The sequence below is a fragment of the Cenococcum geophilum genome (assembly GCF_001692895.1).
Source record: "Cenococcum geophilum 1.58 unplaced genomic scaffold K441scaffold_12, whole genome shotgun sequence".
NCBI lineage: Eukaryota > Fungi > Ascomycota > Dothideomycetes > Gloniales > Gloniaceae > Cenococcum > Cenococcum geophilum.
Genome location: NW_027137570.1, coordinates 2,353,247 through 2,492,456, shown reverse-complemented (window position 1 = coordinate 2,492,456; position 139,210 = coordinate 2,353,247). Strand labels below are relative to the sequence as shown.

Genomic DNA, 139,210 nt, shown 5'->3' with positions numbered 1-139,210 from the left:
CTGTATAATGTCGCCCACGAAGACAACCCTATGGAATAGTTAGATGCAGAAATTAAGCTATATATCGACAATAAAGGACGCTTTAATTTGTATGTTATTAACCGCCGTCTTAAATCACGTTTATTAACTCCCTCAACAGCACCTACCCCGACCCCAGCTGTCTCGAATGACCTCCCTACGGCCGAGCCTCCCTCACCTACAAACGTCACGGCTCCCCCCACGAACGTCATAGCTCCTTCTACAGAAGCTAAAGCCACCACCTATGGCAGAGACTTAGTAACCTTAGCAAAGATATATATAGAGGAAAGCAAGTATAGCGGAGAGGATAATAACTTTAACCGCAAGCTTATAATTTTTAATGACCTTTGTGATAGGGTTAATATACCATAAGAGGCAAAGATTAAAGGCTTTCCGACGATGCTATAGGGTATTACTTTTAACTTCTACTATAAGAACAAGGCAACCTATACTACCTTTAATAGCATCTATAATGCCGTATATAACTACTTTAAAGGACTAGAATATAAGTGTGGAATCTTAGTAAAATGGAACGCTATAACCTTAAAGACCGTAATAATGAAAAATGAAGGCAAGTCTATAGGGGACTGCCTACAGCTACTGCTTAACGACCTCCGTTATTTACAGCATGGTCTTAACGCTAACCTCCGCAATAACGACTTCCTATATAATAAGCTCATTATTGCTTGTTAAGACGTTACTGCTTGCCAAGCAGCTTGCTCCAACCCGCCTACTATACTCACTGGCCTTATAAACAGCCTATAATCGTTAATTGTTATTTATAAGAAGATTAATGGTACTATAGGATAACCCGCTAATGTGTTCTTACAGCCTACGGAACAGCTTACGGACGTATTCTTTACTAACCGTTGCTACTACCGACTAACGTCTCAACTAAGTTCATTAAATAATCGTTACAGCAATAATGCTAGGACGTGCTTTATGTGTAAGAAAGGAGACTATTAGTTAACTAGGTATACTAAAGAAGAACGTAACAAAGCAAGAGAAGGATTTAAAAGACGTGTCCACCAGTACCTCGCGGACAATAATATTAACAACAACTTTGACAAGGATATAACGGCTATAGCATTTAATATATTAACCCCAACTGCAGTTCCTACTAGCGGTAACTTCTTTTATAACGACTATGGTATTAAGCACTTTATAACCTTAAATGGACCAATACTAATTAAAACGGCTAAGAATATAGTCACGTCTATAAATAACGATGCCTTTGCCTATAGCCTTACGGGTAGTATAGAGCCTAGTGGTATAGACCCTAGTAGTACGGAACCTAGTACAGTAAGGCGCGGTAATGTTAATAATAAGAGTAGCAACGACAAGGACAAGAGCGCCACCTACCTCTATAACAATAACCCTCCCAACCTTACCGTTGATATTAACTTCCTTAACTGTTATTTTAACAACAATGGATAGGACTTAGCCCTTCTACCTACTTCCCCTATAGTCTGTGATGACTTTTATACCTTCTAAAGCCGCCATACCTTTGGTTCTAACTTTAACTACACTCTGTCATGGGACACCTCAGTAACACCTTGTACGCGCCTACCTGTCTCCACCGCAATATCCGAATGTTCACGATATCCGCAATATTCGCAATATCCGTAGCGATATCCGCAATACCCGTAACAATATCCGCAACGTCTGCAATATCCGTAATATTCGCAATACCCAAGACATTCGCGATTACTGCCCTAAGCACCTGTTGACCTATATACTTCTTCTTTATACTTTCTTACCTTCTTTCCTTTTTATAAATGTCGCCAGTGTCTGTATAAGTAGAGGTTACGTAGTCATGTCTCTGATTAGTCATCCTTACGGTGACTTATCAGCCCCCTATTTAGGCACCGCGATCCTTACGATCCTCTGTGAAAGACACGAATGAATTAAAGAACCTGTTACCTTATATTGCAATTGCAGTACCCCCCCAGGTGATACCGACAGAAAGGTATAAAGGAGAGAGTATTTATAGACGAAAGGAGGCCTATAAGTATAGGAGATTAGGTAGCTATAATATAGCTATTAATATTGCTTAACTAATACTTACTAGAGGCTCCTCCGTCCTTCCTATCTTCTTTCTTACCTATCTCCTCGTCTAATGCTGTCTATATTACTATATTAACTAATAAATCCCTTAATAGAGACTAAGGAGTATTAAAGCACTTTTAGCTCTTATAAGGAAGAAGAAAAGAAGAGAGGAAGGTATAAAAAAGGGACTATTTATCCCTTGACCCGTCAGCGTCCAACGAGTAAGTGGTCCGTGCGCGAACACCAGTTTTAAAACAACGCGTGCACCCATAGATTCCATCAATTAATTACCTACTATAATGTAGGATACGGTTCTGTAAGAAGGATAAGTGCTATTAACCTTATATCGAGCGACTTAACTCCCAAAATTGGGCGTATATATCAAATTACTATAAAATTATTCCTCAATGCGGGAGTTAAATTCAGTATAATTGATTGGCTAGTTCTAGTACTAATAAATATAAGATTCTCATATAAGATAGGCTTAATTACTTACTAAAATACGAGGTATCTCTGTTACTATAGTGGCTACTATAGTAGTAGAGACGCCTTAAATATTTAATATAATTAACTACTAAGGCTATTAATAAGTGAAAGGTAGGCTACCGATATAGTGCAAACGATATAATTATTAATATTGTTTATAGCCTATTTTTACTTCTAGTGTACGCGTAAATTGTCCTTATATTTAGCGTAGAGCTAGTTATAGGTAGTAAGCTAATTTAGGTCTAGCCTTGCTATTAATATAGCCGTAGGTAGTATATCCCTTAGTATAGGCCGACTTAGTAGTTCTAGCTTTGGAAGATCGTCTTTCTTCTTAAATAGGTAGATATACTACTATACCTTATTAGTTTTAGCTATATCTTAGATAATAAAGAACTATTAAATCTAATTAGATAGCTTATTAAGGATAAGGTTGTTATTTTTAAAATTTAATAGGTTAGGAAGGGTCTAGGTTAGAGTCTAGCTAGCGTCTTAATAGAACCTTATTTAGACATTCTAAAATTTTAATTTAATTTAATAGTTTATTTATTAGTCGGATTTTATTATAGGGAGCGTAATTAATAACCCCTACTAACAGCTCTAACTACGTCTAATTTTTAATTTATAAATCGGCAGATCTATAGGTAATAGTTATTTTAAGCAGCTCTAGGTGCGGTATATATAAAATCTTAACTATAGTATAAAGAAGTTATAGCTGCTAATATACGGTCCTAAGTAGTATATATTCTTAGAGGTTACGTAACTCTTTATATAAGCGACATTTCCGCCCTTTAAAAAAAACTTAAAAAATTCTAAAAATTAATTAACGCTATAGATAGCAGCAATATTAATCCAGTAATACTGCTAATTCTCCCTATATACTATTATATATATATCTAACAGCCCTAAAAGCGGTAAGAAGGTAGGATAGATAGGGGGGTTAAAATTTAGAAAATTAGATTTCGCGGTTAAGCTATTTAAAAGGTAGGAAACCAAGACAAATGCTATATTCTCCGCTTACCTCTAAGCCAGTATATAATTTCCTAATTAGGAAAAGTCGTTTATAAGTAGTTACTGCTGCCTTTATACAAAATCTTCTTATTATACCTCTTTAGTCTTACTGTCGGAATGTTAGTTATGTGACGTGGTTACGGGACCACGAAGCGAGACTAGCTAATCTGACCTTAGAGCAAACCCCTATTTTCTAGATATTAACAACTACCAACTTTAACACCGCATACGTACCACTATAAGTGATATTTGTGCACGTTGATAATGCGAGTATACTAATACTAATTAGTAGACGTATAGATTAGGAAATACGTAATAGTAAAGCTTAAGAAACAGTACTACTTACCTAGTGTTTAATAATTACAGAGTTATCGCCCTATTTTAGTTAAAGAAGAGAGCTATATTACCCTTAAAGCTCGAGACTACGTATTAGCTTAACTGCTAACGCGTTTAATCGCTTAGAAGCTCGTATCTTTACTAAGAATTATTTTTAGTTCTTTAAAAACTGTAGATTTGTTAAGGGGATACGTATATACCCTTACCTCTATAACCTTAACCTTAACCTTAACCTTATACCTACCCTTATACCTATAACTATAGCACTAATGGAAAAAGAATGGGCCGCGAGGGCTAGTAAATATGGATACGGAATTAATATAGACGAGGCTATAAAGGATGAACTAATAGAGTTTGTAGAAACGATAATATATCTATATAAAACATAAGACCTTATAGATAATGACTTATAGGCCGTCTTTTAAGAGCAGTTTGAGGGATTTATAGTGGAGAGCTTTAAGAAGATACGTATAGATATTAGATCTAAGCTGTAAAGATATTTCCTTAAAAGAGGTGTTTATGTAGGCAAATATAATAGTAGAGTTACTATATCTGAGCTACTATTTGAAGTTGTATAATAAGAAGAACTACATTAATGGACAGATGAGGAGATTGTGGTAACTATTGAGGAGTTGGTAGAACTACTGGCTACGAGAGCATTGCGAAATAGGTTGAACCACACTTGTAATAGTTTATTGGCTTAGCCTATAGCTGTAGTTGTAATACCACCTGGGTTTGGTACGCAAACACCTATATCTACGCCTCCACTATCTCTACTACCTCTGACGCCCGTTATTTAGCCTATTATTTAGCCTGCTATTTAGTTTACCTCTAACTATAGGTAAATACATACTCTTATTAACTAATTGCTATAGCCGAGAGAGTAGCAACTATAGTAGCCGCAGCAACCGTAGCAGCTATATATACATATACCACCTAAACTGGCTGTGCCTAGTGTGGAGTAAGGATCTAGGTAAGGACCTAGATATAGTAAGGAGGTAGCTATAATTATAAAGATTTATATAGACGACTAAAAGTACGATAGAGTTAGCGATAGCTTTAACTTTAAGTTAACTATCTTCTATAACATCTATAAGAGATCTAGCTTACCACTAGAAGGCTATTATTACGGGGCGGGGGCAGTAGCTACAAAGCGTATGTATTTAAGGAGTCTACAAGACGTTGCGCGATCAATTGTAAGGGTTGAGGGCGTAAGGAGGTAATATACCTACGCGTAACTGATATAAGCTGTACGCGAGGTGTACGCAAGAGCACGGGGCTCTCCTATAGAGGCCCCTGCGGTAGGGTTCCGTAACACTACCCCCCCTCTTATAGAGGCGGAGCTCCGGCGACGCTGTGGTTACTATATATATATAAAAGGGATACTTAAGGTATAGAAAAGAAGAAGAAGGGGGGTATTGTTAAAGGCTTAAAACAACGTTATATAATAGGGCTTGGTATCTAAAAATCTAACTAATTAGATAACTTTAACTGCCGGTTAAAGTTCCTAGATATTTTAACGATATTCCGGTTACGTAATTATACTTTACTATAATCTAACAGCAATTTGATAGTAATTTGCCCTTATATAGTAATATATAACGGTTTAACTCTATAAGGGCTCCTATAGAGGATTAGGTATAAAGTCTCTGCTTAGGCCCGGTTTTTATAGGTTCGCGTAGTAAAAGTCGCTAATTAGATCCTTTGCATTTTCAAAGTCTTCCTATAGTTGCCATTTTAGCTAATTTATATTAAATCCTGTATATATAGCTCTATAGTAGAGCCATTATCCTCTGCCTTTACTAAAGTATTTAGAGTTAATAATTTATTTAACGGTTTACTCCTCGTGGTTCTTATCTTTATTCTTATCTTGGATTAGTACTAGTAGGGGTTTAGGCTATATCTGCCCTAGTAAGGGGTTAGGCTAATAGAGGTGTAGTAGCTATAGATAAAATATAGGCTATATCCCGCGGGTGGTTAGGGTAGGTAGGAGTTCTAGCTTATATACAGCTCCCCTATTAATAACTTGTTTAATTAGATAGGGGCCGAGGTTCTTATAATTAAGTAACTTTATAGGCCTTTGCGTAGAGATATTGCGTATATTTAGCTATACCTAGTTGCTAATACGCATCTCCGGTGGTGGCGTTTTATAATAGTTAGCGAAGTAGGCCTACTTTACTTAAGCCCAGGCCATTTCTCCCTTATAGTAGTTAAGTAGATTTTTTATATAGTCTGCATGCTGGTTAGTAAGTAGCATCTTAAGGTGTTTTCTATATAGTAGTTTCTTATTAATAGGTTCTGGTGGCTCTATGCTAGATTAGGGGTAATAACCCTTATTTATAAAGAACGGGGTAAGTCCTATAGTGGTTAAGATATAGTTATTTGCTGTAAATTTATCTAGTGGGAGGTAATTTACCTAGTTATCTTAACTATAGGTAACTACCTATCGTAGGTACGCTTTTATGCTGATATTAGCGTTTTTTAATTACCTAGCAGTTTTATAGTAGAAGGATATAGATATCTTAACGGAGATGCCAAGGCGTTAGTAGATTCGTCTCTATATATTAGAGTTAAATTATATACCTTAGTCGGATATAATCGAGTTAGGTAACCTATGTAGTTAGTAGACTTTATAGAGGAAGGCGTTAGTAATATTACTAACGGTTACGCCTTTAGTTGGGACGTAGTGGCGCTCTTTTATAAGTTAGTATATTATTATAAGGATGTTCTTATAGGTACGGCCGTGTCGTTTATAGGGTGGTAGGTTAATAACGAAATCTATAGCAATATCTGCCTATCGTTGTATAGGTACTGGTAGAGGGTATAGTAGTCCTTAGTACTTTATATTAAAGGCCTTGGCGCGCTTATAACTATAATAGGCGCCTATAAAGCGTTTAACTAAGTCTATTATTTTTGGCTAGAAGTAGTATCGGCTAAGAAGCTTATAGGTTCCTCCTCTGCCTAGGTAGCCGCTTAATTAGAGGTTATAGGCCATTTGGATTAGTTGCCGTTATAGATTTTCTAAGTTAGGGATAAATAGGCGGCCTCTATAATAGAGCCTGTTTTTTTTTACTTTTAAGGCTGCCATATTAATCTGGCCTAAGCTTTAGAGGTTAGTAGGCAGCGTATAGGCGTTAGCGGTCTTTACGGCAATAAGTTAATATAGTAATGGGTTAATAGAGGTGTTATATGCCGTAGTAATAAGCTTATTAATTTCGGGAGGTAACTTTAGTTCTGTAGTATAAAGCTAAGGTATAGTTAGCTTTATTATAGGTAGTATGCCTAGGGCTAAATTTTATACTTTTAGGATTATTTATTATTGGAACTAATTATAAGGGTTATCTTTAGACTAAGGAAGGTCTTATAAGTGGTGTATTAGGCTATTAGGTTTAGTACCTTATACTCCTAGTCTATATATAATTTTAAAGTTAAAACTAGAGAGGAACTCGTTCTAGCGTGCTTAGCGTTAATTTAGCTACTTTATAGTTATAAAGTATTTAAGATTGCAATAGTCTATAAGGACTTTAGTTAGCTAATTAGGTTCTACTAAGAAGAGTTCTAGTTAAAATTCCTTAAACGCTTATATAATCGCGAAAAGTTCCTTATTATAGATCTCGTAGTTATACTCTTATAGTATAAGCTTAGACGAGTAAAATGCGACTAGGTAGAGGAGGCCGTTATTGCCTATCTAAAAGAGGATGCCTGCGTTAACGTAGTCTAAGGAGTTAGTTTTAAGGTAGAGTTATCGTTCTAGTATAAAGTAAGCTAGGATAGGTGCTTTAGTAAAAGCGTTTTTAAGGTCTTAGAACGCCTTCTCGTATTTAGGCGTCTAGGTAAAACGTAGGTACGTTTTTCTTCCTTTTATGGAAAGGCCCTTTATTTGTATTATTACTATAAGTAGTGCTACTACGCCTAAGAAGTTGTATATAAATTTCCGATAGAAGTTAGTAAAACTAAGAAAGGCTTATATGTCCTTAATGCAGTTAGGGGCTTACTATTTAGTAATTATATATACCTTCTCGGGGTCTATACGGACACCCTTAGTAGTAATAATTAGTTTAAGGTATTTTACTTCTATAACTAAGAATTTGCATTTCTTTAAATCAATATAAAGTCCTGCGTCCCTAAGGCGCTATAGGACCTTTTAAACGTGTTTGGTATACTTAGAGGGGTTATTACTATAAATAAGTATATCGTCTAGGTACGTAGAGTAGAAGTCATTAAGGTAGTCCTATAAGGCGTTATTAATATAGCTTTAGAAGATGCCTGGGCCGTTATATACGCTAAAAGGTATAACAGTATATTTAAATTGGCTAAAGCGCAATACGAATGCAGTTTTCCGTTCATTACCTTCCCGTATTTAAAAATAGTTAAAGGCGGCAATAATATTAAGCTTAGTATAGATTTTAGCTTAACTAAGCCGCTTAAGGGTCTTACGTATAAGCGGTACTGGGTGTTAGTTTTTAATTATAATAGCGTTAAGTCCTTTATAGTTAACGCAGAATTAAATACCTCCTTTTAGCTTCTTAGCGAGAAGGATAGGGGCGGCTGCTAGTAATATATTGGGACGAATAAATCCTTTATTAAGGTGCTCGTTAATATACTTTTTTATAACTAGAAGTTTATCTTTTAATATTAGGTAGGGTCTCTTATAAGGTAGTATTTTTCCTTATTTAATGTTAATGGTATAGTTATTAGGTTAATATAGGGGGAGTATATCTATACTCTTTTATGAGTATATATCGGTAAAGTTATAGTACCTCTTAGGGAGGAGCTTACGGAGTTCTTTATTAGTAAGTCCTTTTTTAAGCTTTATAAACTTTTTAAAGTTTAAAGGTAAAAGTCCGTAGAGTTCCGTAAGGGCGTCGTCTTCTAAAAGGTTAACTATGTCTATTCTATTACTATAGAGGACGTGGTCCTATTTTTTTTATTAAGCTTATATAGTTATAATTGGGAAGCTATAGCAACGGTTTAGCCTTTCTTATGTGCTATACGGTAGAAGGCTAGGGTACTTATATAGTGGCAGTTAGTTATAGGTGGGATAATAAGGGGTTCCTTAGGTTAATATCCTAGGGAGTAAATAAAGGTGGCTAGGCTATGCCCTAGGCAAGTATTTTTATAGTATTTAGAGTTAAAGGTTACTTCTTTCTTCTTCTAGTTAATAGTGGGGTTGTATTATTTAAGCTAGTTTATTCTAAGGATAATAAGGTAGTTGGTAAGTAGTATAATATAGGCCTAGAGTTCTTCTTAGTGCCCATTTATATCTAGGTAGAGTTATACTATATAGGTAATCTTCTATGTGGTATAATTACCGTTAGCGAGTTATAGGGCGCGGGCTTTAGTAAGGGGTAAGGTAGGTAGGTTATAAGTACGTATAAATTAGGTATCTATAAATTTATTAGTAGCTTCGTAATTAATTATAGAACGGCTTTTATATTATTTTTTAGTAGTAGTTCCTATTATAGGTAAAACTATCTATTTCCGTCCGTTTATTTTTATAGAGTTATCTATTAAGTAAGCCGATATGTAGATCCCTCTATTATTAGGGCGTCCTAACCTACGACTTAGGGCTAGGACTTAGCGTTTTCCGTTTCCGTATCTGACTCTACTATTATTACTACGTCTTCGTCTTATATGGTAGTGGTGTGTAGTAATATATTTAGTGTTTAGGGTATTAGGTTAGGTATTAGGTGGCAGCTACTAAACCTAGCTATTAGGTAGTTTAGGTTATCGTGATAATAGCCTTTTTAATAGTATCTATAGTAGCGTCCTAGTTTCCGGAGTAGCTTTATGCTTTCCATCTAGGAGTTTTTATAGGAAGGTTAGTATAGAGAAATCGATATTAGTTCTAGTAGTACTTAAGGTAGTAGGCGTTAGTGGCTTAGTATATATAGGTTTAGTAGGCCCGGAGGGCTTTTATAGAAAGGTCTTTAGGTAAGGATTAGTAGTAGTAATCTAATTTAGTTATTATTTGATCTTTTATAGAGCTGCTACTATATTATAAACATTATTATAGTTATAGCTGGCGGCTGCGTAACTAAGGCGATAAGTAACTTTTTTAAGGAGGTCCTCTTAGTCTTTAGTATTGTCTTAGGTAAGGGCTCTAGTATATTCCTGGAATTTAATATAAAATTCGTTAAATAATTTAGTAGGGCTTATCTTTAGGGTATATAGTTTAGCTTAGTTGGTGGCTAGTAGGCCGTAGTTATAGTATATTAGGTTAAGATTATTAAGGACTTTTTAGTAGGACTACTACTTTTAGGGGCTACTAGTCTTCTATTAGGCGAAGAGTCTATTAAACGGTGTACCCTTTATTTGCCTAATAATATAGCCGATCTTAGTATCTTCCGTAGGAAAAAGGTAGGCGCTTTAAATTAGTTTCTCGCGGATTTATATCTTCTAGTAGCTGTATTTCTTACGGTTTCCCTTAAAGACTAGGGGATTAGGGTAGTATATATTAGACCCTATAGTGGCAGTTTAGGTCCGATTATTATAGCTTTTATTATTACTACTTTAGTAGGGGTTCCTATTAGGTGAAGCTGCTTAGCGCTGGCCCTCTATTAAGTGTTAAGTAGGTAAAGTTGCCGGGGGTATAGAAACTTAGGTGGCGTTATATATAGTAAAGAGGTGTCTAGCGTTATTACGAATGTGCTTATTAAGCTAAGATTATAGGTATTTAATTATGCCTTCTCTTTTAGTAACTGTAGTAATTAGTATAATCTTAGCCTTCTTTAACTATTGGACGTCGCGTTTAGACACGCGGAGGTTGTCTTTAGTTTCTTAATATATATTGTCGGCGAGCGCCTTATAAGCTTATAGGTCTTAGATAATATTATAATCTTAGGTAGTACGCATTTTAGCTTGTGTAAGCTTTAGGTAGTAGTTCTATAGAAGGCGATAGTATTTATTAGGGTCTTATGCTACTATTTTTATAAATATCTTAGCGTCTCGTATTTCGATTTTAATGGGTAGTAGCCCTTTTATTTACTTGTCCGTAGTTATATAGTTAATAAAAGATAAGACATTATTAGTGTCCGTCTCCTTAGGGGTTAAGGCTAGGGCTAATAAATTAAATTCTTCTGGGATTGATTGGCGTTGTAGGTTAAGTGTAGGTATTAGATTGTTCTTTAGGTTTAATATAGTAGCTAGTAAGGGATATTGTCTTACTATTATGGGTTCCTTAGAAGTATAAAGTGAGGTAATTTATAGATATGCTGCTTTTGGCAGCGCCTATAGTATTATAGAGACGTAGAATTGGTCGTAGGCTAAGCGTTAGTAGTAAAAAAGGCGCAACGTAATGTTATGGGGCGGGGGCAGTGGCTATAAAGCGTATGTATTTGAGGAGTCTATAAGACGTTACGCGATCGATTGTAAGGGTCGAGGGCGTAAGGAGGTGATATACCTACGCGTAGCTGACATAAGCTGTACGCGAGGTGTATATAAGAGCACGGGGCTCTCCTATAGAGGCCCCTGCGGTGGGGTTCCGTAACAGCTATATAGTGGCATTTCCTAGCATGCTAAAAGGGCTTACTTAGGACTACTACTATAATAGTAACCTTAAGTTAAGACCTTTTCCTAAAGCCTATAACTATATAATAGTTCTTTAAAAGGCTAGAATACTACTATAAGAACCTTATAGAGTGGAATAGTATAACCCTTTAAGGAGTTATAGACGAGAACCCTAATAAGTTAATCTATTAGAACTTCTAACTGCTTATAGATAAACTGCTAAAGTAATATTATGGACTATACCTAGACTTTTATATAAACCGCATCCTTATAAATAAGTTAGTTACTGCTTACTAGGGAGTGCTAGTATGCTATATTGCTGTCTCTAACCCTTTAGAAGACCTTTTTTAGTTAATTAGTAAACTATAATCCTCTATTGTTGTATGGGAAAAAGAATACCCCTTATAGGCCCTAATAAGACTATCTTACTAGGCCTTTTTTTACGGATTAACGCTACTATTGAAATGACTAGAGTTGAGACTAAAATACTAATTACTACGGTAGTAATTGCTTTTATAGAACTAATGGTAGACTAAAGGCTAAGTGCTATATCTGTAAGAAGGAGGACTGCCGTTTATAGAAATACTTAAAAGAGAAGCGTAGTTGGTTTAGAGACAACTATAGGAGATGGTTTATTAATATTAAGGGCCATAATAAGGGTAACTTTAATAACTACTTTAAGTAATACGTCGCTGCTTATAAAAGAGATAAAGATAAAGATTTAGACTTTAAAGCCTATATATAAGATACTAACGACTTTGGGAGTAATGCTGGAGAACCTAATAATAGTTCTGCCTATATTACCACCTTTAGAATACTTACTATAGAGGAAGTAACCTCTATAAGCGTAGAGCTAACTAATAAGGCTTATATATACCTGCTTATAGCTTTAGAACTTACTACGGAGTCTGCTATAAAACCTTATATGGAGATTAACCTATTTACCTGTAATACGACTACAACTATAGCGTTATAATATACTTTAACGGTCTTTATGGGAATTATAATCAATATAGGTGCTTTACGTAAGTCTATGGCTGGCTATAGCTAATTCTAAGCCCTATAGGCCGTAGATAAGTCTATAAGTCTTAATATATTAACTAAGGGCTAAGTAACTATCTAATTTGGGATTGGAGCCTCTATGTCCATTGGAACTATAAACGTTAACAGCCCTGTAGGTAAGGTATAATTCTATATCGTTAAAGCAGATACTCTTTTCCTACTTTGCTTAGCAGATATAGATAAACTCTATATTAAATACGATAACCTAAAGGACGTTATTATTACTTATATTAAAAAGGTGCTAGTAGTTAGATAATTTGGCTACCCGTTTCTTATATAGAGCTTCTTTTTATAGTCTTATTTGGTTAAGTCTTTTAACGCGAACCCTTGCTACTTAACTAATGTAAAGCTACGACGTCTATACCATTAATTTGGTTACCTGTTAGTTAATAGACTATAAAAGCTTTTTAATAAGACTGGCTACGGCTATAATACTAATAGATCTGCTATTGAAGAGCTAACTAGACTCTGCTACTACTGCTAGAAGTTTAGTAGATCTTTAAGTAGATTTTGCTTTACCTTATAAGACGACGTTAATTTTAACTATAATATTATTGTTAATATTATATATATTAGCGGCTCCCCCTACTACACGTAGTTGATGAAGTAACTTAATTTTAAGCTAGTAGATAGCTATGAGATATCAGCGCTAAGTATACTTAGGATATTCTACGAATGTGCTGGATTAACAGCTATTTAGGACTACTAGATTTAATCACTATAGACGCTAGGAAGAACTTTGTTAGTAAGGAGTTTAAGTACTACGCTATTACTATAGGAGTAACTATAAAGTTAGTTCTAGTCGAATTATATAATTTTATTAGAATGGTAGAGCGCTACCATAGTCCGCTATAATAAGCCTACTAAATTATTATAACTAAAATCCCTGAAATTAGCAAGGAGATGGCCCTATAAATGGCTTTTAAAGCTATTAATAATACGGCTGGCCTAGAAGGCCTAGTCCCTATACTCTTAGTCTTTAGAGCCTACCCCTGAATAGTTAAATTAGACGTACTATTACCTTTAGTTATATAGTGAGCTACGGCTATTAAGAAAGCAATAGTGGAAATCTAGAAGCTATAAGCTGAACAATAGATTGCTAATGCTTTTAATACGCGAAATAAATAACAAACTAACGCTATTTACGGCCTCCCACCTAGTTTGCCTGTCTTAGTCTGGAGAGAAGGTAATACTAGCTAAAGCGGTTATTGGGACGGGCTATATATGCTGCTTACTGTTAATAGTAAGACCTATACCGTAAAGCTACTAAATAGGCCTACGACCTTCCGCTCTATGGTTGTAAAACTTTACCTACTGGACCTATAAGACTTAGTTAAACCACGAGAGTCTGTTAAATTAGCTAAACCAGTACCTATACTAGCTAAATCTTAATTGTTACCTAAAGCTGAACTATAGCTACTGCTAAAGCGAGGTAGAGGTTGCCCTTATAAATACCTATTGCTTATAGCTGTTGTAGACATGGCTGTTATGGACGCTATAATAGATATAGGTGCTTTTATAGGTAATATTATAGATATAGCCGATATCGCTATCTACTTATAGGATGATGATACTATAGATATGGCTGATACTACTACTTACTTATAGAACGATGGTAACACCTAGTTTAGCGCTTTATGGTAAAAGGAGGTTATAGGCCTACTTAAGAAAGGCGTCTTTAAGATTATTAAGCTATATAATATACCAAAGGGGGTTAAACTCTTTAATTTACGGTTTGTTAATGAGATTAAGAATAAAGGAACCGATAAAGCCTTTAAGAAATTACAACTTATTATATAGGCCTATAACAATTTAGAGAAAGAGCTAGTCCTTACTTAGTTACTAATAATTTAACGAGTTAGCTAGCGGCTAATTCTCTATATTGCTGCTATGCTACTATAGATATAACTCTACCTCTGAGATATCTTATAAGCCTATATTTAGTCTACTATAAACCTAAACCGTAAATTCTATGTATGACTACTACACGAGCTAAATTAACAATTGGGAATTGAAAAGGACTCTATTCTAAAGGTTGTAAAGCCACTTTATAAAGTGCCTAAAGCTAGAAACTACTGGTTTAAGACCTACTATTTATACTACGTTAATTAGCTGCGAATGGACCAGTCTATATATAACCCTTGCTTACTTTACAGTAATAAACCTTTTAGAATTGTTGGCTTATAGACTAATAATACGCTGTTCTTTGCAGATAATACCTTTATAAAGGCTAAATAAAGCGAACTATATAAGGCTAAATTTATAGCTAAGGAGCGAGAGCAACTAACTACTAATATACTAGTTAAGTTTAATAGAGGACTTATTTAATTGGTATAAGATAAGAGTATTACGCTAACGCAAAAGCGCTAGTGTAAGAGCCTTAGTGTGGTTAATACTATGCTAGTAGATAGCACTAGCTCTAGAGGAATTACGCGTGGCCTACTTATGCTAAAGGACTAGTATATCGCTTAACGCGCTAGAGGAGCCTATATTGCCTTAGTCTGTTAACTAAAGGCTTTATTTAACTTATCCTTTACTGCCTAGGTAACTAATTCTAAAGAGGTAAACGCGAAGGAGTTAAATAAGTGCCTAAGTTGGTAGATTTAGAACTTATATAGAGGTCTTAAGTTTATTAAATTAGAGGCTAAGACCCTATAGCTCTTAGTTTTTATAAACGCTTCCTTTACCAATAATAAGGACCTCTCTTTGTAAATTGGCTATGTTATTATACTAGCTAACGCAACTAAGAAGGCTAATATTATCTATTAGAGCTTAATTAAGTGTAAAAGAGTTACTAGAAGCGTTTTGGCTTTTAAACTCTACGGAATAGCTTACAGCTTTAATATCGCCGTCGCTATTAAGTCTATAATAGATAAGGTCCTATAAATTAACCTCCCGCTTATACTTTGCACTAATTTTAAGTCGCTATATAATTATCTTATACAACTTAAAACTACATAAGAGAAGTGATTAATAATTAATGTAATATGCCTATAATAAGCCTATAAATGTCGGCAGATTACGGAGGTTAAATAAATTAATGGTGAAGCTAACCCTATGGACGCGATAACTAAGGGGAAGCCTTATATTGCCCTATAGCGACTTATTAACACAAACTAAGTTAATATATAGGCTGTAGGTTAGGTAGAGCGTAAGGAGTAGTAAAAGGTAGTTTACGGGTTATAATAGTGCTAGGGCACGCCACCTGCTATATTCTATGGACCCTAAATTTAACTAGCCAATTAGGATTTTCCATCCCTAGGATGGAAAATTGCTATTGGCTTGCTTACCACTAGTGCCTTAACGGCCCTCGCAATATGTTAACCTGCTACCCCTAATAATTCTTCTCCTTCTTTTTTTTTTTTAGCTTAGTGTCCCCGTAATACAGCATTCTATAAGCTTTAGTTTAGAGGTATTAGTGCAAGCCGTAATACTAGTTATATAATTACGGACCTATAAGAGGAGCGTGGAAACTATTGCGTATTAATTAGATCTTTAGCTATTATATATATGCTATAAATAGTCTAGAAATAGACTTGGCTTTAAAGTGTAGATTAGCCTTCTTCTTAGAGTTGTTTTAGTGTTGGAATGTTAGTTATATAATATAGTTATAGGACCACAAAGTAAGACTAGCTAATTTGACCTTAGAGCAAACCCCTATTTTTTAAATATTAATAACTACTAACTTTAATACCGCATACGTACCACTATAAGTAATATTCGTGCACGTTAATAATGCGAGTATACCGACACTTACTTATAGATAACTAAAATTATTCTATATTAAACCTACGTTTAAATATAAGCCCTAAAAGCTTCTTAACTTATAAGATTGCTATATAGGTTAGCCTAGCTATTTTATTCTTTTTCTTAATATCTAGAACTACCTAGTTAAGTATTAGGCCCTAGCTTTTATATACAGTAAGAGTAAAAGCTAGAGTAACTAGTAATTAACGCTATAAGTAAAAGCCTTTTATACCCTCCTATTTATAAAGCACGGAAAATATAGAAACGACTTTCTTAATATCCTACTAAGTGAATAGGGTAAGTCCGTTATACTTATCTACCGTAATTAGTAGTAACTGTTAGTAGGGGGGGGTACTTAGACAGTCTCTTTAAGCTCTACGGCGTGTCACGTGTTAGGTTACGTGACAGCGCATAGGCCATCGTGTAGATACCTTCTTAGGGGAGGGTAAGCGATTTTTCAACCTTATCTTTAAATAATACCCCCCTAATACGCAGTACCCAAGTTAAGAGAGGAAGATGGAGACGGCAGAGGCGGAAGGAGGCTTAACGCGTTAATCGCGTCGTAAACGCGCCAAGATAACTAAGGCCCTTAAAAACGATAGTTACAAGAGCAATATAGAAGACACGGTTTATGTAGCAGTAGTAGCCCCTAATGCACCACAATCAAAGCGTATAGGGAAAAAACTACGCCCTAAGGATTAAATAGTGTCAACAAGAAACCGCGTAATGGCTAAAAAGAGAGCAGAGTAGCCGGTAATAATAGCTACTACGGCAAACTAATTAACAACTGAGAAAATAAATATAATAATAAATATGCAGATTAAGGTGCTAACTAACCTAGTTATGTTACTACTAGGGGCGTTAGAGGAGCAGAAAGAGGCATAAGCGAATTAAATTAAAGTTATTACTAAAATATTTATAGAGTAGATTAACGCGATTAGAGTAGAGGTTACGGAAAAAATAGAGGTAATCTAGACCCAATTGTCCAACATTTAAGCACCACTAAGCGCGGCCCTGTCGTACGCGGATGTTGCCTATACGCCGCCAAGCAGTCAACTAAGCAACTTAACGTCCTTCCCCTTAAGAAATACTATACCATTAACTATTACCGATACGCTATACTATATAGTTAATATATCTAGAGTTAAAGAGGAAAATAAGAACAAAGCATAACTGGGGGTAATTAGGCAAGTAATTAAAAATGGTATACGTACTACGGAAGGCCACAAGAGCTGGCGCTGTGCAGCAGTAATTAAAGACCCTAGGAACCCCGCACGTATTAGGATAACTTACAGGAATAAAGCCAAGCTCCAACGTGTAAAAGAAGCGGCCTAGAAAACCTTAGCACCTAGTGTTTAGGTGCTGCGAGACCAGCTCTACCTAGTAAAAATTAACAACACTAATCGAACAGTAGTTCTTAACTAGGAAGGAAAGATTTAAGATAAAGTAGTAGAGGTGCTAGGAAAAGAGAATAATATATACATAGCCTAAATAGGGTAGCTTAGTAAAAAGACACAGGAAAGGTATATAGATTAATAGTGGTATACGTTACTAAAAGTAGTAAGGCAGCACGGTTACTACAGGACTAATACTTTCATATTATAGGGGAATTAGCCTACATCAGAACCTATAAACCTAAAAGCGGCCTAACGCAATGCTACTAGTATTAGATACTAAGACATAAAGCATTTATATGCATAAGACTGTAAGTATATGCTAGATGCGCTTAAGAAGGACATTATTACAATAACTATTAAGGACAGATCCTAAAATATATACCATACGGAGGACCACATAAATCGTTTAGTAAAAATTGTTAAGTGCTTTACCCTTCCCGCTATATATAAGACACTTTAGGCACTTTAACTAAATGTTCGAAAGTAGAGTATAGTATAGTAGAGCCTAATAAACAATGAACAACTAAAAGATTTTAGAGTGTTAGCGATATTAGAGCCATACGCATAGAAAACGGACGATATGGTCGTAACAGTCCCTATAGGACACTTAAATTAGACTAAGGTAATACCCTTGGTCTAGCACGAAGAGAGGTAGGCGGTATAGAGCATGCTTTAGATTTAAAAAGACATTAAGACTAAACAGGTGCCAGTACAATCGGTAGACCTTACCGCGGCGGTGCTGCGCCTTCCTAACCGATTAGTACTAGTGGTGTTAGTATATATTAAGGGAAAGAATATAGAAGCACTATAGGATATAACTAATAAACTATACTAACTAATCTAGGAAATATAGAATAAGATAGGTATATAAACCGATATAATACTCGTAGGAGACTTTAATCGGCACGACTAGCTATAGGAAGGAAATGACGTCTTGCCGGCGAGATAGGGAGAAGCTGACCCGATTATTAATCTTATAGGAGATTACTCCCTACGTAGCCTGCTGCCCAGGGGTATAAAAACATGGCAAAATAGCGGCTGTAAGTTAACAATTAACCTGATTCTAGCGTTAGACGAGCTAGCATCTACAATAGTAAAGTATATAGTATATGGGATAGAATACGGATCTAATCATAGGGCAATTAAGACGATATTTAATATTACGGTCCCTAAACGCGCTATAGAACAGAGAATGCTCTTTAAGAACGTACTATAGAATAAAATTAGGAATAGGATTGCTACCGCCCTCCGTATTATCTTAGTAGGTAGTAGAGTATAGTAGCAAATAGACCGGCTTATAGACGTAGTACTAGAGGTAGTTTATGCATTAACTCTAAAAGCTAGACCTTTACTATATGCAAAAAGGTAGTGGATAATAAACCTTATAAAGCTCCGCCAGGTATACACCTACTAGAGAAACTAGGCAAAGAACCAACGCTAAGTGGGCTAGATATTACTAGAACTAGAGCAATAAGTAAAGGAGGCCTCTAAGGAATACTACGACGCAATATAGAAACAGAAAAGGATACATTGGAACAACTTCCTAGCTAATAACGCAAACATTTAGTAAGTAGCAAAATACCTTAACCTAAGCGGCAACTCAGCGTTTAATAAGATACCACTATTAGTAAGGAAAAATGGATCTACTATAGAAGGTAAAGATAAGTAAGCAGTAGAGCTGTTAACTATGTTCTTTCCCCTGCTGCTAATAGGAATAGAGAATAAGGGCCTGCGGCCTTAACGAACGCCAATACTAATGCCGCGTCTTATAATAGAAGAGGTGGAACGGAAGATATTTGCGGCAAAGCCATAGAAAGCGCCAGGGGATAACGGCCTACTAGCGATGGTGTAGAGGCAGATATGGCCGGAAATAAAAGATAGGGTCCTACTCCTCTTTTAGACCTTACTAAATAAGGGCGACCTTCCCTACTAATAGAGAAATGCTAAGATTATATCACTTAAGAAGCCGAATAAAGGAGACTATATAAAGGCAAGGGCATAGAGGCCTATCTCTCTACTATCTACGCTAGGTAAGGTGCTGGAGTCTATAGTCGCCGAGAGAATATCGCACGCGGTAGAGACCTTTGGACTACTACCTATAAATTACTTTAAGGTAAAAAAGAAGCGCTCTACCGAATAGGCGCTGCTGCTACTATAAGAATATATCTACAACGCGTAAAGGGCTAAGAAGGTGCTTAGCCTTATTAGCTTTAATATAAAGGGTGCATATAACAGAGTATATAAAGAGAGGCTATTATAAAGGCTTATAGCAAGAGGTATACCGCTAGTGCTAGTGCGGTAGATTAATATATTATACTCTAATCGGACGGCGACTATTTTAATTAACGGCTATACCTCTAACTAGTAATAGTTATTATAAGTAGAACTACTATAAGGATTGCCGCTCTTACTAATACTGTTCCTCTTTTTTAACGCTGACCTAGTCTAGCACCGGCTTAATATAAATGGAGGCTTAATAGCGTTTATAGACGACGTTAATATATAGGTTATAGGACTATCGGCAGCAGCAAACTATAAAGGTATTTAGGCTATTATTAATAGAGTAATAAACTGGGAGAAACGAAGCGGCGTAACGTTTAAAGGTAAAAAGACTATATTAGTGTACTTTATAAGAAACGCGGACCGGACTAATACTACCCCGTTTATAATTAAAGGAAAAACAGTTGCATTAGGGTATATAGCTAAAATCCTAGGGATGGTTATAGATGCGGAGCTTTAGTATAAGTAATATATCGCAAAAGTAACTACTAAGGGCCTTATCGCAGTTATAGCACTAAAGAGACTTTAGATGGTATCCCCTTTAACTATAAGATAGCTATTTAGGGTAACGGTAGCGCTGGTGGTAGACTACGCCTTAAATATCTAAATGTATACCTACGGGGGTTCCGCTATAGCTACAATAAATAGTGTACAAAGAATTAGAGCGCAGGCAATTATAGGAACTTTCTATATAGTAGCTATAGTTATTAGGGAGGCCGAAGTAAGTATACGGTTAGTACGCGAGCGGCACTTAGAGAGGGCCACTAAGCTATAGGTTAACCTCCGTACGCTATATAAGATAAACCTACTATTAAGGCTCCGCACGAAGGTGCTCTAAAGGTTTATGTCCCTACTGTAGAAGATAGCCTATATATACTAATATACACCAACAGATAAGATAGAGGTTATTTAACCCTATATAGTACCACTATAGGAAGACTGACTGCCTATAAGTATTAATCTAGATAAAGATAAGGCAACTAAAACAGCTAACTCTACTTAAGGGATATAGATCGCAACGAGCTCGTCTGGGAGGAGAGGCATAGTAGGGATGGGAGGTGTTGTCCGTAATACCCTTAGCAATACGCTAAATAGGGAAGCGGTTATATACTTAATTATACTAGGACCTAGAGCAGAATAGAACCTATACGCGGCTAAACTGGCGGCAATATTAATGGCAATAAGATGCTTACTACTGGATCTACAGGGGAGATAGATTACTATATTTACTAGTAATTAGGCAGCACTACTAGCACTTAGCTAACCTAAGTAATAGTCGGGCTAAATAAGTATTATATAGATCTATAATATAGTTCGTACGCTAAGGTAAAGAAGTAACCGCTTTCTTATTATATGGGTCCTATAAGGGGAGTTTAAACTAGGTAAGAAGGCAAAAGAAGTAGTATAGTGAGCCACTACATAAGGACGCCTACCGTAAGGACAACAATACTAGGCTAAGGCTACAATAATAAATACCGCAAGAACAAAATAGTGGGGTAGGAAAACACTGCCGGAAGGAGTAGGAAGGTACTTAAGAAAAATGGACACAGCGCTACTAGGTAAACATACCCGCAGGCTATATAACTCCCTTAAGCGAGGAGAGGTAAACGTGTTGGCCTAGTTACGGATAGGAATAATATAACTTAATAGGTATTTGCACCGCATTAAAGCGGTAGAATTAGATTAATATAATTNCGGANAGGNAANAGAAANAGTTAAATACTTNCTCTTTAGGTNTATAAAATNGANANTATATTAAGAGCAAATGCTGCAGTAAACAGATATAAGAAGAGGCAGCTTATCCTTCTATCTTAGGGGGAAGGCGCTAACTAACCCTAGATAGTAGACACCAAACGTAGACGCGGTCCGAGCGATAGTAAAATATATAATAGCTATTAGACGACTTAAGGCAGAACCGGATTAATAACCCGTCCACCACAGTTAGAAACCCCCCCCCCTCCCTTTACGCTTTAACCAACCTATACCACGCACTCTTGTGCCACCAGCAGATCCCGCTTTAATTGCCGAAGATAGGACACTAAATACTTGGAGGAACGGCCCCCTAAGACTACCTGCTACTAACCACCTACGAGATCTCGTAAAATAAGACATAAGTAATACTAGGGTGTATTAAATAAGGCATATATATGGGCTTGTACGAGAATATGGCGAAGATTAAAGGAAATGAAATTATGTAATATAGTACTAGTGCCCTTTAGGCTTAGTGCCTCCGGGCGGAATAAACTTCATTATTATCATACCTTCTTAGGGCCTTTAAGCCCCTGAGATTCTCCCTAATATAGAGTATCATATATATTATTCCATTAGCCTACTTAGTGCCCTAATAGTAACTAAGGTTAATCCTTTTTAATATCCGCGTATCCCTTCTATACGATATCTTTAACTATACTAGTAGTACCGTTTACTAAGCCTAGTTTAACCCAGATATTCTATATTAGTATTACTTTTACGCCAATATATAGGGCTAGATTATCTATAGTATTATACTAATTAGGAGTAACTTTCTGCGTACCTATACTAGTATTAACTAACTTAATAGCCACTACTAGCTATAAAAGGTTGTAAAGCTAAGTAGTATTATACTTATCTATAGTAGCGCGTATACTATATAGCTGAATTGCGTTATTAAAGCTCGCAACCTTATTGGTGGATAGGCCCTATTTATACCTAGTTAAAAAAAGCTTCTAGGTTAAATTACTTATAGAATTACTATATAGCTTTATAAGGGCGGTCCTAAATATAAAGCTCTTAGTATTATTACCGCTTTACCGCATAACTTAATTTAGGATAGTAATTCGGTTAATTACCTTATAGGCTCCTTTTCTATAGCTAGCGAGCTCTAACAGCCTAGTAGGTAAATTGCTATATAAGGCCGCCTAATTTATAGGGGGAAGCTAATAGAAATTGCTTACTAGCAAAATGTTTAAGCCTTTAAAGTAGTTGTTATTACGCGTAGGGTAGATTTAATAGAGGCGGCAATTAATCTAGGCTAGATATACTTGCCTAATTATAGATTTCTTATTAAGGACGAAATAGTAAATATCCTTAAAAGCTTGCTATAGAGGCGTAAGACTAGCAGCAGGCAATTCCTTAAATAGGCGATTTACTAGCAATATTACGGACGCTTTAAGTACAATGTTACGACTACTTAGAGAAGAGTCGAAAGAAGCTAGTTAGTTAATAAGAGCATGGTTTAGGATGGAACTAGTAGAGCCATATAACGAGGAATAGTAGACGAGGTCATATAATGTAATCTATATAATCTGTATAATCTAGGTGATCTACAACAGAGTAAATAGAGTAGGCAGAGTAGATAGAACAGTGACTTTCTTAGGAGTACGGATGTGTATTTAAAGGACCACAGTCCCTACCTTAGATAGTTCCTTCTTTATAGTGATTCTTAGAATACAATTAGAGTTAATCTGTTAGGCAACCACTCTACTAGTTATTATTACGTTGTTGACTTCTTATATTACCTATACACCTAGCCCATTAACAAGTCCACCGTAGTTCTTGCTATAAGGCTTTGTTACACAATTACTACCTAGTTACAGTATTAGAAGTCGAATAATATGCCACTAAAAGTAGCCGCAATAACGCCATTAACGGCAGCAACGACCTTAGGGTTAGGTAATAACACTAGTATAGTAGATACTAACTCGTAACTAGTCACAGTCAAACAGTTATAGGCAATAGTTAATTAGTTAACAGATAATAATACGGCACTTAAAAATAGGGTTAATAGAATAGGAGCAGCTAAGGTTAAGTTACCTTTAATTAAACAATTCTTAGGAGAGAGATTAAAGCTTAAAGGATTCCTTACATAAATGCACTTTAAGGTTACACAAGAAGGGGTAAAATTGGCAACACCTATGGATTAAGTAGCGTACGCAGGATTATTCTTAACGGGAAGGGCATTTAAATAGTTTAAACCCTACCTTATTAAGATACAGGACAACAATATAATAACTACTAATTAGGAAGTACGATATATGTTTATAAGCTAGACTAGATTTATAAAACGGTTAATACAGATATTTAGGGACCTAGAAGTAATAACTATAGCAAAAAGGAAGCTTTAGGACCTAATACAGCGAACCTTAATAATTAAGTATATAACGCAGTTTTAGACGTTAGCTATATAAGTTAAATAGAATAATAGGGCGCTTATAGCATAGTATAAACAGGGACTTAAGGTAAAAGTCTAGGACGTAATTATTTTAATAAAAGATACGGACACCCTTAGGGAATTAATTAATTAAGCGATTAAAATTAACGATAGGATCTTCTAAAGGAAATAGGCTAAGAGAGGCTAGGACAGAGTTCTATAGTTATATAAGACGCAAAGTACGCAATAACTAAAGCTAAACCTAAAACTATAGTATGGCGCAGAGCTAATAGACCTAAGTGGTACTAAAGAAAACCATAAGAGATAGAGTAAGAAACTATAAAAACCTAGAGGTTAAAGATCGAGCGATTATAGGACTAAAGAGCATAGGCTAAACTAAGGATCTTAGTAGCAGAAGATATTTAAGCGGACTCCATAATAAAAGCAATAGTTTAAAGATAGAGCTTATATAAATTGCGGAAAACGAGGTTATTTCGCCAGAGACTATAGAGGTAGTTAATATAACTACGTAGTAAAGGGAACTAGACTAGCAGAAGGCACATATATATAAAGGGACGATAGTATACTGCGAGGAATAAAAGAGTGTTTAATTAGAAGTTTCGCGTTTTATTATAATAACGCATACCAAATTTATAAAGACGCTAAGTATAGTGCAAGCTATTGGCTATAAAAGCTAGAGTTAAGAGAACTTAAAGGAACTAGAGAGTTAGATAAAGAATAAAATTAACTCTATAAGCTGGATTAAGATGTTATAATAATATACGGATAAAGATTAGTAATAATAACAATAGAGTTGGAGTACTTATTAATTAATAGCGATAAAAAAGAAAAAAGGACTAACTAGGGGTACCTAAACCTTAATAACGCAATAACAGAAGTAAAGACTAAGACCGCTATAGAGTAAGGTTCAGTAACGGGAATTATAATACCGTTAGATACGGCATCCATTACTTTATAAGACGGTAGGAAGAGTATCCTAAAAGGATTAAGCAAGCAAATGATTGCTAGTACTAATTTACCACTTAATAAAGGTAAAAGGCTATAGACTTAAGATACTTATAAAGAGATGCGAGTAACCTAAGGACCTATAACAGACGAAAACTGATAGAGTAGGGCAGTAGCTTAGTTTAAAGATATATAAATAAGCTTGGGACAGAGTTTCCTACAGGCATAAGATTCTTAAGACGAGATAAGTAAGATTTAAGACTCTTAAAATAAGATAAGAACACCTAAGCCTAGTTAGACTAAGGTAGGAGCAAAGCTTAAGATAGAAGTAAGCTTAGGATTAAGGATTTCATAGGACTAAGATTTTAATACACAAATAAGGACTATTAATGAGGGAATTAAGAAGCAAGAAGACTTTAAAGATCTACTTATAAGACGTGAATAAAAAGAAACCATGGCAGAATTTAGAGTAAGAATTACTGTATGGCAAGAGCAGAAACTAGATAAGAGATCTAGCACACTAGGACGTATAAGGGATAGAGCACCTATACGAAGAATTACTAATAGACCTAAGATAGGCATACTAAGAGCTAAGTAGCTTACTAAACTGGAACAAGAAGAGGATCTAGGGATTTTAACTAGGTTTAAAGAACGACATATAAAGGGCTATTATAACGTAGTAATAAGAAGATACTTCCTTATGGACAAGCTGTATACGCTTAAAGAACTATACTAAAAGTGGTATAAATAGCGACACAATAATAAATAGAAAGATTTTTTATATATAGCTGGATAAATAAGTTGTCTAAGACCACCTAATTACAGAAAAGGCTATAACTTATATTAAAGGAGCCTTAATTATAACGTTAAAGGATCTAAAGGAGCAATTAGAAGACTAGAGAAGTAAAAGGCAAATCTTAGTACTAGCGAATAAAGTTATAACGCTTAAATCGACACAGTATAGGTTTAAACTTAAGGATGAAAATAAGCTAAGAGTTAACCTAAGATACTAAGCGCATTATACATTAGTATAGATCGCATGCGTAAATAATATGTGTAACATATATAGAGTACTAAAAGATAAGAACCGGAAATACCTAGTAAGGATATATTAGGCACTAGAAGAAGCGAAGTATAGAAATGTAAAGTATATACATAGTTGGCACCTAGTAGAAGTTTAAGGATAAGGGGACTTAATACTTTAACTAGGAAGATTCCTTATAGAAGAATGCCTAGATAGACGATAGTGGTGGGAATGTTTAAAGAATACCTATCTATAGTATATTAAAGAAAAGAAGCGAACTAAGTATTAGCTAAAAGTGGACTAAGTATAAATAGGATCTAGTAGCTAATAATTGGGAAAAGAGGAGGCCTACGGAACTAGAGGGAACTAGTAGTAGAGCCTTAGACCCTTAAAGGAATTTAAGGACAACACCTAAATTTATAAATAAATTAGTAAGATTAGTAGTTTAAAGCATTAGTAGATAGTAGAGTAATAAGAAACCATATCTTACTAGCAGCAGTAAAAAGGATAGGGCTACTATATAGATAAAAGGAGCACCCGTATCTATTAGTAACAATTTTAGGAGATCTAATAGCCTATAGAAGAGGCATTATTAACCTTAAAATAGGATCTATTTAGATAACCATTAAGGGGAGACTAGTTAGAATGTCTTTCAATATCTTACTATTAGGATAAGATAAGGCAGTATTAGGAATGCCTTAGTTACAGGAATATAATCTAAAGATTAATTAGGTTATAGGTTAGGTCGATATTAGGGATACTTAATACCGTAAGATATAATAATAGACTAAGTTGGTATGGTACTAAGTTAGAGCAACATATAAAGAAACCAGTTAAGGATTAAGTTATATATTAAAGAGATACTATAAGTATAGTAAGAAGCTATAGTTACTAGAAGGTAGAGAGCTGTTAGGGTATATAGTATAGGGCTATATGATAGGGTTGGAACTAGGAATAAGTCTAAGGTTTTTTCTAACCTATAAGCTTACAGAAAAGGAGTTATAGGTACTTAAGGAGTTTGTCTAGGAGAACTTATAGAAGGGATATATTAGACTATTATAATTATTAGTAGGTTATCCAGTACTGTTTATACTAAAGAAAAATGGTAAACTAAGGCTATGTATTAACTATAGATAGTTAAATAGCATTACTAGGAAGGATAGGTATCCTTTACCCTTAATTAGCAAAATCTAAGATAGGATAGGTAACGCGCAAATCTTTACAAAGATAGATCTAAGATAGGCGTACTATTAGATTAGGATTAAGAAAGGCAATAAATAAAAGGCAGCTTTTAGATTAAAGGAAGGACTATATAAACTATTAGTTATATAATTTAGGCTTATAAATGCACTAGCAATGTTCTAGAAGTGTATTAATAATATATTAGGAAAACACTTGGATGAATTTATTATAGTATACCTTAACAATATCATTATCTACTTAATAACTAAGGAAGAATATAGAGAACACGTTAAATAGGTCTTAAAGAAACTATAGGAAGAATAAATGCTAGTAGCAATTAAGAAATGTAAGTTCTTTACTAGGAAGATAGATTTTGTTAGATTTATTATTAAACTAGGCTAACTTAGCATAGATCTAAAGAAGATTAAGGCTATAGTAAATTAGTAGGAACTGGAGAATATTATATAGTTAAGATTATTTCTAGGGTTTTGCAATTACTGCAGAAGGTTTATAGCGTAATAGTTAGCAAATACTAAGCCATTTACGAGGTTAACGAAGAAAGAGGAATTATAAATATAAAAAGAGGAGTAAAATAAGTTGTTCGCGGAACTTAAGGAGTTATTTACCTAAGAATTAGTCCTTAAAATCTACCAACTAAAGTTAGAAACGGTTATAGAAATAAATATATTAGACTTTATACTAGGAGCGTACTTTCTATAGAAATATAAAGATAGATAGCACCTAGTAGCATACTATAGTTAGAAGATAATACTACTAAAGTTAAACTATAACATTTATAATAAGGAGTTATTAGGTATAGTTACAGTACTAAAGGAATAGAGAGTATTCTTATAAGGCACTAAGAAATTATTTATAGTTAAAACGGATTATAAGAACTTAATAGGATTTCTAATAATAAAGGAACTTAACTAAAGATAAGTTAGATGGGCGGAGATGCTTACAGAATACTATTTTAGGATTTAGTATATTAAGGGTATAGAGAACGTATAAGCAGACGCTCTAAGCAGAAAGGCTAAACTATAAAACAATAAGAAGCTATTAGGGGCTTTATTACAAAAAGATATAGACGGATTAATTAGGTATAATTATCTAAAAATTATAGCAACTTAAGAAGAGAAATTAGAACGAGTTTATAAGATATTAGAAAGCTTTTAGGTATAAAGAATTCTAGAAGTATAGCTAGAAGATCTATAGATGGATATATATAAGAACTAAGAAACTATATAGATCCTAAAAGGCATAGCAGAGTATTTTATAGAAGATTTCTATAAGGGAATAACTTAAGGACACAACGGAGCTATAGGCTTAGTGTTAAGACTTTAAGAGGAGTACATTATTAATAGAATCTAGGGACTAGCTAGGAAGGTTACTAAAAAATATCTAAATTACTAAAGAAATAAACTAATAAGGTATAAGCTATATAGAGAGCTATAACCTATTAAAATACTAGAGAGACTATAGGAGGTTATATTATGGGACTTTATTATTAAGTTACCAAAGTTAAGAGATCCTATTACTAAGCAAGATTACAACGCAATCTTAGTAATAGTAGATAAGCTTATAAAGTGGGGATACTTTATAGCATATATAGAAGAAATCTTAGCGGAAGATATCACTAGAATCTATATTAAGGAAGTATTTATAAGATATAGAGCATTAAGTAAGATTATATTAGATAGGGATCTAAGATTTATAGCAGTATTCTAGGAGGTATTCTTAGCGGAGTAAGGAGTTTAAGCGGCAACTTCTATTGTATATTATCCGCAAATAGACAGTTAAATAAAAGGATTAAATTAGATACTAGAACAGTATCTAAGATATTATATTAATTACATACAGAACAATTGGGTATTATTACTACTAGTTATATAGTTTATATATAATATAACACCACAAGAAGAAATAGGTATGTTACTATTTAAGGCGAATTATAGATATAAGCTAAGAATATTATTATCGCTACGTTAAGTAAAGAAAATAAGTAGTATAGCTAAATAAAGAATAGAGACTTTAATAAATCTTTATGCAAACCTTACGGAAATAGCTAAGGTGGTATAGTAAAGGATAAAAAGGTACTACGATATTAAGAGATCTAAGGGACCAGATCTTAAGGAGGGAGATAAAGTATAGCTACTATATAAAAATTTTAAGAGTTAACAACTAAGTAAGAAGTTAGACTACGTTAGACTAGGGCCTTTCAAAATTATTTAGAGAATTTCACTAGTTATATTTAAGTTAAATCTATTAGCTAAAATAAAGATCTACCCTATACAGTATATCGCTATACTAAAGCCAGTACACGGAAATATTAAGCTACTAGTTTATAAAGTAGACACGTATAGAGGACAAGAAAAGGATAAATAGTAAGTTTTAAGAATTATTAGTTATAAGGACATTAATAATAAAATATAGTATAAAGTAAAGTGGATAGGCTATAATAAGACTACCTAGGAGCTACTATAAAATTTTAAGAATGCTATAGGAAAGGTACAGGAGTATTAAAAGAGATTAGGTTAGGCAATATTAATAAAAAAGGATTACTAAAGAACGAGCTACTTAAGGGGGACTTAAGAGGAGCGACTGCCAAACTACTTAGAGTTATTTCCCTCTCTATTAAAGGAGAATCCGTTTTTTTATCACTAAGTTCCTATAGACCTTATTCTATAAGTTTTTACTTCTTAGAATAAACCTTCTTATAAACTTTCTTAAGACAAATTAATTAAGTAGACGCAGTAAGACGAGAGTTAAGAGCTCGTTGTTAGGCATTAGCAGCCTCCCGTTTAGCGTTATAAGAATAATAAAGTTTAGCCAGCGCCACTAAGAGCTTATATTAAGCTTTATAGCAGTAAATTAAACATAAGACCCTATAATAAATTACTTAGGGAACTTAAAGACTATTAAGAGTTATAGGACGTATATACTTAGCGTTAAAAACAAAACAAATATCGCAAGATAATTAAATATTCGCTTTAGTGCACTCTAAATATAAAGAGGGTTGCTAGGATAAGGGACTTACTAACGCAATATAAACTAACCCCTCTTTCGCACAACGAGAATAAGGAGATGGTATTATTTCACTAAGGGCATGTTCGGTTGCAGCTCTATATTCAATATGGAGGCTCCATATTGTAACGGAAATGGAGCTCAAATATGAATATAAGGGTATTGTTCGGTAAATCTGACGACTTTTAAATATGGAGCCCCTCCATATCGGTAAGCGCGTCAAATTTGCAAGCTATACTATATACAGTAGTTATAATAAGGTTCTTGGCACCGTTTTAATATGGAGCTTCGAGCTCCAGTTCCATATTCCATATTAACCCGAAGCCCTCGCATACGCACCAAAGTAACGACTTCTAATTGCGATACTGCTGTCGCATTTACATGCCTTATATAATATTATTATTCTAACCTTCGTGGTTACGATAAGCTTATTTTTAAGGCGTCGCGGGCATTATTATAGCTCTACTATAGATCCTACGGGAGGCGGGCAAAGATGTAGGAAACGTTGATCGCAGAGAGGGCGTTGGCCGAGGAGGAGGCTCTATTGCTACACTAAAGTAGGGAGTCGCGATAGAGGCCTGGTGGCAGAGAGGGGCTTATTCGAATTTCTCACCGACGTTAATTACGAAGTTAAATATGGAGCCTTATTCTGGAGCTGCAACCGAACAATCGACTTAATTACAGATTCAAATGAGCCACGGTGGTAGCCGCCACTAATTACAAAACGGGCGACACTAAAAGGCGCACGGATTGAACAGATTATGATATGGAGGCGATTTGCAACCGAATGTGCCCTAAGTAATAATATCGTAGCAACGGTATAAGACCAATAAGCTATAGACAAAAAAGGAGATGCTTTAGGTATAATAAGTAATAATATTAACCAAATTAATTAAATGGATATCATACCTCTAATAAACGACTTAGAGATATTTAGGATCTTTAAGGATAAAGATAAAGAGAAGGGAGATGGTGTTATAGACGCTTTAAGTACAATATTACGACTACTTAGAGAAGAGTTAGAAGAAGCTAGTTAGTTAATAAAAGCACGGTCCAAAATAAAACTAGTGGAGCTATATGACGAGGAATAGTAGATAAGGTTATATAATATAATCTATATAATCTATATAATTTAGGTAATCTGCAATAGAGTAAATAGAGCAGGCAAAGTAGATAGAGTAGCGACTTTCTTAGGAGTACGGATGTGTATTTAAAGGACCATAGTCCCTACCTTAGATAGTTCCTTCTTTATAGTAATTCTTAAAATATAATTAAAGTTAATCTGTTAGGCAACCACTCCACTAGTTATTATTACGTTGTTAACTTCTCGCATTACCTACACACCTAGCCCATTAATAAGTCCACCATAGTTCTTGCTATAAGGCTTCGTTATAAGCAACCTTAATAGATTATAGGTAGTTCTACCATTAATATTAAAGGCAGCTACCCTAGTAGGGGCCGCTTAAGCCAATAGTATTAGCTTATTATTAGCCCTTACTATATTATAGAGCGTAGTAGAGAGGATAGTAATAAGATATAATTTACCGGTTTTATAACGGCTCGTATAAATGCCTCTAAACTAAAGCTTATAGATTGCTATCTAGTAAAGATACTAAGCTAAGGAGAAGAAGAAAAGGTATATATAGGAGGCAGAGTAAACAGATATCCTGTAAGGGTCGCTAAGGCGCTAGTAATAAGCGAGCTAATAACAGATTAGCAGAATATAGCAGAATTTGGCAGGTGACGCGCCCTAGCACTGTCACATTACCCCCCCCTCCTAAAAAAGCCTGCCCTTAGGCGTTGTCTAAGCTCCTTATTATTATCTAAATTGTTATAGTCATCTATTCCTTCTTCCTAGCATTTTATCTAGTTTTCTAATTTACGTAGTAGTCCGGGGAGGTCTAAATAGGCTAGGTAGAAGTCCCGTAACTTATAAGGAGAGTACTTAAAATAAAATACAGGATACCATTTAGGGTCTTTATTATAGCCTACCTAGCTTGCTTAGTATTTTAAGATATTACGGTCCCTTTTAACTGCTAGGATTTCTTTAACTTTTTATTCTTCGTCCTCTGCGATCTAGATTAGCGGTAGGGGGTTATTATACTACCTAGGTAGTAGATTATTTATAGCCTTTTATAGCCGATCCAGGGAAAAGATAGGGTAGATCCTTATTAATTCTAGTAGCTTAACTTTAAAAGAGTATCCTATCTTTTAAAGAATCTTATATAGGCCAGCTATTTAGTGGTCTAGCTTGCGGCTTGGCCTTTAGGTTTTTTAGTTCTTTATTAACACCTATACCTTATCTCCTACTTAGAAGTCTACCTTATAATAATAATAGTTTACATCGGACTCCTTCTTCTCTTACGCCTTTTTTATAATTGTTTAAGCGGTCTCCTAGGCTCCGTGCATTCTCTCGGCAAATGCCTGGGCCTCTTTATAGCTAAGGCGTTCGCGGGCCGTAGTGGGTTTAGTAGGCCTATCCTAATTAAAGGACATTTGTGGTGCATACCTATAGAGCAGTTTAAATAGCGACATCCCTATACTATTATAGGGGAGTATAAGTTGCGCGTAGTCTATTATAGGTAGTAATTCTAACCAGTTGTCCTAATAGTAGTCTATAAAGGGACGTAGTCACTAATTAAGGTACTAGTTTATAATCTTGGTTTAGCCGTCGGTTTAAGGGTAGAATATAGTAAAGAGCTTAATCTTAATCCCAAGGATACGGTAGAGTTTGTTCTAGAAATCCGATATAAACTAGGGACTATAATTAAAAACAATTAATTTAGGGGCACCATAGAATTAATAGATATTATTAATATAGAGGCAGGCTATATCCTTTACAGTTATAGTCTTAAAACAAGGGAGTAAGACGGATTGCTTATATAGTCGGTTGATTACTATAAAGGCCACATTATAGCCGTATACATCTTTTAGAAATGACTTAAAGTCTATTATAATATATTACTAGGGGCGTACTGGGACTAGCAGTAGTTATAGCTAACCGGGAGTTTAATCCCTAGGGGTATCTACGCGTCTATAGGCGTGGCAGTTTTTAATAAATCGTTTTATATTAGATAGAAGTCCTCGCCAATAGTAATAGGGCGCTAGTAGTTAGTAGGTCTTATCTTAACCAGGGTACACAGTAGAGACTTAACAGTAGGCTTTACGGATTAACTCTATCCGTAGGTTATCTATATCCGGAACTATAAGCCGTTCTTAATATAGGAGCAGTCCTTCTTCTATTTCAAAATTAGGGTTACCCTTTATAGCTTAGTCTCGGAGGGCCTTTAGGGATTCGGCCGTGCAGTTTACGGTTAAGATATAGTTAATTAGTCCTATTAGTTTGTTTAATAACTCTCCTTCTATAGGTACTAGCTTATTCCATTTAGAGTTTAGTTCCTTAAAAATATATAGGTTAAGCTATTCGGGACAGAGGAGAGCGCGTATCCGGTATTAAGCCTTTAACTCGTCCTAGGGGCCTATATCCTACTCTCTACAAATTAGGGTATTAGCCTTAAAGTTTTATCTACCGGGATAATATATAATCGTAAAGAAGAATTTAGAGAGTATTTTAGCCTAGTAAGCCTATCGGCTAGTAAGCTGCTTTATTATTATAAAATACTCTAAGGCTTTATAATTAGTATAAACCTTAATCCAAGAGCTCGTGCCTTTAAGCTCTACGCGCTATTAGGATAATAATTAAATAATAGCTAGCATTTCTTTATTGTGTACTTTATAGTTATACTTAGCCGGGTCTATTATCTTTAAAAAGAAGGCAATAGGGTACTATTCGCCGTCTGGATATAGCTGTAATAGGATTCCTGCTATAACTCTATTAAAAGCATCCGTCTCTAGCATTAATTTAAGGTCTGGGTTATAGTAATAAAGGATTAGAGAAGAAATAAGCCGATCTTTTATCTTTTTAAAGGTTTCTATATAGTTGTTATTAAAGATAAAAGGCGTATTCTTTTGGGTAAGTTATATAAGGGGCTTTACTATAACTCTATAGTTATAGATAAAACGGTAATAGAAGTTATAGAAGCTAAGGAAGGACTAGATCCCTTTTACGGTATAAAGGGGTTTTTAGTTACGGATTACTTTAACCTTTTTAGGGTTAACCTTAATTCCTTCCGTACTAATGATAAACCTAAGGTACTTTATTTGTTTTACCTTAAACTTATATTTCTTAATATTAACTTATAAGCCTACGTTCCGTAATCTCTTTAGGACCTTCTTAATATAAACTTAGTGCTTAAGTTTATTATCTAAGTATATAAGAATATCGTCTAGGTATACTATATAGAATTCGTTAAGGTAATTAAAAAGAACGTTATTTATATACCTCTAGTACGTAGCTAGTCTATTTATTAGTCTAAAAGGAAGAACCTTATATTATAGGACCTATAACGGGTATAGAACGATATTAAGTCTTTAAATGCAAGGTCTATTCTAATTTGGTGAAAAGCTTAACGGATATTAAGTTTAGTAAAGATTTTTACCCGGCTTAGATATGCGAGGGTCTTATTAATTAAAGAAATAGGATACCAATCCTTTTAAGTAATAGCGTTTAGCTTCTGATAGTTAATACAAAAACAAAGGCCTCTATTAGGCTTTTTAATAAACAGAATAGGGGCAGTAAAAGGGGCTTAACTTAGCTCGATAAACCCTTTATTAAGGTTATCTATTAAATACTACTTTATTACTTTTAGCTTATCTATTAATTGTTAGTAGAGGGGGCTATAGCCTAGCGAGTTATCGGCTTTTAGTTAAATCTTATAATTATATATCTGGTAAGGGGGCAACTTATCTAAAGCCGCTTTTAAGAATGCATCCTTATATCCCGCATAAATAGTAAGGAGGAGGCGTTTAACTAGCTCCTTATTAGTTTCCTTAGCTAGCTTCTCTTCTCTCTTATTAATAATTTAGTTAATTTTATATAAGCTAGTTATAAAGACCTTATTATCCCTCCTGTATATATTAAAGTGGAATACTATAGTGCTAATCGCAGCAATATCTGCTATAGGGGGGTTAGGTAATAATAGGGGTATATAGGACCTTAGGGGCTTCCAGGGTAACGGCATTATTATTACTCCTTTTAGCTCCTATCGCATCTTCCGGAGGTTATCCCTTATATCCTATTAGTACGTTCTTTTCTATACCGGTTAGGTTTACGCGATTTAAATATTATCTACATTACTATCTATCCCGCTTTTATACGTAGAGTCCTCTTTAAATATAACGCTTTAGGAGAGTATCCGTGTTGGTATAAAGTTCTTACCAGCTTTATGGCGGGCGTCTTCTTAGGCAAAGGCTAGGTCACGTACCTAGACATCCTACTAGTAGGTAGGGTCAGCCTTCGCGACTAGTGTTTTACGGTTAGTTCGGATTTCTCTAATAAAGGAGGGTATCTTTAGTCTATCCTCTAGCTAGACAAACTATCTTTACCATACGTTTAGCTAAATATTAAAGTAGGACATCTATTAAGTCTTTTATAGTTTAGTAGGTTGTTTAAGGTTACTATAATCTTCTGTAAGCTTTACAGTGTGAAGGATTAAATAAACGACTTGATTGTAAATCTATGGAAATCAAGTGGTATATATACATGAAAGTAGACCCCTAACTCCGAAGCCTATAAGTCATTTCAAACATATCCGAGACATACGAGGTTAGTGCTAACGCTAGTGAAACAGGGCAATATGCAAGGTCCGGTAGTCGGTTACATACCCCCCCAGATTTAACGGTGTAGTCGAAGCTGTAAAAGACAAATAAGGGTAGAAACAGTACTAAAAGTAGGAAATTTGGATATAAATTAGGAATAGTTAAGGGTAGGGTAAAATTGGAAAAAAGTTTGGCTGAGATTTCATCAGCATGTGGAGCTGTATTAGTAGCTCTACTGGATAGTTCTGGTGAACTTGGCCGGGTGGGAATTGCTTTAATTATATCCATAATATCGTCTTAAAGTCCCTATGGTGTGGTAGTTTAATCTGCATTTGAGGCAGTCATTTAATTCTAGTTAAGCGACGGTGACGTTATTTAATATGGTGAGGCTTTAGATATAGCCGTTGTATTTAGCCGAGTCTCTTATTACTGCTGGCTGTATATACAGCTCTCTCTCAGGTGCTTATAAAGCTTATTGCCTAATTTGAATTGCCTCTAATATCTTTAACAGGTCCTCGCACGAGCTACCGGCTGCGATGCATTTGGTGACTTTGGTGATAATATAGATATCGTATTTAGTGACGTCGCGATTGTCGCAACTGGTGCTGATATAGGCGGATCTGGTGCCGATATAGGCTGGTATCTCTTAAAGGTTGAGAATACTGATTTGGTTAATTTTAGGGAATTCATAGGCTCTCTGTGCATTAGCGCCTAGTGGCCCCCTAGTCGTTTTATATAGTAGACTATTTCGCTAGTTACTAGACGGTATAGTAAGTTTCGTCCTAAATCGAAATGGATGTCGTTATTAGTAGCTCTTAATAGTGCTACGATATTTGTGAATATGGTGGGTACTAGTGCTACATAGGATAGCTTCATTTTTGACTTCCCAGTAGGTGTATTAACGGTAATCGTTACTGTTCCATAAGCTTATATTTTTTCGAAATTTCCACCAGCAATTAGGTAATTGTCTTCTGCTGCTAGGTAGGAGAAGGTAAAGTCTTCTTTGTTATTGCAGACGTGCGTATCTACGCTAGGGTTAAGTATCTAGGTGTTCTAGAGTTTAAATGGAGTTTAACCAGTACTAAACACGGCAGCATAGCTAGTCGGGGTTTTAGAAGGTAGGGTTTTAAAATTAAAATTAATTGTAGATTCTGTATTCTTCTAATTATTCTTTACTTCCTATTCTTCTTTTTAAATCCATTTAATTATAGGTCTAACCTAAGGTATAGACGAGATCATTTTATCTATTTTCTTTTAAATGTCTAGCCTTGGTTTCCATCCTTAAGGGCGCTTGTGCTCGACAATGTAGTAGCAGTTGCCGTATTGATGCATGAGGCCGCATATGCATTTCTTATGCTATTATGTATCGGAATTGGTATTGGGGTTGGAATCTGAAGAATTAGAATTGCCTTGTAGGGTTGCAAATGCAGAGCTATTGGCAGTAGTGGTAGAAGATGCTTGCTGCATGCGGTAGTGCTCCTTAAATTCTTTAATTAGGTTAATAATAGATAGGGCGTCTTCGTCCTTCCGTTCTTTTCTAATGAGATCTACTTCTAGTGCTCCTGCGAAGCTAGAAGAGATGGGCTTAATTGCCCGAACGAAATCGTAGTGTGCCCTGAACCCTTGTACGTCTAGTAGCTCCAATTGCTTAGCAAGTTTGTAGATATTCCTCCAGCTATTTAACCATTTGTTAATGCTCTGTGTTGTATTGTAGGTTTGTAGAGCCGTGTATTGCATAAGGACGTCGTGCTTTTGACCTGAGGTGGTAGGGGCAAGTGCAGTCTTTAATGCTTGAAGCCGTTTGTGTACCGTGTCAAGGCCGTCGATGAGGGGAAGGTAGGCTACCGATGTCGAGCGAACGATGTAGTTGCTGATACCGTTTATAGCCTGTTTTTGCTTCTCGTATATGCGCAGATCGTCTTTGTATTCGGCGTATAGCTGATTATAGGCGGTGAGCTGGCTTGGGTCTAGCTTCGCTATCGATGTAGCCGTTGGTAGTACGTCCCTTGGTGTGGGCCGACTTGGTGGTTCTAGCGTTGGGAGATCCTTTTTCTTCTTTGATGGGTTAATGTATTGCCATACCTCGTTGGTTTTGGCTGTGTCTTGGATGATAAAGAACCACTGTATCCAATCAGAAGGCTGGTTGAGGATGAGGTTGACTTTTGATTCGTTGGTGGTCGTCATTTTTAGGATTTGTGGGGTCAGGCAGGGTCCAGTAGTCGGTTACATCTTCTCTTATAGCCTAATTATTAGTTTATTGTATAGGTCCAATCGGTAATTTTTAAGGGGGACTTAGCCTTTTCCTGTAAGGTATAGGAATTAAGTCTAGAATTTAGCAAAGGGTTAGTTTAGTTTTATTATTAGGCGATTATAGTTATACTAGGCATCCTATACTTTGTTTAGGTTAACATAGATAGTAGCTAGGTGCTATAGCATCTTATTAACGGATATAAATCGGATAGGGGAATTGTCCTCAAACTTGGCTTAAAGGTGCCGTTGGGCGTCCCCTATAGTTTAACTAAAGAGGTAGAGCATTTTAGCTTCTTTAGAAAGAAAATGGTTATAGTTAACGCGGAGCTTTCCTTATACTTAAATCCTTTAATTTTTAAAGGTAGGGTCTATTCTATTAGATAGTAGTTAGGGGTTAGGGAGCTTAACAGACTTTAATTACTTTATTATTATATCCGTACTCTCTAGTATATTATATTCGGTTAAGTAGATAGGACAACTAGGACTTTTAGAAGGGTAAGCTAAGCTGCTTTATAGGGCCGCGAGGCTGTCTAAGATCTCTTATAGGGTCTCCTATATACTTTAAGCTTAGAGATAGTCGGCTTCCTAATTAGCCGTTAGGGCACAAATCTGTTTATATACGTCTATAATATTATTATTATCTTTAATTTTAGATCCTAATTAAATCTTATATTCTTCTTAGGTTGGGGCAGCTCTTTTAAATAAGCTCGCTTTAGGTGCCATTATTAGCTTCCTAAGGTTTGTCGGTATTATATACTTTGGTTTTAATTCTAGGGGTATAGGTCTAGTCCTATTTAGCTAATAGAGTAGGATATTATAAAGGCCTTCCCAGGCAGTATAGAGTTATTTTAATGTCTAAGTATAGTACGTTAACGCGTCATTGCAGACAAAGTTTCTTTTGGGGTGGGATATTATTAAGGCCTTCCTAGGCAGTATAGGGTAAGCTTAGTATAATATAACGGCTCGTATAAATGCCTCTAAACTAAAGCTTGTAGATTGCTATCTAGTAAAGATACTAAGCTAAGGAGGAGAAGAAAAGGTATATATAGGAGGCAGAGTAAATAGATATCCTATAATGGTTGCCAAGGCGCTAGTAATAAGCGAGCCAATAACAGGTTGGCAGAATTTAGCAGAATTTAGCAGGTAATGCGCCCTAGCACCGTCACAGGTTTCTACCTCTTTATTAACATTAATCTATAGTAGGGAGGGGCTAAGGCCCACTTAGATCTGCCTATAGTAATTAACTATAATATTATAGATATAACGCTAACCTAGTTATAAGGAGGACGGAGTTACTATTTAGGATAGGCGGCTCTATAGTAGAGGCTATAGCCATACTTCCTACTAATAAGTCCTCTTATTAAGCTATAGGTATATACCCTAATATATACTCTAGTTATAGTTATAATTAAGCTCCCTATTACTAAGCCTATTATAATCCCTAATTTTAACTCTATTAGTATTTTAAATATAGGTATATAGGGCCTTAACTAGTATAGCTCTAAGTTATCTATAAAATTGCCCTTAAACTTATTAATATTATTAGTAGTTTTATAACCTTGCATCAGGAAAAAATTTTTTGGGCACGTTGTCGCAAGCGAAAATCGGGGTCTGCAAAACCTGCGTAAGTCGCGATTTTAGCGATTTGCGGCAACTTGCGGCAATTTGCTACAAATACATAGGCTACCCATATAAATCGCCGCAAATTGCAACTTAAGTAGACCCTAATTTTCGGCTGNAATAAAAACGCAACAAAAATACTATAAAGCTCTACACGAAGCTCTACACAAAGCTCTGCACGAAGCTCTGCACAAAGCTCTACACGAAGCTCTGCACGAAGCTCTGCACGCTAAGCTCTGCACGAGGCTCTGCACATAAGCCTTCTACACGTAAGCTCTGCACAGAAGCTCTAAGCACTGAAGGCGGCTGTCTACACTCACACGAAGCTCTGCACGAAGCTCTGCGTGAAGCTCTATACGAAGCTCTGCGTGTAGAGGCTCTGTACGAGGCTCTGTACGAAGCTCTGCACGAGGCTCTGCACGAAGCTCTACCCGAAGCTCTGGCACGAAGCTCTACACGAAGCTCTACACAGTCTAAGCTCTGGCACTGAAAGCTTTGCGCGAGGCTCTACACGAAGCTCTGCACGAAGCTTTGCTCCAAGGCTCTGCATGAGGCTCTGCACGAAGCTCTGCACGAAGCTCTACACAAGGCTTACACGGCAAGCTCTACACGAAGCTCTACGTACAGAGGCTCTGCACGAGCTTTGCGCGAAGCTCTTACATACGGAGGCTCTACACGAAGCTCTGCACGAAGCTCTACACGAAGCTCTACGTACAGAGGCTCTGCACGAGGCTTTGCGCGACATACGGAGGCTCCTACACGAAGCTCTGCATCGGGTCCCGGCTATATTCCGATAGGCTCTACACATACCTCTGCCAAGTGGTTATCAAGTCCGTTAATCTATCTACCTATTGGTAGCCACCTTATTTTTTACCCTTCCTTCCTTACAATCCTCCCTACCTAGGGAGGCACCAAGAACGGCAGCCCAGCTGAGGACCGTCGCCAGAACCAGACGACCGTCGACCGTCGCCAGAGCCAGACGACCCACCGTTTGAATATACAGCCAGCGAACGGCCGTAGAGAACGATTCAAATTAAATACGATTAATCAATCAATCAAATCAGGCGGAGCCTTCGATCGGGCCGACCTTTCCCCCAAATTACAGAACAGGTAGGCATAAGACAGTAGCACAAAATAGGAGGCACAGACGGTAGGACACAGAACGGTAGGTATAGACAGGTAGGCATAGACAGGTAAGCACAGGATAGGTAGGTACAGACAGGTAGGCACAGACAGTAGGCACAGACAGGTAGGCCACAGATAGTAGGCATAGACAGTAGGCATAGGCAGGTAGGTATAGGCAGAGTACAGACAGACAGACAGGTAGGCAGGCAGGCAGGCAGGCACTAGGCCTAGTTTAGGAAATCGGTACACAGCCAGCAGATCGTTAGGAATACCGCCAATTAATGATTTGGAGCCTTTGTAAAGGGTATCCCCCTTATCTTATTTGCTTAATAAATAGCTCTACATTTTATATAGTTATATAGGAATATAATAAAAATATGCAAAATATAAAATGTGCAAAATGTGCAAAATATATAAAATATATAAAATATACAAAACGTGTAAAATATATAGGCTCTGCGCGTTTGCTGCGAGTTGCTATAAAATGCGTAGGCTCTGTGCAGTTTGCTGCAAGTTACTACAAAATACGCAGGCTCTGTGCAGTTTGCCGCAAAATGCGCAAACCGCACAAGACCATATAGGGTACCTCCCCCCTCCGTGCACGGTCCCACTCAATGCACACCAAAATCCAAAATCACCAAAAATTCAACTCTATCGTATACAATCAAAATGTACCCAATTGACGCCGCTCTTGCTGCATTGGAACTACAAGATCCTCCTAATTATACTCGGACAGCCAAAGAATTCAATGTCAATCGTACTACGCTTTCGCGGCGTCATCGGCAGATTACTCGCGCTAGAGAGGATGCGACGGAAATGAAATCTCTTCTATTAATACAGCAGGAAAGGACTCTTCTTGGGTACATTAATCTTCTTACTAAACGTGGCCTACCTCCTACACCTCAAATGGTGCGAAATTTCACCTTTAAGATCTCGAGAATAACGCCTGGAAAGAACTGGGTTTCGCGGTTTATTAAGCGCCATAAGGATAAGATAAAATTGAGCTATTTAGCCCCGGCTGATATAGCCCGTAAAAGGGCTAATAATGTATATTAATACAAGCTCTTTTACGAGTTATTAGGGGAGAAGATTAAAAAGTATGAAATTGAGGTGTATAATATATATAATATGGATAAAAAAGGCTTTCTTATTGGGGTACTTAATAAGGGCAAGAGAATCTATACTAAGTTAGAAGCAGTTTAAGGTAAGCTTCTTGGCGCTGGTTAAGACGGTAATAGAAAGTGGATTATAGTAATTGCAAGCATCTGCGCTAACGGAACAAGCCTCCCTCCAGGCCTAATTTATTAGGCTATTTCTAGTAATCTCCAGGACTCCTAGCTTTAAGATTTTAACCCTAAATAACACTAGGTCTTCTTCTTATCTACCACAATAGGTTGGACGAACAAGGAGATGGGGTTCTTATGGCTTACTAACCTCTTTAATGTAGAAATAAAGAAAAAGGCTAGAAATAGAAGATTCTGGAGGCTCTTAATATTAGATGGGCACGGATCTTATATTAATATAAAGTTCCTTAACTGGAGCTACAAGCACAGGATATTAGTAGCTGTATTTCCGCCTCATTTAACCCACTAACTGCAGCCTCTCGATGTTAGTCTCTTCTCTCCTCTCAGCACGTATTATAGCCAAGAACTTAATAATCTTATCTGTAAGAGTTAGGGCCTCTCCTCCGTCATAAAACGCGATTTCTTCCGTCTATTTTGGGCTGTCTATAATAGGGCCTTTACTGGAAATAATATACTTAGTAGGTAGGCAGATACTGGGCTAAATCCACTTAATCTAGAGGTCGTTCTTGGCGCTATTAAGATCCAATAAAAGCAAGGTAAAATAGCCTCTCAGCCCTTATTAAGGGACTTAAATACCTTAGCCCTCTTAGTAAGCGATTGGAGGAAGGTGCGCAAGCTTCTACGAGACGTAGTTGATAAGGTTATAGAGCCGCAGGCTAAAAAGCTCGAAAATACGGTTCTTAAGCTTACCACTGATATTGCTCTCCTCCGCTTAGAAAATGAGGGCCTCCGAAAGGCGTTTAGCAATAAGAAGAAGAAGAGAGCTCGTGGCAAGCCTCTCTTTGATGAACTACGTGCAGAAACTAACTGCAAGGCTATGTTCTTTAGCCCCTTAAAGATCCAGCGAGCGATAGAGCTTTAAGAGGAGCGTAAACAACTATAACACTAAGAGGAGGTACGCTGACAGGATGAGAAGATTCAGAAGCAACTTATGAAGGAAGAACGATAGCTTGCGATAGTGTAGAGGAAGCAGGCTAGAATACAAGCTAAGGTTTAACGAGAGAAGGAGGCAGCTGAAAAACGCCGCTAGAGAGAGGAGGCTGTAAACGCTTGCGTAGTAAATCTATAGCTTTAAAACGACCTTAAGCTGATAAGAAAAGGTAGACGGAATAAACAAGCTTCTAGGCAATCTCTTATTGTTATTTTAAAGGTCGCAATTAAGGAGATAGATGGAGTGGTCATATCCAGGGCTACTCGCGCTTAACGCTAAATTCAACAACTTCCTACGGTTAGAAAATCTTATACAATAGCTTATTCGAATAAGGAAACTTAGTAGATTACTATATCAAAAATATAGACGATTTTATTAACTTTATGTGATTCTACGGCCTCAAATCGAGGCTTGGCAATAGTTGATTTTGGTGTGCATTGAGTGGGACCGTGCACGGAGGGGGGAGGTACCCTACGACTGCCGCGACCGTACAGTTTGCCGCAAATTGCCGCAAACTGCAACAACGAGCCCGAAAAAAAATTTCCTGAAGTTCCTCTAGTTTTTAATTATAGAAGTAGTTAGGTAGGTACTAATAAGAGTTAACGTAAGCCTAATAGGAAGCCATATAATTAGGGGCCCTAAATCTATTAGTATAAGTAGCTATATCTTTATACTCCCTCTATAGATAATAAAGAATAAGCTTTATATAGCAGAACTTAGGATACTATAAATAAAAAGGATCGCCTTTATATTATAGAAAGTACGATATAACTTAAGGCCTTACTTTTAGTTAACGCTTATAAGTAGAGTAATTAAAATAAAGTAGAAAATTGAGGAAAGTAACGTCCTCTACCCTATCTAGCCGGCGCTTATATTTCTTATAGTTAGACAGTCTATACCCTTTTAGTTGCCTATCCTTAAGCTTATATATAGCGCTTCGATTATCCTCCTAGTAATAGTCTAAAGTTACTATATTTCTTAAGCCTTTAGAAAGGGAAATATTAAGAAGTAAATGGTATACCTCCTATGCTAACCAATCGCGTTTAGCAATAAGCTTATTTATAAACTTAGCTACTACCAAACTAAAGGCATAAAGACTGTCGGCGTGTGGCTGTATTAATTAGAGTAACTCCTAGTAGGAAGTTAACTTCTTCTCTTCCTTACTGCAATATTTGCCTATATAGTTAACTATTACTAATATACTTGTAGCGGGCGATATATTAATATTTACTATCCACGCTAGTATTATAGCTGCATTATAGCCATTAAGAAGCTTATTATTACGCTATAGATAGAACGTCTAGTAATATAGATTCTAATCCTTTAATATAGCGGCCTTATTACGGAGAGAGCGTAGAAAGTAAAAGCGGCACTCCTTTACTCTAACGGAGCCTTTCTTTAATCTTAAGCAGTAAGATTTAGTGTAATTATACTGCTGTTAGAATCGATTAAGATAGGCAGTAAAAAGCTTACTAGTATTAAGCTGTTCTTTATAGCTAAGAGTAGAAGAATATTAAAGATTAGGAGGCTTAGATTAATTAGGATTTATTACAAATATAAAAGCAGCCTAGTACTTAGCAAAAGCCGCCCTTAATTTACCAGTTAACAGATCTAGCTTTAGGGCTATTAAACTCTATAAAAAGCCATATATATAGCCGCTACCTCGTACCTACCACTTATATTAGAACTAAAAGTCAGTGCTATTAAATAGACCTATAAGCACGTGCTTCCTAAATAGATTAAAGCGGTAATATAGCTAGTAACCAGTAATATATAGGTTATTATTAAGATTCTAAGAAGCAATCTGGTAGCGTTAAGCCTTATTAGTAGCCTTATATTTGTTAAATAGAGGTATATAAGAGTGTAGATTATACTAATATAGATTAGCCGCGCTAAGTATAAAGAATAGAGACCCGCTCTTAATATTTTTAGTATAAGCTATAAGCTTATTTCTTTTCTACTTCTAGTAGGGCCTAATACCTTTAAGTTTCCGTATATGCCGTATAATCTTATTTAGAACTTAGTTACCCCTACTACTATTTATAAGATTACTAAGCTTATTTAAAGATAGACTATTTTTATTTAATTGGCCGTAAAGAAAGCGGGTAGCGTTAAGGGCTTACTCTCTTATAATCTGATTAAACATATAGTAGCAAAATAAGGGGTGGCGGCCAAACTAACTATTCTAATACTTAAGCATATACTTAGTATACGCAGCTAGGGTAACTATACGGCTTTATAGTATATTAAAATCGGCTTTACTATAAGGAAATAGGGTAGGAAAGGCGCCGCGTATAATAAAGCTAGCTGATTATTTAGAGAGAGGTGTCTATTATATAGTAGGAACCTCTAGGCCCGCTTATAAGTCTTATTAGTATTAAACCTCGCAACTTAAAAGCTCTAATTTATTAAGGTTAAGTACTAGATTAGAAACCAAAGTATCTAGTACGTTATTATTAAATTCGCCGTCTAGTATATTACTGCTAAGCTTAGCAGGTAGAGAATTAGCAGGAGAACGTTATATAGGAGCAGTAAGGTAAGCCGTTAGGCTACTAGAATCTAACTCTAACTTATTAATATAAGGTAGCTAATTTAATATAGAGCTATTTTCGGGTAAGCTAGTAAGCTAGGTACTATATATTTTAATATTACAATAATTAGGATAGTTAACCTTTAGAAAGTAAAGCTACTATACTATAGTAGAGCGCCTTATAGTATACCGTTTGGTAAACTACTAACTTAGGTATTTACCACCCTCTACTACCGTAGGCCTTACGACTAGTATATTAAGTTTAGTAGGTAGCTATAGTAGCTACCTCTAAGTCTTTAGTATGTTCTAGCCAAAGCAGCAAACGTAGCTAGTATAGCGATATTACTAGCCGCGTATACGCACGACTTATAGATAAACGTATACGCGCGTAATTAGAAGCTCTTCTACCGCAGTAAGTATAGGTAGGAAGCTAGGAACAGGCCCTAGATTAAGCCCGTTGCTTTCACCAAATAGGAAAAAAAGGGTTAGATCTTTAAGGCTATTAGCGTCCTTAACGTAGGCTTTATATATACCTATATTATTACCCTTTATAGTTAGGCCTATTTAAAACCACTACTCCTTATAATAACTGCATGTCTTTATACATTTAGCCTATAGTATACTCCTAAACTTCTTAATTCGCTCCTAATTAATAGCTAAAATAGGTAGTAATATAGCCGTAGTTAGAGCTTGCTATGAGAAAGGTAGTATTAGCGCTAGGGTAGGTATTAGCGGTAGAGTAGGTATAGGAGCTAGTTCTAGTAAGGACGTATTTAGGCTATCTAAAGTGCCTCTTTTACTATATAGAGCTTTATCTATAGTATATAGCGGAGGAGTAGGGGAGTAAGCTTTACCCCGCCAATTAAGAATACGGTACTCCCGTTATATTACCTTAATTATCTTCCACCGTTAAGCTATTTTAGGGGTATCTTAGCTATTCTAGCCGCAAGGTAGGAAGGCGTTCTCGGTATCATTTTTAGGTAGAGTAGTTCGCTAGCGCCTTACAGGATAAGCCTTAGTAGTAGGACCTAGCTCTACAAAAGCTCTCTACTTATTTAAATTATATTTAGAGATCTAGAAAAGTAAGTAGAGGTAGAAGTAATATATAGGGAAGACGTGCCTTTAACCGATATAACTAGTAAAGCTTTAAAAGCTTCTTTAAAGGGCCATCTTTAATAAAGTTAAGGCGGGGCTTATAGATATAGCACTTGCTACACTTAATTACAGTAGAATCTGCTATATTTATAATATATATAGTAATATTAATAGAGGTGTCAACAAAAAGGAAGGCGCAATACTAGGATATTTTGATATTTATAATATTTTAATATTCGTCACGTGGATTCTGCCATAACTTACCGCGCGCGGTTTTGCTTCTAACCAATCAGAAGCTGGCTTAGCAAAGTTTGAAAATTGGGACACCTGAAAGTAATAGACCACTCGTACCTCGGGTCAATGAAGTAAAAATACGTATGGCGAACATTTTAGGAGCATTTGAGATAGCAATAGATGGTGAAGTGTAGAAAGGAAGTGGTAAATTAGACATATCACAACAGTCTCGAGACGGTAGGAGCTTCAGCTCTTACATTTTTTAAATTTTTAACCTACCCTAGTATGACTTCGCATTGGCCCTGCAAGGGACGAGATGCATGAAGCCAGAATACGGGCTGTATTAGGAGTATGGTGGTACAACATGGAATCTCGAGGATGGGTAGGTCGGTGCAGTGGCTTAGATGTATATCCCTTTGTGTGGCAAGTTTTCTAGGACTTTTCGTATATGCACGCCTCATAAGCCAATCTAGAGGCTCTATACCGTATAGAGCTTGGTGTTGAAGTCTCGAGTCAGTCAGCAAGGGTGCTGGCGCCTCATTTTGACGCTTGGATATTGCGGTGAACAGCAGCGACGTGGCCAGGAAGCCTATAATATTTGGTGTAGTCAATCAAAAAGCTTCAATATTGTCGCCGTCTATTTGATCATTAAATTGTCAGTAAAATATCGTCTTTATGCCGCCTAAAAAACGTCGTACGTCTTTAGCTCCGAAGCCTCTAAGGCCTCCAAAGCCTCCAAAAGCACCTCAAGCCTAAAAGTCCTATTTACAATCCTTTCAAGCGACGCAGTATACACATGATAGCTTATCGGCGGTAGCTATACAGCCTCCGGAGGCTTTAGCGGCTTTAGAAGTGTAGGCAGTAGTGCTGATCAAGGATATTAAGGAGGACAAATTAGGAGCGGTTTTTAAGGCCTATAGCGAAACTGCTAAGGATAAGGTAGATGAGGTAGATAAGACTAAACTACCGGAGCTATTAGCTAAAGAAGTTATAAGAATAGGCCTTCCTGCCGTCCCTACTTTATAGGAGCCTATAGCCGCTATTCCTAAACTAGATCTTAAAGTTATTAACCTTCTAGATAAGTTAATATTTGCCACTTAGCGTGCTAGTAAGCCTATTAGCAGCTTTAACGCAGGCGCTAAATCTAATAATTAAGATAATGTATAATTACAGCACCTGTTGTACCAACCGCGTGCTTACGCGTTCGGTACAACAACTACGCGTTTACGCGTTCGGTGCACCAACCACCCGCTTACGCGTCTAGTGCACTCCTGAAGCACTGACTAATCAGGGGGGGGGCGCGTCAGTATATAGACCACGTAGTCTACCTCAATAGAATCGACAGTCACCATCCAAACAAGCATACGATACTACATGTATTTCGTGCCCGTGGATACGACTCACTTGTGCTATTAAATTAGTACGAACAGATAATTAAGAGGGTAGTAAGCGCTCTGCTTACTATATACTAGTAGATTAGATAGGTATAGCGTCTGGTAGGTATAGATCTAGATAGGACTTACCAATTTAAGTATTTCTACTATTCTTTAGTGTTAGTGTATTTAAGAAGCTTGCGGTTAATATAAACTTATATATAGCGTCTTAAAAAGCTAGCGGATATTACTAATTAGGATAATATACTAGTAAATAATTACGGATATAAAAGGAGACCTCTGCTAGCGAATTAATAATTTAGGTAGGACTTATAGGCCTATAGCTTGGGGGGGTTACGGAAAAGCTCGGTAGGGTTACAAAGTTAAACAGGGTCACAACTTTTCTAACCCTGCTCAGCTTCTAACCCCACTAAACTTCTATATATACAGCGCATATATAAAATAAATTTTTTTTTTTAATAAAAATTCGCAGTAACTATTTAATAAATTGTGAATTTAATAAATCGTAAATATCGCATAACGCGTAGATTGTACATACCCCGCATATATATATTACTAGCTATAGCACGCAATAAGCAAGCTAAGTCATTGAAAACATAGCCCGTACATACGCGTCACATATCCATAACAACGGCGATTATACTAGGACTTCTCTATAAACATAATAGCATACGCCATAAGTATATACTATATAATCCATATATAAGCGCTGCATATACTAATATCTAGCTAGGGCAATATTAATATCTTAATTTTAAACTTGTATACGCTCTGCTTACGCTCACTATAAGTAATCTTATAATCGCCGACTTTAATAATCCGCAGGTAGCTAATGCTACCAATCCTAGCGGCTTCGGGTACCACTATAGTAAGCATATACTTCGTATATGCCCAGAAAAAGTATATACTAATTAAAGTATATAGGCCTGATCCCTAACCCTAACCCTAGCTGGGTAACACTAGGTTAGTTATAGAGAACGCATATATAAGGCATATACTCATAGTAGACAAAGTACGCGCCGCAGCAGTAGTAATAGGTGGAAGGCGTACGTAAATCTAGAGCCGTATACCTATAGCATATGCTAACCTTATATAGCCCCAGCTGTGACGGTCTAGGATAACGTGAGTAGGTGCTAGAAAGGCTTTACGTAAAAGGTGTGTATATACTAGGCGTAAACTAGATCTACTTAACCCTACCTCTACACTATCTGCCATTAACTCTATAGTATATGTTGCATATCTATACCTTATATACGGTATATACTGATAATAAATATAGCTATAATATTGTAGTAAACGGCTCGCAGATATACGGCCGGGTTTTTATAGCCTAGCTAAGCGTATATTCTATATATATATAGCATCTACGTCTTACTAATATAGTTATAGTACCACCACCATATCTGTAATAAATACAGTAGTGCCTGTATATATTATTATGTAGTTTACTAAAGGCATATACTTACTATATATAGTAACTAACCCTTTTACTACCAACATATTGGCTACGGAGTTAATTATAGGGGAGAAGTATATGCCTAGTATATGCTATATATATATAACGCTAATATAATATAGCGCTCTAAAGCGATTTGTTCTCTCTAGTGGCTAGTGGGATACTAGGTACCTATATAAGCCTAGGTAGGTTATACATATACAATATATATGCAGTACTAATACTATATATAGCTATGGCCCTTTAGGGTTAAGAATTTCGGAGTATATAGACGCCTGCACTCTAATTATATATGCTTAGTCTATACCTAGTATATATCTAGCCTAAGCTAACTAAATACAGTGCCTAAGACCAGGGGTTTGCCACCTAATTCGGCAGGTAATTCTATCGTGAGGTAAGAGCACTAGTTTCGCTTCTATATATACGCGCCATATCCCAATATATCTATCTATCTATCTATCTATATACTTATTCCCCCTAAGTTTAATTTTAGACCTAAGGGTACTTATAGGCCTAAGGGTAGCATATAGGAGGAATAAGTATAACTACTACTAGGGCTACTGCCCAATTTAGAAATAAACGCTCGTCTCTATATCTAGGAGACTGGCAAAGTCCGACTTTATATAGGCCCTATATATACTTTACTAAAACCACCACTTAGTTATATTGCTAGCTTATACGCGTATATACTTCGTATATGCGAACCCTTAATGTCTTCTACTAACTATAGGTTAATATATGCTTATACTAGGCGTATACTAATAAAAGAGAAACAGCGCGTTAGCCCGTCCACTCCCTTAACCGGCTTAAAACGTAGGGTTAGTATTTTACCTATATATATTTAGTATACGCTAACTATATATATAGCGCGGCCCGACCCTACCGGGCGACCGCGAGAAGTCCCCCTTACCATCCGCCCGCCACTAAAGGGGTAAGCTTGCTTTATATATTCCCTGTATATATATAGCTAATATTTAGTACTAGCGAGTAAAAACATAATGGGTTATTGTAGTAGAGGTAAGAGCTCTAGTAAGTTTAGTTCCTTCTGTTGCGTATATTTTACTTATACTCTATATAAGCCACAGGTGGAACCCGCTACTTAACCCACCTTTCCCGCGCAAGTATTAAACTATAGGCTCTGGTATATACTAGGCCTGCATACTATATACGTAGAGTAGAGTAGAGTATATATAGTTAGAGTTTTAGTAGGGGGGTTTATTTAGTAGATAGGCTAGGTATATGCCTAATATAGGGCACGGGGCGATAGGCCTATATTAATTAATTCTTTATTTATTATGGAACTCTACGTAATATTTTCTGTACATATACCGTGTATATACGCCCTATATGCTAACACTATACTCCTACACCTACTTCTTAAGCTCTACTAGTTCCTTTGCTTTATTATATACATCTTTAGCTTATTTTAATTTATTAATTTATCGCTCTATATTTTCTATATATAGTATATATACCTCCTTTTCTAGCTCCTCCGTAGATAGGTAAGACCTATACCTCTTACCCGTAGACTAGGGTGTTTAACTTTATAACGGTAGTAGTAGTATCTCCGCTATATACGCTGTGGATACGCGTAACGTATCCAATACTAATACAATATCATTATCTACTATACTTATCTACGAGATAATCTGGCTACTAGATATAGTAGGCCTAAGGGCATTAAATAGGTTCTAAGTATTTTAAGGAAGATTTAGCCTAGGATTCCTAGCTCGCCACTTAGCTAATTTTCACTAGTTCTATCCCTTAACCCGCTGGTTAGGGCGCTACGTTATCGATAAGACTTCAGCCAATAAGGAGCCCTAGATTGACGAACTTTTGGTGTTCCATGCACACGGACCATCATATTATCGATAAGGTAGGACGCCAGCGGGTTAAGGAATACTGCTTAAGCTTAGTATATACTCTATATATATAGTACATATATATATATTATTTTTATAGCTGTATTACTATCCGCTTTAAGTTACTATAATTTTTCCATATATTATCTATTCTTATCTCTTTATATAGCTCTTATAGATTGAACATTTCTTATATACGGAGTTTAAGCCTATACTAAAATATTAGAATATATAGTGTATATATAGAGCGTATACTCTTACCGTAGTACTATAGTAAGCACGCATAATTTTTAACTAGTAAAGTTATTATCTTAAAAGTAACTACTTTTACTAATTCTAGTATACTTCCGTGTATATACCCACCACTTATAAGGGACCTTTAACTTTTCCTTTATAAGCCCAGCTAGTATCTATATTTTCTTCTTATTATTTATCCAAGATATAAGCTCCGGATGCAGTATGTATATACTTTATATACGCGCTATTAGTTTTTGCTCTATCTCCGCTTCCTATATCTACTTTATAATATATCTTACTTTATAAGTTAGAAAGCGCTTCGCAAAGTTCTATTTAATGTATACTTAGCAGAATATAAGTATATACTAAAGGTGTTCATCCTATTTACGGGAAGGGTTAATTATATATAGGTAATCTCCAAAGCCTATATTTATTAGCATATACTAGGCATATATAGAGCATATATAAAGTATATATAAAGCATATATAGAACGTATACTTACCGCTAGCTTATTTCTTATATATATTAACTATAGTAGTGTGAAGTCCAGTTCCGTAAATATATGCAAATTATATAAATAATTAAGCAGTATTACCTAAAACTTTAAATACTAGCTGAAATATCTTTATATACGCAGCACGTGTTTCTAAGTTAAGAAAAGCGTATACCTATACCTTAATTCCTATTATAAGTGTTTAGCTTATATATAGCATATGCGTGGCATAGGGTATATATACGTTTAGAATTCTCGTCCTATCCTATAATTAAGAATAGATTCGTTTTACCTTAAACTATCTTAAATAATAGGTCTATTTCGATATATGTTACGCGTTAGAATGCCTTAGCTTACGTATATATATAGCATACAATAAGGAAATACTTATCGTCGAAGTTATAAATTGCCTAAATTTATTACTCGGTACTCTCTTTATATTAATTAATAGAGAACTCACGCAGTATACCTACTACGCTTAGCCTCTATATATACTTGGCGTATATTTAGCCTATACTTACCTATATATACCATCCCCTCTAGGAATTACAGTATCCTTTTCTTTTAAATTAAAGCAGTAATTCGATCCTTAATATTAAGACTACTATACACTATACGTAGTGTCTGCGTCCTATACTTTCTATATAAAATATAGTACTGTGGCGATAGGATAAATCGACCTATAGCATGGTAAGTAGTTTTATTCGTATATACTATATATATACGGAGCATACGTATAGTAAGGCTTAGGACATCTACCTACTTTATTACTTTAACTATATTATTAGTAAGGTTGATTAGTAGCTTTATTAGATATAGTAGATAATATATATAAGAATTCCGTATAATAAGGTAAATATAAGGATACTGTGCTATATTAATAGGAATATAGCAATCTAACTATATACCGCATATTCGGCCCACTACCCTACCTTAACCTTACGGGTGGTTAAATCCTATATAGGCTTAGTATATATATAGCGTATATATAGTATATATATTATATACCACAATATTTTCGCTTTAACGTTATATATCTAATATAGGTATATTCTTATTTAACTTCCTAAACTCTATATTTAATGAGTAAATAAAGATATTAAATATCTACCTAGGCAGTTATTAATAATAAAGGCCAGGTAGTATGCTATAGTTTAGTATTACTACTACTAGAGCAACTAATAAACTCTACCTGTATATAATAAGCATATATCGCGCATATGCGGGCTATATGCGTACTTTATGCTAAAAAAACATTATTAGTCTGCTTTTACTATATACACGTTCTTATATACTAGGGTAAATATACTACCGCCATAATTATAGAATACCGTGGTAGTAGCTGTATATTATAAGCATATGCCTAACGTATATAGATAATGCTTACTTCTCTATACTTTACTTAAGCTTTTTATTAATCTCTACTGCCTAGTATAGACGACTACTACGCTTTTAGAGGTTGTTAATTAATTTAAGCTTAACCCTATTATATATAGAGCATATATAGAGCATATCCTTATATGCATACTCGCAGTATCTAATGCCGCTATATTTAAACGCTTAATAAAATACTTTTCTATTCTCCCGATTATTGTTTTCTCTAAGAAGTTATAGTTATATAATTTTAGGGTTACTAGTTTAATAGAATAAGAATTAAATCTGCTAGATATATAAATACAGTATATACTTTATATGTGTATTACTTACCTTTAATATATACCGATTAATAACCTTATATATAGTTTTTTTATCTGCATCTATAGACAGTAGAGGTATTGCTTTATAGATAAAGTATATAATTCCTTCTTTTCTGCTTACTGGATATTCTGGCATTATAATATAGTCTATTACCTCTTAGATAATAACTTAATGCTTACTATTAGAGCTAATAAGTGCTCTATAGTCTTAGAGTATACCCTAGCTATTCTAAGTATATATATAGTATATGCATAAAGTCGTATATAGTTTTACCTTAGAGAGACCCATATAAAATGGAAGCCGCTATTACATACTATCTTCGTCCTCGCCCTCCTTATCCTCCTCATCTTTAATACTCTTCCTGCCGATTATATTATCTTAAGAACTATCGTCTTCGTGTTCAATGTTAGGTACACTCTGGAATACCTACGTATACTTAGCATATGCGTAGCATATAGTTGTGCATACTAACTAGTAGGCCGTTTAACCATCCTACTATGCTCTCGTTTGCCTCAGTATAGTTTTTACTTGTCATTAGTATGGCGAGATACGTATAAATGCGCGTATATGTATGTGCATATGTATATGTATATATGTGTATATATATGTGTATGTCTATATGCGTATGCGTAGCATATGCCCTAGATATTTTGATTTATGCGGTCGCTTAATTTAAATGTGGCTACTAATGCGCGTTCTATATGGGTAAAAGTGTGACCCCGCCGACCTTTTGCCGGCGCACCATCGGTGACCGCGTTCAACTTTTCCGTGACCCCTACGAGCTGCACCCCGCCTTTTGCCGGCGCTCCATCGGCGACCACGCTCAACTTTCGCCGACCCCCATCGGCGACCACGTTCAACTTTCTCCGGACCACGCTCAGCTGTACCCCGGCCACGTTAGAGGCGAAAAAATCGCTTATTTTTTCTAAGTTATTTTGCGGTAAAACTAATCATGTACGCAGGCGTGATTGAAACTACACGCAAAATGACTTAGAAAAATTAAGCGATTTTTTCGCCTCTATGCACCTTTTTTGCATCATACTCTTACATTAAGTAAGATCCAAACCACCGCCGTCTTAGCACCTAAGTATTGACTGTAATCAAGCCTCAAACGTGTATTACAATTCCTCTAGCACACTATCCCCGCTAGCAACTACCGCAACTTCTGCTATACCATGTTGCTTCTTTGTGGCGCAGGATGTCGGCCTTAATATGTGGTGGAACAGCACCGTGGCTGTCACGGTCGCAACTGTCATAACCCAGTACCTTCAATATAACAATACAGTAATACCCAAAACGACTACATTATATAACGCCACCGCAATGGATAATATAGAACTTCCGTCGGACATAATACCAGCGGATCTAGTATACACCAGAACCTATCTTAAATTGGCTACAACACTCGTTAGAACTACGACAATGTAGGTTATCCCGCTTGCTGTTTAAATTCATTTCATTCTATACCCCCATTGTTGCAACTCCTCCAAATATCTGATTTTTTTTTGTAGTGAGCGTTAGATAAAACCAAGGCTACGAAACTAATTCCTTTAATATAAGAACTTCTCCAATGCCGTACATTGTTATTAATAGTGCTTTGTACGACCCCGGAACCATTTCCATCAACGGAGAAACAGGTGAATCTACCTATGTTCAGGACTACCGTTCGTTTAATTATGAAGCAGATTTACTTAAGCTGAGCACCGAATACGATTTCTTCCCCATAACATTAACGTTCTGGTCGGAAGGGACGGTCATTAATATCCCCACTGTAGTCCTCAGCCTTGTGTTAGAAACTCCCGGCATCACGTTAACTTTCTCTCTACTCCCCTCTTGCACTGTAGTAAGTGGCTCAGGCGAGCCCTTAGTTTATGTTCCCGTTAGCTAACTTACAGCGCAATCTACTACCACGATTCTTATGCAAGGCATATACCCAGCAAGTCCTGTTGCTGGGCCTTCGGAATCACCCAATACTCCTCCGTCTGCGTCAGCCACCACCCCAGCTTCCCAAGTAGAGTCCACCCAGCCCGGAAACTCAGCTATAACAAACACGCCTCCACCTCAATAAACACAGGCTTGGCAGGCACCATCCAACCAAGGCTTTGCCAGCCAAGCTCCAGCGACTCAAGGAACCCCTTCCAACAGTAAACCTGCACCAAATCCCGCGCCCACTTCCGGCGCAGGTGCTCCTAACGTCTCTCCGCTAAATATCCCACAAAACCCCTCTACAGCCCAAGCCGCGCCTCCAGTGGTAGTGACCCCCGCCTCGTCCTCCGCCGGCATCATCATCCCCAACGGCGCCACTCTAGCCCCCGGCTCCGCAACCGTCATCTCCTCTCTCTCCCTTACCATCTTACTTCCCGCCTCCGGCACCGCCGTCCTCATCAACAGCGCAACCTACGCCCTCCCCGCAGCCCAATCCACCACCCTCCTCCTCGGCAGCACCTCCCTCCCTCTCTCCTACGCCAGCAACGGCATCGTCCTCCCCAACGGCGCCACCATCACCCCGGGAGCCACAACAACCTACTCCGGCCTCACGATCTCCATCCCCGCAATCCCCACCGCCATCGTCATTGGCGCCTCTACCTACACCCTTCCCTTCCCCGCCGCCACCGTACCCGCGCCCGCTGTCCCCGAAACCACGCTCCTGGTCAGCAGCACGCCCCTCGCCCTCTCCTACGCCACCGGCGGGGTGGTTCTGCCGAACGGCGCGACGTTGCCTCCAGGCTCCGCGACGGTGTATAATGGCGTGACGATCTCGGTCGCGCCGGGGGAGACGGTGGTGGTTGTGGGAACAGAGACGGTGGCGGTGGAGCAGCCGTTTGAGACGGGGACGGCGACGGGAGGAGGGGTGGGTGGGTTTATTATTAGTGGGTTGGGAGGCAGTGGAGGCGGCGGTGGGACGGCGGCGGGATATACGGGGCCGGTTGCTACGGGGGAGGCGGGGAGATTGGGGATGGGAAGGGGGAGGGGGAAGGGGCGGTTGGTGCTTAGTTGGATAGGGGTGGGTGTATTGGGATTGTGGTAGATGGATCTGCGGCATCGAGGGCGCCTATCCTAGCAATTGTATAAGTTATAATTACTAAAGAAATAAGCTAGTAAGGTATAGGCTATATAGAAAGCTATAGCTAATAGAAGTAGTTAAAAGGCTATAGAAGGTTATTTTATAGAACTTTATGATAAAGTTACTAAAGTTAAAAGATCCTATTACTAAATAGGAGTATGATATGATCCTAGTAATAGTAAATTAATTAACTAAGCAGGGCTATTCTATAGCATATATAAAAGAGACTTTAGTAGAGGATATAGCTAGAATCTATATTAAGGAAGTATTTATAAGATATAGAGTACCAATAAAAATTATATTGGATAAGGATTTAAGATTTATAGTAGTATTTTAGAAAGTCTTTTTAGCGGAATAAGGCGTTCGCGTAGTAATATCAACGATATATCGCGAATCTATCGGACGGCGACCAAGGCGTGATCATTAATAACAGGCTTGGTTGCTGTCTAAGTCACTTACTGAGATAAGTGATAGGTTATTGGATTAAAATATGACTGTCTCACTACATACCCTATGCATACTTTTAGAAAGGGGATGCTATCATTACCCTGAGGTGCTGATCACAAGACTTCGTGCTTTAGCGCGTTTTTAGGGCGTTGCAGGCATTAAATATGGGTATTTGGGGGTGGTGGATAAGGAGGTCTTAAAGGGGGCTTTGTTTTGATTTTGGCGCGTCAACGATTAACGAATCGGGCCTTGGCCCAACAGACAAAGAGTTCTTATTTCCCGTCTCACCCCTTAGACTTCCACGGCTAAGCCATCGAGTTCTCACCATTGTTTCTGTGCACTCAGTTTCAATTTCGCCCGAGGGGTGGGTATTCAGCAATGCCACGCCCCAGTCGTAAACGCGTTGTAGAGGAAATCGACCTCACGGGCGACGACGACGTCCAGATCCTCTCCTCGCGTCCTTCCTCCCAAACTGCCCAGTCCTCCAAATCGCGGCCTCCCAAGCATGCTCGCACCTCTGACTCTCGCCGTCCCACCAACCCCAGCCCTCGTAGTAGCTACCAGGGCTCCTCGCAAGCCTATCCGTACACGCTTGATGATGACGAGGATGAAGAGGACGGCGCGGTTGAGGCGCCAGAGCTGAGCCAGAACTATAACGATGTGGCGTTCCGGTATGAGCGGTATGGTGTTCTAGCGACTAAGATCGTAGGGGTTAGGTACTATAGTGGTGTAGCGACAGTTGGGGAGATGGTGGTGTTGCAGAGAGAGCCACATAATCCGTATGATGCGAATGCTATACAGGTGATTCACCTATCATCTTACTCTGTCCTTAGGTATTTTTGGGGTTTGGGAGATAAGAGGTCTAATATCTGGGGTTACAGGTCCAGAACGTGCAGCGCGCTCAGATCGGACATATCCCGCGCACCATGGCGGCGAAGTTGGCAAGGTATATGGATAGTCGCAGTTTGCTGATTGAGGGGTATATCACCGGCAGGAAGGAGGCATATGATTGTCCAATTGAGCTCAGGCTGTATGGGACGAGTGAGCCGGTGGAGAGGAGGAATCTAATCGTGCAGATGAAGTCAGATCGGTTGCCGGTCGGCGATGCGAATACTAGGGAGAGAGAGCAGGCGATGGCCGAGAAGGAGAGGCAGAAGATGCTTGCGCAGGCAGCTAAGGCGGCTAAGAAGAACAGTGGGGCCGTTGTGGGGAGTGCGCAGGGGATGCAGTGGGAGAATGGGATGGGAGAGTATGCTGCTGGTACGTTCTTGTGGATGGAAGGTGTCTTGAATATATGGTGGTTTTGTTATAATGTACACGTGGCTGACTTTCCAAAGGTTCCTCTCAAGGTTTGGGTCTAGGTCCTAGCATGGACGATATAATTGGAGGCAGTGAGCGCTTCAATCCTAGAAATATTGAGCAGATGGCGGAAAGGTTTGGGATTAAGGAGGAAGACTTGGTGAGATCGCTTCGTGCAGTCGAGTATGGTTTATCACTGACGTACTTTCAGGCGAAAATGCCAATGGCAGAGCAACCCAAGGGCTTGCTTGCTCAGCTTCATCCATTCCAACGCCAGGTAATACCAAAATTCCCAATAGGACATGCTCATGCTCATAATCATATTAGGGTCTCAAATGGATGCTCGATAAGGAGAGCCCCCAACTTCCTTCAGCCGGCTCAAAGGATGTGGTACAGCTCTGGACACGGCATCTCAGCGAAGCCAACACATTTACTAACCTCGCAACGAATTACTCTATCAAGAATCAGACACCCGAACTTGCTAGCGGTGGTATCTTGGCTGATGACATGGGGCTAGGGAAGACTCTTCAAGTGATATCCCTCATTCTCGCCGACAAGGCTCTTAAAGGTAAAGCCGCTGGTGTGTCTGGTGCAACATTGATACTTGCTCCCGTCAGTGTCATGAGCAATTGGAGCTCTCAGGTTTGTCCTCGTCATTTTCAGATTTGATTGCATATAATTCTAACGCAACCCTAGATGAAGAAGCATATCCACGAGGAGCATGCGCTGCGAGTTATGTTCTATCATGGCACTCGGAAGCAACCCATTAATCCAAAGGAAATCGGAAACTATGATATTGTTATTTCCACCTATGATACTGTTTCTTCAGAGTGGTGGTCCCAGAAAAATCCAACAGCACCCCGGAAAGATGGGTAAGTCCGCCAAACGGCATCGGTGTAATGGTGAGCTAATTCCGCAGTGTCTTTTCTGTCCAGTGGCGCCGTGTCGTCCTAGATGAAGGACACAGCATCAGGAACCCAAGCGCCAAGCGAACATGTGCAGCAATGAATCTTTTAGCCCAGTCGAGATGGGTTCTGACAGGTATGCTTGAGTACCTTCGGTCCCCACATTTTTCGTTAACTGACAATTGTAGGTACTCCGATCATCAACACGCTGAAAGATTTATTCTCTCTCGTGAAGTTTTTACGTCTTTCGGGTGGTCTCGACCGCTTCGAACTATTCCATGGAGCTATTATTCGACCTGTGAACCAAGGAGATAACCGCGGGAATTTTCTGCTTCAATTACTTATGAGTGGGATCTGTTTGAGACGCAAGAAGGAGATGTCGTTCATCGATCTTCGTCTCCCGGAACTCTCTGAATACGTTCACCGCATTACCTTCTTACCACACGAAAAGGAGAAATATGATGCCCTTGAAGCACAAGCCAAGGGCACTCTCGACACTTATCGTTCGCGCTCGGCTAGGGGTGGTGTCGCGGCCGCCGCAGCTTACCGCCATCTCCTTGAAATTCTCCTCCGCCTGCGCCAGACTTGCAACCACTGGAAACTTGTAGGCGAAGCACGCTTCGAGTCCATCATGGAGCAGCTAGAGGAGCAAGGATCCGTCGACCTCACTCCCGAAAACAAAGCGGCACTGCAAGCGATGCTGCAACTCAGTATCGATTCGCAGGACGACTGCCCGGTCTGTCTCGAAGTGCTTACCGAGCCCGTCATCACGCGGTGCGCGCACGTCTTCTGCCTCGCTTGCATCGAGCGCGTCGTCGACACGCAGCACAAATGCCCTATGTGCCGCGCCGAAATGGAGTCGATCGCCACGACCGTCGTGAAGCCGGCCAAAGAGGCGCCGGCGCCGCCCCCGCCCACGCAGGCTGAGCTCGCGGCGCAGGACGTCGAGGATAGCGGCAGCAGCAGCAAGGTCGAGGCTCTCATGTCGATCCTCAAGGCCTCGCAGAAGGACCCGAGCAAGGGCAACAAGACGATCGTCTTCAGCCAGTGGACGTCGTTCCTGGATATCCTCGAGCCGCATCTCCGTGCTGCCGGGATCAACTTCACGCGCATCGACGGTTCCATGCCGGCATCCGCGCGCGATCGCGCCCTCGAGGCCCTTGATTTCGATCCCGTCTGCACTGTCATGCTGGCTTCGCTGGCTGTATGCAGCGTTGGGCTGAACCTGGTCGCGGCTAACCAGGTCATCATGGCGGACTCGTGGTGGGCGCCGGCTATCGAGGACCAGGCTGTTGACCGCGTGCACAGGCTGGGTCAGAAGCGTGAGACGACAGTGTTTCGACTGGTGATGGAGGGGAGCGTCGAGGAGAACGTGCTCAGGATTCAGGAGGAGAAGCGGAGGTTGATGGGGCTGGCGTTTGCGGAGAAGGAGGGGGGACGGAAGAAGAGGGCGGGCAGGGGACTGGCGGATGTGGAGAGGTTGCTTGGTTGAATGAGATGCATGAGCTGAAGGAGTAATGTCGTTTGTTGACTATTGTGAGTAATGAGGTGCTAGGGTTTACCTGGATAGGGCATCTCATGGGACTTAAAAGGCGTAAACGGAGGCGGCGACAAAGGTGCGGTTTACTAGTTGGCTAGGCGGTCTACATTAGTGTTTATAATCAAAATTTCGACTTCTTTGGTTCTTCAATCATGTCAGCACTTTCTCTCTCAATTTTGTTCTCTATAATCGCTCTATTGGTTCGTGCTAGTCTAACGAGTACGGACATGCGATTGCGGATGTATAAATTGCTTTTTGATATTTCCAATCGTGATGTGGTCAACCTAATCTGCACTCTCTGAGGCAGAAATTAAATTTCTAGCAGGCTTTAGCTGAAAACGCCCCTGAATGCCGCATTTACCAACCCGGGATCCGTCCGCCTTGTTCTAAGGAAAAATCAAAGCGAGATGGTGACAGGAGGAGCCCACCGCCAGCAAACGTCGCGTTCTCAATCGCAACGCAAGTTCCATGGCGGCCAGTCTCGTTTCCTCATAAATAAAAGTCTAAAGTGCGTCATGCCATCCGTGAGTTTTCAATCTTCAAAACGAGGATGTCACAGGCGCCGACATCGGTCAGCCTGTCCATGGCGACGGCGATGTCCTTGCGCTTGACCATTGCGGATACGGCCACCCAGCCTTCTTCATCGAGCGAGTTGATAGTTGGGGCGCGCTTGCCCGGGGTGATTCCGCAGGCGGCTTCGAGCTTGGGCCGCTCGATGTTGTAAGTGCAGAGGACGTATTTTTGGGCCGCTGGAGACGGGTTAAATAGGAGAAAGTCGTATATATAGGGTTGAACTCTGAGAAAAATTACAGGATAGGGAAATATAAGGCTGAAAGAAGGCCAGCTAGGGAGTAGATAGACATAACTTACTTATCACACCGCGAATTCGTGAGGCAATGAGCTCAACGAGTTTGGGATCGGAAGGGTTCTTGGACTTGATGAGAATGGCAGTAGATTCAACAACGGTGGAGATTGCTTTCAGCCCGGCTGCTCGCATCGTCTCGCCGGATTCTACACATGTCTGGTCAGCGCTATGTTGGATGTTCGATTGGCTTGGGCATGCACCAACCGACTAAGTCGACGATTCCGTCCGCAACGCCTAATGCGCATGCTGCTTCCACACTGCCACCAACATATTTTATCTTGGTCAAGAGCTTCGGGATTCCATCTCCATTGGTGACTCCTTCTCCATTCCCTAGCTTACTCTCTAATTTCGCGAAATATTGCTCTGTCAGTTTTGTGAAGCTCGTAACGATATTCTTGCCAATCAGGTCCTCGGGAGTTTGTAGTGCGCCTTTCTGTGGCACTTGGACCTGCAAATTGCAATTTCCAAAATCAAGATCAAGTATCTCTTCTACGCCTGTTGTCTCTGTTGGCGGCGTTACAACCTCATGCTCCGCAACCTGGTCCCGTCCTGTAATACCAAGGTCGACTCGACCCTCGCCAACGAAGGTGGGAATGTCCGCTGCGGGAAGGAAGACAAGTGCAATGGGTAGGTTCTTAACGAGTGCGATATCTAGCCGTGAGTGGCGGTGGAATTGAATATCGGAGCCGTGGAGGAGGTCAAGGCAGGCTTGGTGAAGACGGCCCTCTATGTAAAGCTAGAGGTAAGCATTGTAGAATCGCACATATAGCTCAGTGCAGGCGCAAGATAGAAAGTACTAACTCTTCGGTACGGCGAACAGAAGCCGGTCGTTCAAGCTGCCGAGAAGGTCAGTCATGAACGGCAGAGCGCGGGAAGACCGTCTGGGGAGAGCGCCGTTGCACACAGTCATGGTGGAGAGCGTAGGGATTAACCTACGAGTTTACCAGATCCATCCTTTTTGAAGCTTCTGCGATGCGTCACGCAATTGCGTCTTTGGTCGGATTAGGAGTTCTTTGCCCGCCGCGTGAACAAAAGCGTCCACGTAACCGGGGCTAATTGGGCCGAGATATGCGTAATCCAGGCTGGGCGTTTCTTCCTGCAGCAATAGTCTTGTATCATATATTTCGATCTGGCGAAAGTGCTACCCCTCGGCGGATATGGATGGCAGAAAATGGAATGAGTCAGTCGAGCTAGGATATGCACGTGGGGAAATGTCTGGGCGAAGATGCTGTAGAAGATTTTAATATCTCAATTTTAGACCGGAAGCAACGGATATGGCAAAAGGGGAAAAAATCATGGAGGAGGGTGGTGGTGGTTGTCCGATATGCGGACGATTTGGGATATGTGCCAATCAGTAGCGTGCGAGGGAAGCCGTGCATAATTCCCTAGAGGTCGAAGTCAGCGAACTTTTTGGGCCGAGGCGAGGCGGCGACGAGCGGCACAAAACTTCGCTTGATTTTGAGGCTGAACGACTCTCGCACAGCCATTTTGACGACCAGCAAGACAAGACTTCCACCATCGACCTCTGCTCCTCCACACCCGCATCTGCGAATTGCGAACTCCGAACCAAACAACCAGGAAATAAATCGCATCTTAAATCACTAAACTGTCTGCTTATACGATTTCGCTTCTGGTTATTAGACTAACGACCCGCAGTTCGCAAACATGGATGCTACTAAAGTCCCCGTCAAGCTCGTCAAGGTGACTCGCGGTATGTCATATAATGAAACTCACTTATTCGGATGCAAACACTGACGAAATTCAATAGTTCTCGGACGTACTGGTACGTGGCGCAATCCCTCGAATTCAAAATCTTGAGACGACACAATTCAAGCGAAGGGAATATAAATAGCTGTTCTGACAGACAACAGGCTCCCGTGGTGGTGTCACGCAGGTGCGCGTTGAGTTCATGGATGACACAACGAGAAGCATCATTCGAAACGTCAAGGGTCCAGGTACGAATATTCTAATGGATGGATGTCATATAAAAGGAATACGTGAGACTAACTCTTGGCTAGTCCGCGAAAACGACATCCTTTGCTTACTCGAGTCCGAACGTGAGGCTAGGAGGCTGAGGTAAATGTGGTGGATATATAAGGCTGCTGTTGCGGGGGAATTGTGCATTACGAAAGAACACCTCTCACGGGAATGGCGCGGCTTTGCCTTTTCTATCTCATGAGATAGCAGATTCGGAGTCAATTGAATTCTTCCTCTAAATTCGCTACAATATCAAGTTCAGGTGGAGCTACTGGTTTGTTAAGGTTGGAGGCAGTATAGGTTATGAATGCCGCCGGTTCCCGCAACATTTCAAGATTATGATCACTACCACTCATACGGACAACTACCTATTTACTCTGCCCAACCCAATGGACAACAACCCTCAGAACTCTAGCCAAATCAGAGACACGCCCCGCCTTAATTTCACCAGACCGCCATAACACCTTGCCAAAACAAAGAACAAAAATATAGGCGAACAACTCCTAAGCTCCATATCGTCTCGCATCTCATTACGCTGATTCATAAATCACGCGCCTACCATTTGCAACCTGACACAGCTATCCATTCTCTCCCCAAAGTAGACTGCTCGAGTTCAGGGAAACGGCTTCTGTTTTTGAAAACTAACATACGCAATTTGGTCTCAAGCAACCAGCGGGTACCGTCGGCCTCACAGGTTGTCTTAAATGCCCCGGACAAAGTTCTCTTCATTCCGTCGGTCATTCTGTTGTAATTACTATTATCGATGATGACATTGTCCGGCTCCTTTAGAGTGTTAGAGTATTACATGGAATTAACGAAAAAAGATGGGGATAGGATCCGAGCTACTCATATAAAAACCAGTGTGCCATCGGTGGCATCCAAAGGACCTTATGAGCTGCTCCTGAGGGGTAGGTTTGCTTGGGCAATTTGTATCAATCATATGGGTGCTGATAAACTTGAACTTACCATTTTAATTTCTCTAGTTTGAATGGCCAATATGATATGGTCCATAATAGAGATTTCGTTATCAGGGCAGCACTCAGGGCAATTAGGATGAAGTAAATCTAAGACGGGTGTAACATCCTTTAGAGAATTAGCTTCCGATCCCCTAACACCACAATCTGATCGAAATTAAACCAACCTGCATCATCTTCGGGAAGAGGAAAGGGCATGATCCAAGTTCCTTGAAGCAGCGAGGATTCATACATATTAGTGGCTGTAGGATCTTTTCCATGCTCGAACGGGCCCTCTCTGAGTTTGGTAAGGTATTCAATTGGTTACGAAGCGTATGTAATATCTGTTTAAGAGTAAAGGGGCAAAGCTTTCCGCGTTTGTTCCGACGATTTAGACTAGGTAACTGGCCCCACGTTAGAGGTATACTCAATATAGCCAATAGGATATTCACCTTGTTTTCAAAGCGTATGTCAATTTCATCCATGATCTTTCGCACCGCTGCCTCCGTATCCATTAATGGAAGAGGGTCGGTGCCGTATAAGAGATCTACACAGGGAGTCGGCGACTCCGTAAGACTCCGCAAGAGCGTCTTCTTCATTTGTATATTTGCTTTTTTAGCATCGTTGCTTTCAGGCCCAGATTCTTCATTGAAAATTGTCGTTAGACTTGAAGCCTTAGAGACTCTAACAGTGCGTTCTAAGACATGTATCATTGCTTCTCCGTTCACGCTCCCGTATATACTGTCGGAATCAGAACAGTGGCTTCCATCTCCGGAGACTCTAGGGAAATGAGACCCTGCCGACGCTGTCTGCGGAGAAATTTTAGTATTTTGTTCTGAAGATTGTTTGAGTATCTTTTGCTTTGTACTCACTCGTCTAGCGTTAACTTTAGATTTATAGCCCCTATTCCAGGATTGATCATTCTTATAGAGATGTCTTTGGTCTTCATTTGTGCCATTGACCTCATTTGAGGGGATAGTTTTCCCCTCGCTCTCAAGCTCGGTGTTCGCTAGGCGTCTGGAGCATTGCTCAGTAGCAAGCATTCGGATACTTGCACCGGATGCAAGGTTGTCGGTTTGCAACCCTGACAATTGATTCCGGAGGTTCTCAAATCCCTTCGCAATGTCATCAAAAACCTCATGGTCGAACTTGTTTGCATGAAGGCGACTTGTTGCTGCAATAACGGTAGCGAGTCCCCGCTCTACCTTTTCGACGGTATTCATCTCATTTGCTAAAAGCCACGATATTTTAAAAATCATTTCACGTCGGATAAGCTCGCAAACTCTGTCAATCTTGTCCTGAGGTGCCCCGAGCCCTCGCATTTGGGCGATAATAGTATCTTGACAGAGCTGATTCAAGATATTGGGCGGAACCGTGATGTTGACAAGACCCTGCACAGCTTCTTTATACAAATCATCGGCTTCGGTTGGATCTGCTTGGCATAAATACTTGAGGCGGAAATCCATCTCTCCTGAAAAGGTCGTGATAGCAGCATCCGCATTTGGAGGGAAATATGGATCCGCATCTCCTCTAAATAAGGGGTTGCTTGGGGTACTAGGTGGAAACCCAACACTCTGTGCTTTGTCGTACCTATGCCCATCCCACCCGGAGACGGGATTTTCGCTGTGTCTTGCACGCCTGTTGCGAGATAGTCCGGATGAAGCTGGTGACACTGACCGCGCCTAAGAAAAGTAAGCATCAAGCAGCATGGGAAGGATGCTACAGTGTCATTTAGAAGCCGTGCGAGAGAGGGTATGGGACACACTAAGACATTCATACCTTACGCTTCTTGTTTGCCATTGTGAACTTATGGAGATCGTGATCCACCGCCTTATTCGCAGCTACCGGTCTATTCATGGAGTCGAGTATAACTCTAATCTGCGCTTTGCTTTCAATAAAAATTTCTAGAAGTTGCTACTCTGTTGGACCCCCAAGCATAGTATGTTAACCTTGGAGGTAGCCTGAATGCGGCGCAGCTACAGACGGGGCTATCTAGGGGACTTTACGCAAAACAGCTACGCCACATGATTGGGGCTCACATCAGTGGCATCCGCCGTCTCAATTCCCGTAGCTTTTTGCAGAGACTGGTGCTAACAGACACAGTTGCGGGGTAAATATATTTTTGCCCTCATCCAGTGCACAGTCGCCTAGGCGTTACACCGCACCTATCCCATGTCCTGCTGCATGTAGTCCGTGCGGAACACCAGAATCAGAAAGCTTCGCGGGTAGTATAGATTGGTTAACCACCATGCCTTGTAATCGTGCCTTTCTTGATCCTAATATCGTCCAACCTACCAAATACGTCGTTCCTCCAACTCGTAGCAAAAGAACTATCTCCGGAGCCTTGGCGGCTGCCTTCAAGCCCTTTGTCAGAGTTTCATATTCCTCATCACGGCTCTAAGATCCTAATGATCTAATGGCTGGGGCTTATCGATAAGAATAGGACTCAAATCGGTGCCGGTTACGTTGCTTGTGGACTAAATTCCTAGCGCGCACACGTGAGCTGCTCGCCCCATAGTAATTTAGTACGTAAGCACCATCGCGCGCATGACGCGTCGGAAATCAAAACACCTTACTGTCACCTTCAATTTTGAAGCTTTTCGACTCTACAAATTGCCATCGCCATCGAATCTACGGTGTTTTATTCGTCCTTATTGTTGCCAAACTAACATGCAGAGCTGACTACTACATTTGGGCTAATAAAACCCGCATTGATGCTTCGCCAGTCGCTCGATTCGAATCTCCTCCACCTTAAGGCCAGATTCGCGCTCGAATTCCTACCAGCCTTCCATACCTCGCCGCTGACGGTAGTAAGCTATTGTATACCACCTTATATACCATGCCGCATGGGTTGGCTACTCGAGTCGAGCGCGAACGAATACCTTCCCCTATACTTTGCAGCTGCTGCTCGCGCCAGAAGCGACATTTAAAGATATAGTGGACGGAATGCTTGTTATACGTTTTGCCCTAATTGGACCACTAGTTTGTTGTATATGGCCAGAGCTGGTTAAACTGCTCGACGCTTAAATGAAGGTCCTGCTAGAGAGTAAAGAACGCACGCCGCCAACCGGCTATATTGTTAGGTGTATGGAGGATCGGGTGGGCGCTGGCGGCAGTAGCAGTATGGGGAGGACCGGCGGGCGCGCATCTGCGAGGCATTGCGAATTACACCGTAGATTCAATGGCGATAGCAATTTGTATAGAGTCGAAAAGCTTCAAATTTGAAAGCGACAGCAAAGGTGTTTGTTTTGATTTCCGACGCGTCATGCGCGCGATGGTGCTTACGTACTAAATTACTATGGGGCGAGCAGCTCACGTGTGCGCGCTAGGAATTTAGTCCACAAGCAACGTAACCGGCACCCTCAAATCAACGTTGCAAGGGATAACACACAAAACGAATACCGAAAACTTTCCTATCAGAAGTTAGTGCTGATAAGCAAATGTAGCACAACTTCTTGTAAGTTAGATTATAGGCTCTATCAGTCTCCAGATAATTTCAATGTCTCTCAAGTCATATTCATCGTCGAGCGTTAGGTAGCTACCTCCACTCTGATAATGTCTCCCACTCCTTCACCAAAACATAGTTTTTGAGGCTGGCGGTCCGTTAGTCCGATTTTATGTACATAAAGCAAAAGCGAAGAACCCATATGCTGGAGATCGCTCCTAGAGTCAGGCCGTACGGCATCTGGAAGTATCGAAGCAGCCTTGACACAGATCTGGTAGACTAATCTTTGCTTCCTGTTTTACTGGATAGATGTTTGGCTACCCTCGCCTTCCTAGTTGTTTTCAATGCTTTCATAAGATACCTTATCCTCAAAGCTTTCAGGGGTCTCTGCAGCTTTGTCTGAATCTTAGTGGTCGCTGAAGGACTCATGATATCCCATACTACTTGTATCGCGATTAGTTACATCCAGAAATTCGCCTATGTCTGGAGAATGGGTCGTCCCTGAATCAGAAGGTGGCGACGTAGGTATATGATCTACTGGCTGACTAGGAGCCAACATCCCTAGGTCTCCATTGAGAAGATTGCGATAGCTTGTCTTCCAGACGTTTTGTTCATCTGCTGGCAAGCTAGTCCACCTCGCAAATATCTCCTGCTTAATCTCGTTGTAGGGAGTGCTTTCCTTCATATCTCCTCGAACTACCAGAAGAGCGCGGTATGCAGATAGGTGACTTGGCTTGGCGATTTTCGCCTTCAAATCCGCAGGAGTATGCCGTTGAATAACTTTCTTATCGATGTGTAACAGAGGCAGTATTCGGGTTTTCGAAGTTCAAGCATTTACGTTGGCTTTGACGTCTCGCTCCAATATTGGAAGGGGTTTTAGGTGATATAGAGCGCTCCTAAGCATATTAGTATATGTAGACCAATTTTCGATCTAGATAAATTCGGGTCATACCTTGCGTTTGCGTTTGGCAGGCTTGGCCGTAGCCGTTGGCTTAGGAGTTTCCTAAAGACCTAAGTGAAAATTAGCTTTTCCTAGATCAGTTGCTATATCCAACGTTGGATTTGGCCTTTTCCAAGTTGCTAGGGTGTGTCCCACCCCTAGGCGTACTTCGATGATCTTGTGCGGATGCACAGCCAGGGATGTCGTTGGAACTATTGGCTGCTCGCTTGACGCGGAATCACGACTCCACGTGGTCGTGTTTTACTATGCTCTTTTGTTGTGCTGAAATCCTCCACTACCTGATTGAAAATGTCTAATAACATATTTCATGTTAATACTTATATTGAGATGTCCACACAATAGGAAAATATTTAAAGTCATCGAGCAGAGCAGTGTCTTGACTATGCAGCTTCAAAGGCGCATGAAACCAAAATCGTGAGGCTACTTCGGAAAATCTCCGCCTTCACTTCGAAGATTCACCAAGAGCTCTCCACTAGAGCTCTACCCACCACAACGCCCTCCCTTCATTATGAAACCTCGATTTCCTCGCTATTCCCGTCGTTTTGCTCAGCAATCCATATGTCATAACGACACCATTGAATCTCGGCCTCGCGGTTAATAACTATGCGATTAATTGTGCAGGTCCTGCCTCTCTCCAAAGGCCCCGCAAATTCACTCGCCGCATATAGTAGCATCCCTATCACCCCAAGGAAGCCCAATAAGTTCACTCTACCGGTGAGACCTGAGCAAACCTTCGAACAGATATGGACACTCGTGGAGGAAAGGTACAAAAGGAACTACCTCACTCCCGCACAAGCAGCGTGAGTCCACACCCAGCGCTGCGGCTTGACGCCTGAGCTTCTTCTCCGCTCCTTTAGATATGTTCTTACGAATGCTATTTAGGGACTTTATGATCAAGAAAATACAGGATGGATATGACTGCGATTTGGATTTGAGCGACACGGTGGGTGCCATTTTCGGGGGCGAAAAGGACCAAGAGAAGATTATAATTCAAGTGATCCAAGCCTCAATCGGTCGCGATATTTCAGTACCAGTCACTTCCAATCTACGGCCGGCGAACGCGCATAAGAGACTTCTTGAGATTCAACAATCCGGTGGGAACAAGAGACGGCGTATTGAGGAGCAACGTTACGGTACTCCCATAGAGGACCTTCATCCAGACCGACCGGTTCACTCTCGTGAACGAGATGTTGTGGCGAGGAATTTTGAAGTCAGCAATAAAGGGAGTCTTGAAAACCACGATCGTCACCGAGGGTCTGGGTCTGGGTCTGGTTCTTCAGTTATCGTCGTAGAAGATTCTCAACCAGGTGCAGAAGGTAGTGGAAATCCGAGCTTCGAGGAGCCTCCTAAGAGCGAATCACCAGAACCGGAAGGGCAATCTGTGCAACAAATCCCTGAATCCAGTAGGCATTATCAAAGTAGTCCACTTCTCGGCGCCAGCGACACAGTTCTAACAAGCGCTCCAATTACATTCATTAAGCCTTCTCTTCCGGCGTCAAAATTGCGGGCTCACCAATCAACTGCAGTTCACAAGAGTACGCCACATAGTGCCCAAGCTGCACCTGTCACTGACCATGCTGAGCGTGAGGACCTTCATGGTGTAGGTGGTGATGAAGACGTGGATGGCGCAGTGGATATCGATCAATCAAGTCAAGACGTGGCAAACCGACTCCGACCGAAGTTTGGAGAGCCTCGATTGCCTTCAAATCCTTATTCGTCCAATGCTTCCACCCCAGAATATCTGGAAACAACCACATCGCCCACATTCGGGATTCTAAACGCGCAACGAGTGGACGTGTATGAGGACATTGAGTCGCCGGACGAGGAAACTAGTATCATGAATAGAAGGACTAAACGTTTGAGGACCTATGGTCGCCATCCCCGGACGCCAAGAACGCGCCAGACCAAGGCCCATCCGACTTACACCCTACAGTCTCCTCCAACTAGCGCCCAAATGTCCAATACCATTGCTCCCTCGCTTACCAATGGCGAAAGAGCTGAAGAGGGGCTAATCAGACCGTCTCCTCAAGATCAAGCGCGTCCTGTAGTTACGCCTACCTTGAAGACAATTGAAAATGCACGTAGTGGATCTCCAATGCATGCAACGAAGCTGCTGCATATCATGAGGGAGAGACGTCGGAGTAGAGGAGAAAACCCAGATCTAGGTCAGAGCCCCAAGACAACATCTAGCGAGGCAGTCGAAAACAATGCTACCTCGAACGGCAATTCCCCAAGTAGTAAAAGCGTCGAGGGTTCATCAACCTTGAAGAGGCCTTTAAAGAGGTCATACAAAATGCCAAGCCCGAAACACCCCTCGAACCCCCGAAATGCCGAGAAGCAAACACCTATTGAAGATAACTCGAACACACAGCACTCCGAAAGTGCTAAGCTGACAACAAGCCGTAAAACGAAATCGCCAAGTGCTGGGAAACAGAGGGAGTATGATGAGAAAAGGAATGCAAAAGAAAAGGAAAAAGAATTGGCGGATAAAAGGCGAGAAGCTTGCATAACTCGCCAAATTAAAGCTAACAAATCCAGGAAAACGGAGGCGATCCTAGCAGAGCATTTTTCGCAGAAGGAAGCGAATGAGGCTGAGCGGAAGTCTTCTGAGAGAGACTTACGATTAAGGGAATCTGAAGAGCGGAGGAGACTGAGAGAGGAGACATCGTTTGGATCACAAGACAGCGCCAAGGTTTCAGTAGTGAAGCAGATGCCAGAATCAAAGAGAACAAGATTACGTTCATCGGTCGGGCCAGATACAAATTCAACGAAAAAGGGTCGAGCAACGCGTTCTAGGAAATTGACAGATACAGCAGCAACGAAGACGCGGGAAACACCATCAAGGAAAGCTAGAGAGGAATCTAATGAGAAGCAGCGTCAAACACAAGCTTCCACAAGTGTAAAGGCGCCACCATCAGCTAATTCTAGGCCAGAATCGAATGCAGCGACGACATCGCCGCTAATGGACTCAGATGAAAAACAGGCAAGACTGGCTAAAATCGAGGAGCTCAGGAAAAAAGTCGATCAAAGAAGAGCTCAAGAGGCTGAAGGCAAAGCTCAGGAAACCATTCAAACATTCCGGGCACCAATAACTCCACCTACCATGAATGAAAAGGTTGCCCGGTTAAATCGGCGCAAAAATGCAAAAGAGAGTTCCGTCATCGTATTGGTGCCTAGCAAACAGCTCAATAACGAGAGGAATATAGTGACTCCAGTCGAAGAGGCCTCCTTTGCTTTATCTGATCAGGCATCTTCGGTCCAGGGCTCTGTCAGGCGGTCGGTCTCTTTCAGCACTGAATTAGAGTCTTTGGAAAAGAAAGGCCAAACAGGATTATCCAATATCCAAAAAGCTACAAGTCCTACTGGAATATTGAAGCAGCCAGCTAGAAAGACTGGAGGGCAAGCTTCCAGCACGAAAGCCAACAAAACACATAATGACGCACTGGGAATAGCATCTACAGAAAGATTTCACCCAGTGATCCAAGGAGCAGAAGTACCTTTGCCAGACTTCGAAAAATCTTCACCAGAGGCTGCTGGGAACGCCTCACGGGCTAAATCATCACCTCAAGAAAAAAGCGATCCACAATCTCAGCTACCCGACGCGTATTCTGAGCACCCACTACGTCGTAGTAAGAGGAAACTCTCTCTACCCACTCACGACGCGAAGAATACTGTGCCTCCCAACCGTAAACAATCCGAAACACCTTCGCAACTTGGAAGTTCGCAACTAAGAAAGACGATCACTCCAAATATCACCCCAGCGATGCGGCAGACACTATTAGGATTTCCACGGGACAAAGGAAAAGAAAAGTTGATCCGGCTATCCCCTCCTAAACCTGCGCCCAGTGAAGAGGCGATTGCTATATCCTCCGACAGTGATGAATTCATGTATTCTTCAGACGAATCCGAATCCCAACCTAACGAGGTAAAGCCAGGACCTTCAATGACGGCGAAAGAGGAAAAGGCACAAGAAGCCAAGCGGAAACTGTTAGCTGAAACTTTAGGAGCACAAAATACTAAGGAACGCCTACTAGCAATTGAAAAACCTACATCACCTGTGAACGTGGATCAACTTCATCCTGTTATAAGTGCACAAAAAGAAGATGGACGTGAGGAGGTATTATTATTCAATCAAACTAGTGTCCCCAATCGAAATGACATTTTAGAACTCGAAGAGTTATCCGAAGAAAGACAGACCTCTGAGGAAGTTCAAGCGGCTCAGATGAGATATGAAACTGAACAAAGACAGCTATCTAAAGAAAGGTCCGAGTCGTCACGACCAGATGAGTCCGGTTCGGATGATCTAGATGAGATCGACACTCCAAAACCGGTTGAGCTTGCAGAAGCTATGCAGGAGACCAAGGAACCTGAGAAGGCATCGCCAGAGGCAGACCAATCTAATTCAGAGTCGGAGTCGGATTCCAGCAGGATGAAGGACTCTCCAGAGCCCTCACCCTCTTCTACACCAACCACTCGAGCCCCTGCTCGCTACGTCTCTCACACACCATCCGAAGGCTCAACATCTAGTAATGACGAATCTCCAGAAATGAGCCAATCTCCAGAGCAAGGACAAGATGCTCGGCAAACTACAACTAGGGTGCAAGAACCGCCAAACGAAGACGTAGAGATGGAGGATGACGACCCAGCTCCTCCCTCTTCTCCTCCGGAGCTGCATGTTGAAGAAAAAGACCCGAGCCCTACCCCAAGCACCTCCAGCGACTCCAGCGATTCCAGCAACTCCAGTCAGGAATCATCGCAGAGCCTTCCCCGAGCCTCTGGCCTTATGAAGCTGTCCTCGCCACCTGCCGTACAATCCCAAGCCCCACTTTCATCGGCAGCAGGCCGCGCTACCTCTTCAGCCGTCCCTACCAAAAGCCGCGCCGTGCTCTCCAAATTCCCCACTCTCAAACAGCAGCTCGAGCAAGTGCGCGCCGCGCCAGCGAAACAAGGACCACCGAAGCCCATAAACCCGGGCACCATGCGGCTGAATGGCGTGAACGGCGCTCTGGACAGCGACAGTGACGACAGCAGCGACGACAGCAGTAGCAGCAGTGAGGATGAGGACGAGGGGAAAGCAAAGCCAGGGAGTCTTTTCAGCAGTATGTCTCGACTTCTCTTCCGACGCGCCTAACTGGTGCATCATCGGGTTTCATTGTAGAGATTTGTATTCTGATGTCGTCCCTCGGTGTGCAGAGAAACTACCACGCTTTATGTCGTAACGACGCCAACCTCCTTCAGATTTTATGTTCTATACAAATATGGGACGGGACGATCGTGGGAACGCTCTCAATTGGTTTAATATTGGTTCAGACGCGGGTTTGGAGGTTAGAAGTTCGAAGTTTCTGTTGTCTTTGTGTTCGAAAATTTGGCTGCGGGGTCCGGTATCTTATTTACTCGCATAGCGTGCGGCATATCGTGCGGCATATTTGTTAAGCATATTTGGGAAAGGTCGGTGCGCTGGGTTTTCGGACGCGTGCTGTGGGAAACACGATCATGACGGCTTTTAGGTGTCATATGATGTGTAATTACGATCCATAGACCAATGAACACGGTGTGCATCGGAGAAGTTTAAGCAGGGTAAAATACTCCTGAAAGAGCTTTTTCCACATTCTGTGCATACTACGAAGGAAATTACGTAGGGTATCGAGCTCCAAGCATACACAAATATACCATACGCGACCAATACAAAAGAAAACTAGTGTCCACCCAGTCCGTATCTCCACCAGCACTGCCACCACATTCCTCCACATCGATTCTCCAATTCCCCCATAAAATTCGTCTCACTCGCTAACGCAGTCTCACTGATCCACTCTAATGCGGCTGGGCAACCATCTGCTCGTTGGCGTACTGGCTGGACACGACGCCCTTCTCCTTCTCGCGGAGCTCGCTCTCCTTCTCAGCCTGGATCAGCGCACAGCAGCCACAGCAGCACGACTTGGCGATATCAACAATGCAGGAGCCCTCTAGGTTGTACTTCTCGCGGATATCCTGCATTTGCATCGACTGCAGGACCCAGTGAAGGCCGAAACAGGATGAGGCCCAGAAGGCGAGGCACTAGCGCATGGGAGGCAGAGTCAGCGAGTGTGATTCAGGGGCAGGGCGAGACAAGGCCAGGCCGCACAAGGCGAGATGATAGGGCTGAGTGAGCTGGGCTGAGGAATTGCCAAGAAAACGTCGGTGATGACCCGACCTTGGCCAGGAGAAAATAAAAAAACAAAATTGCTTACCGAAGTGTTGATTGGCTCGTAACCCTCCATGTTGCCGTTCTTGCGCGTGCGGTGGTGGGTCTTGCCGAAGGTCACGCAGGGAACGCAGCAGGTGATCAGGCCTGCATCGGATTGTTAGCGGCACATCACAATTCCAGCTTCACTGGAGAGCTGTGGAAATCACGTACAGAGATCGACGGGCGCGAAGCAGGAGAAAAAGTCAGTGCCCCATGGGCGAGCACCAGCAGGGGATGGCGCAGTGAACTTGTCAGTGTTGGCCATGGTCTTGTTGAAGCGGTTCTTCCAGTCATCGATATCACGGTTATCGATGGGACCTCCGGCGGCCTTTTGGTCAGACATTGCGACTAGGTGGTGAAAGTGATGTTTGGTATTAAAAAAGTATATATGTTTGAAGGGTTTATGGTAAGGAGTGACAGGAGATAAAATATCCTCTAAAGAAGTCGAAGTGTTGACAGAAGAGCTGCTGCAGGGAAAGAAAGAGAAAGATCAAGAAGAGAGACCAAGCCCTTTGTTTAAATATCCAGCCCCTTCACGCCCACCAACCTCCTAAGACTACCCACAAACGGCCCCAGGGGGTCATATCAAGCCCAGGCATCCCATATCAAATAGTAGTGGATGCCCGCATCTTCGTGTTGCAGAGCCACAAGAATTTCCTGTGAGAACAAAGCGGCTTTCCAGAGGCCCGTGAGCAAATGATCGTCGAGGTAATTGGCCGCTAGCATGGTGCACGGCCTACTTGCCCTGGCTTGGTTGTGGATCTAAGCAAAATCCGTCGCTTAATTGGACCCATAACCAGTCTTGGAACCACGCCACACAAAACGGTGGAGATGAAGACCAGCGCCCTTCGCGGGTCAGAAAAACACCGCTTGATAGCTTGAGCCACAGCCCTGACTCAACAGAAAACCATCCATGAGATGGGTCTAGGTGAGCAACGCCAGAGATGGGATGATTTCTGATTCGTAAAAAAAGAGGCTTCCTTGTAAAATAGCGAGGCGCATATGTAGAGCAACAGGACCTGGGGGTTGTGTTGAGCTGCAGCAGATCCGTAAATAGAATTTCCTGTTGGCAGGGTTATTGGCGCTGATACGAACAGGCAACAAGCTGAAAGAGAGGTGGCCGTGGTAGGGAGTCAGGAGAATCGGGAGTCTCGTCTGGTCACCGCAAAATGCAGGAGTTGCACATTTCCGTCCAATTAGCGTTGCGGAAATAAATTCCCCCAGATTCCCGGCGACTAAGCTGGTGTAAGCGAGCCAAGCAAGTCCCACGCGTTGCATCGGGGAGCCCTTGCTTGGACTAATTCCAGGATACGATTTGCGAGACCGTTATGCGTCGCTGTGGCACTTGCTGAGTGACAATCACCACCTCGTAACATCTTTTGAGCATTCGATGAAGAGTATTTATGATTATATCCCACCCGAAGACATGCCTACATACATATGACGTCCTATCAATTCGATTCAATTCAATTCAATCATCATCTCAAAAAAAAAAATTTGCCCAGTCCCTTTCGTGTTGCTCCATGTCCAGGAGCAAAGATAAACGTGAATCAAACCACAGCCAGCAACCAACAACCAACAACATGGGAGTGAGTGCTCCAAAACGACAACCAAGAACCGAAAGAAATGATCTCAGGTGAGAACCCGAGCCGCGAACAAGTCAAAGCGAGAGTAGTGGATGCAGAAATGCGGACTAGGAAATCAAAACCCTCCCCCCGTCATGACTAGCGAGAATGCTCGGGCCTAGAACGCCGGATAGAAATAGAACAAAGAGAAAAAAAAAGGTGCCAGACGAGACATTACTTTGTACAAGGGTAAGTGAAGATGTATGTGTGTATGTGTGTATGTGTGACCCGCGGAACCGGTCCCGAGCTCGTACAACTTATTAAAGCAGTAGAGGAAGATATGAAGAGCCCAGAGAAGGGATGTGGTGCGGAAGGTCGTGGAAGGAGTGGGTGGTAGTAATATATTTCTCATTCGCGAGAAAAACCCCGAGGTATGTCGAACCATCGAAAATCGTTCTTAATCCAAGCAACACCATCGCGTATTCTATTTTACTCCTTGCATTCACCACTCCTCTTCTTTTCCAGCAGTTGAGCGGTTTCTAGAGGTGACAGGCATATTTCCAATTTCAGTCTTATTCGAAGGCGCTTTCCTCTTGCACCATGCCTGCTTCGTCTCTAAGCCGCGGCATCGAACCCTTCCGTTGCCCGCCCAAACCCATGTTAGCAAGAAGTATGCCACTTTCTCGACGTTTCTGCTTCGCCTCTCGGGAGTTTGCGGGATGAAGCACACCATTAAGGCTGCCAAAACCCTCCCCTTGCATCTGCTGTTGATTATAGACAGGGGCGTCATAGCTAGGTTGCAGGGGGATGAAGCCAGTATCATAACCTGAATTTTGTTGAAGCCCGGGACTGAAGGCAATGGCCTGCTGGAACGATGTCTGGTTATAGGCAGGCGTTGGGATATCAGAGAACATTTGCCTGCGCGGAGAGCGGATGGCCTCAGAACTTAGAGCAGGAGCCGTGACGGTAATTTCGTGGATGGGAGAGTTTGCTTCTTCAATAGCTGTCCCAAAGATTTCAGTATAGTCGGTCAAGAACATGGAGATCAGAGGGGCAGGAATGTTCAGAGTTGGAGCAAAGATTATGCCGACATTCCTGACCGTCATTTTATTGACATCTGCATTGTTGATGATGTCGATAAGGAAGGAAGAGATGGCCTGTATCAATTCACAGTTCACTCTAGGCAGTTTATGAACAAGAACATTGAAAGCTGCAATCTTCTTCTCTCTTCCATCAAGGTCTATGCCAATCAGCTCACACGCCCGAAATTTATGGGAGTTAAAACTTACCGAGAACTTTGAGGAAATCAAGATGTAGCTCTCTCGTGAGAATTGACGCTGGCAGTTCGCGCAGATAAAGCTTAAGCAGAGATGCCACGGCATGAACATCGTAATACTGCCCATCAAGAAGTTTGATATCGCCTTCAGTGTTGAACCGGTCTTTGAGAGCCTTGATAGTAATGTTAGAGCCGCTCAACCTAAACATGCCTTCTTCTCTTGCAGCATTCCGGGCTTTGAGGTATTCCAAGCACCGATAGACGACAGCCGGAAGCATGACATCCACACCAACAGGTTGCGAGCATTCAACAGCTTCTATAAGTGGAATGCCAAAGACCACTCGGTTTTGAGTACCCCCAAGCTGTTGATTTATTGGCTGACCCTGGGCGAGATCAGAGGAGGATCTTCCTCTGAAACCAAAAATGCTCCGCTTTTTGTCTCTTACGCCAGCCATCGATAGTGGCTTGTTACCCCAAAATTCAGCATTTTGGATTACAACGGCATTAGTAGGAGCGGATATCGATGGATGATTGCTAGTGTGGCCCTCGCCCAAGAATGCTGAATTTTGGGGAGAATAGGAAGCACCTTCTCGATATGGAGGGCCGCGAACCGGCGCCTCAGCAGCAATAGTATCATCATAATTGACCCCTTGAAGGTATTCCGGTTTCTCTGACTCAGGGCTCTCTTTTCTCTTTGACCGGCCAATGTCTTGAATTCCCTTCGGAAACGCCAGACCCCGACCGGAACCTAGTTCTTTCTCTACAGGAGTAGTCTGATTCTCCTCGTGGTAATCAACATGCTGCAGCAATGCTTCAACCCATTCGTCTCTTTCTTCATCGCTCTCTGCACACAGCACATGACGCACCAAGCTCGAGGAGTCCTTCCGTTTCGGCTCGAGAATGAGGAAGGCGTGTCGGTACTGATTCTCAGCATCATCATCGCGTCGCGATGGAGACTGGCTCGACTGCTGCTGTGATTGTTTGCCAATCTGTGCATTTTGAAGTTTGATGGTACCAAGATGGGCCCCGCCAACACCCTCGTAGTACCTGAACTCCGGGCCTTCGAGAATAAAGTATCGAGCTTTCCAACCACCAAAATTCTTCCCACGCTTGGTCAGATAGCCCTCTTTTCTTCCCTTCCCTTTGATAATAGACGATGCGGCTGGTGCCACGGCAGAGTCTGGACTTGAGTGCGGATCGTCGACCGGAGCTCCGATAACATCGGTAGAGAAGAAGTCGCACACCACCAAAGCTGCTCTCTCGTCCATAAAGGTATCGAGCATAATATCAAAGTAGCTGTTCAATGCTGCCCTTCGGGCATCGATCTTAGCTGGCGCATGTCCACTGAACAGGCTTCGGTCAGGAAGCTTGCCTTGGAACTCGCAAAGAGACCTCAACTGCTGATCCAAATTTGGAAGAGCCACAATTGTCTTTTCTACACGCCAGAGTTGCTTCCCATCAGAACGAGCGTAGATTGCCAAAATAAAGACTGGATCCTCTTCTTGCTGTTTGGGCATCAGGATGCTGTTGCGGGATGGCCTAAGCCGAGAAGAGTATACCTTCACATCAATTGAAGGCAACGCGTTAGGTGGTAAAAGGAGTCCTGGATATTGGTCCGACACTAAGCCACGATATATTTGTTCTGGGCCTGGAAGCTCTCCATGACCAGTAGCCGGGGAATCCGTATCTGGGCTGTGTTGAGTGGACGGCGGTTTCAGACGATCTCCCATAGAGCTTTGTTGGTTCACTTGCTGCGCATGCACTTCCGCTCGAGCCAGATGAGGTGATGTGAACGAGAGGGGCGTGTTGGGCGGGAGTGGGATTGGGTGTCGAGGGGCTCGTGGAGAAAGTGGCATTCCAGTTCGTGGAGACATTGGAGGAGAAGCCAAAGACTGCTTTGGCGTTCTTGGCAATGGTGACCCGAGCGGTCTATCTCCAGGCCTTGGGCTCATCGGCAGGCCAGGGCTCATAAGAGGGGGGGAAATAAGGCTTCTCTGGGTCACCATAAAGCCTTCTGAGTTTACTGGGCTTAGCAAGGCGTTAATTGAACCGGCAGCTGGGGGAAGGCGAGGAGAACTAGGCAAGCCAACTCTCTGGGTAGGACTGAAACCAGGAGTCGGTGGAGGTTCATTTATTGCCTTCTTCTCTTCGATCGGAGAAGAGCCTTCCGCCGGTGGTTTGCTCTTGCTCTTGCTCTTCTTCTTCTTCGACCTGCTCCGTGCTTCCTGGTCTTTTTGGACAAGAGCCTCCCGTATACGATCATCTTCTTCTCGAGTCTTCCTTCTACCCCTATCAAATATTGGTATTTCATCTACCTCTATTATATCATCGTAATCAGAATCCGAGTGCTCTCCCGGCGCCGACTGATGCAAATGTGTACTTGTCTTGTTCGGCGCGGAGAGATCTAACGGTGCCGGAGGTGCTTTCCTCAGCGGTTGTGATTGCTTTTCATTTTGATTCTGGAATCCTCCGCCTCCGATGACAGGTGTTGCTTGCGTGAGAGATAACGATGGGGTTTTCGTGTGTGACCTTAGTGGAGACATGGAGGGAGCCGGGATATTCGGAGACATGTATTCCTCGACGGAAATGTTTTGCTGCGATGCAGATGGAGAGGTAGGAGATTGTGAAGGCAAAAGGTTTAATGCTAATGCCTTATCACTAGGGTCGATTGGCTTCACTGAGAAGTCGGTTGGAGAAGTACCCTTCGAAGAGCCTTGATTTGAAACGGACTCAGCAGGCTTGATCGGAGAAGTGGCAAGTTCGGAATCAGCGTAAGAGCGTGTCGTACTAGACTCCTGAGTTGGTGCAGATGATTTGTGTTCTTTCTCCTCCTGCGCACTGTTACTGCGATTCGAGGTCTCATCTTGTCTCTCGCTAAGAGCTGGCGATTGGCTCTGCTCACGTTCCACGGCATTTTCTGACTTCTGGGCAGCATAAGGCAATGGTGGTACCTGCGAAAGATGATCTTTTAGTTTCTTTCGATAGCGCTCTTTTTCTTTCAGTGCCCTCTCTAAATCCTTATTCAGTCCCAATATCATTGCCCGCTGCTTTTCCACCAGCCGCCACAATTGAGCGTTGTGATTCGAAGCGCTTTGCTTCTCCTTCCACAAAGCAAGCAGGGCAGCTTCTGGGGAGCCTGCAGCAATTATGAGACTTGTCATGTCGGGCGGGTTGGTAGATGTGGTGTTATCCTGCGAAGATTTGTATGAGTGCGATGTATTCGACCTGTATGACTGAGAGGCGTTGGAGGATATCGAGGAGACGGCTGAGTCTATGGATGGGTTCCGAGGTACTGCAGGTCGAGGATCCGGTCGATTTGGTCGCGATGGAGGGANCATGGCTGTTGGAGAGGATGGAGGAGAGAAGCCAGTGGAGGATGAGATGGGCGCGGAAAAGTTTCGGACCTGGGCATACGAGGATACTTTTGCAGGAATGTTTCCGCCTCTATCAGTGGTATAGGAAGGTAGCGGTAAGGTTCCGATGACTTCTTCCGAGCTGCGACCCAGGTCCTCCGTAGCCAAGAGAGCGTCCAACCTCTCCCGAGGAGAGCGTGGTTGATCTTGATAGGGCGAGGGGGTGTAGTAAGGCGAGCGCGGCGAATGGGGTTTACCGTCGTCTACAGCTGAAAAGGCCGTCTGACTTGACTGCTGCAAAGGACTGGGGATTGGCTTGCGCCGGCTTCCTCGTGGATCAGGTCGGGATGGGAGGATGTTTGGTCTGGAGTTGGTAGAGTCGCGCAGGGCCCTAATGCTGTCGGCGAGAGTTGAGGAAGAAGAGCTCTGTTTGCTAGAGGTCGAGGTTGAAGTTGAGGTTGTTGCGCTGTCTTCTCCATGCGCGGAGGATCCATAGCGACCCTGCAGCATGACCTTGCCGATGTAATGCTGGCTCAAACCAGCTTAGACCGGCTGAGTGGTTGTCCAGATTGGACCCCTCTGCAACTTCAGACAGAGGTGGAGATAGGAGTTGTGTTTCGTATGGGGTTGCGTGGGAGAATAGACGCCGGCTAGGTATAGTCACGTCTGGCTGGTCCCGTCAGCTCCCAGCACCGGGAACAGCTCAGCACTTCAAACACAGTTGCTGGAGGGTGCGACTTTGACGAGGAGCTGCCGCCATTGAAGGAGCAGATCGGCTCGCAAGATGCTGGCTGGCGAGGTGCTGGGCGATCTGGATGCGCTTTTCCGTCAAGTAGATGGTCCTCGGCGGTCCTGGCGAGTCCGGCGGCTTTATTGCAGGGTTATAGATGAAGATGTGCTCGTGCATGGGAGCAAGGTATATGAAAGCGCAACGCCTTTACCCCAAGGGTCAACTCAAGCGATACTCGGCCAGTGCCTAAATGCAGGAACCCACGCCCTCAGAGCCCGGTGGCCAGGCCCTCGTCCCCGATATCAATGCTCCCGCCGCGATGACAGGTCTTTGTTACCAAGTCGTGTTTAGCTCAAGGTCCGCCAAAGCTCATTTGGCGGCGCCCGCAACATGGCGTCTAGTGTTCTTGTGGGCTTTGTGGGACTTTGTGAATGCAGCGCACAAAGCTGAAACACGACGCTTCTGCTGCACCAACAGCCGTGCAGGTTGCTCTCTTCTGCCCCCGAGTCGCCCGTGCTCGGCGCGAGGCCAGGGCGTGGAGGGGCACCAGTGCAGCCGGTCTAGGGCTTGCTATTGGGCGCACGCCGGCTTATGGCTTGCGAGTCTTCTGACTTGAGCTTGACGGCTTCTGACTTGCACGTCGGCCAGGCACGGGCGGGCATTCACCCAGCCGCGATTGGCCGGCGCATCGATTAGGTGTGATGCTCCCGCTGGGCTTGCAGCGCTTCAAGCGGTGAGGGAAAGGAGACCACCCTTTGGCCTGCTGCGAGCGAGCTCATCTGGCCGTTTTCGCGATGCTGGCTGATTGGGTCCCGGCCATCGTCATCTCCATGGCTCGAGGCTGGAGGGGAACATGCAACCGTGCAGGACGAGGGTGCATGCAGCGTACTGACCAGCTCAGGCCGGTTCGGTGCACGCAGGCGAGAAATGGCATCGGCAGACATGGGCAGACATGGACAGACATGGACGGATATGGGCAGACATGGGCAGCTTATTCCAAAAAGATTCACAGGCAGAAATGTCTTTGATTTTTTTGGGATATTTTACAAGAGTGGCGCGCCTCCCAGCCACTGTGCTACGACGTCTTGTGTTTTAAATGGAGCGCGTGCTACCACACGATGGAGAGACGACGTTACAGGTTGTCAAATTGGCACGGGATGCCGCCATGACGGCGAAGTGGTACGACTTTGATGTATTCTGAAGCCAGCTGGCCTGGCTATTATTAACAAAGCCGTCGATCCAAAGCAATGGGCTTGTGGATAGCCGCCCTCGGCTTCCCGCTAGAAGCCGCGGTTCGTAGCTAGACGTCCCTCTACGTGCACACTACGCACACTGACATACCTGCTGGAATTCTCCATCCGCCTGTCCTTTTAGAGCCGATGCATTACGGGTATATTATGACATAGCAGGAAACATCAGTATTCGTGCCACGCCTCATTTCAGCAATGAGATGAGCTGCGATAATGGTGGACCCTGCTAACAAACACCCGACCCCCTCCAGTATGGAGTGTTTCTTTTTCCTGTGGCGGTTATTGGACCGATGAGGCTTTCCAAGGTCCCATGTCACATTCCCCAGACGAAGCCGAACTCCGTTAATTGCGCACTCCAGACTACTGCAGGTCCAGAGTGCCCTCCCTGTCGTGGAACCTCCCTGTCGTGGAATGACATTTCTGGGGAATGCCCGAAACTCACGCCTCTGCCTTAGCCGAATTCACTCACCACCATTCTCTTATCCATTCCCATAACTGTATTATACTTGCAATTGCCCTAGCACTTGCCTGATCCAATCCATCTCCTCCAGCAGAGCCGGAAAATTCATTCCCGTGCTTTGTAAATGATCCGGATTTAGATTGCTGAAACATTACCACCCCCAGGGTGTCCTCAGCCCTACAGGGTCCATGTTCCTTCATCTCGCAGAGCTCAGACTGTTTCTAATCGGAAGTATACTATCTTGCCGGAAACCTTCCGGTCATCATCAGTCAATACAAACACTCTCCGAACAAGATCGTACTAACGAGTCGGCAAGAAGCAATATTGCGCCTCCTCCACATCAATACTCTTAACGTCACACAAAATCTATGGTCTTTCTCCTCAAACACTCGATCCTAGCTCCTTCATCGCAATTGTGGGTAATTGAGTCAGAACAAAGACCCCGGTCTCTAGCAGTCCCTTTACTTCGTTACAGTAAGAGAACAGGTGGGTGCCTGATCATATAGATAAGTATGCTGGCATTGAAATAACTTACTATACTGTCATATAACCCTGGGACATTGCCTGTAACCCACAATTACATCTCAGAAAGACACATCATCACGGTCAACTGGGTCTCCAGTTCGTATACTTCGCCGCAGATCTCGGTCCACACCACTTCCGGAGACATTCACCAAACGCTACCAGACTTGGCATGGATCTAGCCATTCTCTTCATTCTCCGCTAGAGCACTAGCTGCTGTCGTGCCGGGATAAAAGGCGAACCGAGAGTCGATCCCGCGCCATACGAGCCCAAAGAAGTCCAATCTCTGCCTTCGATCTCGCCAAAATCGAGATAGATTGCGTGACTTTGCCGCTTTGGCCAGAGCCAAAACTCCTTATCCCTTATCCTGGTGATGTCCTACAAAAGTTAGACCGTGCGCAGAACACTAAAACACCAGAATCACAAGTACGCGTATTACCTACGTAGATTTAATTAATATACACGAATCAACCATGCCTTCCAATTATACTTCTAATAATATAGATTTTATCCTACTAACTTAATAGTTATATTAAGTAACTTAACTCTAAAGACTAAATATATATAGCAATATTATATTAAAATCAGCAGCTTTTATAACCACGTAGATTCGATCACGGAGGCTTGATCCTATTGATTCTATTGGCTGGATTTTATCGATAACCGAGGACAAATTTCACCAGGACAAGGGATAACGATAGTCTCTATATTACGATCTACACCCCTTGATCGGACCCTTTTTTGGTGTAATCTTACGACAATCTGACTTTTGACGATATCGTTAAGGCGCCACCACCAATATTGGCATAACCAGAAAAGATTTTGTATGGGGTAGCTGTCCTCTGCCCTTTTGGGGTGGTGGCTGATTATTAACCCACCACGTGACTATTTTAGTATAACAATACCATTGGTATTACGACGCGCTCGGCCGACCAAACCGTATCGTACTAAAGAGTTTTTTACTGTAACAAAAATAGATCCCGTGCTGCATTTCGCGTATCCACCCGCCTCTTAATACGGGGAAGCTGTGACCACTCAATCGATCGCATGGCTCGTCTATCTTATACGAGAAAAATGGATCCCACGACAAGAGACGTCTAACCGCAAGAAGCAAGCAATGATAACACGCACATGAGCTGAGCCAAGGAGTTTGACGAAGTTACTCGACATAAGGCAGACTCACAGATAATGAAGAAAGCAACCAAAATAGCAATTACTAGTTTTTCTCAATATGCTCAGCATAGTCTAGCGCCCATCGCACCCGGACCTGAAATTCAACACGTGCACATTCGTGCCAGCGGAGTATGTCTTCAACATGCCCAAGTTATGATAACATCCACCCAGTTACCATTCTACTGTTTACCATATCCTGAACCGGCCTAGTTGACAATTATATGCATCTTTGCTGTAGGTCGCAATCCCTCAGCCCTGAGCATGTTTTAAGCAGCAAATTTGCAGCACTACGTTCTAAACCTCCTAGCATAATACCAAAATGTGGTTTAAAGATGATATTCTGTAGTTGAATCATAGCGCACCGTGAACTTTAAATGGCAACAATAATAGGCGCACCCGCTATTTCGGTATGCCTTGGTCTCAGTCTACAAATGTGCAAAGGAGAGTTGAGCCCTTATGGGACCTGTCCAGCATTAAGCCTGGGACGCTGGCCGTTGACAACATGCCAAAATTATCCTTAACACGTTTTTTAGTAGTTAGTCTAGGGGCTTCTCTACCTCAGATCTAACTTACCAACTCGTATCCTTATTTAAGCTATATATCAAAATACTTCAATCACGTTCAACACACTTCTCAATCTCACACCAAGTTATTGAATGATAATGACATCATGAATGTGGGTTATTGCCATGCATCGAAGCTGCTTTGACCACCAATGCAATCATCCCTCAAGAAGCAATCGTCTTTGGGGCACTATGAGGAAAAACAATGTCCTGTTCCGAATGAACTGCAAATCAGAATGCAAGAGGGTGTTCTTGGTTTCAATCATCGCTCAGAATTCACATGTGATACCGATCAAAATACACCATTTAGTCAACCGCCACGAGCTTCGCGCGGCATGAGTGATAACATGGGCGCGAGACCTCGCCCTCCGCAACGCTGTCAAATGAGCTATTCTCATCTGTAGTAACCTATAGTTCTAATTTGCAGCACAATAATGCACTCGACTCAGCGCTCTCTAAAACGTCTAGAATCGAACGATCCTACCTAAGTTTTAATACATGCTTACAAAAAGGGTACAATTTTGCCCCCGCTTGGCATGAACCAAAGAGCACTTTGGTACGGACAGCAACAGCAGTAGTGCGTGACTCTGGCATTTATGGGCATCGGTGAACGGCTACGTAGCAGCGGCTCAGGAGGCATAGATTATAGATTAGAACGACATGCCAACATAGATGGCCTCCTACACTCTTGTACACCTTCCTGGTGTATTAGACCCTTGCCGCTAAGAGGAAAGAAATAATATGGGGAACATGGATGGATGGAGATGCGGCCTTTAATTGCACGCTTCATGGTGCAATTTCATCTAGTTGTCCTGGAAGCCAGAGGGACTATGATTTGGGATTGGAGGAGTGGAAAGAGATGAGAGAGGGATCTGCGACTGAGAAACATGGACACGCGAAGGGGAGGCGCGTGAGGCCAGAGTTTAATGGAAGGTCAGGAAAAAGTGCGACAGGGAAATACGATTCCGTATCCAAACCTATGCATAAAGTTCCACTTGACATCAAGAACTCGCTCACTTAAACCCAGCAATGCATTACTAGTGAGGGGTGCTGATTAGTATCATGGTAAACTTATCAAGTGCATCATTATAGGACTCTGATGAGGAAAATCATCGAACTTTGTTGTCAATATTTTGCATCTCTTGAAGTCTGGAAAGCGGCATAAGGATGAAGCAGCGCCAGGAATAACACCAAAATGGTATTGTTATTGACACTGTTGTTGCCGTAGTCGAATTCGGCAGAAACGGTGTGTGAAACGGAGCATTCAAATGAACCTCCGTCGAGGAAGTAGACTCCTAACATATGGCGAGTACACTTGAGAGGATTTGCTTGAATGGCTGGTAGTCTACACGGCAGTGCCAATCTCGTTTCAAACGAATTTATGATATGAGGCTGATTCCATTCCGAAAAAAAAAAAACAGAGAACGGTGCGAAGATAAGAGACATGCATCTTAACAACTCATGATATCTATGAGTATAGGATATGTATAGGCGCTTGTGAAAGATGTTGTTAATGGTCCATGATCCGATCTATAAATCTACGCAAAATAAAGAAAGCCTGGGTAAATCGAATTGGTGTCCAAATTTACAAGCCCGCTCTCCTTTCGTACCACTTGAAGACGCTGTGAAAAGTCGATAAAGGAGCAAAATATTCGAGAGGAGATCTGACCTACAACATCGTCGCGTATAATCCTGGTGCACCTTAATGGCGTCTAGATAGATTTGTACAGAAATTCCCAGACTCCATGGTACTACGCTATGTTGATTAAACCTTGTAGGCTTAGTATTACTTCAGGTTATCATACGGAATCTATTTGTTCTTGTAGTGAAGACCAAATCCTTTCTACGCCAAACCTCATGCTCCTTTTACAGATTATGATACACTATCATACTAATATAATTCATCCTTTCCGCTCTACACGATTCATCTTCCGCGCCGTTTGTATCTGTGAATATGTCAGTGACGCTATTTCTGGGTGGTGATGCAACGTCCAGCAGCCCACCTGTGTCCTTGTCCTCTGTCCCCTCACCGGCAAACTCATAGCATGCCTCCTTCCTCGATACGTTCCCATATCCCTTAATCGCTTGATGTTGTCCTGCAGCTGCCGCCTTAGGTCGGTCTCAATCTTCATGTTGGATAATTCAGCGTTGATATTGAAGATTTGGTTGTTGACGAGACTGCTGACTTTCGCGGTGGGATGGATGTGGAACCGGGCCATTATCCGCTGCGATACTTTGGGACCAATTCCATAGAAGGTTTCGAGCGACCGCTATATAGGAAAGAGCGGATTAAAAAGTTATTTTGGAGCTGGTGGTTGAATTAGGCACATACCTTGACTAGGTTTGCCTCAGGGAAATTGACGCCAAAGATGAAGACCTGCAGCTTGTTAGTACTCTAAAGGAGAAGCACAAATATCGAGACTTACCATTTTGACACAGGGATGAGCGCGAATTGGTGCCGCTGGCTCAACCTAATACTCAAGGCTGTCGGGAGAGATTCTCGATCACGTGTGAGGGAAAAAGTAGGCCCGAATTAGCGCCAAGGGACACTTGGTTCGTTTCATGATGACGGGAGGTATCGCAAATAAGAACCCCACCCGCACCCATTGCTCATTAACACAATGGCTACCCTCCAAAGACTCGTCATTTCTGTGCTCTTGATTCTTACGGTCACTTTTGTCTTCTTCGCGCAGGCGTCTGAAGCAGCCAAGGGACCTAAGATTACCCATAAGGTAGTTCTCAGATGCTGATGACTGCATTCAAGGCTAACAATTGGTGCGACAACAGGTCTACTTTGACATTGAGCATGACGACAAGCCACTTGGGAGGATCGTGATGGGCCTGTATGGCAAGACTGTTCCAGAGGTATGGTTTGTTTACAATACACAGCATTGAGACATAATCTAATCTATTATACGTGACAGACTGTGGAGAACTTCCGGTAACTAGTGAATCTTTGTGGTTTGTAATTGGATGCTGGCTGACCTCAGAACAGCGCATTGGCTACAGGAGAGAAGGGCTTCGGTTATGAGGGGTCTACCTTCCATCGAGTGATCAAGTCATTTATGATTCAGGGTGGTGACTTCACCAACGGCGATGGTACGATATGACCAGGTATTTACAATCTTTCATATGCTAAGTGATGCGTAAGGCACCGGCGGGAAGTCTATCTACGGAAACAAGTTCCCAGATGAGAACTTCAAATTGAAGCACAGCAAGAAAGGCCTTTTGAGTAAGCGGATCCATGGTTATTTGAGACAATCCATACGTCTTGATCTAACGAGATAATTAGGCATGGCCAACTCTGGCAAAGATACTAACGGCAGCCAATTTTTCATCACCACAGTCGTCACATCTTGGTTGGACGGCCGCCACGTCGTTTTCGGAGAGGTTCTCGAGGGTTATGACATAGTTGAGAAGATAGAGAACTGCGAAAAGGGCACGGGAGACAAGCCAGTGAAGACAGTCAAGATCGCTAAGAGCGGCGAGCTCGAGGTGCCAGAAGAAGGTATCCACGCGGAACTCTAAACCAGCTACGCCAATGTCTTTCTGCTCTGAAAACGCTGATACTTCGCCTTTTCCTTGAAGATTCACACGGCACAGCAGATGCTGCTATCGAAGGAGATGATCTAGATGTCACCATGTCGAAGGTGTCGTCGCCGGAGACAGTAGCAGAAGCGGGCGCAAAGGAAGCTGTCTCGGCTGGGCCTCCGCAGGGCTTGTCTCTTTCGCGCAAGCTGTTTTTCCTAGGCGCGATTATCGGGGTTTTTGTGCTGTTCCTGCGCACGCGCAAGCCGCAGTCTGACATTGTAAAAGAGAAAAGCTTGGTTTGAGTGGGAGTTAGACGTATATGAAAGGATTTAAGATTTCACCCGAAGCTGTGGTTCTGCAGATTTCACAGCCTCATAGATACCCATGNGCACTCAAGGAAGGCGATGGACGTGCAACCCCAAACCAGCGGCACGCCACGGCCTGCCCAAACCCCCCAGCCCAGACATAATGTGATGCTGTCCAGTGTGAAGCGCATGTCCGTCAGAGATGAAGCTTCTCGACGACTCTGCGTTCCTCTGCGGAACGATGATTCAAAATGCGCGGCCGGAAATCACCGGGGCCATGACTAATTGGGCAACGGGCGACCGAAAAAGACTGGGAGGCAAATCTGCACAAAATCCATCGTTATCCTCTCTACAACTCTTCCTCTTCACACCAACAACCATCCTCTCTGTGTGCAACACCACTCTTCATACAGCGCTTTTGTGAAGTCTTTTATTCTTTTTGGCTTCACTCTCTTTTCATCAGTCGTTTAGGGAAGAAGAGGCTACTCCTCACTTTTTCCTGTCACGAACCGTTTCAGGCGCGTTTCCGCCTGCCATTTACGACTCTCCCATCTTCGATTTAGACCAGCACACTCAGTTCTACGGCTCATTTGCGAGTTAGTGGAATCATATCACTCGGCTTATTTGTCGCCTTAGAATCAGTTTCGCTCTCAGGCACCTCTGAATTAGACCCTCAACAAAAATCTCACCAGATACAATTTGCAGACTATCCTTCAATATGGCTGAACAGCTTGATATGGGTCGTCTCTCGCTCAATGACTCGCAGCACGCTCCTTCGAATGGATTTCCTGATCGTGCCGCGTACATTCCTCCCCATCTCCGCGGCAGGTCTCAGACACCATCTGGTCTTCCTATGGACGGTCCTCCGCCCATGATGAACGGTGGCGGTATGAATGGTAATTTGAATGGTAGTGCTTGGGCAGGCCCTGGGTAAGTTCTCACTGATGGGAGTCAACAGGCACGCTCCTGACTAATAATCAGCAGAGGATATGGCGGACCACCACCACGCATGAACAACGGCGGCGGCGGCGGCGGCAACTGGGCTAACGCCCCCAACTTCACACCAAGAGGTAGTGACGCACCCACGCCCGCACCCCAACCTAACGGAAGCTGGAATTACAAAGCTCCGACAACCTTCGACCCTAATGCTTATGGAAAACCAGGTGCAGGCGGTTCAGGCGGCGCTGCACGGGGATCTGGCGACGGACAATGGAGAGATGGCAAGCATATCCCAGGTCCCGCCAATCCTCGTCTTGAGCGTGAGCTTTTCGGCGTCCCCAACGATCCCTCCAAACAACACACGGGTATCAACTTCGAGAAGTACGACGATATCCCCGTCGAAGCCTCAGGCCAAGGCGTTCCTGAGCCCGTTACCAAATTCACGAATCCCCCGCTCGACGACCACCTATTGACCAACATTGATCTTGCAGGCTACAAAGTCCCAACGCCTGTACAGAAATATTCCATTCCAATTGTTATGGGTGGGCGAGACTTGATGGCCTGCGCGCAAACTGGCTCCGGAAAGACTGGTGGCTTTCTGTTCCCCATTCTTTCTCAAGCTTATCAGACAGGCCCAAGCGCTCCTCCTGCTCAAGCATCTGGAGGCTACGGATACGGCCGCCAACGAAAAGCCTATCCCACATCCCTGATTCTGGCTCCGACTCGCGAATTGGTCTCTCAAATCTACGACGAGGCCCGAAAATTTTCATATCGCTCCTGGGTACGGCCATGTGTAGTATACGGTGGTGCCGATATTGGAGCTCAGTTGCGTCAAATTGAGCGAGGCTGCGATCTTCTGGTTGCCACTCCTGGCCGTCTAGTCGATCTGATCGAGCGAGGACGTATATCTCTCCAGAACATAAAATACCTTGTTCTTGATGAGGCTGATCGCATGTTGGACATGGGTTTCGAGCCCCAAATTCGTCGTATTGTTGAGGGTGAGGACATGCCATCAACGGCTGGCCGTCAGACTCTCATGTTTTCCGCTACGTTTCCCCGCGATATCCAAATGCTTGCTCGTGACTTCTTGAAGGAGTACATTTTCCTTTCTGTTGGCCGTGTTGGTTCTACCTCGGAGAACATTACTCAAAAGGTTGAGTATGTTGAGGATATCGACAAACGGTCTGTTTTGCTCGACATTTTGCATACTCACGGCGCAGGTCTCACTTTGATTTTCGTCGAGACAAAGCGCATGGCGGATTCTCTTTCCGATTTCCTTATTAATCAGGGCTTCCCTGCGACATCCATCCACGGCGACCGCACTCAGCGCGAACGTGAAAAGGCATTGGAGATGTTCCGAACCGGACGTTGCCCAATCCTTGTTGCCACCGCAGTTGCTGCTCGTGGTCTCGACATTCCGAATGTCACCCACGTCGTCAACTACGACCTTCCTACTGATATCGACGACTATGTCCATCGCATTGGTCGTACCGGTCGTGCCGGAAACACCGGTATATCTACTGCCTTCTTCAATCGCGGAAACCGTGGCGTCGTTAGAGATCTCATCGATCTTCTAAAGGAGGCCAACCAGGAAGTGCCAAGCTTCTTGGAAAGTATTGCTCGCGAGGGCAGCGGTTTTGGCGGAGGCCGTGGTGGACGAGGTGGCGGCCGTGGTCGTGGAGCTACTGCTACTCGTGACGTTCGTCGTTATAACGGCGGTGGCGGTGGCGGTGGTACCAGCGGTGCGGGCTTCGGTGGAAACTGGGGCAACCAACCCGCCGGAGGTTACGGTGGAGGTTTCGGTGGACCACCTGCGGGTGGCTATAGCGGTGGTAGTGGTTATGGAGGTGGTGGCTATGGCGGAGGAAGCTATGGCAACCCATCCGGCCCAGGAGGCCAGTCGTCTTGGTGGTAATCGCCTATCGCCTCACCTCCAAGCTACAGCACCCAGGAGCTAATATGATTTCCGACTCCTGGAGCTTTCCGTTGTAGCTATAGCCACTTTCGATTTGTTTCCAAATTTCTACTTTCACGACTTCTTACTGCGTTTCCTTTTCTGGATTGCAGATCGACACGGAAGTCCGGAACTTGCTCTCATACCCCGATCAGCATATAGATAGCGTTGAGTTTCTTTGCGGACCTGCCTCCTTTATTGAGCTCCATTGCATACTAGGAATGCGGCGCAGACACGTCGACTCGTGGCGAGCTCGATTCGATAGAAGGCAGCGGGCATGAGGCCTTTACCTCGAAGGGAATGCGCCACGAACATCTTATGCCTTTCGCTTTTACTACTTGCTGCTTGGGGGGCTATCAATCAGATAGATCTCGTTTCTCCGGCTTTCGAGTGCCGATGATTTCATTTCATTTCATTTTTCTTTATATTTTCACAAAAAGCGATTCCGTCCCCTCTTGTCATTACATCTCGGGCATATAGACTTTTTCGTCGTCGGGTTCTGAATGGAGAATTACTGGCGGAGTGAACCTTTTTGTAGACGACGGGAGAGTAGCTGTTTCATCGCACATACATGGCGTTCATCGGGGTGCCCCTCTGGCACCCTTTCTTGAGGATCGGCGATGGAATTCCGCGGTTTCGGCTTTCTATCAGGGCATTGGGAATGGAGGCCTGGCTCGAGGTGAAAGCTTTGGTTCACATTTACGCTCTGAGAAGCCTTAATGACTTTGGGCGATGGGTCATCAAATCAAAAAAGTCTCATTCTGTTTTAATCGGGTGGCTGGTTAAATAGACTATTTCTTTATGGACCCTAGTCAGAACAATTATATATCGGAGAAATAAGCCACTAGAAATTGTGCCCAAGGGAGTTTTTGAACAAATGTTCTGCTATATTAGCGTGTGTTACAATGCATATAGATTTGTCTGAAACTTCACATTCAAAGCCTAAACTTGTCCCAACTCCGTCCTAAGGCCTCCAGTGCTGACTAGTTTGGTCGCAGTGACAACACCATAAAAAAGGAACTCGTGATGCTGATTTGGTGTATTTCATACGGAATAACTATTTCTCCGATGCTTTCTGTGCCGTCGAGCTGATAAGTAAATGGACAATCTGCTTATTCATTCTAGACTCGACTTTAAACGCATCAATGATTCCTTACTCCTGACATTCAATTTCTGACAACACCCTTACTCGTTCGATACCTCTCCACCTTCCCCGTTCGTGAATGCGACAGAGCTCGACATGGATCCGGACACTACTCCTACGTCTCTGTCTCTGCGCTCCGAGGGGCCTGATTCAAGGACTAGCTTGCAGCACATCTTAGCAACTGAACCCGCTACAGCTATGGAGCAAACCACACCTGTTAAGCCAACGCCAACGCCTGCACTACCCGCCGAAGATAGTGAACCGGCGCAAGACGAGCGGGCCCCCAGGTCTGCGACATCATCGAAAGCGCCGGTGGAGCTACCTATGTACACCGCGACCACCACCACCACACGACGAAATGCCAACGGGAGTGTATCGTCGGTTTACTCTGGCAATAAGATACGCCACTTGAAAAAAGATGACGGGATACCTCTGTGGAGGAAGGATATCCAGTACGACTTCCTCCGCTACGTCTTCGAGGATGACAAGCTTGTATTCCACAAAGTGTCGGACAGGAGCCCGGGGCATACTTTCGCGGACATATACCTAGATGCAATGGCGAAGAGCAGTAAATGCAGTAAAATTCTGAAGGATAAGCTCCTGACGGAGAGGGCTGCGGCTATTAACATGGCCATGGTTTGTCTGTTGGTAAATGTGGGAAGGATGAACACTACGCTGAATTGTACGACTTAATTCAGTGTGGAGTAATAACTGCAGCTAAAATTTTATCTTAGTTTTCCCTGAAATGCGAGCCCAACTTCGAACCTACCACTCAATCCCATCTCTTCAAGCGCACCAAGATCCAAACGCCTATAAGCAACTGCAAGATGCTCCGAGACTCAAATCTATACTCAAGGGTGCAACTGAGGATGTGGAACAGCCCAGCACAATAGAAGACATCAAAGCCCAACCGGTACCTCGGACTAATCCTGTCAACCTCATCTTTGTCCTAGCACAATATGCTCCTAAGATCTCGGAAATACATTTCTTTCCCCCTAGGGATTTCTTCGACCTGGTGATGAGAAGTACTCTGAGTAGCAGGAGCAGAGCCACTGCATTTCTTTGGCTTATGTGGTGGTATTTAGAAAGTGACTTCTCTAAGGAGGCTGCTCTAAGCAACCCGTTTGGACCGGGACAGTACGGGACGGAAGGAGATCCTACGGACGGGATGCCGATTAAGTGCCCAGCATTCAAGCATCTTAGTGAAGAAGAAGTAGCTCTTGAAAATGTGGACACAGAAGAGGAGAGGGTTTTTGGTGAATTGAAGCGGAAGGAGAGGATTGGTGTGTGCTCACGCCATTAAACATGAAGTAGGGCACTTTGCTAACAGGAAACCAGCTATTCTTGCAAGCGACATGGCTCCAGTTGTCACTGGTCCTAAGCGGACCAACAAGAAAGGTGAGTATATCTATAAGCTGTCTCTTTCTCTAAAAGAAGATCCTATAGCCGCAGTGCTTACGGGTCCACATTGGAGTGATCGGCTTTACGTTCCATCCTTCGAAAGGACCGCAAGACATCAACCGGCCTGACCGGCAAAGTTTCGGGGTTGTTCTTGTCGTCCTCTCTTCACCTCCCACTTCTATGTACTAATGAGCGTGAAATGTCAGCATTCAATCAAAATCCTGTGTTCTCTGTCCTAGCAGACGATGGAGCATCTACTCCAGGCCGGGATCGTCAATCTCCTTCTCAAAGTATATATACTGCAAAGCTTCGCCAGCATTTCCCCCTTACCTCTAAAGCTCGCACTAATTGCACATTAGGCTCAGCACGAGGCGGCCCCAGAGGGAAACCGACATCTCACGCCAAATCGATCATTGCAGACTACCCTTCTGACACCGACCGAACGCGATCCGCATCTCCACCTGGAAACCATGGCACACCCTTCGGTACAAAGTCGACTCCCAACATGCGAATCAACACGCTTCTAAATGACGAGACCCCTACCGCTTCCGCTCCACCAGTCAAGCCTGGACGCGGCAACTGGTCTCGCAACCGCGCTAACGCTGCAGCAGGCGGCCGCCACAGCTTCAAGCCCAAGTTCGAGGCCCACACAAGCCAAGACGGAACGTCACCTTCCACCAATGCCCCCGCAGCCTCCCTCACCAACGGTCCTCACGGCTTCTACCTTCCTCTCAATGGTTCAGACCCTACGCACAAGCGCTCGCGGCCCCTCACCCAGCATCAGCTGGCAGTGGAACAGTACCGCAAGCGCCGCGTCGACGTCATCCTCGACCGCGGCCTGCGCGCGCAATACAAGGTAGCTAAACGGCGCCGTGTTGATAATGGTGCCATATGGCGCGCATGGCTGCGTTGCAAGACTCTTTCTGATGGCTACGATACGGATGAGGATAGCAACATCCAAGCGCAGCGCCAGATGGATATGGAGATCGACGAGCGGAGCAAATCGCCGCCGCCGCTTTTCGGAGGGCTCTTGCCGAACTCGGTCGAAATGGATGACGGAGGTGAAGAAGCGTATATCCGGGCGAAGGTTATGGGGAGGGTAGCAAGGCGGCTAGAGAGGTGGGAAGGAGGTGTGGAGGCTGTTAAGAGAAAGAAGAAGAATGGGGCAGAGTTGGTGTGGGTTGATACGATTGGGAGAGGGGAGGACGAGAGGATGGATAGAGGAGATAGTCAGATGGGCGATTATGAGGGTGGAGATGGGGATGAGGAGTTGGATGAGGCGGAGAGGGAAATGCTTGGAGAGGCGGATGCGGATGAAAGTGATGAAGATGAAGACCAGGAGATGGAGGGGGCGAGGGATGCATGGGCTAGGCAGAGGGGAGAGGCTATAGCGTAAGGATGGAATACATGGGCAATAGGCATTGGGATATTTTACTCAAGCGGGCGAATTTTCATGGCTAGGTATGTATAACACGGAAGGTATGGTAGGTTGAATGGCTAGGTTAGGGCTCAAATAATCACCAGTCGTGGAGAAAGGGCTTTACAGATGAGCTTTGTATGATTGGATGGAAGCTTGGAAAAGCAGTGTTGTGCCTATTAGGTAGCGAATTGATTGACAAAACCATTAAGCATGGATGTCTCCCTAGCTTGTGAATGTATTGTTGCGTTCTTGAGCACATCTCGACCTAGGCCTATGCCGGCCAAACCGCAGAGTTACGGTAGATCCTCAGTGTCTGAATAGAATTAGGACGTAGCAGCTTCGTATTTCTGCTTCCCTACTCCTATAGGTGGCTTTAAGTAAACAGCGTGTGAATCACACAGTCAGGCCTCTGGCACTGTGCGCAATCCCGTTATCAAGGAGTTACGTACCACTTATTACAATGATCCTCGAATGGTTATATTCACAAGGGTGTTGATAAGCTTCTCGACGTCTTTATATGGAACAGACAAGTTGGTTGAACGAACAAAACTGTGCTAATCACGCACGATTCTTGTTAAATTGGAGTTGAGAGCGGTATTGGGGGATAGACTTGTAGATAACTACTTCGAGAACCCAAATCCAAATCTAGGGAAGGCCTCAAAAAGCCCCAGCCTCTAGATTTGTGAACTACATGGGCGTCAAAAAAATTGCAAAAAAAAACTTCGGCTGAATTGCCGCGAGGCGGAATCGCTATTCGAGTTATTAATATAAATAACTCGGACATAGATGTTTTTGGGGTTGAACTCACAACCGCCGTTGTCACGGAGTTGTTTCCACAACGTGACGTGCTACCACTACACCATCGCGGCCGTCTTGATCCGTGACACGTTAGACTGTTAAATTAAATTAATTATTATACTTCATGTATTACGTCCGCGGTCCCAAATCAGCAGCTCAAGGACCTCTTAAAGTTCTACCCAAAAGGGATACAACTCCTATGCGGGACACGTGCTCCGCACGTGACCTGGGAACCCTTTTCCCTAAGGATTCGTCTCGTTGTTCTATCAAGTAGACTCCCTGTCTACCTCGTGCCTCACAGCCGGGAAATCTTATATCCATAAATAGTTATATTTCTTACTTACTACCCTCTACCTAATATTAACTATTAAAGCTCTTAACTTTACTCCTTTATTTTATCTCTCTCCTCCTATCCTCGTACTCTATCTATTCAAATCCTTGTACAGCTGAAACTTCGTTATTTAATTATTATTTTTAATTACCATCTCGCTCGGGATGCGCGCCTACCCATTTATTTTCTATCTCCTTATATTATTGCATGTGGTATAGGGCCCTATTGAGCGATTGAGGTCACAGACAATGCCCAGTTTCTTACAGGAATTACGCTTCCCAATACATCCAATATAGGGATACCGGTGCGCCCGGAGAATGTCGCCATCTGACTTGGCGCCGTTTGCCACACTCCAGCGTCGCGCCGACTTTCGCGGTTTTGGCGGTCTTCTGGACGACCGAGAGGGACTCGCGGACGGGTAGGGGTGGCTCGACATTCTGCAAAAACTCGATTGGGAGGGAGTCGTCTTCGTGTGTGTCGGGGACGTAGGCATAAAAACCGGCTTTGGCATAGTTGTCGGTGAGAAGGTGGACGTTTGGGAAGATCCAGCCGAAGACTAAGGGCGTCATTCTGTATATTCTGGACGTCAGGAAGAAGGATAGGGGCATGAGCATACTGTCTACAAGGAAGATGATGCTTTTTGCTGGGGAGCCATTCTCGGGCTCAGCGATGTAGGTTTCTAGTCCAGCTGGAGTGAGTGAGCCGGCTTTGGCTTCAATTAATTTTCATAAAGCCCCACTAGCCGATTGTTCGCATAGCACCAGTTGGCTTGCCCTCCTTGACTTTGCCGGAAAGGCAGCATGACCCCATCCCCACGCTAGTAGACATTATGAACCAATTGGGAAAATATGGTGTCAACGACTGGGGTCTTGGGGTTTATAGATAGTGTTTGAAAAGAAACATGTAGGGGAGACGCCCCTCAATTCATGGGAGTCTTAGTAGTGGGAAGATGGAGCCAAGCTTGACGTAGTCGCCGAATTGAAGAAATGCCGAATGTATGCATCGATCAACACTAGGGGCATTTCCCCAAGCCCCCAAGCCACTCAGGTCTGTCATGCGGCTTGCCGTAATATATGCACGTACATCAGTACGAAGTCGGCGCCGGGCTTTGTTGAAACAGCGGTTCGACAGTCTTTCTCTCTGAGTTGCACAGTCCCGTTGTCATAGAAGGCTATGTGGTGAGATATGACGTCATGAAAGAACTGTCATTGTCTACTAACTGAGTACTGACCTTAATCAAGGCGTAGGCAGCGGGCTACTGTAGAACAGGCAGAGCTTGTTACCCGGGAATATTGCTCCACTACTTGAAAACGTGGTATACGGATTTCTATCCTCAAACGCCGTCGCCATGCATCCTTAGTATGATTTAAACAAAGCATCGTAAACACTTAAGCTTTCCACTTGACCTCTTCCCATTTGGCATATTCATCACGAAGGCTCATCTGGACCCATTTGGTAGTTATGATAGCCCAGATACCTGCCCATGCAAAAGGAAGAGTCCAACCGAGCTGTATTGATGTTAATGTAACTGTTACTAGTATTGAGGAATTCCATTACTTACCACGTAAGCGACGTTTCTGTTAACTGTGAAAATAATAGCTGTAGTTACTGAAGCGATAATCAACGCTCCAAATGCCCAGAATAATGTCAATCTGTGTAGCATCTGTCGGAATAACTGGCTGGCTTGGTATCGAAGGTTCAGCCGTTGCCTGAACTCAGTACCTCCAGATCCGTCTACTGATACAACATCTTCTATAATTGCGTATATGCCCGGTCGTAATGGAGCCCCTACCGGTAGGGATGATATCCTGACTGGAGCCCTCATTCCCGCGAGACGTGCTACGTCCATTATGAGAAGCTCAATGCCGAATGCGAACGCCATAGTTGGCACCGGCATAGCAAGTAGTCGAATTGGAGGATTTTTTGGGACAGTCCCACTGCTGATGCGTTAGTTAAAACACCTCTTTGCGCCAATTCATAACGTACACAATCAACTCAACCATGACGGCTATCCACGCCACAGAGAGATTCCAATGAAACCAGTCCAACTAGATCGTTGTAAGAATAGTAAGTTATGGTACGGGAAAGGGTTCGTACATAAAATCGACGCGCTCCAATTACTCGACAAGTAGAGCCCTCCTTCCACAAGCGATAGAAACGCAGGAAGTATTCAATAATCGAGACACTTCCAAGGGCACCAGTGCTTATACTAAAAACTGTGATACTGTTAACGGTTGTCTACACTTAAGACCTAGTTTGACCTACCAGCATTGGGAGACAGATTTGTGCCATACCACAAACCAAAGTATAAAGCTATCGGCATGGCTACACAGTCCAATACTATCAAAGTCCAGAATATGGCAATGCTTTTTTTCCGCGTACGAAGAGTATAGTTTAAACCGGGAGGTTGCCGGAAGTCTGCATCTTCATATCGCACCATAGTGTTGGCATTCATGGCCGAGGGAGGTCGGATGGAAGCTGGCCGGCTTCCTGCTTGGCTTGTAGTTTCATGTGGACCACCAGGATGCTCTGCAGGATGGCCATCAACGACTGGATGTATAAACTCAGGTCCGGGCACTTGAAGGGTCTGGGACGGCGCTCTTGGTTCTGGGGCGGTCATGGCGAAAGCATAAAGCTGAAGGCTGAACAGAAAGTGAGTTAACGAGTCTAAATTTAAGTCCGGATGATAGCGGATAAGGTACTTTAGGGAATGGGAGGGGGTTGTTGATAAGTATTTGGAGGTCGAATGAGAAGAGAAAGAGTAAGCATGGCTGATCGCAAAAAGTGATGTGCCGATTGTTGACGAAGCATAGAAGTGCAGGAGGCGATTCTGAGTGATCAGTCGATGACGTCTGCTCTAGAACTTTCAGGGTTGGCACCTCGCTTGGCACCTGCTTGGCCGAATGCGTCCAGCGCCGAGAACAGCACCATCACCACTTCCGCGCACAATCGATCCTTGACTTACACCCTTTACCTCCGGAATATGTAATCCATGCGCACTGCAGCTATGGCTTTCAGCCCCATCACGTATTTTCTCCTTTCCTTTGTCGCTTTAACTGTTGGATTACCTGCACAAACGACCCTGCTTAATCATGCCAACAACAACGATACCTCAGTCTCCACTGGGCTCTTTGCTGAGCTAGAAGAGCTAGCGCGCATAGTGGATATATCATACTGTGTTGGGCTGACGGGGCTGGGCATCCAGAAACCGTTCCAGTGTGTGAGCAGATGCGCCGAGTTCGAGGATTTTGAGCTGGTTACAGTAGGTATTCTTATTATATTCTAGTGTTTCACAGACACTGATGGTGATAGACATGGAATACGGGACCTCTCCTCTCTGATTCTTGCGGTTATATTGCCGTGTCTCATCCACCATCCCGCGCACGGATTATTCTCGCCTTTCGTGGAACGTATTCAATCACGAACACCATTGTAGATCTATCCACCGTTCCCCAAGAATACGTACCGTATCCAGGTGACGACAACGATGATACTCATCACTCCGACTTGAATAACCCTAATATCGTCCCACTTGAGCCTTCGGAGGACACACCACCACCTTCTAAGCCTCCAAAATGTACAAACTGCACTGTTCATACCGGTTTCTATACCTCTTGGTTACACACTCGAAAGGAAATATTACCGCACCTTACTGAGGCTATTTCGACGTATCCTAATTACACCCTAACCTTAGTCGGTCATTCTCTAGGGGGTGCTGTAGCAACACTCGCTGGGCTGGATTTCCGAGCGCGTGGCTGGGACCCGCGTGTTACTACCTTTGGAGAGCCTCGTGTGGGGAATAAGGCGTTGATGAATTATATCAACGATCGCTTCGACATCTTCTCGACTGACGCGCTAGAAACGAAGATTGAGAGTAAATTCCACCGTGTGACGCATATCGGAGATCCAGTTCCCCTCTTACCTCTTGATGAATGGGGCTACAAGATGCACAGTGAGGAAATTTTCATCAAAAAATCTGCATTGCCTCCTGATGTCAGCGATATTCAGCATTGTACTGGTGATGCAGATCCCGCGTGTATTGTAGGCAGCGATGCGACCAACCCCGGATGGGGTATTCCCAGCCGCTTCAAGCTTTGGCAGTTGTTCTTCGCACATCGGGACTACTTCTGGAGGTTGGGTTTGTGTGTACCGGGAGGCGATCCTAAGGATTGGTACCGGAAGTACCCACATCATGGCGATGACGATGATGGCGTTTATGGGGAGATGAACGAGCTATGAGTAACCACTGCAGTTAACTACAGGGATGCAAACAGCCGGTTTGTTTGTTGGAGCACAAAATATTGAGATTGGCTAGGAAACGGAATGGGTGTTCAGGTAATAAAATCGTTCGGGCTAGCCTTTTTTTTGGGCTAGATTTCGCGCGTAAGACATGTAGTGCTGCGAGGTTGGGATTCGGAAGAGCTGTTAATAATGTATATATCTACTTACACATAATAACACCTAACCTTTAAGTGCCACACTTCTTAGTTCAGCTGTTCCTCCGCTGACCCGGGGGTTTAATATCGCTCCTATGACACCTGTGGATACGTTCCTCTAGTTTGAATAGCGGATACAATTTCTTGATCTATATTTGTATGGGATGAAGCGTTCATACTGCTATGGCTGTCGGGGGTTTTTTATTATGGAAGTAAAGGCTAGATAATTAAGGACTCATCAACCATGCTATGCGCCATTACTAAAATGCGTATGGGAGTAGTTATTCGTTCAGTGCTTCTTATGTCAAACTAGTTCGCGATCATTATTTGAAGGGTAGTACTTCAGGGCTAAACAGGCAGAAACTTATGTGGCTGTCTTGAGGACCTGAAGTCATTCGCGAAGGCACGGCTGTGACAGTACATGGAATAGCATCCTGCAAGGAAACTTATCAATAGCCAGAAAGGGATTGGCGTCAATGCGCTAGCCATATGTTCAGGTTTCCCTTATAAATCATTCATGTGACAACTTAGCTTTCGATATCGGCGCTTGTTCTATGTCTTTACGCTGGTGAAAGTCGTTACATGGGGAGGTGCTTTCAAACCTTTAAGGACTAAGAAAGGAATAGTCCTTCTATAATGTCTGGGAACGGTGAAGGAGCAAGCGGTAAGACGAATAAGAGCGGTGAAGTTCTTAATTACAAGGTGATAGTATCGGATACCTAGACAATATTGTTGTTTTGCTAAGCAGGTCATCCGAAAAGCTAGGTGGCGTAGCTAGCAGTGTAGCGTGACTTGAGAGCTGAGAAAGGTGATAGCTCCCGTGGAAAAGGCGGGTTTGCTGATGCCCAGAATATCGTCAACAAGAACCCATAGACTTATCCGGAAAATGGTCGAGGTCTTTTTGTAGATACAACCGAGACAATGATCCCTAAAATAGCTCTTTCTGGCTGGCATCCAAGGTAAAGCTTCAATTGGCGGTTCATGTGCCGCATCACCTATGGCAATCCACTCCATTTAGGTATCGTGGAAGCCTCAAACGTGCGGTAGACAGTATTCTGGCAAGGCAAGACGATAGAATCGCCAGGACAACTAGCTCCTTTGTGCGAAGATCCAAAGGGCTGGAAGGAATTCCTTGCGGTGGTTTTGTTGATGAGAAGTTGGACAGTGCCGAGGAGACCTGCACTTTTTCTTTGCGAGGCGAAGCGAGAAGCGTGATCTTCGAGCTGCCGCGTTGGGCTTGCTGCTCGACATCCTCACCGAGCAATAGATCATTCTTCACCGCATTAATTGCTTTCCGTAAATGCGTCTCATGAGACCTGTTGCTGGGCGCGCCATCGCAAGCACTATTGGCGGTGCGAGGGCCACGCAGGCGCTGAGGGTGAATCGCTCTTTGCTGCAACTGCGGGAGAGCCATTCCTCCCACACCGTCCTTTCCCCGAAAACGTACATATACCCCACTCCCACTACCATCCCACTTCAACCCAACTCCATACGGCGCTTCCAGACACCAAAGCAAAAATCACCTTCTGTCAGATACTGCTCCTATCAGAGAACCATGCGCAAACATCACTTTGGGACCGACGTCACGAGCTCTTCGATTGATGTGTCGAAAGGCAGAGAAGTGTTACCAAAGAATGTCAAACCTATACACTACGATCTTACCCTCGAACCGAATTTGGAGACATTCGAATACGAGGGAAAGGTGGTTATTGAGTATGTATAAACTATCTGTCGTCAAGCTCGAAGAGGACTTTCACTGAAGCGTTTGCGCAGCCTTGATGTTGTAGAGGATACAAGGTCGATTTCCCTCAACACTCTTCAGCTCAAGATCCATTCGTCGAAGATCTCAATTGGCGACAAGCTCATTACCTCCTCGCCCGAAATTCACTACAATGAGGACACTCAGACCACAAAGATCTTGTTCAACGAGACCATTCCGGGTGGAAGTAAGGCTACCCTTACGCAGACGTTTGCCGGAACCTTGAATGATAACATGGCTGGGTTTTACCGCTCATCGTATAAGGGAAAGGACGGCTCAACTAAGTACCTGGCGACTACACAGATGGAACCAACGGATGCAAGGCGGGCATTTCCGTGCTTTGATGAACCAGCCTTGAAGTCCCAGTTCACCATCACGCTTATTGCTAATAAAGAGTTGACATGCTTGAGCAACATGGATGTGGTTTCCGAGAAAGAGGTGGACTCTAAAATGAGCGGCGGTAAGAAGAAGGCAGTCACCTTCAATAAGACCCCGTTGATGTCCACATATCTCTTGGCGTTCATTGTTGGAGAGCTCAATTGCATTGAGACGAACAATTTCCGGGTTCCAGTCCGAGTCTTTGCTCCTCCCGACAGGGATATCGAGCATGGTAGATTCTCCTTGGAATTGGCCACTCGAACTTTGGATTTCTATGAAAAGAAGTTCAATAGCGAGTTCCCTTTACCAAAAATGGACATGGTTGCCATCCCAGATTTTAGTGCTGGTGCGATGGAGAACTGGGGTCTTGTCACATATCGGGTTGTCGACCTACTCTTTGATGAGAAGACGAGTGGTGCATCGACAAAGCAGAGAGTTGCCGAGGTCGTACAGCATGAGCTTGCGCATCAGTGGTTTGGTAATCTAGTTACTATGGACTTCTGGGATGGTCTTTGGCTTAACGAAGGATTTGCGACATGGATGTCTTGGTACTCATGCAACGCATTCTATCCAGAGTGGAAAGTCTGGGAAGGATATGTCACCGACAACCTCCAAAGCGCACTCTCTTTGGATTCCCTACGAAGCAGTCATCCGATTGAAGTTCCCGTCAAGCGCGCGGACGAAATCAACCAGATATTTGATGCAATTTCATACTCTAAAGGCTCTTGTGTGCTCCGCATGATCTCTAAATACCTGGGCGAGGAAACATTCATGGAGGGCATCAGGCGATATCTTAAGAAGCATGCCTACGGAAACACCCAAACCGACGATTTATGGGCCGCACTGAGCGATGCAAGTGGCAAAGAGTTGGAGAAGGTCATGGACATCTGGACTAAGAATGTCGGGTTCCCTGTTGTCACAGTTACCGAGGATGAGAAGGCCGGCTCGATCCACGTCAAGCAAAACCGTTTCCTGCGAACGGCTGATGTGAAGCCGGAGGAGGACAAGACTTTGTTCCCTGTGTTCCTGGAACTTCGTACAAAAGAAGGCGTAAATAGAGACCTCACTCTCACCTCCCGCGAGTCGGACTTCAAGGTCAAGGACCTTGACTTCTTTAAGCTGAACGCCGATCACTCTGGCATATATCGGACTTCTTACTCTCCAGAGCGGCTGCAGAAGTTAGGTGTTGCTGCCAAACAGGGCCTGCTGACCGTGGAAGACCGGGCTGGAATGATCGCTGACGCTGGTGCTCTTGCTGCTTCTGGATATCAAAAAACTTCTGGTATCCTATCGCTACTCGAAAGCTTCAAGACCGAGCCTGAGTTTGTTGTTTGGAGCGAAATAACTGCCCGCATAGGCACTCTTCGCTCTGCATGGACCTTCGAGGATGAAGCAGTGCAGGCAGCGCTCAAGAAATTCCAACTTGACCTTGTCAAGGACAAAGCGCACGAGCTTGGATGGGAATTCAAAGAAAGCGATGGACACATTGAGCAGCAATTTAAGTCACTACTGTTCAACAGTGCCGGCATTACCAATGATGAGACGATCAAGAAGGCTGCCTTTGACATGTTCGAGAAGTTCAAGAAAGGAGACAAATCCGCTATTCACCCTAATATCCGGAGCAGTGTTTACGCCATCGTGCTTACGTACGGCGGTGAGGAAGAAGTAATATCTCGTTTTCTTTTCCTACAGATTTGCATATCATCTAACAGCGCGTCCTTAGTACAATGTCATCTTAAATGAATATCGCACCGCCAATACTAGCGACGAGCGTAATACTGCACTCCGTGCCATTGGCCGTGCGAAGTCTCCCGAATTGATCAAGCGAACCCTATCTCTTCCTCTAAGCGACGAGGTAAAGGGTCAAGATATCTATCTTCCGCTGGCGAGCTTGCGCACTCATGCTGCCGGTATCGACGCACTTTGGGACTGGATGAAGGTCAACTGGGACGAGCTCGAAAAGAAACTGCCTCCCGGCCTGACTATGCTTGGGTCTGTAGTCTCAATCTGTACTTCTAGCTTCACTAGCGAGGCGCAGATGAAGAGCATTGAGGACTTCTTCGCGAAAAAGAGCACCAAGGGGTTTGACCAAGCTCTTGCACAGAGCTTAGACGCCATTAGGGCGAAAGCGAGCTGGATAGAGAGGGACCGAGAAGATGTCAAGATATGGTTAAAGGAGCAGGACTATCTGCAATAGAGGTAGCATAAGATAGGCGTTGTGGACAGGGGCTGAAGATCTAGTGCTTTTACAGCAACAGTATTATAGAAAAGCACGATGCATTTCTATGTGATACCCATAGGTCTCTATCTGTATAAAGGCTGCATATATATATAAATCTTGTAAAAGGGGTTCATATCATAGGTCTTGCTAGATATACGTCAAAAACGCATCGAGTGTATGAGTAGACAACCAAGTTTGTGGAGCTGTATGTGTTTTGTGTTCTGTCAACATTGATAATGATCTGTCCGTCAAGCAGGACATTGTAATCTATTTGGAGAATAAGCCTGCCGTAACACAACGTGAGCTGTGGGAGGATTTCATTGGTGTCTAACGAGGAAAATCCCTCGAGTCTGTGATCTAAAAAGAGGAATACATGTGACCTCTGTAGCTGCTGTTCATAAATGCGTCTCATGTACCAACCCAAACTCTCATTTGTAGATTAATAGTACAGTCAAATCTCTTTAATACGATACCGTTTGTTCGGCCGAACGTGTCGTAATACCGATGGTATTGTTATATCAAGAGTCACGTGTGGCAAGAAAAACGGGAATTTAATACCTAAAAAGGCTTAAGATATCTACTTCAAGGGCCAAATAGGGCTCTTTCCTATACAAATTCTCTACTGGCTATACTAATATTAATGGTAGGTGCTTAGCGATACTGTCAAAAGTCAGATTATCGTAATATTACGCCAAAAATGGCTTGATTAAGGGTGTAGATCGTAATGTAGAGGATATCGTTATATACCCCATATCGTATTAAGGAGGTTTGACTGTAGCTCGTTCTACAGAGAATTCATTGTTACAGATATTGCCTTTGTCGGCGGTCTGGCAATGGCCAATACAGGAGTGTACGCAACTGTTGGATCACTTTGAGGAGCTGAAGTGGTGAATTTGACGATCTCCTGCATGNAACGCATCCTTTCAGCGTCAGCCCCAACACTTTGCAAAGTTTCTCGAAAACATGTGAACAGTCCACATCCTTCACTCGTATTAAACGCGTGGAAGACTACTTCCTGACTACACAATGCCGGCCTAACATTTTCGAAACATATTCCCTAACTCTCAGCTTTCCACCCCCATCGGAATTGACATCTTGTTCAATCTCCGCGGCAATCTATGGAGCGTATTGATCGGTTCTCAACAGCATGTCCAACGATCTGAAACCGCCCGAACCATCAGATGAGCAAGGCGACGCTTCCGATGTTGATGCGCTGGGATTCCTCCGACGATCTCCGCATCCCTACCATCGCCGGCAGGCAGAGCTTCGATCTCTAAACCAGTCAAGCGAGTCCTCAAGCAATGACTTCATCCAGCTATCTGCCCTGACGTCCTCTAAATCCGGCTTCGATAGAGACCGAACAGTATCTAATGATGATGATGATGCGAGGACCCGCAGGAAATCCTCTCGCACACCGAGTGATAGTGGCACAGAGGCAGACGATGAAGGCTATAGCTTCGTGCGCGCTCTTCCTGCCCCTCCTATCAGACCTCGAAAGGGACTCCGTGATTTTGATGGAGGTGTCAGCCCTCTACTCACACCTTCACAGGTTGACGAAGAAAGGAGGAAGCTCTTGGCGGAATATTTCAAGTCGAGCAAGGAAGGACTCGACGGTCCTTCGCCAACTGACGAGGAGGCGAGGACAGCACGGCAGAAATACCTGAAGAGGAGACGAGCTGAATTGATCAGGAGAACCACAGAAACGGGTTTGTTAGTGGTGACTGGCCTTATGGTAATCAACGGATGCTCCAGCTGGAAGAAGATATTACAATGGCACAGAGGTAGAGGGATATCACAACTGAACGCTACTTGATCTCCAGCTTATTGGCTCGCAGTAGAACTTCTCAGTCACATCATAGTTATATGTGCTCTTGTATTGCTGTATCCTCTACGACTTCTCAACTACTCTCGAAAGAATTCTACCGCGCCAAACCGAAAACTCAGACAACGAATACGAGTACCTGCGGCATTCGATCCTGCTCCTATCCTATACCCAATATCTATTCCAGTCCTTGTATCATTATCTCTTCTGCCAACATTCGAGAGGATACTACTACCTAACGTCATCCTCAGTCTTGCTGCTTTGCCATCACAACTAATACCGTATGCTGGTTGTGGAAATGGTTTCTGTACAGGGCATTGGATCATTAGCATAATACCGCTTATTGCCTCTCAAAACACCGAATGGCCATCTAAGCTATTTCCTCCAAAACCTTACATGCTCAAAACCCCACCTCCGGAGGGATTGGATCCTGAAATCCTGGCCTCTTTGTTCGCGCTTCACCAGACTCTTCTACCACCTCTACGCTACCTCACGACTACTAGTTTACTTCCCGCAGAACTCCACCTCCTCTCTATCTCCCTCATTAATATTCTCCTCTTCGCAGAGTCTCCTCAAATGGTCATATTAGCAACTCTCGTTTGGTTCGGTGGTCTTGGCCTTTTTATATCATGCGGTCACGTTCTAAAATGGGGAGTCGCTTTAGCAAGAATCCCAATGTGGAGGTTTCGACGTGCTGGGCAAATTGTCAAAGCCAGGCAATCATTCCTTCAGATTCTAAATGATGGGCTTAAGAAAAGGAAGCTTCTTGGCATTGGCCGGAGGAGAGACATTTCGGAGAGTGACGCGGACGACGATCCAGTGTTGATTAATAATCACATAAAGAGGAAGGGAAGCTTGAGGTTGGATATTCTAGGTTCCGCTGGGCGAACTTTTCTCGCAGCTAACGAGGCAGAAACAAGGTCTGCCGTAGAGCAATCGCGGATGGACCCTTTCCCTAAATATGAAGAGGGCAATGATATAAAATCATCCACCCGAAAAAGGAGAAATACTGTTCCCAATCTAGGAGAGACCCATGCTCTGTCCCGACATACCTCTGCTCGTCACAAACGCTCAAAATCATCAATAGCACAATCCTTCCTTTCTCTGACACCAACCCAAGCTGCTATAAGGAAGTGGCTGTATGCAGGGTACGTCTACCTTGTTATGTCAACCCTTATCCTTGGCCCTATTCGATATTATATCGGCAAATATGCCCTTCATGGTAGCGAGCCTTTTGGTTGGGCTGTGGGTTACCTTTTTGGCAATATCCAGCCTGTGCGGTTCTGGGTCGTTAATTGGAATCTCGAGCAATGGATTGCTCTCCCGCCAATGCGCGATCCGGCTGACAGTGCGAGTGCTGATTATGTTGGCCGAGCGGAATACCTACGCCATTACATAATTGGAGAGGCTAACACTCGGCTTCTTCTCTGTGGGTATTGTGTCGCCATCCTTGGCATTGGAATGGCTGTTGTGCTTCGATTGAGTGAGCTCGTCGAAGTTGACACACGTAGAAAGGTTTTCCACGGAATGATGGTAGCGATGCTGCTTCCGACCATTTACGTCGACCCGGCTTTTGTTGCCCTTGCGTTGGTGTTGGTACTCTCAATTTTCCTCTTACTAGATCTCCTTCGAGCGTCGCAGCTACCCCCCTTGTCAAAACCATTAGCGTATTTCTTAACTCCATACATCGACGGACGGGATCTCAAAGGACCCGTAGTAATTTCTCATATCTTTCTTCTCATTGGATGCGCAACCCCTCTGTGGCTCGCTCTTGCTGGCATCGAGAGGATTGGAGCTAGGCCTTGGGAAGGCTGGGAAGTGGCATCTCGTGATGTAAGCATGGTAGCCGGGGTGGTCTGCGTGGGCATGGGTGATGCGGCAGCGTCTTTGATCGGGCGTCGGTACGGAAGACGCAAGTGGCCTTGGGCAGGAGGCAAGAGCCTGGAAGGTAGCGTTGCGTTTGCTATCGCGGTAACGTTGGGACTGGCGTTCGGCAGGGCCTGGTTAAGTTTCGGACAGTGGGATGATAACGGCAGCTGGGCGCTGACACTGGCCAAGGCAGCGGTTTCGGCCTGTGGCGCTAGTCTCAATGAGGCGGTGCTGACAGGAGGCAACGATAACGTGATCGTGCCTGTCGTGCTATGGCTACTCGTGAGAGGTGTCAGGCTTTAGAGCTTTGTCTTGCACTCTGTCGCGGCGCTTCTGTTTGGGTTTGTTTTGCATACGCGGAGATTGGGTAAATAGGGTTCAGGGCGGCGCTCGCCTGGGGCGTATGTCGACTCATTCATTGCAGTGCCAATGAAACACGTGATGAAGCATTCTCGTTGGGAGATGCACGAGAGCCATGCTAACGTGGCAAGGGCGACCCGAGAGGTCTATCAACAATCGGCTTTGTCGGCTTCCCGGCGGCAAAAAAACGCTTCCCCACGATTGGGGGGCGCGAGGCGGCGAGGTTGATTTGCTAGAGGCGCCAAGCGCAAGCTGATCCCCAGATGCTGCCTGCAGCTGACAGGAATGGGCAGCTCTAGCGAGTCCGAATCTAGTATGCCGCGGTGGAGGGAGGAGGAGAGAGCAGGAGAGGCAGGAGGCAGGACAGGCGTGGGAGTTCGAAAGTTTGATAGCTGGATAGCTGGAGAGCTGGAAAAGCTAGATGCAGTAGCTGAGCTGTCAATCATTTTTCCAACGATGGTTCCGACCGGGTCAAACCCCTCGCATGCATTAGCAGGATAGATGGCACGAGCGGCGTGATTGACTCTTCTCGCGCAATTATGGCGGACGCTGATCGAATGCTGTGCAAAAGCCGATGATTCACCCTATGGAAAAAAATAAGTGACCTTCAACACTGCCCTTTCGCGTCATCCGAGAACCGTCTCCAAAGGGCGCTAGCCCGGATACTACCGTCCAGATGATCGCGCCTTAATGACCACCAATGCCTCCTGGCCACTGCAGTCGCTGTCGCGCGAAAGGCCTCATGTGCGCCGGCGTCGTGGGCCACGAGAAGGGAGAGACGTCGACAAAGTACTTCTGCTGCGAGGGCTGCGCTGCCTGCTGCGAAAACCTCCCCGTCCCTCACTCAGCACTGCTGCATGCAAATCGTCACTCCCGCCGCAGACGTTGATGGTGCAGCTCGCCCCTACCACGCCGAGGCTCCCGATAAGCCATAGCTTCCCCGATAGAGCCTTCGCTAGAGGAACAGCTCTGCCCTGTCTGTGACTCTCTACCTTGCCCTCACCACCTTTTGACCCGTCACTCTCACACTCCACCACGCCCTACCACCCCCTTTTTCGATCTTTTCACCGCCCTACCTTGATACCCTTCTCGCTGCGCTGCGCTTATTTCTCTTCTTTGTTCGCTGTCAACCCTCGTCCAGACAGCTTTGACACGATAGGTTGCCTGCACCACTTACCTTCGTACCATTCGTTGAATCACTTGCCTCCACGGCCCACCCTAGCATTTCTAGCCTACCACTGCACTCAGCGACCCCTTTGCATCTCTCCGGACTCCACGACTCTCCTGCGTGCATTAATTCTGCACGCTCCAACGTGTTCCCATCTAGCTTGCGCTGCCAGATCTTCAGCTTCATTTCAGCGCGCATCCCTTGCTCCATCACCACCTCACTCGTTCGTCTCCTCGACGTCCTTTCAGCATAACAGCCCATGTGCAACAGCCTCACTGCCACCTTATATCCACAATTTCGTTGGTAGCTGAGCAACTTCGAGCGTTTAGGCAGATACTAGAACGGATTGGAGCCGCCTGGTTACCACCAAATCGCCAACATGGCGACCCCAACGTTACCCTTCAAGTCGAGAAGGCCATCATCGTCTACACAGTCGTCCTCACAAGCAATCTCGGAGCCGCTCGTTGGTCCGTTTAAGAAGCTATCGCATATCGGGAAGGGCAGCTTCGCAGAGGTCTATCGAGGGATACACATAGTACGTCACTCAGCTATACGTTGATCCCGTTCTGCCATGGGAATAATACATTTGTCATCATTTATGAGAACCGCAACTGACCACATAATTCACCGTATAGGAAAAGAAAGCATGCGTTGCCATCAAGTCGGTCAATATGAGCAAGTTGAACAAAAAACTCAAGGAAAACCTCCTATCCGAAATAACAATACTGAGGAGCCTACACCACCCACACATTGTTGCCCTTATCGACTGCCAAGAAACACCGTCGAAAATGCATATCATAATGGAGTTTTGCGAACTCGGAGATCTCTCCGCATTTATCAAAAAACGGGCTGACTTGGCCAATCACCCTGAGACTCAGCGAATGATCCAGAAATACCCTAATCCTGCTGTTGGTGGGCTGAACGAGGTCGTCGTGAGACATTTCGCTAAACAGATTGCGAGCGCTTTGGAGTTTCTGCGATCCAAGAACTACATACATCGAGACCTCAAGCCACAGAATCTCTTACTAAACCCATCATCATTGTACTACGCCAAGCACGGAATTCCTGAAAGCATGCCTTTAGCCGCTGATGAGAACTCCCTTGTTCCTGCGGCTGGCATAGAGTCGCTCCCTATGCTTAAGATTGCGGATTTTGGCTTTGCAAGGATATTACCAACAACATCGTTGGCCGAAACGCTTTGTGGATCTCCTCTATATATGGCGCCAGAAATATTAAGATACGAAAAGTACGATGCCAAGGCGGATCTCTGGTCTATAGGAACAGTCCTTTATGAAATGATGGTCGCGAGACCTCCATTCAGAGCCAACAATCATGTTGAATTGCTACGCAGAATTGAGGAGCGGAATGATCATATCAAGTTCACTGAAGGCTTAATTATTAGTAGGGAAATGAAAACACTCATAAGAGCACTTTTAAAGAGGAAACCAACAGAACGAATGTCGTATGAAAGCTTCTTTACGAGTCCCATTATTCGGGACGAAATTCCTGGACTTGTCGGGGAAGACCGATTGCAAGAACCGGAACCTGAACCAGCAACCCTGACAAAAAGGACACAGAAGATGTCTGCAGATGTGGACCGACGGGGCTCAGATATTGTCTACTCCCAATCTCCTCGCGAAAAGGTGGGTCTTGGTACCACACCACCGTCCCGACCCAGTTCGAGGCCGACCTCAGGACAATATTATGGTACGCCGCCAAGACCTACATCAGCCCGAAGGTTCAGCAATACTCCGACGGTTGAACAGCAGGCTCCATTACAAAGGGAAAGGCGTCCAACGATCACAAGCCATGCTACTACATCTGCCCGCCCAAATGTGCTGCAAGATCATCCAGCAGCAGTCGCTATGGATCGTCGCAATAGCAGAAACTCCCCGTCACCGACTTCATCTGTGCTGAAGGATCATCTTGACCGCGAGCGGATACCGCAGCGTGCAGATGAACGTGCTCTAAGAGAAGCAAGAGAGCGTGCTGCCCAAGATATCGCATTCGAGCGAGATTATGTGCTCGTAGAGAAAAGAAATGTTGAAATCAACGCCCTGGCGGATGAGCTTGCTGCAATCCCTCACACAACCCGCGACAGGCCTTCATCACCAAGCTCTGGTGGTGCTATAGTCCGTCGCGCTACGGTTCAGGAGTCACCGATATCAGCAACAGGTGCCGTCAATCCCTCTAGAGCCATCCAAATCGTCTCCAGCAGACAGCCTCAGAACCCCGCTCATCAGCGAACTGGCTCCTATGAGAGGCGATACAGACCAAGTTTTGAAAGTGCTACATCCGCTCTATCGAAAGCAATGAACATGGTCAACATTCGAGGCTTGGGGTTATCTCCGCCCATGATAAGGGGTTTATCTCCTCCTCAAGGATACTCAGCATTTCCTGCTTATCCAACAGCCCAAAGCAGCCTACTACTTGTTGGAGAAGGAGGCAAAACAACATCATCCACAGACGAGGACACGAAGACCATTGTAACCGTGGAGGAGCTTGCACAACGTAGTCATGTCGTTTACGGATTCGCTGAGGTGAAATACAAGCAGCTTATTCCAGCCACTCCCAGCGATCAAGGCCTTGGGATCGGGACCACAGCGATGGTCAGAGAGCCTAGTGGAGATGCTGAAACTGCAGACGATGACGACGACTTGACAATTGATGCTATCTTGCAAATCTCAGAAGAAGCTCTTGTCCTTTACGTCAAAGCTTTAGCAATTCTCAATAGGTCGATGGATCTTGCTGGAATCTGGTGGAGTCGGCGAAATCGAAGCGACCAGGGCCCAGAAATCTCCCCCCCCCGGTCGCATCCCACAAGCAACAGTCCAACAGCTCTAACAGGACGTATGAACCATGTTGTCCAATGGGTCCGAAACCGTTTCAACGAATGTTGCGATAAGGCCGAATTTGTAGCTCGTAAACTTCAAGATGCGCAGAAACAGTTGCCTCTAGATCATCCAAATCACCCTAGCAATCGTTCATCAGCTTCTGGGTCTGCGACTACTATTGGCTCTGCAGAGAATATTCACTTGACTACCGGCGTTACTGCAGAGAAATTAATGTACGATCGAGCTCTAGAAATGAGCAGGGCCGCCGCGGTGAATGAGCTTGTTGGTGAAGATCTTCCTGGTTGCGAGCTCAACTATTGGACTGCGATTCGTATGTTGGAAGCGATCATTGAATCGGATGATGATACGTCTTCTCGAGGTAAAAGAGACGGCGATGAGTTGATAAACGGTCTAGAAGCAGAAGACCGACAATCTGTAATCAAACGTATGTAATTTTATTTCTATGTTCATCATTCATCTTACTAACGCATGGCCAGTTCTCGAAAGCATGAGAGCGCGACTAAAGGCTCTCAAGAAAAAGATCGAGCTCCAGAAAGCCGCAAAAAGAGTATCTATTACAGGCACACCGGCTCCTCATCCTCCGAGTAGGAGTTCTCCTTCCTCTGCAGGCGTAGCAAGATAGCAATGGCTACATACGTTTGAAGCATTTAAGTCCGATCTTTTGCATAGCAGAATTAACCACCTATTGTTTGTGCATAACAGGTTAGGCGGGCAAAGTCAATTATCGTTGGACTCAGTACAAGAGTTTTGGAAATCACCATATATCTCATTCATGCATCTACAATCGTATACGGGCTTGTCAAAGCATTATATTCTAGTTTTTATATTTCATTCACACTGCATTTGGGGGAGTTTCAGGTGTCTATACTGCTTTCAAGGGCTGTCTCCTCTACTGGCTTGTTCATTCATCCTCTACGCTGTTTGTTCTTTCGATTCTGGATTTGCCATACAACATGTGTTCAAGGTGCGTTCTGATCCTCTGGTAGGCGCCTCTTGGTTTTGGGGGCGTAGGTTCACTGTCCGGTTCGCGGAAACCAGATTACACGATACCAGATCTCCACAGGTCACTACGAGCACTGGAGCATGAGGGTCAAGGTTGATGACTTGGGAATGGATTTCTCTATGGCGAAGGGTTATTAGCGGCGCATAGGATCTCCGCGGGTCCGTGGTTTTCTGTCTGTTAAGTGTTTTCTCTATGACCGCTAGCGCGGTAGTGCGAGGTTTTTGTTTATACTGGCCTGGTCCGGATTGGAGTTTTCTACCACCTCTCATGATTCTTGGGGAATGGGAGGCGGTTTGGGTGTTTGAGGGGTTTTTAGGGACTGTGTCGCCGCCGAAGTTTTAGGGAGGACTAGACTGGATTCAATACGATGGATTGAGGGATGGATAGGTACTTGGAATACTGTACAACGAAATTGAATACACCGCATTATTCCATATAGATGATACCTAATGATTTGTTTGCGTCTGCTATGATTTATGCGCGTACTGTCAAATTATCTGGTGTTCTTCAATAGCGAAATTTTATCTGAAATATTTCGGATTTGCTTCGAGTACAGGCTGCTACCTACTCACAGATTGAGTTCTTGCAGGCGTATAAGCATCTAAGCACAATCAGATGGATACAACCACTTCCCCCCAAGGCCATACTTCATGTCTTCACTATTCGCTGTTAATGAGTAGCTGTCCTACCTGGTCTTGGTGATTCTACTTGAGATACCGGATTGACTGAGTCATGAACATTCAGTGTTATATGTGACCGCTTTAGCTAGTTTCTACCCGCCTGTCGAGGATATTTACGAAGCATGCGTTGGATTGGACAATATTGCCGGTGACTCGAGAAACAAGGTTATTACATTTCAGACGTACTTTGATGCTCTCCTCTTTGTTCGACCGTCGTCCTTCGTACGCTTCTGCCCATGGCTGAAGCTATAGTGGCGGCAGGCCTCATTGCATCGGTTATACAGCTTACGGGCTTTGGTTCAAGGGTTACTTGCCTTTTAAAATATCATATTCGAATACAATAGACGTCCCCGATATATTTAGAGACCTTAATGTTGAATTACCTTTGCTTCTGGAGACTCCAAGGCGAACGAATATGACAACAAGCGCTACTAGAAAAGCACGCAGAAGTAATATAAGAAGTCGTAGAACGCTGTTATACTCTCGTAAAGGAAGCAAAGGTTTGGTACTGTTCAAGACTCTGCGGAGTTTGAGAGAGTACGGAATCTCATGGAGGCGCAGTAATTATGTTTGCGTAGCGATTCAAAAGCAACTTCCTAAGACAAATGACCGTGGAAATTGTTAATGATAGCCCGTGAGATTGTATCACTGCGGGTTTTGATATCAATACCTATTTGGTGTTAAGCCCTATAACCCTTATCCAGAAATCCTATAGACTTCTAGGGCCTTAATGACGACCCAATATCATAGCCTATGCGGTATTTTATGGTTTACGCTCATCCATTGGTACTTTGGTACTGTAGCCGCTTCGCGCAATCTTAAACGCTCCGCCATTCGGCTGTCTACCAGCATCTCTTAAAGTCCACAAATGCCGCATGTACAGACGCAAGGGTCTTGATGGACTCTGACATACATACGAATGCGCATGCTCATTATGTGACAAGAAGTTCCTTTACGCCTCCAGAGTGAGTCCTACCGCAATCATGGGCCTCGGTATTCTTGACGACACCAAGCTCCAGCACGTTCCTGGTAAGAAGTGGGAACAAACGAACGTAGGGCATAACAAAACTGAAGTTGATCGCAGGCACCGCAACTGTCCTTGATGATGAGGTCAGGTTGCAGGAGGAACATGCTGTTCATGATCCCAATCTGAAGTACGACCCCACAGGGCAGATCATCCTCGTGCCTCAACCCTCCAACGATCCGAACGATCCCCTTGTACGTATATTAAGAGGTTATCCGAAGATCAAAATAGATTTAGACTAACAAGACCAGAATTGGCCATTATGGAGACGCGACATGATCCTACTTACCTTATCCCTTCTCTCGATCATTGCCTCAACACTTAGCCCCCTCCTAGCTGCCGACACCCTCTCCCTTTCGCTATACTTCACGCGTACCTTCACCGATGTAGCATTACTGACTGGCTACCATCTCCTTGGAGTTGGCATAGCTGGACTCTTGTTCGTTCCCTCGGCGAGAGTATGGGGAAAGCGACACTTATACCTCCTGGGAACCGTAATTCTCGTGTTCAGCAGCGCATGGGGTGGCGCGAGCAACAAAAACTACAAAAGTCTTCTAGGCGCCCGAATCTTCCAGGGAATCGGTCTCGCTCCCTTCGAGGCTTTAGTCAATGCCAGCGTGGGCGATCTGTATCATGTGCACCAGCGAGGTAAACGCATGGCGCTGTCCAATCTTGCGCTCTTCGGAGGCGCCTTCTTCACACCGGTGCTTGTGGGCAAGATTGCGGATTCTATAGGATGGCAGTGGACGTTCTACTTTGTGGCGATTTTCTCCGGCGTCCTGCTTCCGGTGGTGATATTCTTTGTGCCGGAGACTGCATTTAGGCGCGATGCACATTTCAATACGGACACTGCAACGACGAGAGTTGAACATCACAGCATGGAATCTGCGGTTGAATTGTATCAAAATGGGCGACATAGTCAAGGCACTGGGCCGGAGAGTCCTAGGGATTCCCAGCAGCCCACCAACGGACGAGACGAAAAGCCTGAAGGAGAAGCAATTGTTCAGGGAGTCCACGATGCAGAACAAGGGCCTACGCCGGTGAAATCAAGCTGGAAAAACAGTCTAATGCCGTTTAATGGGAGGAAGACAGATGAGAGGTATCTTCATCTACTGCTGAGGCCTTTCCCGCTATTCCTTCACCCTGGTATTCTATGGGTAAGTGGGTTTCCCTTGAAATTTCTACACTCAAAATATCTGGATCTCAGCAGCCACTAATCCGTTGTAGGCATGCCTCATCCAAGGCACTCTTATCGGCTGGACTGTTATGATTGGTATCGTTCTCGCAGCCATAATGTTTGGACCTCCCCTCTTTTTTGACGAAGTTAAAACCGGGTACATGTATACCGGTGCCTTTATTGGAGCTCTGCTCGGCTTTGTACTCGCAGGTTTGATAGCCGACTGGTCCGCAAGCCGTCTAACACGGCTAAATCGTGGCATCTACGAACCGGAATTCCGTATGGTTCTAGTAATTCCACAGCTGATCTTTGGATGTGCTGGCCTCTATGGTTTTGGTATTACGAGCAACAATACAACGAAGTACGGGTGGTTCTGGCCTGACTTTTTCTTTGCGTTAGAGGTTATGGGCATGGTATTGGGTGCCGTGGCCAGCGCGTTGTACATTGTTGATGCGCATCGTAAGTATTCCTCTTCGCTCACTGTAATCGCAGGAAGTGGGAGACTTGCAAATCTCGTGGGTACAAATTGACTAACTAGTCATGTAAACCTAGGCGAAATTTCCGTCGAAGCCTTCACCTGTCTCCTCGTCTTCAAAAACATTTTCAGCTTTGGCCTTACCTGGAACGGCTACGACTGGCTTGCGCAGCACGGTGTCAAGCCCGTGTTCATGGCTATCGCGAGCGTTCAGGTGGCTATATGCTTGCTTACTGTGCCTATGTGTACGTAATATCTCCCTGCTGCCCGGCGACTACTTTTCAGGGTATCACGCAATGAGGTTAATGTGCCTATAGATATCTTCGGCAAGAAAAGCCGCTCTTTCTTTGCCCGCCACAACGTCTTCTTCAAGATCTCAGACAAAATCTCTGATTTCCTGGAATTCTGGCGCTGATCTCGAAATGCGTTATGCTCGGTTGTGAACACGTTGCTGGTGCCCCGTAGGACTTGTAGATGGTTTTTGAATAGGTTCAGCGCAATTTTTCCTGTTGGCAGTGGGGAAACGTGGGAGTATTAAGGTCGATACTACTTATCTGGATGGACTTATTAAGTGAGGATTGGATGGCTCGGTGGTTTATATGAGTGCAATACTGATTGTGAATAATTTTTGGAGATTTGGTTACTATAGTCGCTGCAGTGGCTCTGCCTCTTCATCTAGCACATTAACACAAGTTATCCTTATTTAAGATACTCTTAAGAAGTCTCAAATGATAAATTAGAAACTCGCCCCAAACCTTGAGAAGACTAGGAGCTGTGAGTTTTTTCTCATGCGAAGCAATCTAACAATGTCAGCAGCAGATTTAGCTCCTTATCCCCCTTACTCTTTCAGAATCACCCCCGAACTGTCATATGGCATCATTATCCCTTAACCCGTCAAAATTGGTCCTTACAGTGGGGTGTCATAAGTGTCCGTGCCCAGACCACACCAAATGTGATATTTTTTGCTAAATTACTATATAGCAACCACAAAATTAATTCTAGAGCTTTAAAATAGTTATAAGGCCTATTACTATATAAAATTTAGCTATTATAGCTTTTTTTAAAGTCTTATATTTTACAGTCCTTTATTAAAAGTCTCGATGTTTTACCGATTTTTTACTAAACTTACTATATTTAGCATATATTTTCTACTACTAGGGATTAAAAATATTCCTTAAAATTCTAATATATTATAGAGATTTGCTTTTACTAAGACTCTCTATATTTAAATTTTTGTTTAAAATATATATAAAATTATTGTAAGGTTATAAAGTTAATGTTGGTCATATAGGGTGACTCACCAATAACGACTACTCGAGTAGGGTTACAGTGATGTTGGTTAATAAAGCTTATTGATTGGAATGAGGAAGGGCGAGGAACGTAAGGCTCCTCGCCACGCTAGTGCCGCGGCAACACGTGACGGCAACTTACCTTATTCCCAACACTAGCAACTCTTCTTTTATAGTTGCCATCTATAGATAAATACTATTTAACTATTATAATAAATATAAATTCTCCTTACTTACTATTGCTATTATAATATAAGTCTCGCTATCCTAAAATTTGCCTCTTAGTATATAGCTCTCTTACTTAGGAGTTATAGGTAGGCATCTTATTTAGAGGGCCGCTAAGACGCTAGTAGTAAGCGAGCCAATAGCAATTTTCTATCCTAGGGATGGAAAATCCTAATTAGCTAGGTTAAGTTAGGGTCTATAGAATCCCCCCTTCTAAAAAGTCTTAGTAAGAGAATCTAACTAATTAGATAACTTTAACCGCTAGTTAAAGTTCCTAAATATCTTAAGACCTTATATAACTAAGAAATTTCTAGGGACTCCCTTTTAACCTAACCTTTAACTTATATATATAGAGTATTTATATTAATAAACGTCTCTAGTGCCTTATTTAGGTTCGCCTTTATTATCGCATCTACTAGGTTATCTTGGCTATTAATCTATTAAATCTTAAAGAGTTCTTAACGCTTATAGGATTGCTAAAGTACTATAATATTAATTATAAGGCGCTTCTTTTTTATAGTACTAAGCTTAACTAAATATTTATAGAGGAAATATAAGTCGGTACACACGATTATAGGGATAATAGGAAGTTTAAGTCGATCTATAATTATCTTTAGGGTAGTTCCAATTATAATTGCTATATTAACTCCGCTAACTATTCTATATATCTCTAACGCTAAAACACTTTAGGTAACGCGCTTACTCTTAGTTAAGCTCTAATAGATAAGATTACTATAGATTATAAAGTTATTNTCTCNNGTANATTNNTTNNNNATAATAATNTTATATCCTAACTAGGAGCTAAAATCTTTATTATTTATAAATAATCTATTAATAAATATAAAGAGCTTAGCGGTAGGAAGATTAATAGGCATATAAAATAGTCCCTAATTAAGATAGTTTATTTACTAAAAAAGACATTTATTTAGGGCAAAAACGTTATCCTTAGTTAGTTTCTAGTGTTAGGCGGCAACGGAGAGATTAAATAAAGCCTTAGGTTAATAGATAGAAGCAATATAAACTTTACAAGCGTGTTACTCCACGTATCCTTACTTTAGGGAATTAATATTAATAATATCAATTTTCTTATCTTAACCCTTCTAGCGCAAAGTAATAGAATCCTTATTTAGGAAGAGGATATATCTATTAAAAAGTAATAGTATGTCACGGGACGGGGGCAGTGGCTACAAGACGTATGTATTCAAGGAGTCTACAAGACGTTGCGCGATCGATCGTAAGGGTCGAGGGCGTAAGGAGGTGATATACCTACGCGTAGCTAACATAAGCTGTACGCGAGGTGTACGCGAGAGCACGGGGCTCTCCTATGGAGGCCCCTGCGGTGGGGTTCCGTGACATAGTGTTATTAAATTAAGCTTTTCCTTTAGCTTTATTATAAGATTTGCCTTTACTAGCTTATCCTCTTTAAGAGCTAAGAATTGGTCGTCTCCTAAGATAATTATATTATTAGTTTATATACTAATAATGGGCCACTTATAGCACCTTGGCTTGCAGATGTAGCCAGAGCATGCTTTGCTATAGGCTACTACCCGCGACTCGGAAGATCTATGACGACGGTTGTCCTACGAAAAGAAGGCAAAGNAGATTACTCAATCCCAGGAAGCTACCGCCCTATTGCCTTAGAAAACACCCTTAGCAAGATCTTAGAAAGGGTAATAGCGGAACGCATGGCAGACACGGCAGAGGAACACGCCCTACTACCACAAAGCTAAATAGGGGCAAGAAAGAACCGCTCAACACTATCAGCACTTACGCTACTCGCTGCCACCATTAAATCTGCATAGGCAATGCGAAAGGACTTCGTAGTATCAATGCTTAGCCTAGACATCAGTGGTACCTACAACAATATACCCCACAAGCGTCTCCTGCATATCCTTAGGGCAAAGGGCTTCCTAAAATAGATTATATAATTTGTCTAAGGGTTTATAGGCTAGAAAGAAACATCACTAGTCTTTAGCGGATACTAGAGCCCCTTTATTATAGTAGCAACAGGAATACCACAAGGATTACCCCTCTCGCCTATACTCTTCCTTTTCTTTATAAGCAACCTACTTAACTCCTTTAAGAAAGGGGCGACCTAGGGGATAGGCTTTGTTAATAACATAAACCTAATTATATATAGGCCAACAGCCGTAAAGAATTATAGAACACTAGAGAAAGCCTATAACACTTATATAGAATAGGCAAAACGTTATAGAGTCCAATTCTTACCAGAGAAATACTAGCTAATCTATTTTATAAGAAAACGTAACCAATCTGCAGATCTCTAGCATATAATTCGCATTTAAGGCTTTAGGGGTTAATTAGTTTAGGGCCTAAGGGTATTAGGAGTATAGGTAGACAGTAAGCTCCGGTGGAGCATATATACGGCGCAAGCGGCCCGTAAAGGCTAAGCATAGTTTATTGCTTTATCTAGGATTATTAACTCTATATAGGGTCCATACTTCTAGAGGTCACGCCTACTATATATAGTAGTCGTCCGGCCAACCATAACATATAGATCCAGTATTTAGGCCATTGGAGAAACTAAGAAGGGCCCCCCTAAATCACTCCTTAAACCACTTTAAAAGGTCTAGATAGCCTACCTCTAGAGTATTACAGGCGGGTATAAGTAAACGGCCACAGCACTGCTTAAAAAGGAATCCAATATTCCCCCCCTATAGTTATATATTAAAGCCGCTGCAATATAAAGGACGTAAAATAAACGCAACTCTAATATTATAAAGTATATTAAGACACGCCTAAGTAAACTATAGAGGGACCCTAGGGTGCCCCGTAGGAGAATAAACTAACAACCCTAAAGTAGGGAAGAGATATTAAAGAAACAGGTAAAAAAAGCAGAAGAAGAATAGTGCTGCTTTAGGGCCCAGGCCTATATAGAGGAGGAAGGGAGACGTATAAGAGGTTAGTAAAAACAACAGTAAAATAGAGAAAGGAGCTAAAGTAGAACATATAAGAACGCCGGGAAACCATCTACCGTAATACAATACTGGTTGGACCAACGCTAGAGAGGTAAATAGGAGTTAAAGGTATAGAGGCTAACTCAAACAAAATAAACCCAAGCTATAGCATAGTTAACGCTATAGGGGGTAAATACCTAAGGGCTCCGAGAAGGCCTAATAAAGGCAGAAAATATAATAGCAACACTCTTAAGAACAGGAATAATAGGACTAAAAGATTAGCTTTACTGGGTGGGTGTCCTAATAGGTAGCCTAAGATGCGAATATGGCTGGCTAAGACAGACACCAAAATATATAATACTATTATACCCCCTATACACCAATTAAGAAATAATACTCTTAGCAGCTGGCACAGAGAACTATAATATACTACTCTTAACACAAAAAGGCCTCAAGGCGGTCACCTAGTGGCTTATTAGTTAAAATATACTAAATTAGTTCCGGGTTATAAGGGAAATGGTAAGAGAAGGTAAGGGGGCGAGCAGTAGGTGCCCCCTAGTAACTCTACAGTAGTAGAGTAATAGTTTGTAATACTAGCGCGTCCATAGGCTTGTTACGGCAGCAGTAGTTCCCAAGGAGGTTAAACAGTAAGGTAGTAGAGCACCATAGGCGACTTATAGGCGCTAAGTAGGCGAGTCCCAAAAGGCGGGGAGATGGATTATAGGGTTTTCTTATTTATAGAGTTTTCTCCCTATATATAAATAAGGAGTAGTCCGCGTGGGCCCAATAGGGATCTAAATCAAACGTTAAGTAATGAATTATTATTATATACTAATAATTCTAAATAGGGTTTCTATAGTTATAATAAGAAAGCAGGGATTAAATATAGAAGTAGTTATTAAAAGCTTCTCTTTATAGTGCTTACTATAAATAGCCTACTAGTAAGTTTCTGCCTTTACAATTCTATATAATGGCTTAAGCATAACTATAATTGTATCTTTAAGATACTAGTAGCAAATTTGCTTTAGAAGGTATGCTAATATTAAGCGCTAAAGGTATATCTCTAATTAGGTATAGGCTTAAGTAATATTTTATAAATAAACCGCCATTTTATTCTTTATTAAGGAGGGAGCTAATATAATAATAACTCGCTGACTAGCTCGTTAAATTATAGGAGATTATATAAGAATTATTTTTTTGCTATTATTATTATAACCTTAAATAATAAGCCTTAATTTCTTAAATAGGGCGTTAGTAGCTTTGCCCTTAATCTTATTAACCATTCTTAACTTAAAGATACAAACTTTATTAAACTTAGTAGGGTTATACTTCTTAAATTTAAAGACTCCTCTTATAATAAGACTATTAATCTCCTGCTTATTAGATACTTAGAAAGGAGCTCCTAAAGTTATAATATAACCTTCTTTTTAGAGCTATTTTATAAGTTTAAAGTTAGCCTTCTCCTTAGCTGTTATAAAGGCTATTAATAGCTTAACTTTATTCTTAATGGCGGCAATAAATTACTCTTTAAAATTAATAAGATATTAGCAATTTTGTGATCCCTTTAGGCGACCTCTACCGCGTTATAGTTGCGGCGTATCTACTATAATTATATTAGAATTGTAGTCGCCTTCTAGAGTATATTAATTGTGGTTCTCCTTTAAGGCCTCTTCTAGGGTATCCTATAAAGGCTTAGAACTATTATTTTTATAATAAGGCTTAATAATAGTTAAACGGAATTAAGTAGGTCTGTAAGGCATCTAAATAGTATAAGTTTAACTATTAATTATAATAAGTTAATGTGGGCCTAACCACCCTCCCTTTTTATGCTATACGCGTACCTTAGACTAGAGTGGCAGATTAAGCGTAGTTAAGGTATTTGGGCCATTTCTTATTNCTAGTANATTNTTAANCTAGCGTATAGNNTAGAGANNTNNNANNTNCTTTATTACCTTATAAATAGCCTTAGCTTATTATATAATAGAGGGAGATAGTAAAGAATTATTAGTTATTTAAGGGTAGGCGCTAAAGACTAGTAATATGGGTACAAGTCCATCTAGGCTAGCGAAATCGTTAATAGCTTTAACAGCTATTTATAAGGTAAGTTCTTTACTAGCATTCTCTAGTTCTAAAGAGATAATCTTATATACGCGGTATAATAGCGCGTAATATTACTCTACTTTTTTAATGCTATTATATACCTTAATAGGGACTTCTTTAACCTTAATTGCTATTGCCTTTATCTATTATTAAAACTCTATAGATAAGAAGTTCTTTCCTATATTATAGACGATTTAATTAGGGAGTCCTAGGTAGATATTAATCTAGCATAAAGGAGCTCTTACTGCACCCGGCCCAAAAAGACTAAAACCAACTAAAAGAACCCTAAAAAATACCTAGAAAATCCCCCTAAGATGCATGCATTGTAGGGAAGGCACACGTTAAACGACGGTGGCTCGCACTCGCGCGCGACCGCTAGAACTACGCCTAGCAATAGCCCTCCATAATAAAGACGGGCGAATACCACACTATAAAGCGGAAATACCTCTATTAAGAAGGCATCTAATAAAATATAAAGCCTATTAGATACGTCTAGTATCTAGAATTGCGGGGGAGTAACCATTAGCTATAACGAACTAATGCAGCTAATAGAATGGCTCCGCTAGTCTAGCGAACCTTAGGCGCCCCTCTAGTAAACCCTTAATTAAATCCTCTAACGGCTAAGTAAAATTAAAAATAAGTATAACCCCCCTTTACTGGCGAACCATACCTAGGCCGCTATAGCTGTGCTTTTATAGCATAGGGAACCTACCCCCCTTAAGTTAATAACTGGGTATATAATTATAATATAACTAAATATAGAATAAGCAGAGGGGCTTAGGGGATAATTAGAAATAGAAGTCCTTATAAAGATATATAAAGAGGTCTACAACGCTATTATAGTCNAATACCTTAAGAGNGGANATATTAGAGTTACNNTAAAGGANTAATAGGNAAAGGAACAAGCNNTAAGGGTAGGGGATAGGCTAGGAGAACGTATTAGTATAAAAGTACTCTGTAAGAATTACCTAGTTAAAGTCCTAGCGGTTTCTATAAGCCTTAGGGTAAAAAAGGGACGCTAGGTGGACAATATAGTAATTATATAGGAGATAGTAAGACAAATGAAACGCCTTATACTAGGACTCAAAATCACCTAAATCCAATAGCTTTAATAGGAAAATGCAAACTAAGTATATAATAAGAATAATAAGAGAATATAAGGGTCGCTAGAGACTTACTAGGGAGACATTAAATAAACGTATAGCTCCCTTATTGTTAGCATATATATACTAGGAATATAAAAACTCTTTATCTAAAAAGGAATAATTATAAATGGCCTTATATATAATATAAGGCTCTATAACTACAGACTACGCCTAAAATAATGCTATTACTATATATAATAGGGACACACCTAATCTATATACGCAGTATAGGTGTGCTGCGGCTACTATACAGGCCCCTATAATATGAGATATTGCTTAAATTAAGACTAAATAAAATGCGTAAACTGCCACTAAAGCATATATAAGGCGTAGGAGAGAAAAGATTGCATTAAATATAGGAGACGGAAGGTAAGGGCTTAATAGCTACGGGAATAACTATACGCTAGGTTATATAAATAGAAATAATAGGCGATAAGCCAGGGGGACGCAGGCGCCTTTTTAGCGTTTCCTACCTTTAATACTAGAGGGCTAGGCTAGCTATCCTAAGCCTTAACGGGCCAGAAGCGACGCCGCGCGATATTATTAAACTAATTAGGGATATAAGGGTCACAGGGGATATAAGGGAGAGGACGCCCCGTAGGAAGACCCCTATAAATAGCGATAGTAGGCTTAAGACCAGGATAATTAAGAATTAGACTTAATGCGGCAAATATAATATTTGCAGCTAACCTATAAAGGGTATATAGCTGACCAGTAAGAATAGGGGAAGAACCGGTAATAATAATAGATTTAAATATAAAAGCGCTAATAGGAACATAAGACACGGGAATAAAAAGCTCTATATAAAATAAGTAGTAACTAGGGTGTAGATATAAGAGACAAAAGCTCCAAATATTCTAGAGAAAGTAAAAACAGAAGAAGTAAGGAATAAAGAAGAGTTAAAGGACCCTCACCGGGGGTCTACCATCTATCCATTATACAGTATAACTGCAGCAACACAAACTACCGCCTTATAAGGCCCCTACTAGACAGTCTAGACCCAGAGAAATACTATATCCTTGCTATATAAGAACCGTATTATAATACCTTTACATAATTAATATACTGCCCCTAAGGATTCCAGCTCCTATATAAACTAAAAGCAGCTATATACGTATGCTTTATAATTAGTAAGGCTATTAGCCTATCCTTATAGTTATAGCAGGCAGTTAACCTAGATATTATAGTTATAATAATCCAAACATATAGGGGACTGGTATAAATTATTAATATATATAACCCTAGGGTTAAAGGGGTCCCATAAACAGAGAATATTATATTAGTAATAAGCTTACTAAAAACTAAAGGTATAGAGTCTATCCTACTAGGAGATATAAACCTCCACTACCCGCGGTAGGGGGGTATCTATATTACTATAGATTAACAGTTAAAGTACCTACTAAGAGCTATAGATATCTGGGGCCTTAAGCTAGCTACCCCCCTAAGAGCAATTATATGGCAATAAGGCACCGCCAGAAGTATAATTAACCTCACATTTATAGACGAAGGCCTATACTAGAGACTTAAAAGGTGCAACCCTAAAGAAGAATAGGTACTCACTTTAGACTATATCCTTATCCAGATATAGCTAGACCTAGATACTAAAGCGTAACTAAATAGAAAAAGATATGCAATAAGGAAGCTTAAGATAAATAGTTTCCTTAATGTAGTTAAATAATAACTTTAAGACCTAGAAGAAATCCACCTAATACCAAACAAGCGAGGCTTATTGGCTACCCCTAAGGAAATCAACTGAAGACTAAAAAGAATCTAGGCAGCGATTAAAAATAGGCTAAAAGAGCACTACCTAATCTTAAAACCGGGCCCCTACGCGCGACACGTATAGTCCACATAATACGCAGTTCTGGTTGCTAGCTAACGATAAGCAAGAAGGAAATATATAAGTAGCCATAACCCTAAAGATAAGAGATAATATAAAGATATAAGAAACTAGCTAAAGAATACCCTAAAAAAAGAAGTAAGGAATAACTAGAGACGGTTTATAAACGAGCATACTTTTAACCTAAGCCTCCCCCATAATAAGGGCCTTTAGGCTATAGCAAAATAGGTAAAGAAAAAGGTAGGGCGCTTAGCAAAAGACTTATACCTACTACCCCTATAAAGAGCAGAAGAATTATAGGCTATAAATAACAATAATAAGAAGGTAAAAATCCTTATAGAAAGGTTCTTCCCTTAACTAGCTCTAGCAGACCTTAGTAATATCATGGGCAAAACACTAGTAACTTACCTATGGGTCAACAGCAATATAATAATAGAGGAAATAGCTAGAACCATTAGCCGCCTTTTAAATAATATAGCATTAGGACCAAATAGGATTCTAAATAAGGCCCTAAAAACCTATAGGCCACTTATAGCACCTTAGCTTACAGATATAGCCAGAGTATACTTTACTATAGGCTACTACCCGCGACTTAGAAGATCTATAACAATAGTTATCCTACAAAAAGAAGGTAAAGTAGATTACTTAATCCCAGGAAGCTACCGCCCTATTACCTTAGAAAACACCCTTAGCAAGATCTTAAAAAGGGTAATAGCGGAATATATAGCAGATACGGTAGAGAAACACGCCCTACTATTACAAAGCTAAATAGGGGTAAAAAAGAACCGCTTAACACTATCAGCACTTACGCTACTCGCTGCTACTATTAAATCTGTATAGGCGATGCGAAAGGACTTTATAGTATTAATGCTTAGCCTAGACATTAGTGGTGCCTATAATAATATACCCCATAAGCGTCTCCTGCATATCCTTAGGGTAAAGGGCTTCCTAGAATAGATTATATAATTTATCTAAGGGTTTATAGGCTAGAAAGAAATATTACTAGTCTTTAGTAGATACTAGAGCCCCCCTATTACAGTTATAATAGGAATACTATAAGGATTACCCCTCTCGCCTATACTCTTCCTTTTCTTTATAAGCAACCTACTTAATTCCTTTAAGAAAGGGGCAACCTAGGGGATAGGCTTTATTAATAACACAAACCTAATTATATACGGGCTAATAGCCGTAAAGAATTGCAGAATACTAGAGAAAGCCTATAATACTTATATAGAATAGGCAAAACGTTATAGAGTTTAATTCTTACTAGAGAAATACCAGCTAATCTATTTTATAAGAAAACGCAACTAATCTGTAGATCTCTAGCATATAATTCGTATCTAAGGCTTTAGGGGTTAACCAGTTTAGGGCCTAAGGGTATTAGGAGTATGGGTAGACAGCAAGCTCTAGTAGAGCGCATATACGGCGTAAGCGGCCTATAAAGGCCAAGCACAGTTCATTACTTTATTTAGAATTATTAATTCTATATAGGGTCTATACTTCTAGAGGTTACGCCTACTATATATAGCAGTTGTCCAGCTAACCATAATATATAGATCCAGTATTTAGGCCATTAGAGAAACTAAAAAGGGCCCCCCTAAATTACTTAAACCACTTTAAAAGGTCCAAATAGCCTACCTTTAGAGTATTATAGGCGGGTATAAGCGAACGGCCACAGTACTGCTTAAGAAGGAATCCAATATCCCCCCCTATAGTTATATATTAAAGCCGCTATAATATAAAGGACGCAAAATAAACGTAACTCTAATATTATAAAGTATATTAAGACACGCCTAAGTAAACTATAGAGGGACCCTAGGGTGCCCTATAGGAGAATAAACTAATAACCCTAAAGTAGGAAAAAGATATTAGAGAAACAGGTAAAAAAAAGCAGAAGAAGAATAGTGCTGCTTTAGGGCCTAGGCCCATATAGAGGAGGAAGGGAGACGTATAAGAGGTTAGTAAAGACAATAGTAAGATAAAGAAAGGAGTTAAAGTAGAATATATAAGAACGCTAAGAAACCATCTACCGCAATATAATACTAGTTAGACTAACGCTAGAGAGGCGAATAGGAGTTAAAGGTATAGAGGCTAACTTAGGTAAGATAAACCTAAGCTATAGCATAGTTAACGCTATAGGGGGTAAATACCTAAGGGCTCCGAAAAGGCCTAATAAAGGCAGAAAATATAATAGTAACACTCTTAAGAACAGGAATAATAGGACTAAAAGATTGGCTTTACTAGGTAGGTATCCTAGTAGGTAGCCCGAGATATAAATATAGCTAGCTAAAACAGACACCAAAATACGTAATACTACTATGCCCCCTACACACCAATTAAGAAATAATACTCTTAGTAGCTGGCACAGAGAACTATAATATACTACTCTTAATATAAAAAGGCCTCAAGGCGGTTACCTAGTGGCTTATTAGTTAAAATATGCTAAATCAGTTCCGGGTTATAAGGGAAATGGTAATAAAAGGCAAGGGGGCGAGCAGTAGGTGCCCCCTAGTAACTCTATAGTAGTAGAGTAATAGTTTGTAATACTAGCGCGTCTATAGGCTTATTACGGCAGCAGTGGTTCCTAAGGAGGTTAAACAGTAAGGTAGTAGAGCACTATAGGCGACTTATAGGCGCTAAGTAGGCAAGTCCTAAAAGGCGGGGAGATGGATTACGGGGTTTTCTCATTTTTCTTAAATAGAGTTTTCTCCCCATATGTAAATAAGGAGTAGTCCGCGTGGGCCCAATAGGGATCCAAATCGGACGTTAAGCAATGAATTATTATTATTATTATTATTATTATTATTAATCTAGCATAATTAAAGGGTATCCTATACGTTCTTAGCTAATATATCCTTTAAGAATTATGCGGCTTAAAAGGAGGTTAAAAAGTTAATAACTTAGAGTACTGGCTTACCGCTAAGATATATAACGTTAATAATAATATAGAAGTCAAAGTTATAGTTATCTTTAAGGGTAAACTTAAATTGGCTAGGGGACTTCTGGTTTATTTAGTAGTAATAGTAGTACTTTATAAGATACTTAATTACCTTAACCTTAACTTTATAGCCTACTTATTAAAGAACCCTAAGTAATTAATAAACGGATAGGTATCTAAAACGACGGTATAGTTAATGTAACTCTAACTTAGTTAGGTAGCTCTAAGCAACACTCTTTTCTAGTTAATAAAGGAGTAACTAAGAGTAACCCTATTTGCGTATAACGGGCACTTAATTATCTCCCTAAATAAGTACATCCTTAAGGTTATTAAGCTTAACGCCTAATTTATTTATATCTTTAATACAAAATAGAAATAGGGTGTTTATAGGAATAATATAAAAGGTAATATACCCTAAGGGGTTTAGACCCTAATTATGCTAAGAGAGATTATAGTACCCTTACTAAAACAAATTGTGTATTAGCCTATTATTAAATAGTTAATCTAAATAGAGCTATTAAGCTGCTAAAGGGCTTAAACTTAAGGTTCTCCTGCTATAGATACTCCTGCGGCTCTAGTATCTAGTATAATACTATAAAAGACGTTCGCCGAGTATCTATTATTAAAGGAGAATACGGAACTCTCCCTTAGCTTATTAAAGATATCTAACTTTATAGTAAAATGGAGCGTAGGTTAGTTATTAAGAATAGTAACAGTTTATATACTATCTACCTTACTATACTTAATAAAGTATTAGTTAGGTAAGTACTCCTTAATTTCTATATCTATAAGGAGCTATTTAGCCTTATTAATCTTACCCTTAAGATTTTTTACGCCTTTATATTAAACTAGAAAGCTTTAGAAGTAGGCTATAGTAACCTTATAATTTTTAACATTTCTTATTGTCGGAACGTTAATTATGTAACGTGGTCACGAGACCACGTAGCGAGGTTAGCTAACCTGACCTTAGAGCAACCCCTTACTTCTAGACAACAACAAACTACCAACTTTAACACCGCATACGTACCACTATAAGTGATATTCGTGCATGTTGATAAAGAGAGTTATACTGATACTAATTAGTAGACGTACAGATTAGGAAATACGTAATAGCTAGCGCTTAAGAAGTAGTACTGGAAACAGTTCACGATCGCCTAGTTCTTGTCTGTTTTATTAAAGGAGAAAGCTATATTACCCTTAAAGCTTAAGACTACGTATTAACTTAACTGCTAACGCGTTAAATCGCCTAGAGAATTATATCTTTACTTAGAGAAGATTACAACCTCCCTTAAGCTTAAGAGAATTTATACTGGCTTTACAGCTAATATAACAGATTGCTAAGAGAATAGCAATCTTGCTAAAAACACTTTACAGGCCCAACGGCTGTAGAGAATGTATACACTACCCTTAACCTCGACCTTAACCTTAACCTTAACCTTAACCCTTAACCTTAATCTTAACCTTAAACCTTAAATCTCAAACCTTAAACCTTTATAACCTCCACCTAAACGTACACTGCTTTATACTACGATAGAGTGGTAAGAAAAGATATTAAAGCATGGTAATAGAATTACTGCTGCTATAGCTTTTAAAGATGAGCTAGGAGACTATATAGCAATAAAGGTCTACGTATATATATAGGAGAACTTCACAGACTATATACTATGGACAGTATTTAAGGAGGAATTTAAAGGCTTTACTACTGAGGATTTTAAATGCATGCGAACCAATATAAGAGTAAAGTTACGCATCTATTTACTTAAGAGAGGAGTGTATGTCGGAAAGCACAATAACAGATATTTAATCTTAGAAGCACTATTTAACCTCTTTTAAGAAGAAGAGTTTTACAAATAGACGGACGAAGAGATTGGTTTAGCCCTTAATGATATTAAGCTAATGATTACTATGGCTCTGTAAGATTAACTTAATTTGACCTTAGACAAGCTTACTATAGCTCTACCGGCGTTAACACCTTTCTATAGTCCCTTACTAGCTATATAAGCATTACCAGCTCTTCCACTAGCTATTCTAACTGCTATACCGCCAACTACTCCGATTGCTGCACCACCAGCTACTCCAATTACTGTACCGCCAGCTACTCTAATTACTACCCCTGCTACCCCTACTACCCCTCCCGGTCCTTAATCCTCTAATTATAACCAAATCCATACTCTTATTAACTAATTGCTATAGTCGCAGCAACCACAGTAGCTGTAACAGCTACCTATATATATACTACCTAAACTAGTTGTGCCTAGTATAGAGCAAGGACCTAGGCAAGGGCCTAGATATAGTAAGGAGGTAGCTATAATTGTAAAGATCTACACAGACAACCAAAAGTACGATGGAGTTAGTGACAGCTTTGACTTTAAGTTAACTATCTTCTATAATATTTATAAGAGATCTAGCTTGCCACTAGAAGGCTATATAGTAGCATTCCCTAGCATGCTAAAAGGGCTTGCTTAGGACCACTACTATAACAGTAACCTTAAGTTAAGACCTTTTACGGAAGCCTGTAACCACATATAACAGTTCTTTAAAGGGCTAGAATACTACTATAAGAACCTTATAGAGTGGAATAGTATAACCCTTTAAGGAGTTATGGACGAGAACCCTAATAAGTTAATCTATTAGAACTTCTAACTGCTTATAGATAAGCTACTAAAATAACGTTATAGACTATACCTAGACTTCTATATAAACCGTATTCTTATAAATAAGCTAGTTACTGCTTGCTAGGGAGTACCAGTATGCTGTATTGCTGTCTCTAACCCTTTAGAAGACCTCTCTCAGTTAATTAGTAAACTATAATCCTCTATTATTTGCGTGGGAAAAAGAATACCCCCTATAGGCCTTAATAAGATCGTCTTACTAAGCTTTTTTTATAGATTGATGCTACTACCAAAATAACTAGAATTAAGACCAAAACACTAACCGCTACGGCAGTAATCGCCCCTATAGAACTAACGGCAGACTAAAGGCTAAGTGCTACGTCTGTAAGAAGGAGGACTGCTGTTTATGGAAATATATAGAGGAGGAGCGTAATCGGTCCAGAGACGATTATAAGAGACGCTTTATTAATATTAAGGGCCGTAATAAGGGTAATTTTAACAACCACTTTAAGCAATACGTCGCTGCTTGCGAAAAAGATAAAGACGATAATTTAGACTTTAAAGCCTATATATAAGACGATAAAGACGCTAATAACTCTAGGAACAATGCCGGAGAACCTAACAATAGTTCTACCTATATTACTACCTTTAGAACGCTTACTACAGAGGAAGCAACCTCTATAAGCGTAGAGCTAGCTAATAAGGCTTATACGCACCTGCTTATAGCTTTAACACTTACTACGGAGTCTACTACGGAGCCTTATACGGAGACCGACCCATTTGCCTATAGTACGGCTACAGCTATAGCGTTACGGTACACCTTAACGGTCTTTATAGGAATTATAATTAATACGGGTGCTTCGCGCAAGTCTATAGCTGGCTATAGTTAATTCCAAGCTCTATAGGCCGTAGATAAGTCCGTAAGTCTTAACACGTTAACTAAGGGCTAAGTAACTGTCTAATTCGGGATTAGAGCCTCTATGTCTATCGGAACTATAGACGTTAACAGCCCCGTAGGCAAGGTACAATTCTATATCGTTAAAGTAAATACTCCCTTTCTACTTTGCTTAGCAGATATAGATAAACTCTATATTAAATACGATAACCTAAAGGACGTTATTATTACTCGCACTAAAAAGGTGCCAGTAGTTAGACGATTTGGCCACCTATTTCTCTTATAGAGTTTCTCCTTATAGTCCTATCTTATCGAGGCTTTTAATACGAACCCTTGCTATTTAACCAACGTAGAACTATAACGCCTACACCGTTAATTTGGTTACCTATTAGTTAATAAACTATAAAAGCTTCTTAATAAGACTAGCTACGGCTATAACACTAATAGATCTGCTATTAAAGAGCTAACTAGACTCTGCCACTATTACTAGAAGTTTAGTAGATCTCTAGGTAGATTTCGCTTTACCTTATAAGACAACATCAATTTTAATTATAATATTATCGTTGACATTATGTATATTAACGGCTCCCCCCTACTACACGTAGTTAATAAAGTAACTTGATTTTAAGCTAGCAAATAGCTATAAGATATTAGCGCTAAGCATACTTAGGACGTTCTATAAATGTGCTAGATTAATAGCTATTTAGGACTACTAGACTTAATTACTATAGACGCTAGGAAGAACTTTATTAGTAAAGAGTTTAAATATTACGCTGCTACTATAGGAGCAACTATAAAGTTAGTTCCGGTCAAATTATATAATTCTATTAGAATGGTAGAATGCTATTATAGTCCGCTATAATAAGCCTACCAAATCATTACGACTGAAATCCCTAAAATTAGTAAGGAGATGGCCCTATAAATGGCCTTTAAAGCTATTAATAACACGGCTGGCCCAGAAGGCCTAGTCCCTATACTCCTAGTCTTTAGAGCTTACCCCTAAATAGTTAAATCGGACGTGCTATTACCTTTAGTTATACAACGAGCTGCGGCTATTAAGAAAGCAATAGTGGAAATCTAGAAGTTATAAGCTGAACGACAGATCGCTAACGCTCTTAATATACGAAATAGACCACAAACTGACGCTATTTACGGCCTCCCACCTAGTTTGCCTATCTTAGTCTGGAGAGAAGGCAATACTAGCCAAAGTGGTTATTGGGACGGACCATATATACTACTCGCCGTCAACAGCAAGACCTGTATTGTAAAGCTACTAAATAGGCCTACGACCTTCCGCTCTATGGTTATAAAACCTTACCTACCGGACCTACAAGACCCAGTTAAACTATGAGAGTCTACCGAATTAGATAAACTAGTACCTTTACTAGCCAAACCTTAACCGTTACCTGAGGCTAAACTATAGCCACTGCTAAAGCGAGGTAGAGGTCGCCCCCGTAAATACCTATTACTTACGGCCGTCGCAGACACAGCTGTTACGGATGCTACGATAGATATAGGCGCTTTCATAGGTGATATTGCGGATATCGCTGATATTGCTATTTACCTACAGGACAATAATACCATAGATACGGCTAACACCACTATTTACTTACAGAACGATAGTAATACCTAATTTAGTGCTTTACGATAAAAGGAGGTTATAGGCCTACTTAAGAAAGGCGTCTTTAAGATTATTAAGCTGCACGATATACTAAAGGGGGTTAAACTCTTTAATTTACGGTTTATTGATGAGATTAAGAATAAGGGAACCGATAAAACCTTTAAGAAATCACAACTTATTATATAGGCCTATAATGACTTAAAGAAAGAGCTAGTTTTTACTTAGTTACTAATAATTTAACGAGTTAGCTAGCGGCTAATTCTCTATATCGCTGCTATGCTACTATAAATATAACTTTACTTCTAAGATATCTTATAAGCTTATGTCTAGTCTACTATAAACCTAAACCGCGAGTTTTATATACGACCACTATATAAGCTGAATAAATAATTAGGAATTAATACGGACTCCATTCTAAAGGTTATAAAGCCACTTTATAGAGTACCTAAAGCTAGAAACCACTGGTTTAAGATATACTATTTACACTACGTTAATTAGCTATAAATGAACCAGTCTACGTATAACCCTTACTTACTTTACATCAATAAGCCTTTTAGAATTATTAGCCTATAGACTAATAATACACTATTCCTTATAGATAATACCTTTATAGAGGCTGAATAAAGCGAACTATATAAGGCCGAATTTATAGCTAAGGAGCGAGAGTAACTAACCGCTAATATACTAATTAAGTTTGTCGGGAATGAGGCAAGTTGCCGCCACGTACGGCAAACTGCCGTCACGTAATAGCAAGTTGCCATTACGTGTCGCCGCGGTACTAGCGTGGTAAGGAGCCTTAAGTTCCTCGCCCTCCCTCATTCCAATCAATAAGCTTTATTAACCAACATTACTGTAACCCTACTTGAGTAGTCGTTATTAGTAAGTTACCCTATATAATTAATACTAATTAGTAGTTAAATATATAGTTAACCATAGAGCAGCTAGGTTTTTAAATAGAAGAGACAGTCTCGTATAGGGGTGCTATATACGCTTATATGGAATAGATCCCAGCGATACTATACTACCTTAAACTTGCGGAAAACTAGTAATAGAAGTGTTACTAAGTACTAGGAGATACCAAGTTGCGTTTATTATATAAAACAACCGCGTTTACAAAGATTTAGTTAAGTACTTTAGGTTAGAAGTGTTACTAAACCTAAGGTCCTAAGTTAACGTCTAAAACGCGTTAAACAACATCTTAAATTGCCTACCTCTTGACAGTAAACCTACAAGATCCTATAAAACCGAAAATCCTACCTACCTTTAACGTACGACACCCCGTTAATCTTTTTATCTACTATAGCGTTAACCTACCTAAAGAAGTATAAGGAAGATATTAACCCAAAGATATAAAACAAAGCTATAATTAACCTTATAAACGCTAATAAATAAGACTTAAATAGATTTTTATTATACCGTATAGTATATTATAAGGACAGTGAATATAATAATACCGCGCTATAGGAATGTATAAAGGAGGACTTTATTAGATGGATAAAGGAAACATAGGCCCTTATAAATAAGGATATTATATAGGACTTCTATAACTTCCTTTAGGAAAATAGAGTATTTGTCCCTAAGGATGGGGGTATTATTAGAGATAACATTTAGGAGTAGGTTATTAACGTAAAAAAAAAGCATAAATGGACTCTATAAGAGATTAAGCACCAACTACGCACTATAAGGAAGCTTAACTTATAATGGAACCTAAGTAATATACCTCTAAAGACGAACCTACCTCTACCTTTAACTTCTCTATATCTAATTTAACCTATAACCTTAACGTCGGATACTATACCCTAACGAGAGCAGGCACAGGATCCCATTACTTTGCAATTTAACGACCTTTAAACTCTACCGACCAGACCTACGTCCCCACTATAGCCTACAATGCAACTCCT

The 139,210-nt window shown here is 42.0% G+C and overlaps 22 protein-coding genes across 22 annotated transcripts; 15 read left to right on the top strand and 7 right to left on the bottom strand.

Annotated features, from left to right (window-relative positions):
- Nucleotides 1-14,112: 14,112 nt before the first annotated feature.
- Nucleotides 14,113-14,268, top strand: K441DRAFT_550932 (uncharacterized protein; the record flags this gene model as incomplete). The annotated part of the gene is made up of 1 exon (XM_067643069.1): nucleotides 14,113-14,268. A coding segment is annotated over one exon (156 nt), but the record flags the coding sequence as incomplete, so codon positions are not given.
- A 27,180-nt stretch (nucleotides 14,269-41,448) lies between these two features.
- K441DRAFT_713598 (uncharacterized protein) lies at nucleotides 41,449-42,062 on the top strand. Its single transcript, XM_067653947.1, has one exon. The coding sequence runs from the start codon at nucleotides 41,540-41,542 to the stop codon at nucleotides 41,924-41,926; it is 387 nt and encodes a 128-aa protein (XP_067506310.1). The 5' UTR covers nucleotides 41,449-41,539; the 3' UTR covers nucleotides 41,927-42,062.
- A 13,137-nt stretch (nucleotides 42,063-55,199) lies between these two features.
- K441DRAFT_694831 (uncharacterized protein) lies at nucleotides 55,200-57,256 on the top strand. Its single transcript, XM_067652757.1, has 3 exons — nucleotides 55,200-55,529; nucleotides 55,617-55,948; nucleotides 56,180-57,256. Exons 2-3 carry the CDS (start codon nucleotides 55,676-55,678, stop codon nucleotides 57,131-57,133), a joined length of 1,227 nt encoding a protein of 408 aa, XP_067506309.1. The 5' UTR covers nucleotides 55,200-55,529; nucleotides 55,617-55,675; the 3' UTR covers nucleotides 57,134-57,256.
- A 588-nt stretch (nucleotides 57,257-57,844) lies between these two features.
- Nucleotides 57,845-61,785, top strand: K441DRAFT_694830 (uncharacterized protein). The gene is made up of 8 exons (XM_067652756.1): nucleotides 57,845-58,417; nucleotides 58,498-58,876; nucleotides 58,954-59,075; nucleotides 59,127-59,192; nucleotides 59,243-59,557; nucleotides 59,612-59,787; nucleotides 59,835-59,956; nucleotides 60,009-61,785. The coding sequence occupies exons 1-8, from the start codon at nucleotides 57,995-57,997 to the stop codon at nucleotides 61,310-61,312; spliced, it is 2,907 nt and encodes a 968-aa protein (XP_067506308.1). The 5' UTR covers nucleotides 57,845-57,994; the 3' UTR covers nucleotides 61,313-61,785.
- Nucleotides 61,536-63,275, bottom strand: K441DRAFT_41063 (HisG-domain-containing protein). Its single transcript, XM_067641510.1, has 4 exons — nucleotides 63,027-63,275; nucleotides 62,430-62,951; nucleotides 62,231-62,371; nucleotides 61,536-62,109 (listed from the first exon to the last, which is right to left on the bottom strand). The coding sequence occupies exons 1-4, from the start codon at nucleotides 63,133-63,135 to the stop codon at nucleotides 61,874-61,876; spliced, it is 1,008 nt and encodes a 335-aa protein (XP_067506307.1). The 5' UTR covers nucleotides 63,136-63,275; the 3' UTR covers nucleotides 61,536-61,873.
- A 615-nt stretch (nucleotides 63,276-63,890) lies between these two features.
- Nucleotides 63,891-64,305, top strand: K441DRAFT_551224 (40S ribosomal protein eS28; the record flags this gene model as incomplete). The annotated part of the gene is made up of 4 exons (XM_067643088.1): nucleotides 63,891-63,936; nucleotides 63,994-64,008; nucleotides 64,097-64,180; nucleotides 64,244-64,305. 4 exons carry the CDS (start codon nucleotides 63,891-63,893, stop codon nucleotides 64,303-64,305), a joined length of 207 nt encoding a protein of 68 aa, XP_067506306.1.
- Nucleotides 64,306-64,463: 158 nt separating this feature from the next.
- On the bottom strand, nucleotides 64,464-67,250 carry K441DRAFT_41003 (uncharacterized protein). Its single transcript, XM_067641506.1, has 6 exons — nucleotides 66,935-67,250; nucleotides 66,028-66,837; nucleotides 65,608-65,964; nucleotides 65,344-65,559; nucleotides 65,169-65,285; nucleotides 64,464-64,985 (listed from the first exon to the last, which is right to left on the bottom strand). Exons 1-6 carry the CDS (start codon nucleotides 67,010-67,012, stop codon nucleotides 64,758-64,760), a joined length of 1,806 nt encoding a protein of 601 aa, XP_067506305.1. The 5' UTR covers nucleotides 67,013-67,250; the 3' UTR covers nucleotides 64,464-64,757.
- A 551-nt stretch (nucleotides 67,251-67,801) lies between these two features.
- On the top strand, nucleotides 67,802-68,271 carry K441DRAFT_656820 (uncharacterized protein). The gene has a single exon (XM_067648073.1). The coding sequence runs from the start codon at nucleotides 67,870-67,872 to the stop codon at nucleotides 68,083-68,085; it is 216 nt and encodes a 71-aa protein (XP_067506304.1). The 5' UTR covers nucleotides 67,802-67,869; the 3' UTR covers nucleotides 68,086-68,271.
- A 6,992-nt stretch (nucleotides 68,272-75,263) lies between these two features.
- K441DRAFT_656813 (PLAC8-domain-containing protein) lies at nucleotides 75,264-76,142 on the bottom strand. Its single transcript, XM_067648072.1, has 3 exons — nucleotides 75,956-76,142; nucleotides 75,789-75,889; nucleotides 75,264-75,615 (listed from the first exon to the last, which is right to left on the bottom strand). Exons 1-3 carry the CDS (start codon nucleotides 76,125-76,127, stop codon nucleotides 75,373-75,375), a joined length of 516 nt encoding a protein of 171 aa, XP_067506303.1. The 5' UTR covers nucleotides 76,128-76,142; the 3' UTR covers nucleotides 75,264-75,372.
- Nucleotides 76,143-77,921: 1,779 nt separating this feature from the next.
- Nucleotides 77,922-82,488, bottom strand: K441DRAFT_685845 (RhoGAP-domain-containing protein; the record flags this gene model as incomplete). The annotated part of the gene is made up of 2 exons (XM_067651928.1): nucleotides 77,922-78,589; nucleotides 78,639-82,488. 2 exons carry the CDS (start codon nucleotides 82,486-82,488, stop codon nucleotides 77,922-77,924), a joined length of 4,518 nt encoding a protein of 1,505 aa, XP_067506302.1.
- Nucleotides 82,489-88,577: 6,089 nt separating this feature from the next.
- K441DRAFT_675714 (mitochondrial 37S ribosomal protein uS13m) lies at nucleotides 88,578-89,105 on the bottom strand (the record flags this gene model as incomplete). Its single annotated transcript, XM_067650878.1, has 4 exons — nucleotides 88,578-88,622; nucleotides 88,680-88,946; nucleotides 89,009-89,053; nucleotides 89,103-89,105. The coding sequence occupies 4 exons, from the start codon at nucleotides 89,103-89,105 to the stop codon at nucleotides 88,578-88,580; spliced, it is 360 nt and encodes a 119-aa protein (XP_067506301.1).
- A 381-nt stretch (nucleotides 89,106-89,486) lies between these two features.
- Nucleotides 89,487-90,661, top strand: K441DRAFT_656808 (uncharacterized protein). The gene is made up of 5 exons (XM_067648071.1): nucleotides 89,487-89,541; nucleotides 89,601-89,617; nucleotides 89,672-89,775; nucleotides 89,828-89,908; nucleotides 89,969-90,661. The coding sequence occupies exons 1-5, from the start codon at nucleotides 89,512-89,514 to the stop codon at nucleotides 90,202-90,204; spliced, it is 468 nt and encodes a 155-aa protein (XP_067506300.1). The 5' UTR covers nucleotides 89,487-89,511; the 3' UTR covers nucleotides 90,205-90,661.
- A 569-nt stretch (nucleotides 90,662-91,230) lies between these two features.
- On the top strand, nucleotides 91,231-93,366 carry K441DRAFT_551218 (DEAD-domain-containing protein; the record flags this gene model as incomplete). Its single annotated transcript, XM_067643087.1, has 2 exons — nucleotides 91,231-91,442; nucleotides 91,494-93,366. The coding sequence occupies 2 exons, from the start codon at nucleotides 91,231-91,233 to the stop codon at nucleotides 93,364-93,366; spliced, it is 2,085 nt and encodes a 694-aa protein (XP_067506299.1).
- A 1,131-nt stretch (nucleotides 93,367-94,497) lies between these two features.
- On the top strand, nucleotides 94,498-97,587 carry K441DRAFT_694821 (uncharacterized protein). The gene is made up of 5 exons (XM_067652755.1): nucleotides 94,498-95,231; nucleotides 95,284-95,832; nucleotides 95,888-95,947; nucleotides 96,157-96,240; nucleotides 96,310-97,587. Exons 1-5 carry the CDS (start codon nucleotides 94,646-94,648, stop codon nucleotides 97,344-97,346), a joined length of 2,316 nt encoding a protein of 771 aa, XP_067506298.1. The 5' UTR covers nucleotides 94,498-94,645; the 3' UTR covers nucleotides 97,347-97,587.
- A 924-nt stretch (nucleotides 97,588-98,511) lies between these two features.
- Nucleotides 98,512-99,431, bottom strand: K441DRAFT_656805 (uncharacterized protein). Its single transcript, XM_067648070.1, has one exon. The coding sequence runs from the start codon at nucleotides 99,066-99,068 to the stop codon at nucleotides 98,769-98,771; it is 300 nt and encodes a 99-aa protein (XP_067506297.1). The 5' UTR covers nucleotides 99,069-99,431; the 3' UTR covers nucleotides 98,512-98,768.
- A 107-nt stretch (nucleotides 99,432-99,538) lies between these two features.
- K441DRAFT_656803 (uncharacterized protein) lies at nucleotides 99,539-101,139 on the bottom strand. The gene is made up of 5 exons (XM_067648069.1): nucleotides 100,765-101,139; nucleotides 100,597-100,715; nucleotides 100,486-100,547; nucleotides 100,061-100,436; nucleotides 99,539-100,007 (listed from the first exon to the last, which is right to left on the bottom strand). The coding sequence occupies exons 1-5, from the start codon at nucleotides 101,117-101,119 to the stop codon at nucleotides 99,888-99,890; spliced, it is 1,032 nt and encodes a 343-aa protein (XP_067506296.1). The 5' UTR covers nucleotides 101,120-101,139; the 3' UTR covers nucleotides 99,539-99,887.
- A 292-nt stretch (nucleotides 101,140-101,431) lies between these two features.
- Nucleotides 101,432-102,922, top strand: K441DRAFT_694818 (lipase precursor). The gene is made up of 2 exons (XM_067652754.1): nucleotides 101,432-101,761; nucleotides 101,812-102,922. Exons 1-2 carry the CDS (start codon nucleotides 101,492-101,494, stop codon nucleotides 102,736-102,738), a joined length of 1,197 nt encoding a protein of 398 aa, XP_067506295.1. The 5' UTR covers nucleotides 101,432-101,491; the 3' UTR covers nucleotides 102,739-102,922.
- A 1,314-nt stretch (nucleotides 102,923-104,236) lies between these two features.
- Nucleotides 104,237-107,764, top strand: K441DRAFT_656796 (uncharacterized protein). The gene is made up of 3 exons (XM_067648068.1): nucleotides 104,237-104,648; nucleotides 104,709-106,737; nucleotides 106,796-107,764. The coding sequence occupies exons 1-3, from the start codon at nucleotides 104,245-104,247 to the stop codon at nucleotides 107,267-107,269; spliced, it is 2,907 nt and encodes a 968-aa protein (XP_067506294.1). The 5' UTR covers nucleotides 104,237-104,244; the 3' UTR covers nucleotides 107,270-107,764.
- Nucleotides 107,765-108,440: 676 nt separating this feature from the next.
- Nucleotides 108,441-111,287, top strand: K441DRAFT_551025 (uncharacterized protein; the record flags this gene model as incomplete). The annotated part of the gene is made up of 2 exons (XM_067643076.1): nucleotides 108,441-109,074; nucleotides 109,129-111,287. The coding sequence occupies 2 exons, from the start codon at nucleotides 108,441-108,443 to the stop codon at nucleotides 111,285-111,287; spliced, it is 2,793 nt and encodes a 930-aa protein (XP_067506293.1).
- Nucleotides 111,288-112,891: 1,604 nt separating this feature from the next.
- K441DRAFT_550336 (serine/threonine protein kinase-like protein) lies at nucleotides 112,892-115,989 on the top strand (the record flags this gene model as incomplete). Its single annotated transcript, XM_067643052.1, has 3 exons — nucleotides 112,892-113,047; nucleotides 113,148-115,791; nucleotides 115,844-115,989. 3 exons carry the CDS (start codon nucleotides 112,892-112,894, stop codon nucleotides 115,987-115,989), a joined length of 2,946 nt encoding a protein of 981 aa, XP_067506292.1.
- Nucleotides 115,990-117,881: 1,892 nt separating this feature from the next.
- On the top strand, nucleotides 117,882-120,478 carry K441DRAFT_656793 (MFS transporter-like protein). Its single transcript, XM_067648067.1, has 6 exons — nucleotides 117,882-118,079; nucleotides 118,135-118,268; nucleotides 118,326-119,231; nucleotides 119,302-119,710; nucleotides 119,804-119,971; nucleotides 120,044-120,478. Exons 1-6 carry the CDS (start codon nucleotides 118,034-118,036, stop codon nucleotides 120,139-120,141), a joined length of 1,761 nt encoding a protein of 586 aa, XP_067506291.1. The 5' UTR covers nucleotides 117,882-118,033; the 3' UTR covers nucleotides 120,142-120,478.
- Nucleotides 120,479-135,767: 15,289 nt separating this feature from the next.
- Nucleotides 135,768-135,974, top strand: K441DRAFT_551380 (uncharacterized protein; the record flags this gene model as incomplete). The annotated part of the gene is made up of 1 exon (XM_067643095.1): nucleotides 135,768-135,974. A coding segment is annotated over one exon (207 nt), but the record flags the coding sequence as incomplete, so codon positions are not given.
- Between the last annotated feature and the right edge of the window lie 3,236 nt (nucleotides 135,975-139,210).

Bases quoted from the DNA above. Each gene is read 5' to 3' on its own strand.
- K441DRAFT_713598 (XM_067653947.1), top strand. From the start codon at position 41,540: ATGTACCCAATTGACGCCGCTCTTGCTGCATTGGAACTACAAGATCCT.
- K441DRAFT_694831 (XM_067652757.1), top strand. From the start codon at position 55,676: ATGCCGTACATTGTTATTAATAGTGCTTTGTACGACCCCGGAACCATT. The intron at 55,949-56,179 runs GTAAGTGGCTCA...CAATAAACACAG, and splicing joins TACTCCCCTCTTGCACTGTA to GCTTGGCAGGCACCATCCAA.
- K441DRAFT_694830 (XM_067652756.1), top strand. From the start codon at position 57,995: ATGCCACGCCCCAGTCGTAAACGCGTTGTAGAGGAAATCGACCTCACG. The intron at 59,558-59,611 runs GTTTGTCCTCGT...ACGCAACCCTAG, and splicing joins TGAGCAATTGGAGCTCTCAG to ATGAAGAAGCATATCCACGA. The intron at 59,788-59,834 runs GTAAGTCCGCCA...CTAATTCCGCAG, and splicing joins ACAGCACCCCGGAAAGATGG to TGTCTTTTCTGTCCAGTGGC.
- K441DRAFT_41063 (XM_067641510.1), bottom strand. From the start codon at position 63,135: ATGACTGTGTGCAACGGCGCTCTCCCCAGACGGTCTTCCCGCGCTCTG. The intron at 62,372-62,429 runs GTTGGTGCATGC...AGACATGTGTAG, and splicing joins CGGAATCGTCGACTTAGTCG to AATCCGGCGAGACGATGCGA. The intron at 62,110-62,230 runs GTAAGTTATGTC...ACCCGTCTCCAG, and splicing joins ACGAATTCGCGGTGTGATAA to CGGCCCAAAAATACGTCCTC.
- K441DRAFT_41003 (XM_067641506.1), bottom strand. From the start codon at position 67,012: ATGAATAGACCGGTAGCTGCGAATAAGGCGGTGGATCACGATCTCCAT. The intron at 65,286-65,343 runs GTTGGTTTAATT...AATTCTCTAAAG, and splicing joins TCTTCCCGAAGATGATGCAG to GATGTTACACCCGTCTTAGA. The intron at 64,986-65,168 runs GTAAGTTCAAGT...AACACTCTAAAG, and splicing joins AAACTAGAGAAATTAAAATG to GAGCCGGACAATGTCATCAT.
- K441DRAFT_656820 (XM_067648073.1), top strand. From the start codon at position 67,870: ATGCTTCGCCAGTCGCTCGATTCGAATCTCCTCCACCTTAAGGCCAGA.
- K441DRAFT_656813 (XM_067648072.1), bottom strand. From the start codon at position 76,127: ATGTCTGACCAAAAGGCCGCCGGAGGTCCCATCGATAACCGTGATATC. The intron at 75,890-75,955 runs GTACGTGATTTC...AATCCGATGCAG, and splicing joins CTTCGCGCCCGTCGATCTCT to GCCTGATCACCTGCTGCGTT. The intron at 75,616-75,788 runs GTAAGCAATTTT...CCCATGCGCTAG, and splicing joins ACGAGCCAATCAACACTTCG to TGCCTCGCCTTCTGGGCCTC.
- K441DRAFT_656808 (XM_067648071.1), top strand. From the start codon at position 89,512: ATGGGCCTGTATGGCAAGACTGTTCCAGAG. The intron at 89,776-89,827 runs GTACGATATGAC...GTGATGCGTAAG, and splicing joins TGACTTCACCAACGGCGATG to GCACCGGCGGGAAGTCTATC. The intron at 89,909-89,968 runs GTAAGCGGATCC...CGAGATAATTAG, and splicing joins CAGCAAGAAAGGCCTTTTGA to GCATGGCCAACTCTGGCAAA.
- K441DRAFT_694821 (XM_067652755.1), top strand. From the start codon at position 94,646: ATGGATCCGGACACTACTCCTACGTCTCTGTCTCTGCGCTCCGAGGGG. The intron at 95,833-95,887 runs GTGTGTGCTCAC...ACAGGAAACCAG, and splicing joins GAAGCGGAAGGAGAGGATTG to CTATTCTTGCAAGCGACATG. The intron at 95,948-96,156 runs GTGAGTATATCT...GTGAAATGTCAG, and splicing joins TAAGCGGACCAACAAGAAAG to CATTCAATCAAAATCCTGTG.
- K441DRAFT_656805 (XM_067648070.1), bottom strand. From the start codon at position 99,068: ATGACGCCCTTAGTCTTCGGCTGGATCTTCCCAAACGTCCACCTTCTC.
- K441DRAFT_656803 (XM_067648069.1), bottom strand. From the start codon at position 101,119: ATGACCGCCCCAGAACCAAGAGCGCCGTCCCAGACCCTTCAAGTGCCC. The intron at 100,716-100,764 runs GTAGGTCAAACT...ACAGTATCACAG, and splicing joins AAATCTGTCTCCCAATGCTG to TTTTTAGTATAAGCACTGGT. The intron at 100,437-100,485 runs GTACGTTATGAA...ACGCATCAGCAG, and splicing joins GTCATGGTTGAGTTGATTGT to TGGGACTGTCCCAAAAAATC.
- K441DRAFT_694818 (XM_067652754.1), top strand. From the start codon at position 101,492: ATGCGCACTGCAGCTATGGCTTTCAGCCCCATCACGTATTTTCTCCTT. The intron at 101,762-101,811 runs GTAGGTATTCTT...TGATGGTGATAG, and splicing joins AGGATTTTGAGCTGGTTACA to ACATGGAATACGGGACCTCT.
- K441DRAFT_656796 (XM_067648068.1), top strand. From the start codon at position 104,245: ATGAGACCTGTTGCTGGGCGCGCCATCGCAAGCACTATTGGCGGTGCG. The intron at 104,649-104,708 runs GTATGTATAAAC...GCGTTTGCGCAG, and splicing joins GAGGGAAAGGTGGTTATTGA to CCTTGATGTTGTAGAGGATA. The intron at 106,738-106,795 runs GTAATATCTCGT...GCGCGTCCTTAG, and splicing joins CGTACGGCGGTGAGGAAGAA to TACAATGTCATCTTAAATGA.
- K441DRAFT_656793 (XM_067648067.1), top strand. From the start codon at position 118,034: ATGGGCCTCGGTATTCTTGACGACACCAAGCTCCAGCACGTTCCTG. The intron at 118,080-118,134 runs GTAAGAAGTGGG...AGTTGATCGCAG, and splicing joins CAAGCTCCAGCACGTTCCTG to GCACCGCAACTGTCCTTGAT. The intron at 119,711-119,803 runs GTAAGTATTCCT...ATGTAAACCTAG, and splicing joins GTACATTGTTGATGCGCATC to GCGAAATTTCCGTCGAAGCC.